Genomic DNA, 144179 nt, shown 5'->3' with positions numbered 1-144179 from the left:
TCTATAATATGATAGAATTATGTAAATTGGGGAAAAAATGTTAAGGTATTATTTTAATATTTTGTATGTAATTATATGCAGAATATATAATGACAATGCAACTCCTTGAAAGTTATGAATGCATACACACTTTTTTTTATTAGATGGTCTTGCCAAGAAGTTTGGTCTGACCCCAGAGCAGTTTGGAGAAAACTTGCGAGACAGTTATCAGAGGCACGAAACTGAGCAGTTCCCTGCAGAGCCGTTGGAGCTGGCCAAGGACTATGTGTGCAGGTAATGGATCAATGAAAACTTGAAATTGTATCTTATTAAAAAAAAATCCTGTGATACTCAAGTATTTTACCCACTGCTTTCTGAATAATAAGTTTGCAATTTGCATATTTATTCATAAATCATAAATTTATTCATGTTTTCATAGCCAATTTAGCACCCCGGAGGCTGTTCTGGAAGGCGCTCGCTACATGGTGGCCATGCAGATTGCCCGTGAACCGCTGGTCAGGCACGTGCTCAGACAGACCTTCCAGGAGAGGGCCAAGATTAACATCAAGCCAACTAAGAAGGGAAAGAAGGTTGGTTCTTAGGATTTACTGACCTACCTTATATTATGCAGAAAGTGTCAGTTTTCTACCATCATTTTTTTAACTGTTGTATTTTTGTTTATCTTCTACTCTTTTGCTTAACCATATTCATCAAGGAAAGGGTATTAGCAAAATAGCAACTTTCCCATCCCAGCAGAGTTCTGTTGTGGTAGAGCTTTAGCTAGAATGAATTCTGTTGATGCCTGTAGGTATTGTTATTGCTTTGCTACAGTGTTACCGTAGTGAACTCCTATTCAAACCCAGATTGAACTGATGTGCCAGTTACTGCATTGTTTGCTCTTTTTTGTTTGCATTGTCTGTAATTCCACATCAGCTAATGTCTGTCATGTTTCCCAGGATGTGGATGAAGCGCACTATGCTTATTCCTTCAAGTACCTGAAGAACAAGCCTGTGAAAGAGCTCAGTGGAGATCAGTTCTTGAAGATGTGCCTGGCTGAGGAGGAAGGCCTGCTCGCCATAGACATCTGCATTGACCTTGTGGGAGTCAAAGGGTATAGATGTGTCCTGAAAATTTTTGCTTGATTAAAAGCCTGCAAACAATTCATGCATTGTTAAGGATTATATACAAGAGGTACTAAGAATTTTTTTTTTTTTTTTGGTCATCTCTACAGGTATGGAGATCAGACATACTTTGATGAGATTAAGCAGTTCTACTACAGGGATGAGTTCAGTCACCAGGTGCAGGAATGGAACAAGCAGAGAACACTTGCTATTGAACGTTCCCTTCAGCAGTTCCTGTATCCACAGATGGCCAAGGAACTGAAAAATAAGCTTATTGCTGAAGCCAAGGACAATATTGTTAAGGTGCCACATTGACATTTCCTTTAAAAGCTACCCAACAGTTTCTGTGCCGAATTGTGGCCTAAAACATATTGATTTGTGTTTCTTGTGTCTGTGGTGCAGTCTTGCTGCAAGAAGCTGTATAACTGCCTGAAGGTGGCTCCTTATAGGCCTGATCAGCAGGTAGAGGAGGACGATGACCTAATGGATGAGTCACAAGGAAAGGGTATCCGTGTACTCGGGGTGGCCTTTGCTACTGGCAGGTACATATTTGTACATAATACTTCACTTGATTTTAAATAGGGATGCACCAGCACCATATCGGTTATTGGCAATTTGGTATTTAATTTGCGTGAAGGTTCACTAATTCTCGCTTAAAGTGAATCACACTTCAGTGAATAACACTAATCGTTTAATAATTTGTTGCTATGTTCTTGTGTTTCTATAGAGACACACCAGTTTTCTGCTCCCTCATCAATGGTGAAGGAGAGGTTGTGGACTTCCTCAGGCTACCTTATTTCCTTAAGAGGAGAAATGCATGGAGAGAGGATGAAAGAGAGAAAAAGGTGAAGAAACAGAAGCCCTGCAAGCATTTACTAATTACTAATTACCATTTACCATTTATTAACTCAAGTTGATTTCAGTATTGTGGCTTTTAAAGCATATGTTGTGTTTCCATAGCTTCAAGACATTGAAAACCTCAAGAAATTCCTCCTTAGTAAGAAGCCACATGTTGTTGCAGTTGCTGGGGAGAATCGGTATGTTTATTTTTGCTCCTTTTGTTTTAAAAATGCCATAAACTTTTATTGGGCCGCATGTTAATCCTGTTTCTGGACGTGTGTAGTGATGCTCATATGGTGTTGGAGGACATCAAGCGCACCATCAGTGAGCTGGAGCAGGACTCCTCTCTGCCTGCGGTGGGAGTGGAGCTGGTGGACAACGAGCTGGCTATGCTTTATATGAACAGCAAGAAGTCTGAGGTCAGTGTAGTGCGATTAAACTTGACAAATAAACCGTTGTTGAAGGCTCTAGGCTATAGCTTTCCTAATGTTTCTTTCACATTCTGCTCTTCTCATAGGCGGACTTCAGAGACTACCCACCTCTGCTTCGGCAGGCTGTGTCTGTGGCTCGCAAGATTCAGGACCCCCTAGTGGAGTTTGCCCAAGTCTGCAGCACCGATGAGGACATCCTGTGTTTGAAACTGCATCCCCTACAGGTACCAGCCCATTCTTTCATCTAATGACTTACTTTCTGCCATTTATGTTTAAAAACATTAATTAATTAATTAATTAAACCAATAAATTGTCAACGCGTCGTTCCACTTCCAGCCCTATTATTAATTACTTCTGAATTCCTCATTGTATTTGTGTAAAGCCTTGCAATGTCTGTCAGTGTTATTAAATTATTAGTCGTCTTATTTTTTTACATTTCTATGTAGTTTTTAATGTATTTTTATTTGTTTAATTTTAGTACTTAACTTCTTTTAGATTCTGGTTCTTATCAAACATTTATTTTTCTGTTCATTTTTAAGGTCCCATATATGGTTCATTCTCAGAGATATTGGGATCTTAATGTGACTCCATGTGCAAATTGTTGAGCTTTACCCATTTTCAATGGTTGAAAACCAAATATGGGTAACTTTTCAAACAGCTGATGCTTATTGTATTTAAGGAGGAATGTCTGAAGAACAATGTTAAAACTAGAAATGTCTTCTATCAAAACAACTGCATAGAACATACCAATTTCAACAATATTTCAGTGCCAAACTGAAATGGTCAAGTTGAGGCACATTAATTTGCTCTCAATTGTTTATTCATAAGATTCTACAATTGAATAATTATTAGGAAAAATTAGAAGGTTTTTTTTTTTTTACTGAATCTGATGCGCATGAAAAGTGTCCATTGGCATATAATGCAACAAAGATTGCTAAAGTCAACAGATTTTACGAATTTTGTGAAAATTGCTGTTTTGAACCCCCTCTACAAAATAGTGGATTACTCAGTCTTTATCCATGGCATTTAATATTTTGGCTTTCATCACTATTTATGGAAATCTTTCTTCAGATTTTTTTTTTTTTTTTTAACAAAATAAAAATTTAGATTTTGGGGCTTCTGGTTGAATTGACACAGAATTTTTCTTTCAGGTTTGAAATGAAGGCTATTTGTGAATCAATTCTCATGTATTATCATTTAAATGTTATTCAGGAGCATGTAGTGAAAGAGGAGCTGCTGGGCGCTCTCTACTGTGAGTTTATAAACCGGGTGAACGAGGTTGGTGTTGATGTGAACCGTGCCATTGCTCACCCTTACACCCAGAGCCTAGTCCAGTACATCTGTGGCCTTGGATCTAGGAAAGGCTCACACCTGCTCAAGGTGAGAACACTCACTTTTGGTGTTCGCTGTTCTCTATTTGTAAGATATTTTGCTAGAACTAAATGTTGCAATTATCTTCTGCACCTTCCCAATGTTCCTCAGATTCTTAAACAGAACAACACTAGGTTAGAGAACCGTACCCAGTTGGTCACCATGTGTCATATGGGACCCAAAGTCTTTATAAACTGTGCTGGCTTTATCAAGATCGACACTGCCTCTCTTGGTGACAGGTAAGATGCTAAACATAATGTGTGTGAATGACCACCAGCTCACTCTGAATTATGCTGCATACTGCCAGATGAGTTGAAAAAATGTCTTCTTTCACTCTGCAGCACTGACTCCTACATTGAGGTTCTGGATGGTTCCCGAGTGCACCCTGAAACGTATGAGTGGGCACGTAAAATGGCAGTGGATGCTCTAGAGTACGACGAGTCGGCAGAAGATGCCAACCCAGCCGGAGCGCTAGAGGAGATCCTTGAGAACCCAGAGAGACTGAAGGACCTGGATCTGGATGCCTTTGCTGAGGAGCTGGAGAGACAGGTGAGCTTTGTTTTTGTCTTAATTTTGGATAGAATGCTTATGTTTGTTCTGTTTGCAGGCGCATTTATCCAAAGTGACAATCGAGGAATACAGCATAAGCTGTTCAACCATATACTTGACTGAACTAAACCTTTTTCCTGTAACCATATCATTTTTTTCTTTCTTTCAGGGTTATGGCAATAAGGGAATTACGCTGTATGACATCCGAGCGGAGCTCAGTTGTAGATATAAAGATTTGAGAGCCCCTTACAGACCTCCCAACACTGAAGAGGTTTATAACATGCTTACCAAGGAGACGCCTGAGACCTTCTATATTGGTAAATACTACCTGAATGTTTTGATCATAGAGTAAAATACAATTATAAACCTACAGATTTACATATTTTATAGTGTTCTGTGATGTTCTCTGTCCTGATACTGTTGGCACAAAAAAATATGTTTGAATCTTATTGCACATATAGGTAAACTCATCACCTGTGTGGTGACTGGCATCGCTCACAGAAGGCCACAGGGTGAGAGTTACGACCAGGCCATTCGTAATGATGAGACGGGACTCTGGCAGTGTCCTTTTTGCCAGCAGGACAACTTTCCTGAGCTCAGTGAGGTGGGAATCTTTTGTTACCTTTCAATGGATTGAGATCATGGAAATTTTTGCTTTTGCACATTTTGCCAAATGCTCATATCATGATGTTGTTTTTCTCAGGTGTGGAATCACTTTGACAGCGGCTCCTGTCCTGGTCAAGCCATCGGCGTGAGAACCAGGTTAGATAACGCCGTCATGGGCTTTATCCCAACCAAGTTTCTTAGTGACAAGGTGGTCAAACACCCTGAGGAGAGGGTCAAGGTGAGCTAATCTCAAATTTCCTTTCTTTACTTTATCTGTCATTCATTTATATGCAATCTACATTAAATAAGTCTGAATCTCCTTTTGACATACTTATGCCTGGATCTCCACTTATAGGTTGGCATGACTGTGCACTGCCGCATCATGAAGATTGACATTGAAAAGTTCAATGTGGACCTCACTTGTAGAACATCTGATCTGAGCGACAAGAACAATGAATGGAAGCTTCCCAAAGACACCTATTATGACTTTGATGCTGAGACAGATGATGTCAAACAGGAAGAGGAGCTTAAGAAGAAACAGCAGAGAACCAGTCAGTATTGACACAACCTCTTTTTGAGAGCATTTACCATATTTTCAAGTGATGCAGGTATGACTTTCGTTTTCTTTTCACTAGCTTACATTAAGCGTGTGATCGCTCACCCGTCCTTCCACAACATCAACTTCAAACAAGCGGAGAAGATGATGGAATCCATGGATCAGGGTGACGTAGTTATTCGACCCAGCAGTAAAGGGGAGAACCACCTGACGGTCACGTGGAAGGTGGCTGATGGGATCTATCAGCATGTGGATGTGCGTGAGGAGGGCAAAGAGAATGCCTTCAGCCTTGGACATACTCTCTGGATCAACAACGAGGTGAGCTTTTGCTACATCTTGCACATACATCACCGTTGAAAAGTTTGGGGTCTAAACTAGATTTTCAGGTACAGAAATAGTAATCAAATGTAAAATATCTGTATAAATATAGATGAACCCCTTTTAAAGTTATTCAGTCAAGAGCAGTGAGGTTTTTTTTTTCTCCTTGTCTGTTGTTTGATTAAAATATAAAAACAGACAGCGGCAAGATTATTAGGCTGCTTTCACTCTTAAGAGTTGCACGGATCCAGTACACTGTTACACATGCATTTTATTTATCATGTATTTATGTTCACTTATGACATTACCGACTATGTTTACGATATTACTGGACGTGAATAATTTTGTGTGAATATGTCTGTTCAAGCTCAGGAAGATGTGAAAGAGTAACTTTTTTTGTGGAAACTGATACATTGGTTTCAGGATTATTTGATACATTGAAAGGTCAAAAGAACAGAAAACATTTGTAAAATTATAAACGTCATTACTGCCACTTTTGATAATTATACTGCATTCTTGCTAAATAAAGGTTTTATTTATTTTATTTTTTTCTTGACCCTGAACTTTTGAACTATAGTGGAGAAGCACAATTCGTTCATGCAGTATATCTGAAATCTAATGGTAGTCGTGGTTATCTGCAGGAATTTGAGGATCTGGATGAAATAACAGCCAGATACGTCCAGCCCATGGCTGCGTTTGCACGAGATCTGCTCGGCCACAAGTACTTCCACGACTGCAATGGAGGTGATAGGAAGGTATGTTATAATTCTGAGGAACTACCATTTTTCTGTTCTCTTCATCTTGATATATACTATGAAATGGCCTCTGCAAATTGTAGATGAGGAGTTGTTTATTTATCCTTTCTTGCGTTTGTACAGAAAATGGAGGAGCTTCTCATAAGGTCCAAGAAAGAGAAGCCGACATTCATCCCCTACTACGTTTCAGCTTGTAGAGACCTACCGGGCAAATTTCTCTTGGGTTACCAGCCTAGAGGGAAGCCGAGGTAACGCTCACTACCCAACCAGAACAGAGCACTAGACACGTCAATTTTTTTTAATAGCGCTTTGCTTTTGTTTTGCAGGATAGAATATGTAACCATCACTCCAGATGGCTTTAGGTATCGGTCTCAGGTATTCTCTACGGTCAATGGTCTCTTCCGCTGGTTCAAGGACCACTACCAGGATCCTGTGCCAGGTTAGTATTCTCTATCTAAACCCCAGCTCTGGCCTAGCATCATTATTATTCCTTTTAATGCAACGTTGTTGTCTTTCTAAAGGTGTTACACCAACCAGCAGCAGAACGCGAACACCAGCATCAGTGAACGCCACACCTGCCAACATTAACATTGCGGGTATGTCAGACATGCTGACTTCTCACCTGAAAACAACAGAGCTTTCTAAAGCTTCTCAAATGATTCTTCTCATGAATGTATTTTAAAACGCATTCCTGTCCCCTCGCTCTCAGACTTGACTCGAGCCGTCAACGCTCTTCCACGAAACATGACATCCCAGATGTTCAACGCCATAGCGGCGGTTACAGGGCAGGGCCAGAATCCCAACACAACGCCGGCCCAGTGGGCCTCCAGTCAGTATGGTTACAGCGGCGGCAGCAGTGCAGGAGGAGGTGGCAGCAGCAGCGCTTATGTACGAGACCTGCACCTATTTGCTTCTTTATCCTACTGAGTCAAAACAGAGCATGCTAATATTTAATATTCTTTCCTTGCCTTTCCATATTTTCAAGGTATTCGCAACGCCCCAGCAGCCAATGGCCACACCCTTGATGACGCCCAGCTACTCTTACACCACACCAGGCCAACAGCAGGCCATGACCACGCCCCAGTATCCCAGCAGTACACCACAGTCCTCACACGGACACCATCAGCATTCGTCCTCCACTCCATCGTCCTCGTCATCGAGAGTGCGGACGCCACAGCCCAAGTGAGTGCTACTGCTTTCTTCAATACGCAGAACCTTGTTAGCCACATCACTCAAGTTTCTCACACAAAGTTTCTTTTATGGAGAGGTGTTCCAATCTCTCTTCCATCGCACTTCAAAGAAAATTGGCCAACTAATAAGATTCAGGTTTTGTCGCATGACCAGAGCTGTTACTTGCAGCTACAAGGTTGTGGCGCTCATGAGTATTTGGCAAAGTGATAGCGAATGACAGAGAAAGAATCTGGAACCGGCTCTCTCGTCTCTGCACTCTTGTATTTGGTGTGGTTTGATAAACACCATATCAAATAAAAAAAAACGAATGGCATTTGAAAGCGTAAATACTGTTTGACTTCCGTTTTGAATCAAAGTTACACAATGCTTTGTGTACCAGATTAACTATATTTCTGCATTTCCATAAGCACCATCTACTTTCAGAGTATGAATTAGCATTTTCTTTAAGCCTGTGACATTTTTTTTATGCATTGGAAATTTCATTTCAATAGGAATCCGCATGTTCAAGGTTTTTGCGCAAAAACGTTTCCCACACAGATTTTGCTAATGTTTAAGTTTGTCACGTCAATTTGCTGTGCTGACCAATAGAAAGCTGCTTGGTTTGAAAGAGACTTCTGTGTGAGAAGCGCTTCATACATTGCTATGCAATTGACAATGGGTATTTCACAAGATTTTTTTCACTTGTAATTAAATTAATATGGGGTACGATGTAGTAAAACTCATCTGTGTTCCCTGCAGGACAAGTTCCCACACTGCCGTGGATTGGGGTAAGATGGCTGAACAGTGGCTGCAGGAGAAAGAAGCTGAGCGGCGAAAGCAAAAGACACCCCGCATGACACCCCGACCTTCGCCCAGTCCCATGATCGAAAGCACGCCCATGTCCATCGCAGGAGACGCCACTCCCCTCTTGGACGAGATGGACCGATAGGAGGAGAGAAGGAGGGTGCTCAGACATCTAAATATAAAACCCAATCCATCCACGTCCCATCTCTCATCCTACGTCTTGCTCTTTCGCTGCTAGAAGTATTTCTTTGAGTCATTCAGAGCTACTGATACAATGACAAACACTTGAAACATGATGACAAACAGATTTAGGAAATGGACCTACAATATAAGTTTGTCACAAGGGTTTTCTTTTCTTTTTTTAAGTGTGTGCAGAACGCACCCCCTTTTTCATTTTGTTTTTTAACTAAATTTAAAAGGAAAGGCTTAAAGCATGAGACGCTGCATGATTGTGCCCATGGGAGTTGGTATTCAATTCATCGTAAGATCATTAGTTCAGGCCCAGTCAGAGAGCTTTTCTTTTTGTATCTGGCTTAAACATCTAAATAAAACCCTGTTTCAGTATGAACCAGAGCACTGTAATGATTTAAAATCTGTGTTCTGTTGAGCTGTTACACAAAACTCTGAGAAAAAAAGCACTCAAGAGATTTGTAAAGCTGTTTAGCTACACGTTTATCTACTCTAAAATGAAGTGTGTGACTTCAAAAGACATCTTGTAAATGCCCTGTTTTTGTGGACCATTACAGTGATCAAAACGTATGCATTTTAAATTCAAAACTTTGAAAAATGATGTTTTTAAGGTTTGCTGAACCCATTAATTTTGCTGTTCATTTTTGAAGTTACAGAATCAGATGTCACTGCTAATAATGTGCTTATACAAGTAAACTGAACTATTGTGCTATAAGGTATTGAGCTTTTTCAGTTTGGATGCTGTTTGTGTGTATGTAAATGCATCTTTGCTGGCCAGACCTCCTGAAGGTGTTTGCACACATGCTGTTTGCTTTGTCTTCTTTCCTTTATGTACAATCCTATGTATCACTATAGACAAAAAGTGTGACATTTAAGCAAAGAGAAGTTTATGAACAGGTTCCTTATACTGTGACAATATTTTCACACACCAAACAGTTATTCGTATTATGACTTCCCAACCCCCACAACCCATTTAGTGAATAGTCCAAGCTCTGGGAAGAGTTTCTGACCTGATCATGTGTTCTTTTAGCACCGAGGCTGCACTATGCCTTTAGGTCAGGAAGTGAGTTCCAAGTGTCTGTTCTGTTCAGTGTAATTTCACTGCTGACATCCATTTCATTTCTTTCTTTGATAAAGTTGTCAAAATGAAACTTCTGATTCAAGTGTTTTTATTGAAGTAGTCGGGTTATTTCAGTTAGTAAAGAAGAGGTTTGAGTGTTTGTATTCAAGCTTCAGAACTTAATTCATTTCAGGCATCTGTGATTTAAAGAGGTGGCGTTATTCCCTTTTCCATGTGACATTTGTTGGAATTTTAATGCCTCTGATGCTTAAGAGACTACCAACAATTTCTAATTTATTTTGACACAATCCATACTTAAAATAATACTTTTTTTAAATGTTAGCCTTTATTGTCTCATGAATCAACACTTCAGAACAGAATACAGCGCTGTGTACATGTTTGTCGAGTTGCTCATTTTTGCTTCGCAATTTTTGCTTGAGCGATACTTTACGTCCAACAATCCTTCCATTTAGCTCACAGTGGGAGTCTTGTGTCCGAGCAGACGGCAGCAGAGCCTGTGGTCATGAGTCTTGGCATATGTATCATATTAGCCAAAGAAACGCATGATGCAATGAAAACAAGGGCTGCATTTACAAATAAAACCATTCAGAACCACCAGGAGGGCGTTTAGTGACCTCTTAACTACACTGCATTCTGTATTCAAGAATCACTTCAATTCCCATTTGATCAGATCCATTGAAACGTGTTGCATATGTTCAGTCAACGACAGCAGTTTGATTGCCTCTTCTTAAAATTTCCATCACAATTATTAGAAATTTCTGTGGAGTGAACAAAATATTTCCAACTGTAAGACAAAGATTTTCTTGGTAAAACTGAAATAAAACGTTTGAAATAAGCCCAAAGGGTGAATGTTAAACTTGTTCAAGGAATAGTCCACCCAAAAAATGAAAATTCTGCCGTTATTTACTCACCCTCAAGCTTTTCCAAACATGTATGACTTTCTCACTTCTGGGGAAAATAATAGATCATATTTTGAAGAATGTTGGCAAGCAAACAGTTTTGGTTCCAATATAAGTCAAAGTCCATAAGTAATGGAAGTCAATGGGAACCGAAATTGTTTGGTTACCAACATTATTCAAAATATCATCTCAGAAATACATATCAGAAAAAAGTCATAAATGTCTTACATGTTTGAAATGACCCGGGCCCGGGGTGAGTAATGCTGAGAGAATTTTCTTTTTTTGGGAGGGGCGGAAGCATTTTAAGACATTTGTGATACATTACTTGGACTTTATTGAAAAAGAACTTACTGACAATATCACCAACTTGTCTAGAATTGTTCCTCTCCAGCTCAGATAATACAGTCGCCTCAAACGTAAGTGATGCAACCCGGAAGAAGAAGTCTCTCACACTTTCCCCTATGGAGGACAGAAATGATACATCTGATGTCATCAAAAGTATGGAATCATTTGGAATTGTTGAAAGAAAAAGAAGTCTCTTATGCTCACCAAGACTGCATTTATTTGATCAAAATACATTAAAAACAGCAATATTACGAAATATTATTATAATTTAAAATGAGTGTTTTCTATTTTAATAAAAATGTTAAATGTATATTGCCATATTCCTGCTATGGCAAAGCTGAATTTTAAGCATCATTACTCAGAAATCATTCTAATATGCTGATTTGCTGCTCAATGATCAATTATTGGTGCTCAGTTATTAATAATGGTCATTATTCTCAATGACGATTACAGTTTTGCTGGAAACCATGATCATTTTTTTTTTCTTATATACTGTAAATTTATTTACATTTATTTGAAACAGAAATGTTACATTATATTACAACATCATATATGTCATTACTGTCACTTTTGAACAATTTAATGCATCCTTGCTGAATAAAAGTATTATTCATATATATTCATAAAAATATTATTATTATTTTTTCTGTTTTCTGCATTGATAATAATCAGAACTGTTTCTAGAGCAGCAATTCAGCATATTCAGAATGATTTCTGAAGACTCACGTGACACTGAAGACTGGAATAATGATGTAATGAGAAAAGACTGGAGTAAAAATGCAGCTTTGCCATCACATGAATAAAGTACATTTTAAAATATATTAAAACAGAAAACATAATATAAATGATATGATGATATATTCAGTAGGTTATGGTGCTACAAACCCTCTCTTGGATTGAGCACTGCAGTGGTGGTTTTATACAGACAAAGATGTTTAGTGAGATTATTGCATTTATTACAACACTTCATCTAGATCAGGGGTCTCCAACCTTTTTGTGAGTGAGGGCTCCCTGAAGGGATAAAATAGTAAATGTTGGAGACCACTGATCTAGATAGTATTGCAACCTCACATATTTCTGGCATCAGCTCAGACATACCAACTAGTTTGATGGCATTCAAAACCCCAAAAGTCTTTAACACTTTACTGTACCTGACAGGGCAGAGACGGCCCAATATTCTGCTCTGATCTCTTCAGAGAGTCTAACAGCCTCTTGCTCCATTTGGGCCAACTGATCTGGGTGCTATGGAGAGAAATACTCACCTAGACTCAAGGAAACACTATTTTGGGATTATCAGTACAATTGCATGCATCCACATCCAGTTTTTCTTTAAAAGGTTAATGAGACCCCTCTATGCCAACATAGTGTGAAAGTCGCAGTGTGGCCATGGCTTTTTAATATCTTACAGGTGATAATTTGATAACTCACACTAAGATCCTTCTTGGTTCCCACGAGGAAGAGGAGAACACTAGAAGGGTCATTGTCTCTCATGGCATCTTCAAGCCACTCTCTGAATACACAGACAGGTGAGAGAAAACAGACATGATTCATGACTAATTAGACGTGTTTCAAACCAAATAAATGATCATACTGTACCTCGCATTATCCAAAGAGTTATAATTGCTCAGGTCAAACACAACGATGATGGCTGGAAACAAAAGACAAATGGTTTTTGCACAATCCACAGCAAGTGTATACTTAAAGGGGTGGTTGATTATGATTTCACTTTTCTAACTTTAGTTAGTGTGTAATGTTGCTGTCTGAACATAAACAACATCTGCAAAGTTCAAAGCAAAGGGAGATATTTGCTTAAAAATAATTTTTTAAGGACTGCAACAAATGGCTGGTAGGGACTACATGACATTCCTCCCGGGTTAGTGACATCACCAACCCTAAAATTTACATAAACCCTGCCCCCGGGAACGCGACTTAAGATTATCATGACCGAATATGCTAATAAATGACTAGAAGATAACTACACATAAGCTACCTAAATTCATCAACTAACCATTCAGAAATGTTGTCTACATATTGTCACTTCTTCTAGAGTATCTCCATCTTTGTCTGACTCCGGTTTGAACATAAAAGGCTAAAAGTTTTTGAAATTTTCAGTGCATGTCTGTGTGAGGTAAAAGGACACAAGCTGTTGAAGCTCCGCCCCCTGTGCCGGGAGCAGCAGCTCATTTGCTTTTAAAGGGACAGACACAAAAACGGTGCGTTTTTGCTCACCCTCAAAAAGTGTCAATTTTAACATGCTATTTAAAAATATCTGTGGGGTATTTTGAGCTAAAACTTCACATAAACACTCTGGGGACATCAAAGACTTAAGGGCCTTATACTACCCCTTTAATATAGTCTGTTTTATTACCTTGAGCTCCTCTGTAGTATGTGGATGCAATACATCTAAATCTTTCTTGACCTGCTGTGTCCCACCTGCAAAGGGAAAGAGGTCCATGATCGAAGGATGCAACCATACGAATGACTGTTAAACCTATAAAAAACACAAAACTCACAACTGCAAACTGAAGGGCACCCCGAGGACCTCAAATCTCTCCATCTCAAAATCCACTCCAATAGTCGCCTTGTACGTCTTGTCAAATGTGTCTTTGCAGAATCTTCAGGTCAGAAATATTAACAATTATAGTTAATCAAGCTGTTTGTAATTTATTAGTACGCACTGTTGGGATTCATTTAGTAAAATTTGAATGTATCAGTAAAAGCTCTATGAGATCTGAATAGAGAATAGTAAATTAACATTTCAGACTCTTACCTATTTATTAAACAGGTCTTCCCAACTGCTACATCACCAACTACAATGACCTTGGCTACATTCAGTCTGAAAATATAGTGAACATTTACAATAAAATAATGTTCATTCATGCTGCACTGTACATTTGTATCACATATATAATCTAAACCAATCTAGAGGGTTTGTGTGTGAGGTTTTGCCTACATTGTGGGGAAAAGGGCTTAATAAATGTTAATGGAAAACAACTGGGTTAATGGAAAGCCTCCACCATAATAGCAAAAAATTATTGCATGTGTGTGTGAAAGAGAAAAAGAGTAACTTACCCTGATTTTTGTCCTTGACATGCCTCTCTAACAGTAATATTAAAGCCATCTTTGGTGTGCACTGCAGCGTCCCTTGTAAAGTACTGAATAAATAAACCGATATAAATTAGTTAGGTTAGGCTTTAAAAATGTAAACAAAACAAAACAGCAAAAAATATCGTTTTACATAATAATCTGCTCCAGTTGAGTCTGGTTTATAGAATTACACTCAGTGGGTAATTCAACACAATAATCCTCTACTTGTTAAGTGTTGTAATTCTGAGAGAGAGAAAACTAGGGAGAAGTATAAAGATGTGAAAGTATATAGATGTGCATTGAGACAACATTTAAAACTAACTAAAAATACAGAAAGTGTTACCAAAGGGAGTTCACAGATGATCCTGTCTCCTTTCACAGGGGGTAGAGAGCTCATCGTGTAGAGAGCTTTAACAACACCAATACAAACACTGAACCATTCTGTCCTGTGACTAGTGGGATAAACAAACATAAAACATAAACATATTAATAAATAAAAATAAAATAAAAAATGTACAACTTACCTAAAGGCAGAAGGCTTTTTTTACATTCTACAAGCAGCCTATTTTAGACTTTTCTAAATTCGCATTAGGCTATTATTTAGTCGACACATTTTTGTTGTTAAGGCAACTATTATTTTGTAGGCTATTAGGTTATTTTGCGGCAAATGCATGAAATATAATAAACAAGTAGGCTAGTCGTATTAAAGCTTTACTGCGTGACTGTGCTCAACAAGCACTCTCGCCTCTGTATACTGTGGCGGCGCTCGATATTTACAGTGCGCGATTGAACTTCAGAGCCCATAATGCCTAGCGGTGTTCTCGCGATGACTGCATCTGTTAACGCGAACCCCTGTGATATACTGAAGGAAACCCTTCTCGTTCTTCCTTTCCCAACATGGCCCCGAAGGCGAAGAAGGAAGGTGCGTTCGTTTTATAGGTTTTACATTATAAAAATAAAGTTTATTCTGATATATACATCTACATTTTCGCCTAGATGTAGTTGTTATAGTTATGTTTGTGTCTAGTGGTTTTATTGGGCGAATGGAGTGAAATAACACTGGTTTTAATTCAATAAGTGCCGGAGTGAGACGTCCTTAGTCGGGTTGGCGGTTAGCAAGCTAACATAATTGAGCTGCATGCGCTCTCAGTGCGTCATTCTGTCAGACTGGCCGCGTGTTAAAACTATTAACCAGTTGGCATAAATTGGTTATTTACCTTCCATTTGAATTGAACGGAGTAAAACACAAGTATGACACCTCATTAGCTTGTCATCGTTAGCTAGTAAACACACGTGGCTACCCATATCCATCCATTTCTTATTCATTATCAGTCAGTTTAGTGATTTAAAGAGTCATTCACTGAGCCTCAAAAACGAAATATTTGTTAAATATCAGCAATTTTATGGATTGATGCATTTTGTAGCTGCTAGCAGCTACCTTCATATTCATATAACGTTACACTGATGTGACTCTGAAAGTCCCATTACCTTTAATAATAAAGCAATATAATGCTTATAAGGGATTAGGTTGGAATATTGAATATTATCCAACGTAGGTTGGAATATTGTACTCATTCAAGGTGCGTCATATAGACTGCTTTGGTAATATTGTAAAGTCATAATTTGTAATTCTTTCTACAGCTGTCCCGGCCAAGACTGAGGCCAAGTCCAAGGCCCTTAAAGCCAAGAAAGCTGTGCTGAAGGGTGTCCACAGCCAGAGGAAGAAGAAGATCAGGACCACCCCAACCTTCCGCCGGCCCAAGACCCTGCGTCTGAGGAGGCAGCCTAAGTACCCTAGGAAGAGCGCTCCACGCAGAAACAAGTGAGACCCGCATGCTATTTTCTGCTTTGTGACTCGCTTAAGTCCAGAGTGCATATTATGTTACTTTACTGTGTTGAATTATAGTTGACGAATGTCAGATTGTCTTAAAATCAGATGTTTTAGGATGCAAATGATGGGAATTGCGATCAAAGCATGAAATTATGTGATTACAAATTTTTAAAACACTGATGCATCCTCATTTCAACACTGAAAAAGTTGAAACTAAAGCATAAATACAGTGCAGAGCTTACATGAGTTTGACACCTCTCTCATTCTGCCAGGCTCGACCATTATGCCATCATCAAGTTCCCCCTGACCACTGAGTCCGCCATGAAGAAGATTGAGGACAACAACACTCTGGTGTTTATTGTTGACGTCAAGGCTAACAAGCATCAGATTAAACATGCCGTCAAGAAACTGTACGACATCGATGTGGCTAAAGTCAACACACTGATCAGGTAGGTTTGTTTTTCAAGTCTTTTAAAGCAGTGGTTCTCAACCAGGGGTCCGGGGACCTCCGTGAACTTCCAAGGCTGTGAAACCAGGGGTTAAAATATCAATGCTCCCAATTTCTGGGCATAAAGTTTAAAAAAAAAAATGAAAAAGTTAGGTCAATTACAGTAGAAATGCAGGAAATAGCCAATATCTGGAAGCCTTTGAATATTGTTGCTAATAGAGGGGCTTTGAGTCAAAAAGTTTGAGAACCACTGTTTTAAATCAATGCTTTTCTGGTCAATGAAGTCTGCTAGGATGATGGTCATTGTGGGAGAAGCCCTGCTGTGCAATGATGTAAAGATAATCATTACTCTGAAACTTGATGTTATCAAAGGAACCTCTGATGCACAGGAAGAGCATTGTCAGATTTGTGAAGATGCGATGAAATGTTCTAAATGCTTTATTGCTCCCTGCAGGCCTGATGGCGAAAAGAAGGCATACGTTCGTCTTGCGCCAGATTACGATGCTTTGGATGTTGCAAACAAGGTGAATTTGTAAATGTGATGTTCACACGTGTATCAAACAATAGATGTATTGTCAGTTTCATGTAGCTAGACTGTCAATCTCTGCAAATGATGCAAACTTTGTTTTTGCCTGAATGATTCTGATGCATTCAAAGGAACCACTGATGCTTTGTCGTCTTTCTTTTGTGAAATGTTTGTGCTCTGAACTGTGCTGATTGTCATCTTCTTTTCTTACAGATCGGCATCATCTAAAGTGCTCTTGGGCAGATGTACAGAAGAATAAATGTTTGTAAAAACTATTTTTGTTGTTGTGGCTTCATTTGTTTGCATTTAAAACGAGTTTAGAATTAATCTGTGGTTTGAGAATAGGTGTTTTGTTTTTACCCCCAAATGTTCGTTTATGTAAGCTAGAGCGTCATAATTTAATTATTCACTATGTATTAAATTAGCCTAGAAATCTAGACACACCCTAGCGGCAGCAACATTTATTTTGCAGCCAGGGTAGTCTAGCAACTCTCCATTGACTTTCGAGCTGGAAAAACCTAAATTGGGTCAGGCCAATCACATCGTGTATAGAGTAGGTGGGGCGGGCTTAACATAATGACGACAGAGTTGCAACGGTTCCCTGCTACTTGAAAACATAGAATGGCTGCTGCTGGCGAACAGTCTTTCGAATCGGCTTTGGCTGCGACTTCTGGAGGACTTGGAGTTAAGTTTTTCTTTGAGAAAAGAGCAAAGAACGGCAATTAAGTCATCTTTAGAAAAGGAAGATGTGTTCGTAGTTTAGCCGGCCAGATATTGCAAAAGTTGAATCTATCAACTAACGTTAGCTCCGCTGTTGGGAAAACGCTCTGGTTGGTTGAAGCGCTGTCCTACTGCGTGCAGAGGGAAATTGAAAGACAGCCGTTTATCCCGCCCCTCGGATTGAGCGTGTCTATGGTGAGTTGCCAGACCCAACATCTTGATGTAGGTCTGGCTTGCCAGGCTTGTATTAAATGTCAGAATTACTGAATTACTGTTTGATTCATCCTACCCAGTTAAGTTCAGAATTATTGGTGTAGCCCATTGAGTACAGGGCAATGTTTTTAGGTTGATCTTTAGGGGAGAAATGAAAAATGGCACAGTGACTTACCTTACGTTTTCCTTGATGTGAGGAAAAATGGAGAGGTTGCAAAATATTTCAGTTATTTCAATGCAGCAAGCCTGAAAATGGTTGATTCCTGATTTAAATATGAAATGCAAACTCAAATGATTTTTGCAAATAGTAATTCGCTGTCCCATTCCAAACTGTTTTATTGTTGAACATTTATTTGCATTTTCTTAAATATATTCATAACAGCCTGGGAAAGGTTAACTTCTGTTTTAATATAAAGCATTTTCAACATTGTTTTTGCATGTTAAATTCTTGATAGAAAAAAAATGAATATATTATTTGACTGAATGAACATTCCTATCACCATGTGTTCAGAGAAAAATGAAATGGTGCTCCATTATTGCGATTTCTGCAGAACTGTGTTTGCTGAGAGAGCTTCGTGCCTAATACATAATTTAATAGGACAAATATTGTCATTTGATCGTTTTCTTTGAAGGTTGAATTCCCCTTCAGTGCTCTCTCAGAAGGAATTTAAAAAGATGGTTTAAATTTCTGCATTTCTGTGCAAAGCTTGATGTCAGTATTACTTCAGATTAGAATCTGGCAGCTACAGCTACCATTTTGGGAAAATGCTTAAACTGTTAAACGACAAATTATTTTAATTAGCCAGTTTAAATTAAGATGACCCTTGCCTTGGATACACTACTAAAATTTATTTTCTTAGTATTGTTTAGTTTCCCAGTATAAACATATAAACAATTGTAAATCAAGATACATTAATGTGAAATGCAAAATTACATTATATTTTCATATATAATATAGTCCTGTTTTCTGAAAGAAATCTGGCAGTGGGCAAAGAAGTTTATTTTTCTTAACCCATTGGCCATTGTTTTTTGCATAAACATTTTATTTTATAAGAAAATATCCGACTTGTCTTAACGTCATTTTGTTTCTCAAGGAAATGCTTCTTTTGCAATATTTGTACTGGAAAAAATGCAAAAATGCTAAGAAAACCACTTTTTGCAGTGTAAAACCCATTTGTAACAGATACTTAAACAATTGGCTGCCATTGTTGAGTTTAAAGTTGTTTATTGAGTGTTTTAAGCATTTTTTATTCTAAATATATGTTTTATTCTAACATGTTTTAAATGTCCCTGATTGGCCACAGACTGTGTCTGGTGAGGTCTGTCTGTTCAGTACAGATATCCTATGGATAAATGTTGAATGCAGCCTTTGGTTTATGGACCGATAGACATCAGCATCTGTTAGTTTAGTCCTCAGCAAATTTAGGAACGCTGTTGTGAGGACGCCTCTTGTTGAAGAAGTCTGTTCGGAGGAGGCGGTAGAAATAGATGAGAATCATAATGTTCATGAGCATCATGGTCATCAGGAAGTAGAGAGCATGATCCAACGACGAGAAGTGATATATGAGGTACCAGGTGAGGTAAAACTGTGCTCCAAGCCGGAAGGTCACGTAGGTCACCACATTCAACAGTTTGTTAACGGTGTAGATGAAAGAGTTTTGGGCCACCTTGGCCAGTTTGAGCAGTAAACGTGTGTGCAGGAACACGCTGTTCACCTCCACGAATAAAGCCACCACTGCACCCGCCACATACTGATGTGTGAACACGGCGTACAGGAAACACCAGATCACCTACAGGAAAAGATACAAGAGACCCCAGGTGAATAGGGGTAAAAATCGAACCAATAGATTTCCCCAGTTGCTTGATTACATTAAGAATTGTGAACATTTTATACGTTTATGGAAATTTTAAATATGCAATTATCGAATTAAATATATACTTATTTGAATATATTTCCACAACAGAAATCTGAACATTGGATAAAGCCATATATATATATATATATATACACATACATGAGGGGAATATATTTAATGTAGTATTTGGTGGTATTTTACATAAAAATATTGTGTATTTTAGGTGTTTTCTATTATCCCCCTAGTCTGAAACAACACGTTGTGGAAAGCCATTAGGCCAAAATATACAAGTATAACTGAGTAACACTTTCAAAGTGTTTTAAACTCTTATTTGTTGCTTATAGTGCTTATAGTGTCTTTCTGGCAGGATTGTTTGTCATTATTGAACATTGTTTCAACTTGTTAGAATTGCATGGATTTATTTTTTCAGGATGAGGCCTTGCCAAATAAGGAATCAAGTACAGAAAGTAAAAGAAACCCACACACAATACTGTATGTTCAAAGTACAAAAGGCCAATTTCCTTGGAGTATACTGGGAATGATGTGTAATCAATCATTGTGTCTGTACACACACACACACACACACACAACTTCAGGATTAAGTTTGAGCCCCTTCAAATCTGTGTTCAAAATCAATAACTTCATCTGGAACAAGTTGTAACATTATCCAGGTCTAAATAATATAGTTTTTATGACTTTGCCTAGCGCTTAAAACATTTGTCATGGCCTTGTATGATAACCCGTGTATTGACTTACCATAAAATGGTGAAGTAAAAACTCCCAAGATGCTTTTGCGTACCCACTAAAAATAATGTCACCAGCATCCTGAATGAAGTACCCTGTTGAAAGAGATGAATGCTGAATTAATTGACAAAACCCTTAAAATGTATATATATATTTGTTGTAAGAGGGTTCCATTTTACATTTCAATTTAAATTACAATTTCCAGCCCCTTTATGATTATCGCTGTGTGTGCATCAGGTTCACTGTAGTGTCCCTCAATCAGTGTTAACGTTTGGCACAGTTTCTATTCTCAGATGAATCTCTGGGGTTTCAGTCCGTTCAACATTATTTGTACAAAACTTTTCTTTGCCTATAATTATCTTTTAATTAATAAAAGTTTGGGGTCAGTTTGAAAGAAATTAAAGCAATAAGCCCATTGAAGCCGTGATTTACAGTGAATTTAGAACAGCTAAGGGCGTTGTTAGGCACGACGCGAAGCGGCTTTTATAAAAAATATATATGCTTTAATAAAACGGTTATTCCCAAAAAAATATTCATTTTAATATTTATTTTATTCATAAAATAAACACATGCAGCAACAAAAAAAATATAACGTTATAACACATGTATTCCTCCGCCAAGCAATGTAGTTCCAAAGAGGTTGCCAAGCAACACATGCAGCAACAAAGAATCTCAAACGGCAGTTGTACAGTGATACTAATGTAATGCGGTCACAGGTATGTTTGTTGTGTAATGTGTTTGTTGAGTAATTTACAACGGGTTCGAAGTTCGAACCATAGACTGTAAAGGTTCGAACGCGGCTCAACCAATCAGAATCAAGGACCGGAACGATCCGTTTTATAATAATACTTTTATATACTTTCATCAAACAGATCAACAGTGTTAGTAAAGACCTGTTCTTTTAAACTTTCTATTCACTAAAAAATATGGGGGAAAAAAATGTTTCACAGTTTCCACAAAAATATTAATCATTAACTGTTTTCAACACTTAAAAAAAATGTTTCTTGAGCACCAAATCAGCATTAGAATGATTTCTGAAGGATCATGTGACACTGAAGACTGGAGTAATGATCCTGAAAATTCAGCTTTGCCATCACAGGAATACATTATTTTTAATATTTTTCACAATATTACTGTTTGTAGGCCTACTGAAATAGCCTTGTTGAACATGAGATGTCTTAAAAAAAAAAAAAAAAAAAAAAACTCTGACCCCAAATGTTTGAATTATGTATAATATATGCATACATACACATCTATTCTCACATGCTCACATGTACAGTATAATATCCACTGTATATATAATGTATATGCACAGCTTTAAGGTGCTAATAATTTTCTACAACATTATTCCAAAGACATGAGTCGCAGAACAGCTTAAACTCTTATCATTAGATCAGAGGCAGGACATATGTTCTATATGCTTGAACACACAGGAGAACATGAGCATCTGATAAATAAGATGTGAGCTGCATTTTACTGTATGTTAGTGTCATGCGTTCCTGATATGATGACGTGATTACTGACCAGATGAGACGATGACTAGCATGTAGGCTGAAGGGGTGTAGGTTGAGTGGATTTCATGCACCATCACAGGATGCTGAATAATACTGTCGGCACAAACACACAGATTCATGCAGGATCAAGATACAACAGACGTGCTCAGTACCAGACACAGTTCACATGAGTTCACACAAATAATCAGATGGAGTAAAAGAGATTGTGGCGTGTTCTCCGAGGGGAGGGCCCCGAGCTCGGAATTTGGCTCGAACCCAGAGTACTCCCCCGTATCCCTGGCTGGGATATGAACCAGCCAATAGAGAGGAGTCGGAATGGCAGAGGGACGCAAAAAAATCTGTCGAGGAACATCGGTGAGTCGGCTATAAGATATGATTGGATAGATCATTTGACCTTGTGTCTCCTGAACATTGTTAATAAAACATCATAAAAAAAGAGTTGCTGATAGAAACTCTTGCTTGGGTTGTGGTATGAAGTGATTCATACTCTGTACAAAATTACAACACCATTATTGTCAATCACTCATTCTCTCAATCCATGCCGGTCCAGCAGGTTCTTCCTGTTTCTAAACCGAAAGATCTGTAACTAAAGGTTAAGTGCTGTTCATAAACATTCAAAAACTTGTGTTTATTCTTACACAGTGCTTTTAGTACAAACTAGACAAAAATGTCTAACAATAAACAAGTTATTACGATTTCAACACAACAACTATATGCTTTGATTCTGTACTGTGCTGAACCTGTGCCATGTCTTATTCAATATTTTGCCTTGTAAAAATATTTAAACATCCTTAAAATACACCAAACGTACTACGACAATTATATATTTTTAAAAAAGTTTCATTAAATTGTTCAAAATTCTAGATTCTAAATAATAAAAGTTGTTTTGAAGAATATATCAATATATATTGAAAGTGAAGATTTGTTGTCTTTTTTTGCTTTACAGAGTTATTTAGATGCTAAAACTGCATTTAAGTTGTGCGGTGCTTTGTTGCTCTTATTGTAAACCAATTCAATGAAAATAATGAATGAAAACTAAAAGTGCAGCTCACCAGGCGACGGCCCAGATGCCGGTAAGCAGTGAGTGGACGAGTGACACTGAGAGGTTCCTCCATTTCCACGTCTTCCAGGGGTCTGTGTCCACAATGCCGGGGCAGGGCACAGTCTGCAGGAACTTGTGAAGAATCCTGAAGGTTACAGAACAGCACAAGACATACAGGGCTGGATGCTTCTGGACTTCATTCAGCCATGTGTCCATCCTCCACACTTTGTCCTGCGCCTCTCCCTTTCTCGGACAACGAGTCCTTGTTATGCTGTTCCCTTGCTGATCTAAACTTTCTGTGCCCTTTCCAACAGTGTCCGCATTAATTGCATTCAGATTCTTGAAGCGACGCCCGTTTTCTTCCACTTTTTCCTCGAGTCTCAGGCTCTTTGTATCTATTCTCCACCTTCTCGCTCTTTTCTCCACGTGCCGGTGCCTGTCATAGGTGTGGTATCTGTCACTACCTGTTTGTTCAGCACTGATTGGCTGATGATGAATATATCTGTGGTACAGTTGCAACAGGAAATTATGGTTATATCTCTTTCCCTTGAACTTTCTGTGTCCATCTCCCTGTATTCCACAATCCAGGAAAAATGTTCCGTGCTTGCAGTGATGCAGTTGTGTCAAGTGTGTGTGTGTGTGTGTGGGAACACAATAGAACAATAGAAGCCATTTAAACTCACAGTCATACTGCTGTCCCTAATAAAAGAAATGGCCTCTGTCCTGCAGCTGGATCAAATGACTTCACTCACACTGTCACAACAGGGAGGAATGGCTTACATAAAACACTTTGTTGTGTCAGTTGTGATATGGGATTAAAACTCTGCCATAACTCAATTCATGTTTACTGGCCAAATGTTTGATGAATTTGACTTAACATTGTGCTCAATGTCATATAAAGTGGCCCCAAAAGTATTTTGGCCATCATTTGGGACACTTTAGTGAACCCATGAACATTAATACATAGAGGCAGGAAGAAGTACTTTAAACCAGCCTTTATTAATTATTATTGCAGAGATGGGGTTTGGGGCTGGGTCCGTGGAACTGTTTCTGGGGATTCACTTTTTATTTTACTTACCTTTTGTCTTCTGCATTCTCCTTTTCCATCGTCTCCTGTTCTTCCCTAAGACTCGTCCCCCAGAAACAGTCCCAAACCCCATCTCTGCAATAATAAAGGCTGGTTCCATGTATTAATGTTCATAGCCTAAATGGGTTCCATTCAGACCTTAACATCAAGTATTTTACTGTTATATGTCAACAATTCAACAAGACATTTTCACCTGGCTATACCCGATGTTTACATCTGTTGTGGTATTTATGCAAATTAGCACATACGTAATTAGATTATGCACCGTTTGTCCATGTTAACAAACAATTAAAAAAAAACTTGTAATACATTTTTTGTTTGTCTTGATGTAAGTAATCAACTCAGTAATTTTCATGGTGATATCTAAAGGTTAAAAATTTTACCCATTTCACATAAGAAAAATAGGCTATATTTGGGTCTTTTTTGAAACTTTCCCCTAATGGGATTCTTCGGGACTTTTTTTTCCCTTACTCAGGACATATTGAGGATACAAAATCAGTTGAGTTTGCTTCTGTTGCAATTTGTTCAAGGTTGACCCCCATTTCGGCTTAAAATGACTGGACTATAACTTACATAACGTTACATGGGGTCATAACTAACGTGACCTAAAAATAACAGATTTTTACAATTCTAACTTTAATTGATAACTGAAATGAAATCAACCATCTGTAATATTTAATTATCTTAATTATGTAAAGTTATAATGGAAGTAAAACATTTAGGCCATGAAATACTATTCATTCATTTAATATCATTAATGTAATAATTTCTTTTGAATGTATACATTTATCCATACATAGTTTGTCCATACAGATACTGTAAATATTTGACTGAACTATTATTTTTTGTTTCTTTTTCTCCCTTTTCTCAGTGTTTGCATTGTAGATTTGTCATAGACATTTACAAAAACTTTCTTTGCACCATATAAATAACATTTTGCTTATGTTGTTAATATTTTGGGAATCACATTTTTTCAATGAGATGTTCCTCACCCCCTGAACAAATACTGTATTTGAAATGTTGTTTGTCCTCTCTCTTTTCGGTATTTATTGCCATCTAATCCTGATTGCAGAATTGAGCTCCAACCCCAGTTAAGCAGACCTGAACCAGTTGATCGAGGTCTTCAGGATCAGCAGACACTACAGACAGGCTGGAGCTAAACTCCTCCTTGACCAGGACTGGACACCACTGCTGTAAGTGATCCATCTAGTCATGTTCAGAACATTTTGCAGGGGATCTCAGCTCTGGCCCTCCTGCAGACTTTAGCACCAACCCTGGTCCAGCACACCTGAACAAGCTAATCGAGCTCTTTTGGTTAAAAGAGCAAGTGAGATTGATCAGGTCTGGACATAAACTGCAAGACACTTCGAGGACCAGAGTTGAGAACTCCTGACATATTAATTAGTCAATAATCACTGATGAAAAAATAATCATTTTTATTTGCATAGATTTATGTAATATTTGACTAATATTCAGTTGTCTTCTCTCTTTTTTCCTTAATTGTGATGTGTCAAACAGCTAAATAAACCCAAAAGAGAGCCACTCAGGTCACAGGTCACTCTTTTTCTGTGTACGTACATTTTTGACTGTTTTAAATAAAAATGACATATTCAGGCTGCAAGTTAAAGCTATCAGTGATTTCTTAGACATTAAAAGGATTGTTCTTCACGTTGTTCCAAACATGTATTATTTACTTTTTTTCTGTGGCATGCAAAAGAAGATATTTTGAATTATGTTTAATCTGTTTTGTTCATACAATGAAAATCCCATTGACTTTTTATTGAGTCATTTTTTCAAAATATCATCTATCATGCAGGTTTGGAATGACATGAGTGTGAGTACAAGCTGACAAAATGATTCTTTACATTGTGTTGATAATTTTAGTAAATTGTTCTCATGCTCTCATTTCATCATGCCCTCAATTGGTTCACTCTCTGTATGTTTCTCTTTCAACAACACCGCCTAAATTTGTTTTTAATAATAATAAACAACACCTGTAACTATTTTTACGGAATTATTCTCAGGTTTCTCCAGTCAAAGTACATTTAGAAGGGGTTGATCCTGATCCTGTTAAATCATAATGCAAGAGACTGTGATGGTGGAAGGAGCAGAATAACCAGAAGACTGGAGATTTGGCAAAGATCTACTGGTATCCGAGGGGAATGATTTATTTTATTAGAGGATTCATAATCCACCTTAATGTGTTGTGATGTGGTTTTATAAGATTTCTTAAAAAAAATGTTTTACTCAAAATCTATTTCAAATAAATGCTGCTCTTTTGACAGTTCTGTTCAAACGTTCCTGAATTATTTTTCACGATTTGCATGCTGACGACTGAATGCTGGCTGCCGAAAATTAATTTTGAACATCCCAGGAATAATTACTTTGTAAAATAGATTAAAACAGAAAACAGTTATTTTAAGTAGCAACAATATTTCAGAATATTACTCTTTTTAATGTATTTATTAAATAAATGCAGCTTTGATGAGATGAAGGGATTTCTTTCAAAAGTATTTTAAAAATCTTACTGACCCTAAACTTTTGAACGGTAATGTATTGTATTGTGTATATATATTTTACATGACTGAATAAATGAAATGATTTGAAACATATGACTTCTAATGTACTACTTCGACTTTCAACAAGTGCAATTATTTTGCATGTATTGTGGCAAATGTAAAGTACAACCAAACTAATCTTGTTGTTTATTAAGGCCACAGGTATATTACAACACATCTTTGCATTGTCCGCAGTATGCCCACACTTTTCCCAGTGTACCCACAGTATGCCCACACTTTTCACAGTGCACCCACAGTATGCCCACACTTAACCCAATGTACCCACAGTATGCCCACACTTTTCACAGTGCACCCACAGTATGCCCACACTTAACCCAATGTACCCACAGTATGCCCACACTTTTCCCAGTGTACCCACAGTATGCCCAGACTTTTCACAGTGTACCCACAGTATGCCCACACTTTTCCCATATGTGCCCCGCATTTCACGGCACGGTATCACGGGCCGCTAAGGGGTTTGCGGTGGGCCCGTCGGACAGACGTTGGATTTTGGTTGGAAATGAAAGTCGGATTGACGTCAGAACCCACGTTGGAATCTGACATCAACCTGATTTTCATTTTCAACGTTGGGTTTGGTCTTCTAAATGCAAATTTTGTCATTGTTTTGGAGCACACTAGCTTATAGATAACAGTAAGGCTAACCCTAAAGTCATACTAAAAGCGAAAAAACTTTTCATAGAAACTTTACATTTTTTTTACAAACGCTATGACAATTTTTTCAATACTTTTAACAAATTTCCTAAACTCTTAACGCACCAACACACCTACAACACACAATTGGCAAAACAGTTAATTTCATGCTCAAAATCACACATTGTAAACTAAACTCCAACACTAATTTTCTAAATACAATAATACACTAGCAACAATACACTATGTCTACCAAAACACTGCAAACATGTCTCAAAATCAAATAATTTTTCAAAACACTAACATATGTAACATAGCCATCCAACAGGAAGATTTAGTCAATCATAGCACAATGTCATAAAAACACTAACATCAGATGGAATTACAGAAACTGCATTATTGTATACGTGTCAGGTATGCCCTTATACAACAGACAGTATATTGTATTGATCATAGATTGTGTTTTGCACTGCAGTTTCTTTTTGAAGCCTCTCTCTAGGGTTTAGGTCTTTTGCTGCAGAAATTCAATAAAAAAAAAAGACCCATCTCAGAGTGCTTTATAGAATGTACGGTTACAGTATACCATATGGTCATGCGGTTGAAAGAACCTCAACACCTGAGTGTGTTTCCTAGATGGGAATCAGCTGTGATTTATCTATTTGCATAATTCAGTCAGCTGTTTCTCAGTAACAATAGGATAAAATACAGGGGATATATTTGTGTTTCAATTCACAATATAAACAGCTGTTTACCTTGACTTTAATGTAAGGTTAGGTTTAGAACATGGTGTTATCTGTTCTGACATACAGTGTTAAAGCATTGGTAAATTTGGCAGTAAAAATCCATTGTTTTGGTCTTGTTTGAGCTTGTGTGTAAAAGAAGTTCAAGCATTTTAAATTTGTGTTAATTGTATGCATTTTGTGTTAAAGCAACAAGAAATGTGTTAATAGTATAGCTTACACAGACGGATGTAGTGCTAACTGTGTTAAGAGTTTTGGAAAATTGTTAAAAGTATTGAAAAATCTGTCATAGCAATCGTAAAAAACTGTAAATAGGGCACTATTTGAGGGACATTTGGGTGTCCGAAACCACTGTGGACGTTATTGAGTGCACTTATTCAATCTCACATTCAGTCCCACAACTGGAACTGTGTTCTAGACATAAATGTGATATTGATATGAGGGTATGGGGCGATTTCGGACACAACCAATATCTGATTAACGTGAATATTATTACTAGTCTTCTCGACTAGATGTCATTCTTTTTTTTCTTCCTTTTAGGATGTTACAAAAGAAGTACCTGTCAGAAGAAAGAAATGTATACAGGTTTGGAACAACTTGAGCTGAGTATATGATGACATCATTTGTCTTTTTGCGTGAACTATCACTTTAAGCATCTTTGCCCACCATTTCACTATCATAGCAGCACTAAGCACAGTGAGCAATCTGATTGGCTAAAAGAGGCAAACTTTCAGGCACACCTATGCAAAGCTCTGTGTAATAGGTTGTTTAGGCAGTTTGGAGACCTGAATTCCTGAGTGATGATGTGGGACTGTCTGGTGTGTAGAGTTTGCCATCTACTGGTGAAACTGAGAAAGACAATTTCGCACTATGAGCTGTTGTTCTTGCAATGACCTGTAGGAGATTAAGATTTTAGGTGAGAAATCTGCATAGTGCTCCAACTCCTTTGACTGTGAATGAATACTAGAGCACAGAGTGAAAATAATAAGAATTCTGTATACTTTACTTTCAAATATATTTCTTTAATATTCTTCAATATTTTTCTTAATGTTCTTCTTCCTGAGTATATGATAATAACCTGAACTTTAAATTCTAATATGCAAATAGATTTTAATGCATTTGACTAGGATTTCTCAGAGAAATGTCATTGTAATGATTAATTCAAACAGTGATCACTAAGTGTAAAGGTTTTTAAAAAATAAATAAAATAAAAACGTAAAAAATCGTTATCTAAAAGACTTTGATCTTTTCAGTTCAAACCAAATGGTACTTTAGAGACACAGACGCCAACTGTCACACAGGCTCCAGTTCTGTTGACAGAGTCATTTGACCCAGTGCTCTTCAGGTCAATGATTTAAAAGGTAAATACAGTCTTCTCAACTTGTCTCTCTTGATGTTTGGAGCTATCCGATGTCAAATAACTCACAAGTCTGTTTTCAAATCTGAATAAATATAATATGGAAAGTCAGGCGCTGAATGTGATACTGCTTTATAGTAGAAGCAAAAAAGCATTATCAAATTAGCCAAAACATTCAATAATCTTTTTTTTTACTTTACACCTTCTTTCAAGCCAAACTACAATAAAATCTGCTGCGTCATGTTCTGTATATGCTGTTTCAATCTTTAAATATTTCCAAATTCATTCAATCACAACAGCAAAATAATATATTTTTTTGAAGAAAATGTCTGCGTCATCACTGTACTCGGCAGCAGCCAATCCAAACTACTGTGTCATGGTATAACAGCCTTCAGCAGAGGAAATGAACGATTGAAACAGTGAGGATATTACTAAACTGCATATTCCAAAAATATTTGATACAATCTCAGCTGATGATGAAGACTCTGGGCCCTTCCTCTCTCATGGGCGGCAGGATGTCTATGTTCTCTATGAGGATGTGCTTGTCCTCCCTCTTCGACGGGCTCGGCTGACAGAGATTGCTCCTCAGATCTTCAAAACATATGTTCAAGTCTTTGAAGAGGTGCAGCATGCTCACCCCGACCACGATCACCAAGAAGCCCCCGATGGTGCCCACCACATCCACTCCTGACATGGCTCCCCACTCTTTAAACAGAATCACAGAGGTGCTCAGGACCACGGTGGTGAAGAAGACGTAGTAGATGGGGTACACCAAGAGCGTATTGAAGGTGTCTAGCGACTTATTCAGATAGTTGATCTGGATGACGATGGATCCGATTAAAGTCAGCAAAAGAATCCAGGTGAGAGGGTGACGGACCACCGAAAGGTCGGAGAACATGGTGCGGATCGCAATGCCGAGGCCCTTGACCGAGGACACGGTGAACGCTCCGAGCAGAGAGCAGATGCTGATGTAGACTAATATGTTGGATTGACCGAAGCGAGGAGAGACGTAGAAGATTAGGATCGTACAGGCGACCAGCAGGATGCTGGCAAACACCAGAAAACCTTCAGGAGAAGCAGAAAAAGCCGTTGTTATACACATGACAATGTGTTTTCGGTTCAGTAACTAAAGGTATCGTAACACTAACCAGGATCTAGCAGTTTCGCTGTCATTTCTGTAAGCGTCGTCACTTCTTCTTCTTCAGGTGCGTGTATGACCATTATAGTGCTTCCCAGTATGCTGAGCATGCAGCCAAGTTTTCCTAGCAGATTCATTGTTTCTCCGAACAAGTGGGAGGACAGCACTGCACTGAAGAGAGTAAATAAACATTAACATTAATACCTTTCCATTTAGTCCCAATGAAAACACCAGAAAGAAACACAAAAGGCCATTAGTAGAATTCACTCACACTGAGAGAGGGACATTCGAGGGATTCAACTATGATCTTGTGACTTCAGTAGGTAAAAGATCAGTGCATGAGATATTCTTAGTATATGTTTATAATAATCTCATGATGAACTGACTGTTTGTTATTGACATAGTCAATTGACATGTTCTTTAAACACATATAGATAGTATCTGTTAAAATGATATTTGCCATCAGTTGGACCTCTGAATCTGTTAACCCTTAAAGGAGACATATCATGCTTTTAAATTGTTCCTTTTTACATATAAATCATACATTTGTAGTCTATATAAAGCGGAACTGCAATGCTTGGGTCTGAATTCTTCATTATTATAGCTCCACAGGCCCCCTTTTCTGATGTGTGTCTGAGAGCAACTCGTTTTGGTGCGGTCTCTTTAAATACAATTGACACACTTCATACCCCGCCCCCTCTCCAGGTTGCAGAGGTTCAACTCCACCCCGTTCGGCCATTTTTGTAGTTTGATAGCAGAGATACGATTATCTAGCAGCACAGAAACTTTTTATTCACACATTATTAACAAAATGTCAACAACGGAAGACTTGTCCAGCCAGCCTTAAATGTTCGAGCCAGAGTCGGAGCGGGAGCGAGATGAAAATGAAGACGACGAACCTGTAGAACAACGTCTTCATATGGATGTATCGCACTGGTGTGTACTGTATTTACACATGAAACTTTGGTCTTCCGACCTTTACCACCGTGACGATTTATTTCGATTAATATGTGCGAGGGAGAGAGAGCAAGACAGCGTCTAGTTTGGAGACGGTGATGTCTTGTTTACACTTTCGCCTGGCTCCGAAGAGAGAGAGCGCGCGCGCGACCGGGTCTCTCTCTCTGCTCGTTCTTTCAGTTAAACATGCGCCCTTGTCACAAGCGCGGCAGTTCATCTACATTAGACGGTGTAATGAAGCGTGTGGGTTACTACATCCAACAACCGAACATTTTAACTTACCCTCTCGTAACTTCTGCATCCTTTAGCTTGGACTACAAAATTGCAGCGAGAAATAAAAATGGCGGATTGCTCGAAGTGTTGGGCCGGAAGTCAATGTCCTTATTTGGCAGTTCCGCTGCAAATACTGTGACGTAATAGTTCAAAAAACGTCATAGATAACAGAAAAATCGGAACAGGTTGAAAAATATGACCAAAACAGATTATAAAGATATCAACGAAGCACCTGAAGAGAATAATTTCATATTTTCTGTACTTCTAAACACTCCAAATATACAACAAAATGCATTTAAGGGCTAAAAAAGTGCATTTGGCATGATATGTCCCCTTTAAATGTTTTTTTCACAAGCGACAGTGAAGATTATTATTATTTTACCGAAGATTTTGATAAATGCTGCTGTTTTGAACTTTCTATTTATCAAAGAAAAAATCACGGTTTTCACAAAAATATTAAGCAGCACAACTGTTTTCAACATTGATAATAATAATAAGAAATGTTTCTTGAGCAGCAAATCTGAAGGAAAATGCTGAAAATTCAGCTTTGCCATCAGAATAAATTACATTTTTAAATATATTCAAATAGAAAACATTATAATATATTTCATATTGTAATAATAACTCACTATATTACTTTTTTACTGTATTTTTGATCAAATAAATGCAGCCTTTATGAGCATAAGATGCTTCTTTCAAAAAATATGACAAATTCTTACAGACCCCAAATTGAAAACAAAAGCGATGTTTCGAAGACAATATGAAAATATGAAACTATCTTATTTTAGCCCCAAAATGTTGAAAAATTACATTCAATATTCATAACTCCCAAATCCCACAAGCGCATGACTTGGGTCTCAGCTGGGCCCTAGCTCAGCTAAATTTGAATGAATTGCACAAAAAATATTGCACTTCAGGATGTTTACCATTATCTACACGGTCTGTTGGCGAGTGTAAATATGGGTGTGCCGTTACCTGATAAGAACACTGAGAGCTCCTAAAGGGGTCACCACTGTGGCTGGAGCAAACATGTACGCTGTGAAGTTTGCTGCTTCACCTCCACCCACTTCAAAAGAAAAGCAGGATGTTAACTGAGTCTGTCAGAAATCATGAAAGGATGATGATTCACAGTTGCTTTGCATTGGACTTACTTGTCAAAAGGCCTCCCCACCACATCCAGTCCTTCAGGTACCCATGACCTCCTTCAGCTGAACAGGCATCAAAAAACATTTATTAAGGATCATGAAACAGAGCCTGCTGGTAATTCTCTGAGTATTGGCTAAGCACAAACAAAGAAGGAACCGGTTTCAACCAATTTCGCAATTGCTATTCAGTCAAGTAAAATAATTGGCATTAAACCAAATAACCCTCATATACATAATTGGTCACTCTAACGGTCTGAACATTGAAGCATAAACATCAAACAAGCTTCATTTTGTCCGAATTTGATGGAGCTTTTAATGTCTTTGTATTATGTAAATACTGATGTAAATGACCTGACCTGCTCTCGTCTCCCCAGTTCCGGCCAAACGCAGCAATGCTTTCTTTTTCAGGATAATACTTCCACCTATGAGGAAAGCTGAGAGCACGGCCAGTGTCAAGCCCATCCAGAAATTGAAGTTGTTCCATTTGTCAATGGCAAGAACTGCTGCGTTGACTGTAGAGTTTTTATTGGAGTTGTCAACACTAAAAGACGTGTTGCCAACACCCGGGTCAAACACACAAACAGAAGCAGACGTGGGACAGAAGATCCTTATTACTGAACCTGATCAAAAGAAGAAAGAGGAACTGAATGTTACAACAATAGGCTAAATTGATTTTTCAATGACATGTGACATGAAACAGCTAAATCAACATTGCTCAAACAACAGCATTTTGTCCTTGACAGCATGGCAAAATAGGGTAATGAACGTACTACAGTTTGTCATTTTGTTCATTTTTATTTCACATTTTAAAGTGTATGTATGTATGTATATATGTAAAAATATATATATTTTTAATTTAGCCTATTTACATTTAGTAGGTTGAAAATTACAGAGTTTTCATTAGATTTTTATTCAGGTTAATAAAGGATCTAACAACAGCTACACAAAATAGTACAACATACACAACCGTCACGTTTAGGTCTTGTTTTGGTTTGTTTGGTTTGTTTGTTTCTCATTCTCATTAATGTTCTATGTGGTTGTATTGTAATTCCTGAGACCTTATTCCTTATTTTTTCGAGTATTTAAGAGTTTTTTATTATATCCTTATCGTTATGCACTTCATTGCAGCAACTCAACCCATGACAACAGCTACTTTAATGACAACAATAATCATCATCATCTGATTTCTAAAGCATCTACATTTCTAAAGCACTTTTTTAAAGACTGTGTTTACGTGGTGTTTTAATGATTAACAATGCAACCAAATTTCCGGGCGTAAACAATCATCTGTCATTAAGTGAAAGGCTGACATCATACATGCAATAAAGAATGTTTGTCCTTTAAACAAGTGATATCATAATAAAGAGGATGTCATTCAGCGGTAACACTTTAGAATATTGTTCCAACATTAATCAAAAACTACACAGGAACAAATGAGAAATGCAATATTAACACTCTAGTAACTGCTATCAACTAACAAGAAACTCTGATTAACGGATTAGTAAGTAATAGTGCTTAGTTGAACGAGTTAGTTCACTATTAGTTTTTCATACCTCCCAGAGGACTACTAATATACAGGTTCATAATTAACATGAATAATGCATAATGTATAATTAATTCTAAAGTGAAGGTCATGGTAACCTACTAGTAATGACTCATGTATTACCAAATCCTTTTATTTGGATCAGTACTGTAAAGTGAAAAGCGTGTTAACTCCCTAATATTGACTGAAGTCATTGCAAGTTTTTGGATAGTAATTACCAATGGATTTGGTAACACTTGAGTCATTACTAGCGGGTTACCATGGTCTTCACTTTAAAACCATGATAATTAATAGTTCCTTTAGAAGGATGTAGTAACACTTGTGTCATTACTATCCAAAATCTTACAAAAACCTCAACAGTTTACAATGACTTCAGTCAGATTTATCATGTTTTTCTACTTTAGAGTACTGATCCAAATAATAAGCAAATCCTTCTGAAGGACTTAGTAATTAGTAATTATTCACATTAATTATAAACCTGTAATAGTTCTTAGCTAGTTTTCAGGGATGTATCACAAAAAATAGTAGCCTATTATTGATTAGCTAACCACATTCAACTAAGCACTATTACTTACTAATTTGTTAATCAGAGTTTCTTGTTAGTTAATAATAGTAACTTAATAGTGCTTTACTCGTTTGTTCCTGCGCAGTTATTCATTAATGATAGAACAATATTGTAAAGTGTCACCAAAGCAGCTTTGAGCTCTAACAATATGCAATCACACATACCCTGCATGCAATTTTTGCAATTTAAGTTATATTACTTTACGGTAGTTACTAAACAAACAACAAACTCTCTTACCATTGATACATGAATCGGATGGCAGGTGTATGTCTTTCATTGTATTGCTCATTTAAACGACGGGTTAAAACTTATCGAAATTAAGCCATTTAAAAACAAAACAAAACCATCATTTCGTATCAGAATAAACTACGAAAGGAATATATTTCTTTCGTATTTCGCCTCGGTTCATTTTATTTCGCCAGAATAAACTTTTCGCATCGCTACCATCCGCGTGCGTTCAAATTCATGGAAGATATGACACCTGAGATGCGCGCGCACGGACACGAGCAAAACAGGTATCTACTGCCACGCCCGAGCAGCGCCTCGTCTCACGTAATAACGCACGAGGCTTGTCAACAGGAGTACTCAGTAATAACCCTCCTTGTAATACAATAAACGGAACTCAAACACGTACAACTTCCTATTTAAACATGACATTAATATTGATATAGGGGGAAGACATCATGTTTTGTCACGAGCTGCCTACATTTTACAATGTAAAAAATGATTGTAGGTAAATAATAGATATTAAATTGAGATTATTGGCCTGTGTTTTGAATTCATTCATTCATTCATTCATCATTAATTAATTTAACCTTTCATCTCAATGTTGTTGTAATCATACATTCCCTTATATATAATAGCCTATCCTATAATACACTTACCTGCAGACACCTGATACTGTGGTGGTGATGGTGTTGGCTGACATAAGAAGTTTCTCCCTTAAAGCTGGAGAACCAGTTTGGCTTATAACGGGTTTGAGCAGAGATGAAGAAAGACATTCTTATGTTCACAGTGAAGTGTTGTTTATATATTAAAGAGACAGTTTAGCGGGCTTACTATATTTTGATCACTGCATGGCCTAAACTCATAAAACTTTAATCTCTCTCTTTGCTATTTGATATGTTGTTTGTTGTTTTGCAATGTTCCTCATTCCGTTTAGAGAAGGATCGTAATATGCTTGATCACTGGTTGTTGTACTACAAGTAAATCAATTTAGACACTCGTTGTCCCTCCAACATTTCAGCAACACGATTGGTGTAACCTGTTAGAATGAGATTTGTAGGCAGTTTCTGTTGCCTCTGGTGTGTCAAAATCTTCTTCTTTTTAAATAGAGCACATGGGGCCATTGCAGACCGCCTGGAGACTGGTTACCTAGAGCAAGTGTGCTCATACAAAAGTCCCTAGACACTGGCTACATGATAACCTCATGTTCCACTGAATTTCACAAGGTGTTTTTTAACACAACACAAGACAACACAAGACAAGACAACAACATTCCCAGTTGCAAAATGCAAAAAAAGAAGGAAAAAAAAAAGGACAAAATATTATGGTCAATTCTGTAAATGCCCAGCTGATGTCACTGCAGACTAAATGACAGAAAACACAGCTTCAGCTTTGCTATTCAACTCCTGTCGAAGACAAAATCATCTAAAGTCAAACCAGGTGATAAAATGGTCTTGTTGTTGAGAGATCATCTTTAAACTATCTATTTTAAAGGTCACGTGGGGTGGAATAGGGTTTTGTTCTGCTCTGCGGCTCCATCTAAACAGAATGTTTAGTCTGATTACATGAATAAAAGAAGGTGCTGAAAAACATTTTAAATTCATTAGAATCCAGACCGGGGATAAACAAGCTATGTTTATGCTGTTTGAGTTAAAAGGGCCAACGTCAGTTCAGTTTCATTCTTCAGCTGTAGAGTCTGTCAAATCAATACTCCAAATGATAGATGCTTGAGCCTATAAACCTGTCATTTTATTTCTCCTCTTTGACAAACAACGCAATCCTGTGACATAGTTGTTGGCGTGGTCCCATCATACCTTTTCTCTCCTGTCCATCTATTAATGCTCATGCAGTAAAAGATCAAATGTCAGATTAGCCATGCAGAGATAGAGAATGAAAAACACACGTCACTCATAGTAATACACTGCTTTAATTTGTCGGTGCATGCTCTATTTTCAAGATGGCTTTTGTTCAGTGTGTGCGTTGCACTAATTACCATGATCATTCAAAACGCAGCACTACTCTTGCTTGCAGCCTCCCACACGAGCTCTGAAAAACAAATCATACTGCCACACAGACAGATGCACAGATGACATCTACTCTTTTATAGGACAGATAGGTATAGCAAACATAATTTCAATAACAGAACAGCACTGGATGAGGTTATTATTAGCAGGTCAGATGGCAATGTCAATCAACATGAATTAACATCATTAATGACAAGGGCACTTGACAAATTATGGTCGTTAGATATCAGACCTCAGTGTGCTTGTCATCCATTGGAGGTCTGATGTCTGTATAGGTGACTTTATTATGCATAAACCCTCCCTTATGAATCGCATGCAGCTCTTGGGTTAGATAATCAAGTCTTGTATCTTTAAACGCTATGCATCCATGAGTGATCATTGCTACTAAACACGCTGAAGTTGGACACTTTGATGTTAGCATTCATGTTTTTGTTTTCACTTAGCTCAAATGATCTGAAGGCAAATCTGCTTGTTTGAATATGCGAGAGGGAGAAATGACATGAAAAACAGCTTACGGACAGAAGTTGGTAACACTGAGGCTCTTTCCCAAGTTAAGGCATGGAATTGCATGGGTTGGCATGGTAACCGTTTTAGGAGAACTGAGGGGGTATGGTGGGGTGAGGTTTTGCTTACAGAATGATGAAGTTCTGAGTGAGGCATCAGACTGGCTTATAACAGCCCTGTGTTGCAACCTTTGTAATATAGACATTTAAAAATGGTTTTCAAGCCATGATATGTTGCTATCTATGGAAGCTTGTTTCCGCCAATGAATAATAAATAAATAATAACAATTGCGACTTTTTATCTCACAATTCTGACTTTTTTTTCTCACAATTGCGATAGGCTATATCAAGTCAGAATTCGGACTTTTTTTCTCACAATTGCGATAGGCTATATCAAGTCAGAATTGTGACTTTTTTTCTCACAATTTCGAGATATAAAGTCAGAATTGCGTGTTATAAAGTCGCAATTCTGGGAAATAAAGTCGCAATTGCGTGATATAAAGTCGCAATTCTGAGAAATAAAGTCGCAATTGGGAGATATAAAGTCAGAATTGCACTATATAAAGTCGCAATTGCGTGTTATAAAGTCAGAATTGTGAAATATAAACTATTCTGAGGTAAAAAAAAAAATAATTCTTTTTTCCTTAGAATTGGACTTTATATCTCACAATTCTGAGAAAAGATGTCAGAATTGCGAGATATAAACTCGCAATTGCGTGTTATAAAGTCAGAATTGCGTGATTTAAAGTCGCAATTGCGAGAAAAAAAGTCCGAATTCTGACTTTATTTCACGCAATTCTGACTTTATATCTCGCAATTCTGAGAAATAAAGTCAGAATTGCGAGATGTAAACTCGCAATTATCTTTTAAAATGTTTTATTTTGTGGTGGAAACAAGCTTCCATAGCTATCACTTGCATTAGAGCTAAAAATAAAATCTTATAAAAATGTCCAATCTAATAAAACTATACAATGATAATACTGAGTTTGGCTTTTAAATAGTTGAATATATATATATATATATATATATATATATATATATATATATATATATATATATATGCACGCACCCTGCCCCGTTTCATGCTATGGAGAGTTAGACAGACGTCAGTCAGCGCGCACTGCAACCGAAATTCATTATTATTGAAATGTTATGTGCTTTGAAACATGAGGTAGTTTAACCATTGAAAACTCTGCTGTGCATTCATGTGATTTGAAAAAGGCGTGGCTTTGGAGACGCTCTGAAGTGAGGGTGGGATCTCATGCTTTCAAAGCTAACTTGCTATTGCTAGCCACTCCGAAAATTACTTACCCTAACTTCTTTGACAATGATAAGTGTGTTTCAAACATATCCACCTAAATGATATTTACGATTTAAACATGATCTCACATTTGATTTTAAAAGGAAATGGATGGGAATTTTGGGGATGCTAAATTCACCCTGCAACAGAAGTGGTAAAGCAAGTTTTAGCTAACTAGGAAGGCTGTGGAAAAGCAAACAATGTGTGAAGCTCTGTCAAGTCCATAAGGGCTAAACTGTATTGAGCCCAATAAATGTGACACACCGTTTCAGAATATTCACTTTAAAATTATTCAAATGACAAACCTTGAGGCTTTTACCCCCCAGAATGATGTAGTTACAGCATCTACCAGCAAGGGCTAACTGTGTCATACTAACCAGCCAAACCTTGACCCTTAATTATGCACCTCCTTGGAAAATACATGCGTGAATAGCATAATTAAAGCTCACTCCTGCACAGACAATTGGTTTCTGAGGAGGCGAGTCTGCTTATGATTGTGAAACGCTGTGCTGTTATTATATGTGACTGTAGATTGTCGTGTTTAGAACTTTTGGGGAATTTGTGTAATTTTTTTCTATTCTGATGCATTTAAGAAACTTTGAGAGCAGGACATGATTGAGTGATTGAGAGCAGGATGTGAATTAATATGTGAAATTCAAGTTTTTCCAGAAGTCTAATAGACTTTATTCACAGCAGCACCATCTTTGATTTTTAACGGGAATGAAAGCGAGCCTGTGAGGGATGCATATCTTCAGTGGGTTGTACTGTTATTTAATGTGTTTTTGGATTGTTCTGCTGATGAAACACTGCAAAAATATCTTTCTAAGAAATTTCAGTAGACTAAAAAACCCCAGACAACATGAGCTGTGGAAAATTATACAGCTTTTTACTGCAAATGCCATTGAAAACACGGTATAAGTCTATCCCTCACTGCCTCGCTTTCATACCCGTCATGGCGCTGCTCACAATAAGGTCTATAATGACTTCATATCTGTTTTGTAGAGTTTGAACAAATGGTTAGATAATGTTTTCAAATCTAAATCCAAGCAGATATATGCAGACATGTCCAAGTCTTTTGTTTTGCAAGTGTTTCGTATGCCAATTGTGGTTTCAGCTGCACCAAACAGAGCTGCAGCTCAAGCTGGGTCTTAAATTTAGACACCTCCTCAGTAGCCATACAAAAATTCTCCGCTTCAGCTCTCAGAGATGAATGCATACCTGTAGGCACACAATTAGCTGAGTTCAGGTAGTGCTGAATTTCTGAACACTTGCAAATGCAAAAGCACAAAAGCCTCCGGCACTTTATATGTCTTGAACATGAGCTGGGAGTGAGTGAGTGAAAGGCCAGGCCTATGGGGGAAACAGAAGGAAGAGAACAAATGTGGCATTTATCGAGATCAATACAGCACTCCGAGAGCCAACAGAGCTCAAATAAGATGTTCTGAATCAGTGCAGCTCAGTCGTGAACATGAATTCATCTGATGACGTTGAGCAGGAAGACGGAGATAGATCAGATTAGATCACTTGGCTGTAGATTCAGGTATCATTCATTCTTTAAACATATGCAAACATTAACTAGCTAAGAAGAGAGAAACAAGAGAAAATACAGACATACTGTATATTAAAAAAGCCAAAAAATTGATACAATACAAAAAAGCGTTCAGTAAGAAAAGTTTATTTCCGAATACTCCTCATCAACATGTTGGTTCTTGTCATTACATCTTGCTGCTGTTTTTAAAAGGTATTTTGTGAGGTGAATGTGAAAAAGAGGAGATTTTTGAATAACTAGGGCTGTCAACGTGATATGTTGATTTAGTGTGATTAAAATAAGCAATAATAAAATAAACACAATGAAAAGACTTCTGTCTCCTGATTGACAAATCAATTGCAAAATGAATTATGGACTGAGCGCTTATGTTCAATGATATGGAAAGAAACAATATACTTGACTTATTGACAATATATAAATTACTTTTTGTAAATTCTTAACGCTGCCATGCCACAACAATGTTGTATTTGTAAACAATTAATGAATTTAAAATTTCTCAGCACACATGGAAATACACAGTATGCTATTAATTCGATTAATTAATCAGCATATCGTAATTCATTCGATTAAAATGTTTAACCGATTGACAGCCCTATTTAAAACTAGAAGTGCGAAACCAACAAAAAACATCTAAAATACAGAATTTCACTTTAAATACAAGACCAGAAATAATTCAAACTATAATCAACGAAACAAATAACCCATATAATGAAAAACAAAGGCCACAAAGTGCCGTTTTGTCAGCACAAATGTTCCACGTCATGTCATGGTTGATTCTCTCTACTTTGTACAAACGGAATCGACAATAAAAAGGACAGACGACTTAAGGACCGCGGAAAGTCCACTGGCAAAGTATCGAGGAAGGATACAAACAGAGAAAAGCTCTACCACTGAGCCTCTGAGAAAGTTCTCCTGTATGGCTGAATGAAGATCTTGTGCTTAGAGTATTGACATTCAGTTTTACCTGTGCTCGTTCATAGTATCTGATAATCAGGTCCGTTAGAGCTCATCTCATCCATCTTGAATCAGTGCGTCCAGTCTGGTAGAGAAACACAAGGCCTGATGTGGCACCTCAAAATTCTAAAAGTCAGTTTAAGATGCAATAGGTTTGAGTATCATCATTTGCTAATGACATCATTTCTATCATGTCTATGTATCCAAAAGTGTTCATTTCATAGGAGCATAAAGCAATGATTGTAGCAAACAAGCCGTCGCCAGCGTGCTTTGTTCCTCTCAAATGGACTGTTAGAGTCAGGCTATTAATCTCACAGCACGAGCAGTTTATGTTGTTGTCCCTGTGTCCGCTATTAGGCAGATTTCCATAAAATTCTTTTCATGGAATCGTTGTCTACGTGACAATATTTAAACTGTTATTACAATGACAATATTATTACAAACAGAAGTTTTAGGGTTTCTAGGTAGACGGTCTGCTGGGTGCTCATGCTGCCCTTGAATCTGTTAATACTGTCACAACTTATTAGCCGTTCAGTGTGGGGATGATGTACTATACATATCATCAGCTACTTCAAAAGAAAAATGTCATGTAAACCAGGAAAGGAAGACCGAACGGAAGTGGCACAATAACAATAACACAAAAAGCAATAAATACAAAAAGCGTATAGTCCACAGCCCCTTTTCTCTCTCTGACGTCTTTAACTCTCAGACTCTATCGAGCAGCATGGATAGGAGAAGCGGTGATTGATCCAAAGTGTTCATAAGTAAAGGGTGAGACTGTGAGCTACAGCAGTAACAATGACAGGACTGGTAATCAGCCTCTCCGCACCTATGGAAGAACTCACCTTCCCTAGAGAGGCTTGTCAATCAAACCCGTCGGAAAGGAAGACATTTGTAGACTGTGCAATGAAGCTGACACACTGATGTAGCACACTTCCTAGTTTTTCCTCAAACAAACATCATTTTTACTTAAATGTATAATATTTTTCAATCTTAAAGTGATATTTCACTCAAAAATTTGAATTGCGTCATCATTTACTCAACCTCACGTTGTTTCAAACCAGTATGGCTTTCTTTCTTCTGTGGAACATGAGAGAAGATATTTTGAAGAATGTTTCAAATTAAGTCCATACAATGACAGTCAATGGAGAGACAAAACTAGGGAAGCACAATATATCGGCTAATATATGTTCATTTTTAATGTTAGCGTTATCAGCCCGATCAGAAAATTTGGCCAATGTATTAAAGCTGATAAATAATGGATAATTTCCTTCAGCTGAGACACTTCAGATGCACACTGTTTGCCATTATGGTTTTGAATTGCTTGAAATATGATTGGAATCACTTCAAAAAAGAAAACATACAGTTAAGTCTGTCATATAGGCTACATAAAATTACAATGAGAACCTTATAATTGTGTGCTTGGGACATTGTTTTTGTAATCAGGCTCTTAAAAATATGATAGGTGAATCCCTATCTAAAACATTGGGAAAAAAGTTGCATGGGGGGAGAAAAAAAGAGATGTCCCACAGAAGAAATAGAAAGTCATACAGGTTTGGAACGACACAAGGGTGAGTAAATAATGGCAGAATTTTTTATTTTTGGATGAGCTATACCTTTATGATACTTTTTCCTTTCCCAGATTAATATGCAACTATTTAATAAACGCTATGCACTATGTGCATCCTAACCCACCTCAATGGGATCTGTTTGTCTGACCAATGACAGACAAGGGTTATTATTTTGCAATTCTGCTTGGTGATGCTATAGTGGCACAGAAATTACACACTTCACCTGAACTATTTGAGAAATAATGATGTGTAACTATGGTTGAAGAAAAATGTTGTGTAAAAATGTTCCTCTTACAGAGATGGAGTCAAAGATGTATCATAAGGCAGAGGAAAAGAATAAAATGAGCACAACTGGAAAAAAAATTGTGATTTGGGGGAAACGAGACAATAAAGAAACATTGCAGTTAAATTGTCAGTAATTTATGAGATTGAGGGACAACTCAGTTTTCTCAAAAAATGATGCTTCATACAAAAACACCTCACGCATGGTCTCCATCTCCTGCACCAGAGAAGTCCCTCCCAAAAAAAACAACAACAACCACATCTTATTATTAGAAAAGTAATTTCCCTCCATCCTTATCTAAATTCATTTGGAGCTCAAAGTGTGTCCATGAATCCATTTGGCAGTACTTTAGTGGCAGGTGAGCTGTACGCTGCAGTGTCTCTCACATCCTCTCCCACTCTTGGTCTCCTGATGTCCCCTGATCTCAGAGAGGCTGATGGCCGTTTACATCCCAGTGGTGCTGAGGCCCATGGCGGCCGCCTGGCCCATACATGGCAGAGTCTGTGCCGCTTTGGGGAAGTCATGGGCCATCACGCGTCCGTTCTCACCTCCGCTGCCCATTCTGGTCAGTGTGGAGCTGAGCATGGCTGCGTCAATGATTTGCTGGGACATAAAAACCACAAAGAAGCTGCTCAGCACATTGCACAGGCATTGCAGCACAAACGACAAGAGAGAGCTTTTTTAAAGCCGGCTAACTGTACTCACCAGCTCTGACCTCAATTACGCGTAAACATATTTCATTTGATCTAAGGATTTGCTCCAGTCGGTACAGGCAATGATTCGTGATAAGAAATGGTGAAAAATAACAGCCATCAAGTGCAGCAAGGATGAGACCAGTGCCACACTAACTTAAAGCCACTCTCTCATGTAGCAATTTTACATAATGAAACCCTGTAGGCTTGAAACTGGAGCTAATGATGTGGATGTTGGCTTGCACATCCTTGACGAATAAATGATTTAAATCCAGCACACTTCAGTGGATTGCTGGGGATTATGTTGCTCAGGCTCATGCAGACTAATTGGCCTGCAAGCAACAGCGATTTGTTGCTGTGATATTTTAAATGTGGCTGTTATGCGATTGTAATGTCTTAACACTTGAAGAATGAAGAAGAATGTCACATAGCGGAACAAGACAAAAAAAACAAGGTGAAATACATAACTGTGTTAAACTTAGAGGGATAGTTGACCCCAAAACTAAAATTCTGTCATCGTTTACTCTCCCTCATGCCGTTCTCATGTTTGTTAACTTTTTTTATTTTGCAAAACACATATTTTGAAGATTCTTTCAATTATTTTTGTCCATACAGTGAAAGTGACTTTCAATGACTTTCCTTGTATGGGCAAAAAATGTATGGATTCCACTGTCATATTAGGTCTATTTTGATATGTCCCACCAAAATGTACTGTTTCAGTAAGAAATACATAAACAGGAAAAGAAAATATACTCAAGTTATCATGGCAATATAATCATTTTAAAATTGCGGTCACACTTTATATTTGGTGGCCTTACTTAACCATTTGATAAAATGTACGTATGTACATACATGTTGTTGCATTGTAATTACATTTAAAGTACTTACATTTAAATAAGATTTGTAGTTACACTGTTAAACTAGATGTACCGCAGGGCGGTACAAAATATGACCGCCGCTCAGGCCTGCACTGGCTTTCCACAAAAATAAATGACGTGGAGCAATTTGGCTGTATTGCGTGTTTATGTATAGACCTAAAAAAAGTAGTAGTATGTGCATGTCTGTGTGTATGTGTGTGTGTTTGTGTATGTGTGTGTCTGTGTGTGTGTGTGTGTGTCTGTGCGTGTATGTGTGCCTGCGTACATGTGTGTGCGCGTGTGTGTTTGTGTGTGTGTGTCTGTGCATGTGGATTTGTATGTGTGTGTATGGGTGTGTGTCTGTGCGTGTGGATGTCAGTGTGTGTGCATGCTTGCGTTTGTTTGTATTCCTGCATGTGTGTGTGTGACAGTATCATCCTAAACCAGCAACCCTTCGCTCAACACCACCATCTACAGGCCGATGAGTGTACAGTCACTAAATGTGCACATAAATGAATTTATTTTACACCCCCCCATGGATGAAATTCTACGAAACTTAGCAGAGGATACCCCCAGAGGATGTCAAGTTAATCATACACATGAAATATGGTGCAGTTCTGAACATCTCAACTGAAGATAGGGGCGATTAAAGTAGAATAATATTGCATTTAAATTTTTTATGGGAGTGGCGTAAATCACAAATGAGTGATTATGGGCTAGGTTGATGTGGGCCCTTAAGACCAACATGGTTATGTAGGAAAAACTGCATTTTTGGGGTTTGGGGGGCCCCAGCTCGGGGGGGGAGTGGCCCCCGGGGACCAAACGAAGTTTTTCCGTAAAAGTCTAGTGGGGCTACATGCCCACCAAATTTCATGTTCCCCGGTGCTTCGGTGTCCCTGGTATCGTTGATGAAAAATTCAGTAGATGACGGAAAAAAAAAAAAAAAAAAATTTTGACAATCGATTATGGGCTAGATTGATGTGGGCCCTTAAGACCAACATACCATAAAAAATTCGTCATCCTCGGTGCCACGGTTCAGGTAGTTATGTAGGAAAAACTGCATTTTTGGGGTTTGGGGGGCCCCAGCTGGGGGGGGGAGTGGCCCCCGGGGACCAAACGAAATTTTTCCGTAAAAGTCTAGTGGGGCTACATGCCCACCAAATTTCATGTTCCCCGGTGCTTCGGTGTCCCTGGTATCGTTGACGGAAAATTCAGTAGGTGACGAAAAAAAAAAAAAAAAAAAACTTTGACAATCCCTATATGACCGCTTTCGCTAGCTACGCTAGCGGCGGTCATAATTACCCCTAACCGTAACACAACCATTACCCCAAAACCTAACCTTACCCCTTCCCTACTCCTAAACCTTACCATACCTCAAACTCATTCGCAGTAAATGTGGGAATTTTCAGAACAACATGTAGTTACACAGTAAATCCATAGTCTTGTAGGTATTTAATGCTATTACAGAGGTTAAGGCTACTTAATGTAAAGTGTGACCAAAACTGCAGTTCCTACATGCTGTCTGAAGAATATATTTAGGCAACGCTGTGTGTTTCGTAAACCATGTCTTAAAATTACCTCTCAGATTTCCCTTTGAAAGACCTTAAATGAAAATTATGAGTCACCACATGGGTTTGTGGGTAATTAAATCTATATAAGTCACTGTATTCTTCTTAATTTTGTAAGCATTTGAGAGCAATGTGCTCCAGGATTAGAGAGAGGCGCAGTGGGTGGTATGATGTTTACACCCACCCACAATTACCTCTTAAATGCCAACACGTTCCTCTGCCAGATCCCCAAGAGGAAGAGAGGTCAGTATACGATAGAAGTTATAAAACAATATAAGTGCCAAATGCAAAGCCCATAATTAAATGTGGATGGATCTAAATACGGCACTATACTGGGCTGTAGATGCTAAATGGGTTATAATGGTTTTTACACACCTTCATCCTTCGAGACTCGATTCTGGATTTGTAACAGAACTCAACAAGAGCCACCAGCATGGCAAGCCCAAGCCCGCCAATCAGAATGTAGAAAACTCCAGCCACATTACTGAGGCTCAGAGCGCTGGTCTTATCCTGCAGAGCAGAGATGACAATCAAACACTCGAACTGTGATCTGTCACACAAACACATTAACACACACAAATCTACAGGACAGCAACAAACATAAATGATCTCTTTCTATTACAGCTATTGAATAAACACACAACATGATATTTACAGCTATAAGATATAACGTACACTTAATGTACACAACCAAACCTAGATACTTATACATTCGCTATATATTTATATTATGATAACTATGGTATTCATTCTGTCACAGTATTTAAAATGAATCAGCAACAAAAAGAGCTGCCTAAATCATGCAAACGCATGCGTCAGCTTGGAACAAACAATCTTTCAGGAATTTCTGACTGTCTCGGCATAGTGGTTTCAATTTGAACAAATAATTATAAATAAATAAATAAATAAATAATATTAATATTTAATAATAAAATATGAATAAAATCAAAGATATCTCCCTGTTTACATTTGAACTATATCTATACCTCTGATATAAAATATATAGTCCTTATTATTTAAAAACATGCAGATATAAACCAAGTTTTTTTGTCTTGTTTATAGAATTTCTTGGCTTCTGTGTTAAGATTTCTTGCCCAAAGGTCATAACTGAGACCCTTTGGCGTCTCTCTCTGTCTCTGGTGGCAGAGACGTCACTTCAGGGGTGGTGGGAGTCAGTGACATGCATCTGTTTGGTGACCGTATTGAGGTCTCATCCATTGGCATGCACATTGTCTTTTGACAGAGACAAGACAGCACTGAAGGACTCTAAGGGGAAGAGCAATCCTGTTAGAGGGCATTCCATGGCAACGCTTTTCTCTCCAGACTGCCATTTACTCATGCTGAGATGAATGGGTGGCTTTAGGCTTTATATGTTGCTGTTGTTATGAGGAGGCGTTTAGGAAGAAGCAGATACCATGAAAAAAAAAACAGCAAATATACTGAGCGCCTCAGTGTTTCATATTGGTTTTTCTTAATTATTAAAATTCTGTGGATTTTATGTATTGTCCATTTAACATGTAGGCCTATTATTGATATAATTCCTCTAGAATAAAGGCAAGGTCGGAATATCTCTTTGCTTATTACTTGTATGGCTTCATGTATAAATTCACTGGAGTAATGGAGCTGAATATACTTAAAGGGATGGTTCGGAGTAAAATCAACCTAGGCACTATGCACTATGACCTCGAGCCCACACTACATCCTTATGCATCGCTTCCTGCCAGGACTTTTACGTGCTTTTCCCAAATCACTGAAGTGACCTCGACGTCCGGGTTAGCAGTAGCATGAGCCATCAGGCAAGTGTTATTTAAATAAACTCCTGATGTACTTACAAACTTTCCAATGCCTCGTTTTATGAGTACAGAACCTATTTGTACTACCGTACAAGTTTGGTACCATTCTGGGCATTATTAGTGGGGTAATTTACGAAATACATACTAGGATCCATTATTGCCTGCACTAAGACATTTGGCTGATTTCCATTTGAAGGGGGGGGGGGGGGGGGGGGGTTGGCTCGAGGTCATGGTGCAAAGGACCCTAGGTTGATTTTAAGATCCTAAGATCCCTTTAATACTTATGAAATTATCATAATTCAAGACTATAATAATAGTATTCTGATGTAATGTAAACTAATTAAGATTAGCTACTCTTTCATATATTATTAGCTAATATTTTTGCCACTATTGGTTAAAACGCATTATTCTGACCTCTCTTTTCTGAAGTATAATATTTATTAATGTTATATCTGAATAATAGTTTAAAACAGATGTGACTGCTAATATCTTTTTTTTTACAGTTACGTTTATATATATATATATATATATATATATATTTACTACATTCATTTATATAATACAATTTTATATTTGTAATAATATAATGTAATATAATATAATATAATACAATATAAATCTCGAACCCAGAGGCTGATTTTATCCTTAAGCAAGTGAATTTATTGATGAACACATGATTTATGAGTGAAGAGGTTTGAGTTTTACACATGAATATGTACGTACGCACGGTTAGAGAATGTGAAGAGGTTTGAGTTTTACACATGAATATGTACGTACGCACGGTTAGAGAATGTGAAGAGGTTTGAGTTTTACACATGAATATGTACGTACGCACGGTTAGAGAATGCGACCAAATGAGCAGGAAAAGCTCAATAATTTGTAAATGAGGCAAGCTCAGAACCAAGCACTGAAGTGAGTGAAGAAGAAAAAAAACGATGTTGCCTATTTCTATAAATACACCACAAGCATCACATCTATTTTGTAATGTGGGAAGTAATAGGGGCCAGACAGCAACATGATGACAGTGCGCACAAGTCTCTTGGTAAATGGCAGATTGGAGACAGAGCGTTGGCTGTGTTTGAGAGAGAGGAGGACAGGGCCTTTAGTAAAGCACTAAAGCTGTATCTCTAAGTGAGGGAAAGGACCAATGAGTGAACTGACCTTTCTGGCGGAGTCCTTGCTTCCACACTCCCCCTTATCGTACCACCATTTGTTTTTCAGTTTGTCTAAGACGGCTTGCTCATTGAGTTTCAACACCGCTAGGTTTACGGGGATTCTTCAACCAGGAAAATAACATAAATAACATTACCCATGTTATCTTATGTTATTCAGCATTTAAGCAAACATACACCCATAATTACTTTTTGATGTGTTCTACATGTCTACAGATAAATAGAAAAGAAAACAAACAAAACAAAAGCAGAAAAAAAGGAAAGAACAGCACAGTCACAGAGTTTGAAAACTGTCACTGCCAAAGTGATATGCATTAATACTCCATCTAGCTTTTGTGACCTTTCTCCCTACTGCAAGATGTGTATTACTATATCACTTTGGGTAACCGGCAAAAGAGATCGAAAACACTCGGATTTGCACAATTTTGAGTATGATACTCAATGTTATAATTGACTGTCAATCATTTAAACGCCTCAGTTGCATTAAACAAAAAACGAGTTGGAATATGTTCAATTGGTGTACAACTGCAGCCGAGGTGTTTGTTAACTGAGGTTGCCGGTTACCCCCCCAAGGTGGTGGTTACCCGCTGGATAGCTCATATTGGGGCTGACCTTGGAATCACCTCCTCCGCTGCCACACTCTCCCTTGTCGTACCACCATTTGTTTTTCAATTTGTCCAACAGGCCCTGCTCGTTCAGTTTTAACACTGCCAGGTTTACTGGGTTTCTTGAAATGATAATAAAATAAGCTGGGTCAGCATTGGTGATATGATACGGCGAGGCAGAGGTTGTGTCAAATAAAAGTGAGTCTATTAAGTCGTAGAGGAAGTGAACAGAACATAAAACTGATCTGACTGTGTGCCTGGCTCTGCTGGGCTTGTTGATGTAATATTAGTTGTCTTGTGTTGTGCTAAAGTGTAAAAAAAAAAGAAAAGAAAAAAAGTACTGTGACCAAATTATGAGAGATTTTACTGAGCAAGACCTCGTATTGTGGGAGAGGAAACGGGACGAATTAGCAATGCTCTGGATTTAAGCCCTTTGTCACAGCGTGGTCTGCGTAAGAGGATTCCCAGATAAAGTCAATATTACTGTAGATTAGCTCTGGAAAATCGAATACGCCGTGGTTGCGTTCCATATTTTGGGAAATCCCAACATCGCAATCAAACCCAGAGCGCTCTTAATGCGGCCCATTCTCATATGTGTGGCGGTGTCTTTCTCTGTAAAATCCCTGACTTCTTTCTGTACCCCTCGAGACAGGGGGAGAAAGAGGCCGATGTGCTTATGGATGACTAAAACAAAGCCAGACTTCATCCATGAACGTTAATCTGAAATCGGCAGAGTACACAAGACAACAAGGATGTCAGGGAGGATAATGATCGGTAAAACCATCACAACATCTAAAATGGAGCACATGATAGGAGAATTTGAGAGAAAGTTGATGGTCAACATTTACGTTCGTCAGCTTTGGACTAGTAGGAGAGAAACATTTGTGTTATTGTTTGAAAGGCCTTTATGAGTCATAAGAATGCAATTTAAGTGTCTATGTGACAATATTTTAGGTGTATGGGATACATTAAAACGGATAAATGTTCAAAATAAACTGCTTTTTTCTATTTATTAAAGAATCCTGAAAAAGTATTTCAACATTGATAATAATCAGAAATGTTTCTTGAGCAGCAAATCAGCAGATTAGAAGACTGGAGTAATGATGCTGAAAATCCAGCTTTGCCATCACAGAATAAATAACATAAAAAAGAAAATGATTGTTTTATATTGTAATAGTATTACTGTTTTACTGTGTTTTTGATTAAATAAGTCTTGGTGCAGTCAAAAACATTTTAAAAATCTTACCGACCCCAAACTTTTGAACGGTAGTGTATCTGTATTGTTAAATGGAGTCTAGGGGCCCTATCTTGCACCCAGCGCAATTGACTTTGTACACCGACGCATGTATCATTCCTATTTTGCACCCGCGCACAGCGGGCTTTTCCCTCCACAGACGCACGTCGGTAAACTAGGAAATGCATTTGCGCTCCCAGGGGCGGTTCAGCGCAAAGAGGAAGCGTGTTCCGGCGCAAACGTTCCCTGGTGCTATTTTGCAGGTTTAGAAAACAATTCCGCCACTGACCAGGAAAAACCTAGTCTAAAGTCAGCGTTGCGCATGTTATTCATATGCTATTTTAAGGGCGCATGCTTGGCCATAACCAACGCATACACTTTGCTTATCTCATCTACACACAAATGCAGCAGTTCTCAATTTTAGAAAACAATACATTATTACAAGGAAAAATATTAACACACGAGGGAAATCATTGTTGTGTCCATGAAGATGTGAAAAAATATGCATAAATCTAGCTTACACATTTACCCAAACTATTATACGCCTGTTTAACCGAAGCTAATTTGGGTGGGTTTCTCCCATCCCCATACAATGTCACCTCTCTGTGTTTTACGGCCCTGACGAGAACGTCGGTCTCCTCGGCTGTGAACGCTCCTGGCGTGCGCCTGGCAAATCCGCCGTTATAATAGCAATCCGCCATGGAACAAGCGCGCCTGCTCTTAAAGGGAATGTGAGATGTCGCTCTGATTGGTTTATTTCACGTTACGCCCAAACCACACCTATGAATAATGAAGCTACTTCAGACCAACCCCTTTTAGATTTGCGTCGGGCGCAAGAGTCATTTATCCCGCCGGTATAATAGCAACAGCGCCCAAGACCCGCCCACAAAGTTACTTGCGTTTCGCGCTTGATACTTGCATTTCAGATCGTTAAAATAGGGCCCTAGATGTTGAAATCAACTCTAACGAAATGTTTTCTATAGTTGAATGCTACTGAACAGGCACACAGCTCTTATTCAAATCAGAGTTTACCATTTAAAAAAGCACAATGGGCTTTGTGGGCCACTGTGGTCATTATTCTCAAGGATGTGTTCTTTGATGTATGTATAAAAGAACAGAAGTATTGAAATGCATTTAGTCAATGTGGTGAGATGCAAGTATGAGACGTGATAATAACACATAAACATTAAAAATAGCGATCTTGATGATGGAATTATGATAAGCAGGAGTACACATTTTGTGGTAATGAGAATTGATGGTACAGAACATAAACAGACAATTATAACTAATTTCAGTCAACACATAAAATCAGAGGATACAGAGGAGATGCTTCTTTGAAAAATGATAAGCTTGGTCCTACAGAACTCTTAAGCCAAGTCTTATTTAACATTAGTTGTGGCTACTTTATTACATACATTTAAAAATAGACATTAAAAAAATTCTATATTCATTTTAAAGCTGAAGTGTACAATTTTTTGGATACTAAATACTTTGGATACTTAGAATTGTCTATGCATATTAAACTGAGTAAGGAGAAACATTTTAAGTTAGCCATTTCTAGGAAAAGCCCTTACACACTTGTAATGCCTTCAGAAATCTCTCCAATGTAAACTCTCATACTTTTAACGATTCATAATCATTGTCAAAAAAGAAAACATTTTTGGTTGAAGTATTAGAGGGCTCAGGTGTACCTTAGGGCGGATCCTTTGGGTGTGGCTACTCCATAGCCCTTTGAGTCCAGGTTTCCTCCCACCTTCATGGTGTCACATGGTTTGCGCTGTTCAATGTATTCATTCATAGTGGATTCCAGCAGATAAGCATACTTCCCTTTGGACTTCCTCACCCGCACGACACCGTCGTCTGTCGTCTTCACAAATACAGAAGGCTCTGCAGACTTCATGTAGGACCACATCTTCTCAAATACTGCGATCTTTGATCTCTGAGGAAGGGGGTAATAATGAAGTCAGGTTAAGAAGTCAGATTTCTGTGTTTGCCTCAATATGTTTGGTGTACACGATGCATTGATCAAAGGTAACAGTTCAAAAGAACTGCTGTTTTGTACCATGTTTAAAAATACACTACAGTTTGGGGTAATTTAAAAACAAATTATTCTGAAAGGATGCATTAAATTGATCAAAAGCGACAGTAAAGACTTTCATAACTTTATAACTTTACCACTATAACTTTATAACTCTATTTTAAATAAAAGCTTCTGTTTTAAACTTTCCATATCTCAAAGAATTCTGAAAAAAGTATCATGATTTCCACAATAATGTTAAGCGACACTGTTTTTAACACTGATAATAATAAGAAATGTTTCTTGAGCAGCAAATGCTGAAAATTCAGTTTTGCCGTGAGAGGAATAAATTGCATTTTAAAATATATTAAAATAAAACAGTTACTTTAAATTGTAATAATATTTCACTATATCGCTGTTTTTACTGTATTCTTGATCAAATATGTGCAGCCTTGGTGAACATAAGAGACTAAAAAATCTTTAACCCCAAACTTTTAAATGTAGTGCACATGAATAAAGTTTGAAAGAAGTCGATTATAATTGACTAACATCTTAAAACATCAATTTCTGGCTTTTCCTCACATAAATCTGCCACAAACAGTCTGTCTATATACTCCCACACAGAACTGAAGATAGCAAATATACCAAGTGAAACACAGACATAGACGGAAGGCGTCCTTCTTCTTTTTTACATTTCTAAACTTGAATTTAAAATACACAAAGTACCTGATATCGTGGTCCTTCAGCGTGTCAATTCAGGACATTTAGATTAATTCTGTTTGTATTCTTGGTGTATGGATAAAATGTGCAAAAATTTGACCTTTAGGGCAACAAAAGCTTCTCACCATGGTAGTACTCTCATATTTGTACCTTATCTTCTCCAAAGGGTGCATATTAATACCTTAGAGGTGAATATTGGTACATTGAAGTATTAATATGCACCTTTTAGTGGTAGATAAGGTACAAAGCTAAGGCACAATCTTTGAGAGTACTGATAAAAGCAAAATTTTTGCACATTTTGAATAAGAGTATAGTAACATACTTTTTCTCTTACCCTGAAGAACTCTTTGGTGGATCCTCCATCCAGAGTTCCATAAGCAATCTCTGTTTGCTTGGCTAGATCCTCGGCACTCTCAATGGGTGACACCATCCTTTCCACAGTGAGGAAGGCAGCCAAATTGGCTGTGTACGAGGAGATGATAATCAGAGTGAAGAACCACCACACACCTCCAACTATACGACCAGAGAGAGATCTGGGGGGTACAGTTTAACAACAAACAGGTGGTTAATTGTCTGGAATATTGCAGTGATCCCTATCAAATTAGACTCATTATGAAGTGTCTGAATTTTAATATGATTTCCATTTCTAGCTGTGCACACAGTGGGAAGATAACAGATTAATTAATAAATGAATGACTTTATCAGCAGGCATATATGATGAAAAAGGGTCTTCTTATTGGCCAATCTAGTCATAAATCAGATCTGGATCAGAGTTTAAACAAAAGTAAAGTCATTTACAGTCTTTGTATGGCAGAATGTAATTATCATCACAGCTCGAAATGTCTGAAATATCACCTATATATGAGCTTAATGAACAGACCGGATGACTGCTGAAGTTACAATAAAACATCTTTGTAATATATAATTGTGTTTCTTTCCTGAAAAGAAACTGGATGTTGTAAACCTGATCCTGAAACTGAACAGTTTTATGAGAGTCGGTATGCAAGAAAAATTCCCAGTATTTTGAAAAATGTTCCCCCAAAGCCTAAATTAAAAAAAATTTGATGTTATTTTTCATTTTGAATATATTAAATTGTGCAATAACATCAACATCAAAAGTGATTGAAATAAATTAAAAGTATGAAACTTAAAAAAAACAACTAGTTAAACATTAAAAGTTTACTTTTGATTGTATAACTAATAACAATAATAATAATAATATTTTAAAAACATGATATAACCCCTCACGCTCTTTTTCTACAAGATATGACTTGGTTTGATCTCTGACTTCTCTATGCATAGGCTATGTTTATTAATCTGACTGTCCTCAAACGTTAAAAACATTGTTTATCTTTCACCGCTCCCTTTGAATGAAAGTCTTAAATTTAATCAAAGATCCTGTTCTGCCAAGCTTGCACTAAAGTTCTGCTTTCCAATACATGCTGCGCACAATTCCGCCCTTTTTCACTTTCAAGGGAAATATACATTCTCTTCACAGCCTCCAATGATATTATCAGTTATATTAAAGGGGCCCATAAACCACTTTGAATTTTTATAGGGAAGCAAAATGTCCTGCATTACAAAGTTGTTGGAACATTGTTGGAATGTTAATAGATCCAAAACAGAAATTATAGTTCACGCTTTCTAATAAAAGTCTACATTCAACTTAACTGCCATTAACAGAACCATACCTTCTATTATCTTGGAAAAAACAGCACACATTTAACTTTAGCATGTGAAGAGTAAAGTAAAATGACAAATGGATGACGGTTATTTGTATATGCAGGAAAATTACTTAGAAGGGTCCTTAACTTTTGTAAAAGATTATTTTATCAAAAATACACTATTAAACAGTAATATTTGTGAAATATTATTACACATTAAAATAATATGTTCCTTCAGGAATCATTTTATTTTGCTGATTTGACACTGCTCTTATTTCTTTATGATCACTGTTGAAAACAATTGTGCTGCTTACTATTTTTGTTGAACAAAGAACTGCATTTATTTGAAACATTGAAATATTCAGTAACATTATAAATGTCTTTACTGTAACTTTTGATCGACATAATGCATCCTTGCTGAAAAAATAATAATATTTCTTTAAACTTTTGAACTGCAGAGTATATTCAAACAGGAATGACTTCATTATGTCCTTCAATATCAAAGATCACAGTATTTGAGAAGATCTGTTCCTACAGAAAGTTTTAAACTTTCAAATATATATATATATATATATATATATATATATATATATATATATATTATTATAACCAAAAAGTGTAACAAATAAAGTCAAATGCCACCCCTCAAAAATTTTGGGTCTGTCTCGACTCTCTACCTACTTCAGCTTAAACTGTCTCTCTTTCTCTCTTTCAGGTGTACTCTGCTCATCTTTCTTGTATCTCTCACCAGACCTGTCTCACTTTTTTTGCATTTCCACTCAGCTGTGAGGAGTGTTATGAAGTTGACTTCCATTCAATCTGTCAAACAGACGAGTGCAGCTGTTTTGTGAGGTACGTCCACCTTTGTCAAAGTCAGTGTTGTGTTTGCAAAAAAATGTTATCGCCATAAAATCATCATTGTTGTATCTGATCTTAAAAAAGCAGAATAGCTGAAGGATATCTGGGTAGCACTTTATTTTACAGTGTCCCTGTTACATATGTTACATGTACTTACCATAGTAATAACAGCAAATGATGCATAATTACATGCAACTAACCCTCAACCAAATCCTAATCCTACCCTAACCCTATAGTAAGTACATGTAGTTGCTTAATATTACTCAGTACTTAAATATATAATTACACTGTAACAATGACACCTTAAAATAAAGTGTAACCCATATCTGTATCTGCATTTTCATATGTGAGAGGTCATGTAACACCTTTAAGAAACTATTACAGGGCTCAAAAATATTTCAACACACAACTTGCACATTAGAAGAATACCATGCAAATCCCCTAACGAATACTCAAAATGAATTATCAATCTAATCCGGAGAATTTGGGTCACTCCTACACTGAAAGCAAAGTAAAAGGTTCTCGTGGACAAACACTGTTTCAAACACACTCAATCACGTCTCCATGGAGACACGACGACTCACAATAGAGCTGTAACTAAAAATAATAGTCTCCTTGTCGTTCTACATTGTAATGCTGCAAAATGTCCGTTCCATTACAGAAACTTTGAAGCGCGCTGTTGAGAACGTTGTGACATGCTGATCATCTCTTCGTACTCTGGTGTCACAGTTCAGTTAAACACTGCAGAACATTTCCAAACACTCGGGATGGCAAGGTCACCCCGACAGTGGGAAAGGCCCGAGCAAGACCTCCCTCCAGGCTTCTGTGTATGTGTGTTTGTATTGTGAAATTACACTAATGTGCTTGTGACCTAAACGTAATGTGTATGTGACCTGCTAGTGTCATTGCGTATGGAAGTGTTTGTAAACCGGAGAGTATTTTTGTACGGGGGAAAGGGAATCTGGACAAAGCTGAAGTGACAGTTGGAGGCCCACGGGAGGAAGGGGGCACCACGGCGCCTGGGTTGAACTGTCATGCTCGCTGAAAGCCTGATGGTCTGACCCTGCACAAACACAGACACAAAGACACACTCCACATCTCAAATAATGCTCCTAAGGCACACAACATGTATCGCTTCCTCGGGGTAACCGCTCGCTCTATTTCTCTGTCTCACACACACACTTCTCCGTGCTCATATCCTGGAGTGCTCTTGGTTTATTCTTCAGCAGGTGTGAACAGACAGATCATCGCCTCCAGGCCAATTTAACTCGTTGGAAAATTCATTGGGCCTTTATGTGACAGCTTTCTTAGGAGTCACATCTACACCATCCCTCATGGTGAGTAGCCTACTCTTCATACCAAGATTCACAGTAGTAGTTCAGTAGAGGTCATTCTGTCTACAGTAATGAGGGCACTGGGTTTTACAGCTGAAAAAACTGACATCTGTGGCTAAAATAACTTAAAGGGGCAGTGTGTATTTTCCAAGGCGTCAATGTTTGGCTGGTTAGCACGGCTAAGTTAGCTTATATCATGTACTTCCTGGTGGTATTTCAACAACTGTAAACGTTACTTCACACTTAATTCAAATAATGTAAGTTTCAGTGATGCAGACCAAAGAAATTAATCACATTAATTAATCTATTACCGGTAGCACTTTTTCTGTCCTGTTGCCGATGTACATGCTATGTACTTATTATAGTAATTACAGTAAAAAGTAGGTACTAACCCTGAACCTACCCCTAAACCTAACCTTAACCCATGACGTTACCTTATATTATCTAGTACTTTCTTAGGTAAGTACACTAAGTACACACAAGTGCAGGTACTGTAAAATTAAGGTAAATGTGATTTCACCAAGTACAACATGTTCTTGGATCAGCATCTTTGTTGATCCTAGAACAACATTCCAATCAACCAATCAGAAGTTTACAGTTCATGTCAAGTAGGGCTTATGTCACGATATCAGATTTTTCACTACATGGTTATCGTGGCCAAAAGAATTCATGATAACGATATATTGCGATATCTATAGAAATCTTGCAAAAATAAAAAATAAAAATAATACTATCAGTCAAATTTAAATTAAAAAGATATTATCTCATTTTTTACTATTATATACAGTGATAAAGGCTGTCGATTGGCTTTGCATTATAAATACATTATCCTTATGAAAATATCAGACATGACTTGAAGAACACAGTTAAACCATAATACTGTAGCAATGGTGTGTTAATTCTCTTCATGTTAAATCAGTCAAACTGTCTCTATCTGCGTTTTATTCAGCCAATGTGATCGCAAATATTTTTCTCCATATTATGGATTACCTGGAACTTATTACTCATGAGTCTCACTCCGGCATCGAGTATGAATGAAACATAAATTATATGTGAGAGTTTAGCGCTCCATAATGCTCACATCGTCCTATTTTGGGCAAAAATGGAAAAAAATACTAAACATAGGATAATCCACAAGTTTTTGTCTGAATGAGCACACATTTGAACTAAAAGCACAGAGGGATTCAAAGGGATAGGGACAGTCATGGCCTAATGGTAAGAGAGTCAGACTGGTAAGGTTACGGGTTCGATTCTCAATTGGGTTCGGGTTCGATTCTGAGTTGCCCTTAAGCGAGGCACCTAACCCACAAATGCTCCCCACTGCTCTGGGTGTGTGTGTCCATGGTTTGCAGTGTGTGTGTGTGTGTGTGTGTGTTCACTACTTACTACTCCTATTGTGTGGGGCCAAAACTGTAAGATAACGGAGGCGGAGGTGGGTGAATAGGTTGGTGGTTTTGCCCCCTTTTGCGTTCACTGTTGATTGGCAGGTGCAGACTGAGGTAATTAACGAGTTTTAAATGGAAACTCACGGAATCCATAAAACTTCCACACTTGATACTTTTACAAATAATCTTAGAGTGCGGGTAGAGTGTCTCGTCTGTCATATCCCACGACATGCATTTATGCGGCAGTAGCAGCACGTGCTGTGACTGCTTGTGTTTTATGACAAGTGGCAACCAGCAATAAGGTGCAATACCGCCACCTACTGTTCGTTGGGATGTCAACCAGAGACTGGCGCTGGATTATTTACGTGTAATATTATCATACGTTTACTATTCGTTTGAAATATTACGGTTATCGCCAATACCAATTAACATAATAACGATATTTCATTTTTTAAATATCACAGATTAGTCTACCGTCAATACCGGTATTTCGTGACTCCTAATGTCAAGTTTAAGCTTAGGCAAGGGTTACGTGCTTCTACATCAGTGCTATTCACCTATCATTTCCCTCGGATTTTAGGGAGAAGTTATGGGTAGGGATATGAAAGTTGTTCCAGATCCAGGATCAACAAAATACGTTGATCAAGGAACATTTCTTATTTGTCAAAATCACGGTGACCCTAAACTAATGTTACAGCTCTCAAGATGTGCGCTTCAAATAAAGCACACATCTCTCTGCAGACGAACACAGGCGGTTTCAACTAACAGGTGGTTTTTAGCAGTCAGAATCTAAAAAGACAGTTCACATAAGCATTCTGTTTACATAGCCTAGCTGCTGCAACACTCAAATGTGCTATGAAATGCTACAGTGTTGATGCTAGTGGACGTGACAGTGATAGTGAATTATATGCATAGTAAACAGTCTGCAATTCCCACTTCTGGGTGAACCACTAAAAGAGGAGCAGCAATCATACCGTGTCGAGTTCATTTATAAACCATCAGAGCTGTGTCAGACTGCTGGGCTTCAGCAATTCTCTACTCACATTTTGCGCTTGCTAATCATCTGTGCCATCTTCTCATGAGTTCAGATTACGGCACAGCTCAAACCGAGTTAATTGCTTTGATTGCCCGTGTGCTTACTGTAGCTTCTCTATTTGCTACCGGGCTCTAGAGGCGTCAAAGACACTTTGTTTTTGGCACCTTCATAAGAAATAATGAATTAATGAAATTCCTTCATAAGCACCTCATCAGAAACTAATCAGAATCAGAAAGGCTAGATGAGGTAACTGGGATTTTTATGAAGCAATGGCACAGATGAGCTGGAGTGAATAACAATGTGAACAGTCAGAGCTCTGAGTGGCAGCTCTGACATTTGTTGAGGACAAACACATTTTCTGTCAGAGATAAATACTGTAAGCAGCCTGGTGCCTTCTGTCTGGCCAACACAATCCTCATTACCAAAACACTCATGCCAAATAACTTTTTTAAATAAAGGATACTGAGATGGTTGACAAATAGCCTCACATTACAAAAAAAAACACACACACAAGAACCTTTATGTAAAACCATAACCGCCGGTTTCACAGACAAGGCATAAGCCTAGTCCCAGACTAAAATGCATGTTTGAGCTGTTTTAACTGAAAGTAACTTATCTTAAAAGCTTAAAATATGTCATTGCCATGGTTTTGTCTCAAGATGCACATCAATAATGTGTTTTTTTTTTTCTAAAGCAGGTTTCTAAAAGCTACTTAAATGCCCTAATTAAACTAAGGCCAAATCCTGCCTTAATCTAAGCCTTGTCTGTGAAACCAGGCCCAAGAGTATTAAAAAGTTCAAACTATTACAGACACAACTGCCCACCAACACAAAAACTTGTTCAATACTGCATAAAATCATTTTCTTAATCAGTACTTTTGTCTTGTTTTCCAGTAAAAATATTTACACATCTGTCATAGAGAAAACATTGCCTTGAATTAGCACAACTTGCATGTGCAGCATGAATATTGCAACCTGTTATTATTAGGTGCCAAGCACTGAAAGTGCGTAGGCACCTATTGTATCCGTTGGCGTTCTTATTAGGGGCCAGGCACTGAAAGTGCGGAGGCACCTCTTGAAATCATTGGCGTTCTTATTAGGGGCCAAGCACCGAAGGTGCGGAGGCACCTATTGAAATCGTTGGCGTTCCTATTCTTCTTCTTCTTCCGTATGGAAGTCTATGGCAGCCCATACAACCACTTGCGGGAAAGTTATGAAATTTGGCACACTGATTTTGGACAATTTGGACATTTTGACAGTCTGAACAGTCACCATAGCAAATTTGGAGTCTCTAACTCAATCCCTCTAGCACCACCAACTGTCCAAAGTTTCACTCATGTTTATGTATATGTAATAACTTTTGAACCGTTAAAGGCTAGAAACAAACATCTTGTTTCCTCTGATTCCTTGGCTCAAGCCGATTTGATTGCATCTGTCATGGAAATCTTTCCACCATTTTGAATTCTCAGAAAAAACTACTTTTTCAAACTCCCCCTAGACGGTTGCTCCGATTTTCACGAAAATTGAACCAGATCATCTTCAGACCATGCCAACAAAAAGTTATGGAATTCAAGTTGATTCGTCAAACCGTTCTCGAATACCGCGCAAACTAATTTTACGTAGCGCTTTCGAAAACAGACTCAAGGCTGTATCTCTGCAACGCTTTATCGTATTCAGACAAAACTTGGTACATGTCATCACAAGCATGACCTAAGACGACATGCTGCGTTTCGGCGCAGCGCCACCTACTGGTCCAAAAAATGGCTATTTTTACCAAAAATCATAAAAGTGGTCTCGTTAGATTCAGGGCGTCATGCCGAGTCGACTAATATCTAATTTTCCCATATCGGCCATTTTGGATTTTGTACTAAAATGCTGTATTTTATGAACGCATGAACGTATCATTATGAAACTCGGTATGGGTCATCAATACGATGCCCTGAAGGAGCCTGAGAAGTTTCGAACCAGCGCTACCTAGTGGTAAAATTAATTTTTCAAAAGCTTATAACTGGTTGTGGTTGACTTATTTTCACGCGAATCATCTCCTTAGGTTCCTGAATCCTTGCTGAGTCCAACGATACCAAACATGCTAGGTTTCGCCTTACTTTTTGTGTAGCGTTGTGATTTAGCGCTTAAAAAACATTTGCCAATATCTTCGAGACCGTTAGACTGATCGAGACGAAACCACCGTAGGAAGTTTGGAAACATAGGTCGTTTGAAAAATGCTAACACCCAAATGTCACAGTTTTGAGTGGCAAAAAAATCCAATCAAAGTCACCCATGGGTCATTCATATAAATGTCTATAACTCTAAAACAAAATGAGATATTTTCACCAAATTTGACACACACATGTTTGAGAACACGTAAAAAAGCGGAACTGCACCACTTGGTGGCGCTATAATAGAACAAAACAAGGACATTGCCATTAATTACAATATAAAATCATGATATTAAATGCTACACTTTACGAATGCATTGTGGCTATTCAGCTATCAGGTTAACCATAAGCTACATTAGCATTAAGATCTGCATGCTTTTGTGTGCTAATTCTTACACTGAAGCCTCTCCTCAGTTTGGCAGTTTGATAAGTCAGTGTCAACTGAGTGACGCAAGCTGCTAAACGACATGTCACGAGCCCCAAACCATTCAGGTCGTTAGTTCGAATCCTGTGTGGCACATGCCCAGACTGCAATAGGTACTGTGGCCAGAAGTGGTGCAAAGATGCTTCAGTTCCAGACATGGTGTCTATCTGAGAATGAACTCAACAAATAAGACGTGGCGCATACAAAAATGATTCATTTTGAGTTGATTCTTGGTGGTTGCATATCTTCCCAGTGGCGCAACTAGATAAGTGACAGGCATCTGATCCAGAGATAGTGGGTTTGAGTCCTGCGTGGGATAACTTTAGAAAAATTGTGTGGAATATTGTGTCATTTCCATTCCTTTATTATTCAAGCATTCTACTAATCTTTCTTTCTCTTGGATTAGAAATAACTATGTTTTGTTCATTCTCATCTGAACTTCTGTTCATTTTGAGTTAATTTTCACCTGTACTTCTGAACCCGCTGTTTTTTCATGTATGTTAAATTTCTGCTGTGTTTGCTCTTCCTGCTCTGCACTGCTGTTGCTGCTGCTTCAGGGGCTTGGCCCTGTATTGCTGCTTGCAGCTATATTTATTATTATTATTAAATGCAATTATATTTATTAAACAATTGTTTATTTATCTAAATGGCTGATCTAATAACAATATTATTAATAATAATAACAATAATTACTATTTTTATTATTATATTGTCATATTTATAAAGTTGTTCTAACAAAAATAACAACAACAATAATTTTTTATAGCCTAATGATTTAGCTACTATTATGTAAAAAAAAAAAAAAAAGTTCTGTATATCAGTTATCAGAACTGTTATCAGATTAGTTATCATAAAAAAAATTAAGAATGCATAAAATATACTTTTGGAGGCCATGAAAGATTGGACATGTTTCCTTATCACTGTATAAAGCTCTTAGGTAAAAAGAACATGATGATTCAGTTCCATGTTAATTAAATCTAAGACTCTCTAGCCATAAAATCCAACTGAACTCCCTCACGCATTGAGAACAGATCACAGAATTTCTAATGATTTCATAACGGCCTCATTTCTACCCAGAACTTCAGCATTCCTCCTTTAGCTCAAAGGGGAGGTGAATAATTTTTCCATGGAAGTCCTCAGCTAGCATGGAGAAACACTGTCAAGCTGAGTGCTCTGACTCAGACAATCACATCTGTCATGAAACGCTCTCTGGCAGTGTAATCTAATTTGAGTGTGTTGCTTCCTTCCCTCAAGCCAAGGATATACATGTCCAACCAAAATGTCAAACACTAGCAGAGGAGCCAGCACACCCAGAGGCTCAAGGCCAATCTGCACATAATGAGGCTAGAAGACCCTATCAGGGGTGTCAGCACTAGCCTAACCATTGGTTACGGTTATACTTTCCTCATGACTAATGCTAAAAAAAAATTGTGAGAACAAGCGTCAGTTCAGTCAAAGAGACAGGGCAGAATCAAATAAGGTGCCAGGAGTAGAAAGGTCAGGGAATTTTGAGCCTCAGGATGATTCCTACATCGGATGATTCCACAGAAACATGTGACATAAACAGAGAAAGGTTTACTACTACTTCAAAACAAGGTCATTGAGCGAAATTTGAGAGGTAGAGACATAAATACACTATTATTTGTTTCATCTTTTTAGATGCATGAGCTATATGTTTTCAAGGCCTTAATTAATCAGGCTTTGGTTCTTTAATATTGAGTGGACCAATTAATGCCACCATTTAGTGGCTCTGTATTGTTCGGATAATTACTAACAACTTTTAAAATAATGTTTTAAATGTGTAAATTAACAATTAGACAGCCAAAAATATTTAAAAATATATTTGCAAATATTTAAATCACAAAACAATATTGGATAAATATAATGGCATATATAACCAACATAGTTATATAGTAATATTATATTATAAAATACATATTTATATTATAAACAAATGACCATTAGTAGTAAATGTTATTGTTGTAGTACATTGATCATGTAGTTAGTATATGTCATAATAATAGTTATGTGTCAAAAAGCTGAAATAAAAAAAAAATAGTTCTGCATATATGTTATCAGACAACATAAAATCTGTATCTGTATTGGTCATAAAAATCAGTCAATATCTAATCTTTACCTTTAAAATCTTTAAAATGATAAAATCTTCTATCTGAAAATAACCTGAGAATCTTTTCATCATGATGTGCATTTCAGATGTAGTTCAGGGACGGTGTAATGCAGCAGGCGATTAAAGAGATCATCTTTATTTTACAACCCATTTTCTCTCACACAGATGTTGTTTGTGGAGTATGAGCCAAATGAAAAAGTAGCAGTGGAAGATGAAAAAATTATGACAATGCTGATCAAAATGGCTCTTTTTTCATCTCCACCTACCTTGGAGAGATATCACATCCTTGCTGCATAAAGGCTCCAAGGGAAAACCACAGGCTGTTGAAGATCCCAAACTCATTGTTGTGTTCAGGTTGCTTCTCCTGCTTCTCCTCTCGCTGATTCTGATTTTGACCGTGCTGATTTGGTGACTGGTTGGCCTCTGGTGACGGTGCTTGGTTCTGGTTCTGGTTTTGCTGCTCCATTCCATCCTCTTCGTCATCTGCGTGCCACTCATACGGACTGAAGCGACTCACCAAGAATAGCACCACACTCACGCCAATGTAGGCAAACACAATACACATCCAGATCTCGTACGCTAGTGGGTCCAGGAAGGAGAAGACACCTGGCTTGGACTTGGTGGGCTTCTTGATCATGATGGATATACCTAAGCTCATGAAGGGCTTGGAGAAATCGATGACCTCCTCTCTGACCAAAGTGATGGTAAGGGGGGCGACAGCTACGTCTGCTTTCTACAAGACAATATGATTACATCTTTAAGCATGGATAGAGTTCCTATTGACATTCAAGCATAACATTCATGTTTTCAACAGCTTCTCAGAAAGTGATGAAATCAAACATTCAGAATGTGTTTCACGAAGCTTTGTGATCCAGTTTACATACAACAAGGCTATTCCTCTGTAGGTTTTCAGAAAACACTAGAATTACAAATCAAGCGCAAACCAACAAAAAGATTTTCTACCATTTTAGAAGCAGCTGAACATATAAATAACTTCAAGTGTTATGAATCACCACAGAGTCAGTTCTACTCAATGCTGCATCCTCAAGAGAATCCCTCATACATTACGCTTCATAATAATGCCATATTTTCTTCAAGCAGAAGAGAAATCTAACGAACACCGCTTGACAACACTGAGCTGGAGTGTTCGCATTTAGCCCAATAAAGACAGACTACATCTGACACTGCTTAGCATTCCAAAGCCAATAATGCTGCAGCCTTAGGGTAAAAATCCACTGAATAAGAAACGGAGTGCCTACAAAAGCGAACCTCACATGCTTCTAAGTTTTGCTATTATAAATTATATCTATTTGCCTTCGTTAGCAGTTATAAGACTCTTTGTTATGTTGCAAAATTGCCAGAAAGTCAGACATTGCACTAACATGCTCTGACAGTAGAGAAAAACTACTTCATAAATGATGAGACAAAAAACTTTTGTTCAACCTGAGGCATTGAGGTTCGGACACACCGTGTGCTGTTCTCTTTTCTGCGGCACTCTTTGCCAGCTTTGCTACTTATTTCGGAAAAGATTCCTGTCACTGTAACAAATCTTACCTCCAAGGAATGGATAAAAATGCAGCTTTAAGCCAAAGTGACTCTTAATGTATGCTAGAGACACTAATTTAATATGTCATGTCTGTAAAATAAAATAAAATAAAATAAAATACAGACAAATAATTAAATAAATAAAAATCCTTACAACACAGAAATGACAACAATCAGAGATAATAGCTACTTACGCCATACACTAATTCTCCAACCATCCCATTCCACATCAATGTCTCTGCGTCTCTGGCTCCATACTTTCCGTCTCCCACGAGTTCTAGCCTGTAGGAATAGCCAACGTGCTTGGCGATCTCTGCAGCCAGCTCCACGCAATATCCCTCATATCTGTCATTCCCCACCAGCTGTTCATGATTCTTCTTCAGCATCACATATGGAGATTCCTAAGGACGAAGAACATGTTTCAGGTGCAGGTTATTTCCCTTTTCGTGAGGTAGCATGGGCCAGATCAGTCTAGTTGTTTGGTTACTCCATGATTCAGAGTAGTATGAAGAGGCTTGAAAGGAAATCTTGCATCATCAAATGTTTTCTGCATTTTTCTGCATATTTCTTGGCTTATAAATTATTGAAGAGCTGCATTTCAGCTCAATCATATAGAATGCACAGAACAACATCAGCTGAAAAAACATCCAAAAACAGTTTAGGTTCATGTACAGTACAGTATATATACTAGGGGTGTGACGAGACACTCAGCTCATGATTGGACACGAGAACACGAGATTGGGTTCACAAGAACAAGACGAGACGAGATTTGTACACAGAATTTTTAAGAAATCCTCAATGACAAAACTCACGACTGGAAAAATAGTCTGCAGGTGCTATTTTAAATGTTTTAATTAATCATCTTGTAATGAATGTCATTTCAGTTCTACATTCTGAGTATGAATTATCATATGCATTGAAAGACAACCGTATCCAAGCACTGTAAAAGGTTTTGCCACAAACTCAACTGACTGGCTTCTCTCCTGTATGATTTCACAGGAGCCTTATGAGCTTCCAGAATTTCTGATTGAGGCTGTGTGTGACCTCCTTTCCACAAATTGAACAAAGAAATAAAAACAGTATAAATAAATGTAAAAAATAAAAAAAAGTGCAAACAATAAGTGCAACCATAATAAAAGCACTCTCTCAATATTCAAAGTGCTAAGAGCTAAGAGCACAACTACAACTACACAGCCCAGCCTAAGATAGGTCTGATATTGGAAGACAGGCTATTGTATGTAGCCTAATTTGCGTGCATCAGGGAGCTTGCATTTTACTTTTGCTTTCAAATTTGCAGTCAGTCATCTTGCCTTGCTCTCGTCACGTGATTAGTGAACTGTGATTCCCGCTGAACTGTGTGCGACTCTGCAGCTTGTACTGGATGAGCAAAGGAGAAGTTTACAATAGATTACAATTAAAGGAGAACTCCGGTCAATTTTAACATTTTTTTGTACATTTGGAGTGCTGTCAATACAGAGAACAACGACAAAAATCGGTGTTGCCTACACCGTGTTATCCTCTTTTTAAAATTTGCACCCTGTTGACTTCAATGGGGCAATGTTTAAACCTGCTTTTAGCCTCTTAATATCCTTGATGTGTCATTACAAGTGCACAGCCAATGTGAGTGATTCCTTCAGAGTGAACACGAGTGAATCTGACTGCAGTAGATGTGAAAGATAAGAATAAAAATGATGTTATTTAAGCCAGCGCAAATACCTGTATTTACATCCTGTTTTCGGTCGAAGTCCAAAGTAGTCGATTGCCGAGGCCCATAGGTTTAGTTACCTATGATCACGCGCGTGAACTCGACAATCGACTACTTTGGACTTCGACCGAAAACAGGATGTAAATACAGGTATTTGCGCTGCACTCCAAATGTACAAAAAAATGAGCTCAATGTTAAAATTGACCGGAGTTCTCCTTTAAGGCGACTGTTATCCAACTGAAATTAAATGGTTTTTACTTCTATTAAAAAAAAGCAAAACGACAGCGGAGGCAAAACTTTGCAGTGTCATATACTATGCTAATTTCAACCTCATGATCCGTCATGCCGATATCGCGAGACAGCTTTTCACCTCGACAAGAAATCTTGTCACATTTTAATATCGTGAGATCTTGTGGCATGAGATCTCGTCACACCCCTAATATATACATACAAGTACATATATGAAATGTGTGTATGAGGAAACACAGCTGTACATGCATGTGTTGACATGATTGTAAACTATGAACAACATAGGTATTTACAGTCTTGTAGGCTACTATAAAAAACAATACAAATCAATACTCCAGCTGCCTAACCACAGTCAAAGAAGACTCCTTAAGGGAAGAGGGTATTTCATTTTGGAGTTCCAATGAAATAAGATCAATAGCCACTCAAAACTCTCGAGTCAAACCTCAAACTGTGCCCGTAATGAGCAGAACAGTAAACCCAGCATGGTTCAAAAGATTCACACTACCTCTCACCTTCCTGAGAGGATGGTGATTCACCCCAGAGGCAAAGAACAAACTCTTCTGAGAGAGGGATCATGTGGTGACAATTTTTGTAGAATTTGCATCATAGTATGAAACAAATAATAACCTACTAGGAGCACAAAAATATCACAATGTACACTGACAGTAGTGTTGTTAAGGCTTTTTATGTCTTTGTAGTATGCTCTAGCAAGTTTGTGGCTACAGAGTAAAATGGGAGCGAATGGACCTGAAGGAGAGCAGCCCAGAACCTATTTTAAATACAACTGAAACCCATTTCAATCTTAGTTAAAAAAATAATAATTAATAACCATGGTCATTAGTTAACTGAAACTAAAACCATAAAATTAATTATTGTTGCTTGAAATCAAATATAAAAACTTATTTTATTACAGCTACAGATTCCAAGGCAGCATTTCTCATTTTTATTTAGTTTAACTTGATTTACTGAAATAACTAAAACTGAAATAAAAATGAATATAAACTATATACTTTAGATTAAAAAAAGAAAACAACAACACTGTAAGACTCTTTATCTCTAACTATATATTTCACAACTTTGACTTAAATATCCTTTACTTTTATTTTAAACTCACAATTACTCTTTATATTTTTACTTTGAGGAAACAAGCCATATAAAATGCACTGACAGGTATAAGCCATTTGTAGTTTAAATGAACTGGTAACAATTCATAGCCTTGCACATCCTTGCAACCAATGGAAAGAATTTGGGTTGAAACTATCCGTTTGGATAACCAAAACAATCATGTTCATAATCCTGTTTAGTGAGAACTGGTGAAAAAAAATTGCACACTTCAGCTTAATGATACTCACCTCAGGATTGTTATGTGCTTACAAACGCAAATTGAAAACATGCACACCATTTCATCTTGATGACACTGATGACTTGTAATCCACACTCATGTGACACATTTCCAGATCAGAACAGAAAAAGTAAGAAGTCTGAAGAGCCATATGGCCCTATCTTTTGAATTACGCTTTAAAAGAAAAATGGATAAAAAGCATAACTAACTGTAACTCTACTATTTTTTCATAACAATTGTAGTTGTATTGAAAAACTCACCAGGATGGTGGTGACTACGTAGGTCCGGTTTTGCAGTCCGAATGACTCATTGAGTACGTTGCTGTAAGTAGCTGTGTTCACATATTTCTCATGTTGGTTCCAGTAGCCCACCTGCAGGCAGAAGGGAGGAATATCACAGCAGTGCACAGGAATTTCAGAGACACTATTTTTAGAATGTTAAATATTCATATTGACGGCTTAAGAGGAGCTGTAATCACATGAAATGCATACACGGCTCTTTAAGCCTTCCTGTGACTAACACTTCATTCGCTTTCACCACAGTCAGTGCTAAAGTTTCAGGCACAACCTCAGGTTAATCATCACAAATCAAATTTCTGTCAGGAGAATATCAAGCACTGATGCCTTTACAAATTTTGAGTGAGATGTAAAAATGTTCGGTTATTGGGATGCATTGGTTAGTGTGAACCCCATTTGTGTGTAAGCCAAGAAAAAAAGATTTGATTTACTTTCATGGGTCCATTTGGGCCAAATTCCATCACACTGACAGTGAAATTGGTCCGATGTCCTTTGTCATTAAACTGAACATGTCCTGTAAGTCCTTCAAACTGCACCTACAGAGAGAATCACACATAATCGGTTTGTTCATAATTTCATTTTAGCACACACAGAACTTGTAGGGGATACACCGCTCTACAGTAATTTAAAAGTGATTGCAGTACCAGTTTTGGCCACAATCTTACATACGGCTCCTTTAAGAAATATATGCACTACGTGTTTCAGATTGAAGCATAGCACCATGTTCATTTATACACAGTAAATGCTGCTCCACACAAACTCATCTTTGCATGTGCTCTGAGTTTGGGATGCTTATAACATGCATTTGGGAATGCTGAATGGCCAGATCTTGGCGATCAAATAGGCTCTTCTCAAGCCCCTAAAAACTTTTGGTCTTGAACCAGAATCCCAATAAAAAAAGAAATGCAGACAAGGAGTTTGTCTAAAATGTTGGGCTGTAACTAACGATTATTTTGATAATCGATTAATCTGTCGCTTATTTTTTCAAAGAATTGATTCATCGGATGAAAAAAATATATATTATTATACATTAAAATAATTTTTTTTATTATTAAAAATTCATTTTAATCCATTATTTTTTAATTTTTTTATTCCATATCCTGCCCAATGCTGAGCTCCAAACAATGTGTAATATAAAGCCATTGAAAACAAATATAGTGAATGTCTCTATGCAGGCTATGCTGTACATTATAAGCAAGAAAAGGGTTCAAATACAAACATTACATTCTAAATCTAAATACACCATAAAAAAACTATTAAATAAATGATAATAAACAAAAAAGCACAAAATGTTAACTTGTACGAGGTATCAAGAACACACATTCACTCGTCTGAACATAGTAATTTTACTGTAATTGTAACTTTACTGTTAGTGCTCTCATAAATATGATTACTTGTGTTACATGTAGAATTTTAAAACTACACTTAATTTCTAACAAAACATATTTTAGCAAAATGTATATTTTAGTCAGATTTATTGCGCTCCTATTCTACTGCGCTCCGTCTGTTTGACGCGTATGCGCGCACCGGCGCTCGTTCATTGAAGTCTGTGAAGTTTAGCAAGACTCGCTTGTTGACAGAATATGCTAAATGGAAATACTCGTGGGACTTTCTAACATTTACAGATAAGGATATAACCATAAAATGTAAGTTATGAGCTGAGGAAAACAAGAGACTGGCTGATGTTTCCGAGCACAGCGCGCAGACGCCACTTTTCATTATCGATAATACTCAATTTTATCTATTAGCCTTACTAAAATGATTGTATTTACAAACAACATATCTTTGAATGATTGCCGAGAATTTCATCAGATAACCGATGAAACAAAAGCAGCTTGTTATTGCATAAACACGCTGAATCAAATTCATTTGGATGTTAAGATAACCCTGATGCTTTGTTTGTGGGCAGGTTATATAGAAGCGTAGTGTGTTATTTCATCATTCAGTCCTTAAGTTAGTAGAAATACAACACCAGTTCTGAGGTTTACAGGTCCCCCGAACAAGTACCAGCTCTAGCATGAGAACTAGCAATCTTTTGGTGTAAAAAAGGGGCTGGTTACCTGCTGTAAAGCTCTCTGAATGTCGATGCCCTGGCCCCAGGGTGCAGGAGGGTTAGCCAGACACTCTCCTGCATTGCCTCTGCGAGATATATCAATGCGCTGCTTTCTCAGGTTCTGGAAAGCAGTGGCCATGACAGTCACCCCATCATACGTGAGTGCTCCAGTGTACTGAGACGTTCCACAGACACGGTTTCAAATGAAAATTTAGGAAAAAAAGAAAGGAATTTATTCACAACATTTGGATTTCACAGTGAGTATCTTGCCCTGCTGAAAAGACCCGCATATGTTGGTATGTTTGTTTAGTATAAGTAGCAACATTCCCTTGATCAATCATCTTTAGCTCTAAAATGCATTACCTATGCTGGATCAAAGTGGGAAATCAAGGTCTTTTCAGCAGGATACATAGCTTTTTAAGTCCATCATGAGAACATTTACAATTATATTTTTATGACTCATATTTTTAAGACCTTGCTTTACCTTGAGCCTCCTTTTGGGACTTTTCAAGTCTTTACTGTCAAACACCAGCCAGTCCTGTATTGTCCTGCTGACAGTAGGATTTGTGTAGTTCATGAGTTGGAAGCCTGTCACATTGGCACCTCCCTTCCTGAATTCTGTGAGATTAAGATCCAGAAATCCCTGAAGACAAACACATCAAAATCTCCATTTATTCACATACCATTGTGTAACATAGAAAGTTTCAGGACTTTGTGTACTCTAATGAAAAAAGAATAAGCAAATGCAATAATTTTATTCTCAGAACTGTTAAGAAATGGTTTAAGGGTATTACGACTTTTGTAAAGTGAGTTAGAATCTATTGCAGCAATAACAGCAATTTAACAGAAAATAGTCAAATAGAGCTACAAAAAACAATATGAACCCATAATTAAAGTCAGAACACTTTTTAGACATAATTACATCCTCTTAGACTAAATCTTAGAAAAATACCCAAGGGCTGTATGGTTATCAGTATAATATGACATGGATACAAGAGAGTCAGTGTTAGAGCTAAAGCTTGGGACACACCAAACTGACGCCAAAGAACTAGTGCTGATGAAAGCCGACTGTGTTGTCGCCTCGCGTCGCCTGCGTCGGGGGGAAAAGGCGCACTTGACCACACCGAGATAACTACTGCCGACTGTCAGCTAGAATGCGCGTTCTGCGCCTGCGTGTAAATGAGACAACTGTCTATTTCTGCAGATATTCGTCTATATTCGTCATTCAAAAAGGGAAACCGACGCTGCAAGGAACCTATTTGCCAAGGAACACTCAGGTAAGATGACGTAACATTAGAACAGCCTTCTATCTGTACTGTTTTGACTTCTTTGCCCTCTGTTTTGCTATTATTCTCGTGCACTGACTCGTTCACTAAGCTGAACAGCCAATCAGAGTTCCCTCCTTCACCGATGGCTCAAAAAAAAGCAGACGAGGACCAATTTCTGCCGACGGTGCGGAACACACTGAGAAAACTTAGTCGGCCGACGCACAAAAACTGCCCGACGGCCGTCCTTCGGCTTGGTGTGTCCCGGGCTTAATGATACAGTGACTGACATGCATAGACATACATAGCATGCTGGGTAAATATCATATTATCTGTGTGATAACAGCTAATTGTATCTGTGTTTGTGTGTATCTTTGCTCATTTGGGTGTCCCATGCAGCGATGAACCCCAGGGGACTCTATCATGGAAAGTGTTGCATCCTTGCTGCTTTCATCATAATTGGTTATGGGATGATATCTATTTTTTTTTTATCATTGCTGAATTATGCACTTGGTAAAAGAGTTTTGCAGTTTGGAGTATTTTCTTTTCTTCCTCTCACAGAACCCAATTATAAATTTACAATGCTTCCTGTGAAGTCACAGTTCATGAGTGCTGTATAACAGTTTCTTCAGTCAGCCAATTAAACTATTATTTTGCTACTCCACTGAACTGCTTAATGCAGAGTATTAATTATATTAAAATAGAAACTGAAATAGAAATATAAAAACTGAAGCTAGGAATAATAAAATTAAATGAAATGTCTGAGCGTTCCCTTGCGATTCCAGTCAATGTGCAAGTGGTTAACCGACAACACATCTTAAGTAGCCTCAAGGCTCATAGTTCATTTATGCAGTAAGAGACAGGATGCTTCACTTACCAGGTTTGCTAGAATGTAGTGATAGTTCTTCATGTTCTTTTTTTGCGCTGCAATCTGAAAGACAAATGCAACATGCATGATAGCGTAAAAGAGCAACTCTCCCTCACCATCAGCTAATGGCAGGCCTCTTTCATTCAGCGCCAGTTAAAGTATCATTTTTAGCCTGGCTCTCTAAATAGAAATGAATAGGTTCGGGAATAGTCCCATCATTCGAGACTTAATTGTACACCCTCCCAAGCTCACTGAGTGTGGAATATCTGTGATCAGAAGGGGCAGTCGGAACTACACGAGAAGGAAGGGAGGAAAGAAAGATTTGGCATCTGTCACCATGGGAAGTCCAATTATAGGACTTAATGACTACATGGGCATGAAGACCACAGGAACACCTGTGAACAGCAGCGGGCCTCTGGAAGCACACCGCCAGGGTTAATTGTATCGCATACTGATTTCTGATCATTTGGTTTGGCAGTGGTTTCTTTGAGATCTTGACAGTCTGGATGGTGATTACTGCCTGAAGGAGGAATTCATTGATTCTCAAATAATTTTCTCGCCTCTCTTGGAAAGGCATGACATAACTTTAAAGTGTACAGAAATATCATCTGCTTTTTAAGACGACATGTAATGTTCTATAATTAACTCAACATACCATTTCAAACTGTCTAAAAATGAACTGAGATGTCCCCGAGTAACTTATTTAGCCAATAAAGTCCAGAGAATAAACTGCATTATGAAAGATAAAAACAGAAATGTCCTAAGAAATGAAATGGAGATAGAGCAAATAAAATAAATGCTTAACAGAGGAATAAATGTAAAGCAGTACAGTGTTGTAATAGGAAGCATCTTGATATGTGTGATAAGTCTATGTTTTTTTAATGTTAAAAAATAATTCAGTGTCCTGCTTTGCTAAGATGAAACTCCACAGAAGTTTCCACCCTTTTCGAACAATGAATTTCCATCACATTCACTTGTGACATTTGCCTGTCGATTGTGATTACTAGACAAATTTGTTTTTATTATAATTATTTTAATTAAAAAAAAATCTAATATGCTGATTTGCTGCTCAAGAAACATTTATTATTATTATTATTATTATCAATGTTGAAAACAGATGTGCTGCTTTTTTCTGAAAGATCATGTGACACTGAAGACTGTAGTAATGATGCAGAAAATGCAGCATTGCCGTCACAAGAAATAAATTACATTTAAAAAAAATAATTCAAAGCACTAGAAACTTCTTTTAAAAAAAATTGCAATGTTTCCAAACTTTTGACATGTACTGTAATTTTATAAACATATTATAATTATAATTAGATATGATTATATAAATAAATCAATAATAATATTATTTATTTAATTAAATTTATATACGTTTTTTTTTTTCAATGGGCCTCATTTACTAAGCATGTGTACGTACAAATTTGTGATTGAAATCTGTGGCCAGTTGCATAAACTGTTAAGACTAGTCTTACAAGTTAGTCATCCAATTTTATTCTTTAAGACGGTTAATAACTTTTTAAAGTCAGTAACATAAAAACGTAGATTGGTCTAATTTGACACCGAACAGTAAGACTGATTACCCCTAACTAACTTCTAGTTGATCATACTAGTTCTTAAGACACAGTCTTAACATAATGGCTATGTTTATGCAACTGGCCCCTGCATACAAACATTTTCAAAAACAATTGATTCATCAATAACTTTCGTTCTTAAATTTATTCTAAATTTACGAAAAAAATGTAAGAACAACTGAAACCACTCCTATGCAAAAATCACATACTCTTGGTGGCCTTATAAACATGTTAAGATGACATTTTAAACATAGATAAAGATTTTGAATATATTTCATCATATATATTTTATATATATATATATATATATATATATATATATAAAATATATATGATGAAATATATTCAAAATCTTTATCTATGTTTAAAATGTCATCTTAACATGTTTATAAGGCCACCAAGAGTATATATATATATATATATATATATATATATATATATATATATATATATATATATACATAGGCTATCAGTAAAAAGTAATAGCGTTATAGCTAATTGTTTTATTGAAATTATTTACCTTGTTCCCTCAATGCAGAAAATTAAAGACTGTCAGGGTCAACCACCTGGTTATTGGTTCATTGTATAATGCACTAGATACAAAAATGAAACGCTTTCCTAATCTCTGTTCAACCGCAATGTATGAAGCATTTACCAAGTTTAAAATGGAATTGAGTCTCTCCAGCTCACAGTCCAGAATGATCTTGTACTCCTTCTTATTTTCCAGATCTTGGATGGTTTTCAAGAATGCCGCCTCTGTCAGGGTGTCAAAGTTTATGGATGTCACCTGCCAGGTCTTCTCGGAAGCAGTGTCCAAAATCTTCTGCAGCACTGTCAGACCTTCAAAAACAAAAACAAAAATCCTAATAAAAAGACTCATGTCTATAATTGAATATTTCTAACAGGCATCTGCTTGCATTGATACCACATTCGCTGCAGCACAATATGTTGAAGCATCTGTACTTTTTCAAAATATCAGTATTTTAAGACAGTGATGCAGCTCTATGAATATCACTTTAGTGAGGTACCGTACTGTAACATTCTGTAACATTCAAAACCCACATGCTCCTTTGAGTCACATAATCCTGAGGAGAAGCTCTGTCTCTACATTCAGCAGGGGGTCTCCGCTGTTCTGCTCCAGCTCTGATGAACATCTGCTTTCATATAACTAAGAAACTCCTACTTAGAATTTGGACAGCTAAACACTGAACTTCAAATGTTCCTTCTTCAGCTTAGAGAAAATTCTGGGTGTTTTTGTGAGGAGGAGGACCAGTAAAGACGTGTTTGAAGTTGTTTAGTCTGGACACATTTAGAAAAACCTTGAGTGATCATAGTTAAATAAAGTATTTAGATATGCAACCTTCCTTTTTTTCACTAAACAGTGCTCTACTATTACTTCTAGCTTGCTTGCGCCTGATTCTCAGCATCACATCCTCTTATATCCTTAGATGTTTTTCCTCTGGTGCTTATCTTTTCAAGGAAAACAGAACCTCACGTTGAGGAACTGCCTTTTGTAATCCGGTAGATCAAAGCCACTACCACCAATTGTATAAATTGTATAGCTATGCTTTTCTTAGAGGAAATTAAACCATTTGATATTAATGGACATTACTCCGCTGAGAGTCAGCTTTTGGATGGCTTGCTGTGAATTTCTTTAGAACTGAACAACCAATTTTACTGTATGTCTCTCGCCATGCAGAGATGCAATGTATGAATAAACATGCACCATTTCAGATCATTTGACTTTTTCTTTCAGGCTATTTATCAAGTACCTGCTTGTCTGCATGTCACGTGATGGCATCTTGCATATTGAGAGAAACTAATAAAAGAAAATGACTGATTGCTCCTCAAAAAGGATCTTTTTTCCCTGTGTATCAGACACATTGAAAGGTAGTTTAATGAAAGATGATCGTTCCTCAGTAGCATTTGTATTCTTAAGGTGAGTGCTTTCCTAGCCTCCTCAGATCTTTTGATTTTAACAATTAATTGAACAGAATTAAGCAAATTCCTCCATTTATTAGACTGTTACCTAGGTCAATGTCATGACAAATTAATTTCTTCAGCATGAATACTTTCATATATTTTATTGACCAATGTCTTTAAATCTCCACCAATAACAACTAATAGAAAACAAAACGCTGCTAAGTGCCACTACAGTGTTAAATCGACTTTCGAGCTGCAAAAACCTAAATTGGGTCAGGCCAATCACGTCGTGTATAGAGTATGCGGGGCGGGCTTAACATATGACGACAGAGTTGCGACGGTTCCCTGGCTGCTACTTGAAAACAAATAATGACGGCTGCTCATCGGCTTTGGCCGCGACTCTGGAGGACTTGGAGTTAAGTTTTTCTTTGAGAAAAGAGCAAAGAACGGCACTTAAGTCATTCTTAAAAAAAGGAAGATGTGTTCGTAGTTTTGCCGGCCAGATATGGCAAAAGTTGAATCTATCAACTAGCTCCGCTGGTGGGAAAACGCTCTGGTTGGTTGAAGCGCTGTCCTATTGCGTTCAGAGGGAATTTGAAAGACAGCCGTTTATCCCGCCCCTCGGATTGAGCGTGTCTATGGTGAGTTGCCAGACCAAACATCTTGATGTAGGTCTGGCTTGCCAGGCTAGGGTGGTCATGCAGCACTTACCAACTTCAAAAGACAATCTCATTCAGTCATGCTGACTGAGTTAAGTAAGTTCCCTGTCCCTGTCCCTGTCCTTTACATAGAGGAACAGGATCAAAGCCTGTGCATTTAAAAAAAAAAAAAATAATAATAATTATGATCCTTTGAAACAACGATCAGCGTTATGATACGTTTACTGGTCAATATGAAGGACGAATTCTGCAGGCAGCAGAATTTCAACTTCAAAGACATCAAATCTCCAATTCAACCAAAGGCAACTGCTTTCAAAGCAAAAGCTAGATCAATGCGGACACCTATAACCACACATCAGTGTTCGAGCAGCACAAATGTAAAAAAAGAAAAACTCAAAAACAAACGACCAACCTCCTAATAAAGCCTGACTATGCATTCAGTGGAAAATTAGGCCATCTAAAAGTTCAGCAAGTGAGATGTTTTAATGCAGTCTAGCTGGCACATTTAAATGGGTCAGGAAAGCAACATAAACTCAAAGAAATTAATCCAAGACAACGTTAATAAGCCAATTTATGTATTTAAAGGAATTTGCATTTATTGTGAATGCTTGGTTGCACTTTCTGTCATGGGTTTGGCTAATAATTGGTGCTGTCATCACATTTGCTCGTACATTACGGCCCAGTCTCCAACAAGGATTCTTGGTGTTAAAAAAAAATTATGCATTTTGCTTCACTGTCAAAATATGTATCAAAATTTGTCCATTTGTGTTAACAGCATGTCTTTTGAACAGCTCTTGCATTATTTGTTTTCCCAAATGGAGCAAAAAAAAAAAAGGTTTTGGCGCAGAGTCAACAATATCTAGAGATGAGCAGATAGAAACATTATAAATATAGACACTGATCTTGGCCCACTGCATTCTATTAGCATAATATGTTAACAATGCATATCATTAACTAAAACAAGACTACAATCTGGACTGCAGCAAACGTAGAAAGATACGCTTAGGTCTCTGCATCATATTCATTGAAGCTTTTGGCATTAGGTTGAAATTTTGTATAATTTTGCATACTACCTACACTCTTCACTTCACTGCTGTCAATATTAGTCCAAAGAAATCTTTCATTCCACACCTCTCTGTAAAATAACAGATTTTCTAATTATAGAATCAGTACTTGGATTATTATGCAACAGAAGCCAGAATTAGGTTTGTCATTGAAGGAGCGGTGAGACAGCCGTTGCATTCACTGGCATTCATTAAAAGACTGTATCAGATTGCCTTTCGAAACGCCTCTACAGCCACACCAACGCTCTACCCTCTCCTGACGCCTGCATCTTGGCAGCTATGAAATTGTCTCGTGCCACAGAGCAAACCAGCTTTATCTCCCACCGAGCAGCACTAACCCCCAGATAAGAAGGAGGGAGAAACGGACAGTGCATTCTGTCCGTCTCCTGTTAGTGTCGTGTACCGCGACTGCGCCGTTGATGATAAGGCAGGAAAAGGGAAGGAGATGAGAGTATGGATTGTCTTGGAAGAGCAGAACTGGCTTGATATCACCTGTTCTCTCTGTGTTTCTTCATACCTCACGTACAGGAACAAATTGAATTTCCCTCCATGTCCTTTTGAGTCCAAAGCAATGTGTTTTCCTTGCCTTCTTCAACAAAGCCGGCTGTGTGTTTAAAGGCCCTAACTCTATTATCTGGGTCTTTGAGGAGATAGCGCACATGCGCCCGGCTCATCATGCTTCAGCTTGGTAAACATCTGTGTGAGTTGGCAAGGGCAGATTTAGGGGGTTGTGATCACTAAACTGCTGCTAGCTCCACAGATGATGCTCGTCTCATCTGCAACGGCTTTGAGATGTCATCTCTGAGCACCTTGACAAATGACGCAGTAAACATTTTAATGTGAGACCAGGTTATTGTAGCTGTGTTTACGCATGGTAATAGAGAAAACACAACACCTCACCTCATTACAGACTTGAAGCATTTCTAAAGGTTGGACTATTTTAACCATGACATGTTGCATTTATATAAAAATGCAGCATGCTAATTACAGCACTGCCATAAAAAATAAACATCTAGATGAATATGTCAACCTAAATAATCGAAAAAAGTTATGGCTGAAAACAGTGATGCACGACCATCTGGATTATGTACATTAAAAGAAATATGGCTGAATTAGGAATGTATGGTATTAAAATTCCAGCTGATTACTGATAAGGAGAGTTATTCATGTTATGGGTGATAATGGCCGATATTAAAATTCTATATTATTTTGTCTAATAGTATAGAAATAAATCACAAAAAACTAAAATCAGTCTTTTAAATAATACAAGTGAAATTACTCATCACAACATTATAAGTACACTATGAAATATGGATATTCATTTTGAGATTAAAGATTACATTTAACAGTGATTAAAATTATTAGTGTCGAGTGTTAGACGACAGTAAACATAATAAAAAACAGACTCTCTGACAGATTTTGTGTCAGCAAAGACAAAGTACAGTTGTTATTATTATATCCACCAGTTCAACATATGACATGACATAATCATTTCACACACACACACACACACACACACACACGAGTTACTTAAAAGGTTTAAAATAACCTAGAGACTGAGTACTGCTGTATCTAGGCAACAGGAGAGCAGTGGGGGCTTCTAGAGGTAGTAGTTGTATTTGTGTGTGGATAAAACACTCAATGACCTTGTGTTCCTAGTTCAGTACTGGCAAACATGTGAATGTGAATCAATAACGTGTTTCATGATTGAGATTTTAATTTCCCTCAGCTTTATATTAATCAAGAGTGGGGTGTGGGGTGTAGAAAAATGTAATATTGTGTAACATTATGGGGGGATTCATTTGCTATTTGCACATGCTCTCTGTGTTGTTTTAGTGCTGATTCACTAAAGGAATTATGCAAATCAGATTATGCACAAATGCTGCCACAAAATCTGAACATCACTGTGCAGCATCTCTCCACCACTGCAATCCAGACACCTAACTCTTTAAAATGCTCCACTACACCACGCATATAGATATATGGCCGGTTATGACGTTTTTCTCCATCCTTGGATGAGTAATTCCTGCCATAATGAATAGACAATGCACACAGATACCTGTTTTAAATGAAGTCCTGTGTACCAACTGCTTCCTGTGAATGGTAATGATGGGATGGGAAGTTAATTTCACCATGCAAACAGAGCTGTTCAGTTTGTAGTCTCAAAACTAGGAATAGAATTTGCATTTTCTAGTCATGGGATCCCATGGGAACTTCCTTTAGGTTTGTAGATTAGAATTTCACTTTAGTAAAACAAGGTCTGCACTTAAGATTATTTAACAAGTCCATTTCATCAGGCCTGATTTTTGCATGTTGATACAAGTTTATCAAAATTAATTTATAAAATGGAATTAGGGGTGTCACGATATACTGGTATTGACGATAACCGTGATATTTTGAAAAAATTTAATATTGATATGTTAATACTACAGTATTGCCACCCGCCATAAAACGGAAAAGAAAAAGATGACGACAATGGCGCAAAGAGATGGGTAACTTCAACTGGAACACAAAATCATGTCGTCGGAGACAAAAGATGTGTGAGTGTTTTGGATTACTTTTAAATTGTAGTCGGTTACTGATTCCAAATTTTTCACAAAAAATTTTGTTAGAAATGTAATCAATTACATTACACATTTAAGGTAATATAATCAGACTACTTTTTGATTACTTTTAGGTTACTTTTGACATAACTTGTTTATCATATTGAAAGTAAATATGTTAGGTCAAAGGTTCAGCTGACAAATAAAGTTCTGTGACATGAATTTGTACATTTGTGTTTGAAAGACAAAAGCTTTACAAAGACAGCAAAACAATTATTCAAATAAAAATGAATGTGTTCGTCAGGAGTTGATTAGATATGCAATGTTGGATTGTTGAGAAAACATGCTATTAATTCAATAAAGTGAAATTATTTCTGTAAATCCAGTGGTCAAATTCTGTGTGGGTCTCAGTTTTCAGTGATAGTCACATGACGAGTGGCTGGTCTGAGGCCTGGAAAACCTTCTGAACATATAAAAGGATACATATAAAACGTATAAAATTAGGAACAATTTACTGCCATTGTGAGAATAACGTAATAAAAAAGTAACTGTAGTCTGATTATGAGTATTTTAAAACATAATATAATCTAATTACAAGTACTTCATTTTTGGAATCTGATTATGTAATCCAGATTACATGTAATCAGTTACTACCCAGTACGGCTTGTCAGCTAAAATGTGTGTTAGTTTGTTTTTTACTAAAATGACATGCTATGTAGCACAGGATAATTTCATCAAAAGACAAAACCTATATCTTAAACAAAAAACTGCCACAAATCACTACAACTACCATAAAGATGTGAGTTTACATGCTTGAGGGAATGGACAACTGTTGTAGTCCTAATTTAGAGGCTTCAGAATTCACAACTGAGGTCAGACTGTGTATAATGTATGCTGTAGTTCAGAACATTAAAGTCTCTTCAAGTAGCCTGACATGAACCACAGACCTTATTTTACTCACAAATTGGAGACTGTTATTCTAAAACCCCTTTGGGAAATTCCCAAGGGAAGCCATGGTGAATTAGTCTTCCAGGTTAGACAAATTGATTTCATGACTGAATAGTTCTATAGCACTGAGTTTTGTGAATAGGGCGCAATCAATAATGAGCCTAATTTACATAGAAATGAGGCATGTTTGTGCAAAAAACAATGACTTCATTTAAATATGGCGCAATGCTATTCCAATGCGTTTAGCACCTGGTTAAACTGGACTGTGGGTGGTTAATGGATAAGACGCAGGTTTTTGTGCAGAAATACTGTGCACGACATTGGAACAAATGTTAAATGGATTCGCTCATGGTCTGATGCTCTCATTTGCATTGCACTGTTCTGGTCGTGAGGATCCGTAAATGATCGCAGTAATGATTTAGAGTTATTCTCTAATGACAACATGGCAATTTGATAATGATTGGATATGGCAAATATGATGGAGCACCACACACGTGTCTCCACTCACAGGAGATATTATGGTGCAGCCAGCCCTCGTTCATACTTAAATCACAATAGAAGATCTTTCAGTGAACTTCAAACTGATTATAAGAACAATCCTGCAGGAATCAGGGAGTCATAAGAAAAATTATTACACCCGAGGCACTGGAAATGTCAAAGTATAACCCTATTACAAGACAAGCATGAGCACCTCAACAGGATTATAACAAATCATCACGTTTTTCAAACTTTCCCAGCAATATCCTCTAAAAGCTCCTAAATCACAAATCACTAAATCATCTTCGTGACATCCCGAGCAACCTTACAGAGTATTACAACATTTAATCACAACTGCAACTGCAGTGGCAATGCAGATACAGAAAAAAGCGAATGAAATATTTACCTCACCCTGAAACCTTATAAATTCAGTTTCCGTTATTGTACTTTTGAAACGGCACGTTAGCAAGATAAAAAGCCAACCTGAGTCCGAGCTGTACATGTAGACGAACTTAGTCCACTTGTAGTGCTCGACAAGGGCGATCAGAGCATCCTGGAGCTCAGGTCTCAGCTGGATCACAAACTGGTTGTTGGTATCGATGGGGAAGCTGGGCGTGACGAAGCACACGTGCAGAGCGCCGCAGAACGACATGAGCATGTTCATGGTCTTCCTGTCATACAGACCAATTATGGCGTAGACTCCTTTGGAGAACTGTGAACAAACTGGGAAGAAAACAGAAGAAATGTAATGGACATTAGATTTGGATTATAAAATGCATTTTTGAAGAATGTGAAAGTAAGTTGTAAAAAACATTTTTTTTAAATGCTGCTTTGGAACGATATCTGTTGTGATAAGCAAAAAAGATCTCCGTATCTGATCTTTACTATCTCAGTAAAAAAGATACAAATGTAAATATTTTCCAAATCATATTTTAATAACTTGGCCTGGCTTTACAGTGACAACATACAAGCCAATTTTATATTTTTAAATATATGTAATATTTCAAGTCTTTATAGTTATATATAATATAATCCCTCACAAAAAGCCTGGTCATATTTGGAGTGCTTGGCATTAAAACATGAAAACCTCTGGGGAAAAAAAAGTTAACATTTTGTTTTAATGATGTTTGGGTATTTTTGCTACAAACAACAACAAAAAAAAATGTATGAAAATTGCTGCTGATGCAACTGCATATATACATCTGAATTAAAACATCAGCTCATCGACAATATAAAACTTGTGAAACATTCATTAGCACTAAACTGTACTTCCAACATCTTTCAATCAATAGCCAGGGTTTACGCAAGAAAGCAAGTCAATATGTTATCTAAAGTTCTGTCATGATCACCCCCAAAGCACTTCCTCCTGAAAAAACAAGACCTCAATATGTCTTGCCCTGCATTCTTCTTTGTAATTACAGTGACAGTGAAACCTCCACCCACCAATCATCTCTCCTCCAGCCCCCTCACAGCCGGCTAAACCCTGTGTGCTTCAGAAGCACATGGCAATTGATTTGTATTGCAGTACTCCAGAAGGGGGTCCGTTTCATTTACTTGTCTTTTGTTACAGACGGTGTCAAATCTGGGTCTTCTCAAACAGAAAAGCTCCAGAACACCCTGGAAACATTGAGCGTATTGAAATTCCAACATTTTCACCTCAACTCCAAACTGTATCCTACTTCGTTCCCTTTACTTATATTCTGTAATTATATAAATGTTCCTCTGGGACATTTCACAGCTCCACTGTCTTTTTTAAACCCTTGTACACTGCATTCATTAATAATAATGCAGGCGTTTTTAGATATAATTATTGCGCATTTATTATAAAACTATATGAGAGCCTTGCTTACCATAAATTTAAATCTCAGCAGCTAAAATTCAAAAGTGTTTTCAAGCTAACACCTTGCATTGGTTCCAGCTAACGTATAATTCCAGGAAAGATACGTGCCATTTGCATTCAGACATTGGTTCCCTGGGGCTTCGAGCATGTGAATGAGGGATGTGCCACCGTTGTGACATTCTTCAGCTCCAAATCTTCCCCTTAGGCGAGCAAACTTTCAAATCAGCCTCAGAACACAACCCAGAAGGCAGATAGCTTTCTCTGCTATGCATCTACAATAGCATGCACTATTTAAGCTTCATTCCCCTATAATAATGACCCTCATTCTCCCCTCCACAGCACTGATAGTGAGGATTGACAAATGTACTGTCACTGCGAGATATGTATCTTTTAAAACAGGCGATAAAGAGTCAATGCGAGGCTGCACAATGCATTTATCTCAACCATTTGGGAAAGATAACGCAAGATTTCTGTGTGCACATCTTCTTTATCAGCGTTCTTCATGCCTACCGCAGATAAAGTGTGTGTGTGTGTGTGTGTGTGTGGGGGGGGAGTCGAAAAGAACAACGCATTTTTATGTAGTGCTGCTTGGAAGGAGTATCAGGGTTTGAATCTCTGTGTTCGGGTACAGAGCATGTGTATGAATGTATAGTCGGGTTGGGGAGGAGAAAACAACTTTTCTGCCTGCGGTGATCTCCACGATGCTGAAAGATGTTTGTGACAGGTGGGTCCAGTATGAGTGATCTCGTCTGATCTTCAGTCACTGCAGTGAAGATGAGAGGAGCTCTGCTGCATCAATCTGTTCCAGCAGCCTCTGTTCTCCTTGCCTTAGGTTATTGAGAATCTGAGGTAAAAAAGGGTGTTTGAACTGATGTGCAGTCCTAAGGGAGCTGTGACATGGCTGATAAACCAAAATGGAGACAGGAGCCATTTGTGCCAGCCATGGTTAATCAGAGATGCGGTTTTATGCTGAGGATATTTGAACTAAAATGAGTCATTCCTGATGAAGGTATAGTTTACCCAAAAATTTACATTTTGGCATTAGTAACCCTCATGTCATTCTCACACTTTCTTTATATGCGGTGAAACCCAAAATGCAGATTTTAGGCAGAATGTCCAAGCTTCACCATCTGTTTTCCTATATGCGAATGGTGATTTTTACTGACAAGCACCAAAAATGACAAAAATAAAGCACCATATAAGTGATCCATATGACTCACGCACTATATTCCAAGTCTTCTCAAGACATACAGTACTATACACTCAAAAAAGTGTAACAGGCAATCGTTACCTTAAAGGGTTAGTTTACCCAAAAATGAAAATTTCTGTCATTAATTACTCACCCTCATGTCGTTCCAAACCCCTGAGACCTTCATTCATCTTCGGAACACAAATTAAGATATTTTTAATGAAATCTGAGAGCTTTCTGTCCCTCCATTGACAGCAACGTCACTGCAACTTTCAAGGCCCAGAAAGGTAGTAAAAACATTGTTAAAATAGTCCATGTAACTACAGTGGTTCAACCTTAATATTATGAAGCGACGAGAATTAGGGCTGGGCGATAAAACGATAACGATATGTCTCGCGATAGACACGTAATCAATATCAATAAAAAATGCGTTCGATAAAACGTTCGATACTTTTGCTGCTGCAAAATGCTAAATCATAAATCAGATGTATGTACAATAACATTACGATGTCCAGCAATCAATTTAAATAGTACATTGGGTTTAATTTGTGATTTAATAAGGTCTAATATATGTTGTTAGTGGCGAAAATTTTCACTGAAATGGTCAAGCGTGTCAGAGGTTCTGGGTTCTAATCCGCACTCGTATAATTATTATTTATTGTTTTTCCTCATCAAAACCGATCATGTTTATCAGTAGTTGTATATCAGGCAGGGACATGTGCATTTTGTTTTGTAATTTCACCGGAACGAATAGAGAGTCTCCACCACGGATTGAAGCGCGCGTCCGAGTGAAGACTGTGCGCGAGCCACAAGAGAACACAGTATCCGCGCCACTGATCGCAGCGGCAACGAGCACTTTGATCACTTGATTTCAAAAACAACACATTTCAGCGCTAGGTCGCCTCTTATTTAACAAACGAACTAAATGAATGCTCTGCTAGTTAACTGGAGATGTTTTATTTATTTGTATTGGTACATTCGTGCCGTGAGATGTTTCAAAAGTGGTGGGGACAATATCGACCTTAGCAAAAAGTGGTGGGGACATGTCCCACCCGTCCCACCCGCAAATTACGCTTATGAGTCTGACTGTAGTCAGACCAATGTCGTCTGCAAATTATGCAAGACCGTCGTCGGTTTCTCTATGTTTATATTTAACACTTTGCATTGTATTACACTTTATTAAGCATTTCTTACGTATTCTTTAATTTGCACCTTAATGTTAAGAGATAATTGTTAAGTGTTCATTGTGATTTTAGACTTATGTTTAAATTTTAATTATTTGAGTGTTATCCATGGTTGTGTTGACATTTCTGCCTTTATAACTGAGGGGATTATAATCAGAGGAAGGTTAAGTTTAAAATAAAAATGTTAAAATGTAATATATTTTTCTCCTGGTCCTTATTTTAAATAGGTCATAAAAAATATCAATAATTATCGATATCGACCGATATGAAACACTTATATCGTGATACAGTTTTCAGCCATATCTTCCAGCCCTAACGACAATACTTTTTGTGCGTAAACCCTACAAGACTACAAAAAATGTAGTCAAGTTAGTAAATGTAGTTAGATATTAATTATTATTTTTTTTGGGGGGGGGGGGGGGGGATAGCCTATGGTGGTTATGGCCCTGGTACACACATGGACCGATAATTTAGGGAATTAACTCCTGAACCTTGACTGTGTATGTGGGCAATACCCATTTTTTTGTATAGAAATCAGAAGCTTGTTCAAGATTTTCTTGCATGTTTCACAAAGAACATAATACAAGGTTGAAATATCATGAAAGTGAGTTAATTTTTAGCTAAACTGCTCCTTACAAAAGAATGAAAAGGTGGCAGCTCATCCTGAATTCTGTAACATTAGGGCCCAGCGTTTCACCGAAAATACCTAGATCATTTCAGAGATTACAGCCAAGCGGGCTCTTTTTGTCACCTAACAAAAACAGATTTTGTCCCTGGTGTCCTCTAAGCGGCTTGTAGCCTCAGTCTTTGCAAGATGATATATCTGATAAGGTAAATTTTTATCACTGTATCATTCCAGCCCAGTGAAGGTCGGGGAGCATGTAGCCCTACAGGCACATATCCTGAAATCACCACTGCTAACCTCAGTGCCATTCCCTCTGAACTGCATCCAGTTCCTAACGGCTAATGAAGCTAATGACATACCCGTCATCTATAATCAACGATCAAGCATCCAAAGCTTACTGGTATCAAAAAAGCCAGTCATATTTCACAGTGCATCATTTTAAATCCGTCTAATGGCTAGAAGTCCTTGCTGATGAATATGCAGCTGATGCTAACGTGGCTACGGATATTCAAGTAGGAGCTTATTGCCTTTAAAGTCTTCCATCACTTGTATATAAAGCTTCAAATTAAGGCAACCACACAGGTAAAAGCTCTTCAGAGGTCTATGTGAATTCCACAGGGAAGAGACACAAAACAGTGTTTGTTCCTGAACTCGCTGTGACATGAGCTTCAATGGGTCTCTTTGGAGCTCGCCTGATTGACATGCTGTGGACATTTTGCCCGACTGCATGTCAATGTGATGAAAGGACTGATACATGCTGAAAGGAGGACCACGGGGCCGAACGGGACTAATGCCAAAAACTGACTGTCATAAAGGCTTGTGATATGGCAAAAGCAGAAACGTTTTTAAAATAATTCATGTATGGAAGAAAAAGGAATCTGTCCTATTCACAACAGACAAAAGCCTGTTTGCCAGATTTAAAATGATGTGATGAGGGGTTTTATTCAACCAGAGAGGCGAGAGGAGAAACACTCATCACCATCATGACAGACGTTGACTGGTTATTTCAACTGTCTTGGAGAGGTCGACGTACTGCATGTAACTCACTATTCATCAGTGCAACTGACAACTCAAATCAAAGGTGCATGCAATTCTTGAACATGAATATTGTATGGCAATTTTCATGTGGTCAGATTATTCCGTTTGAAAACATCGAAGGGCCCAGCCAATTCTAATAAACTGTTTACTGTGAAATAATGTGATGCATTCCAAATGAAAGCTGAAATATAGCATTCAAACCGATTGAGCTAATATTAAAGGGATAGTTCATCTGAAAATGAAATTTCTGTCATCATTTACTCACAGTCACTCTTAAACCTGGATGACTTTCTTCTGCTAAATGTTTCAATGGCTCTATTGACTTTCATTGTATGGACACAAAACTTTTTTCTAGACAGGTTTGAAGCAACACGACAGTGAGTAATGATGACAGGAGGCTCACATTGCCCTATATAAACATACTACATCATGGGACCTCTATAACTGAGCTTTAATTTCTGTTCCCATCAGCACTTTCACTATTCAACTTCCCTGTCCTGAAGACATTTTCAGAACAGTATTCTACGATATGTCCACTGCAATCTAATCTTAACACTCCAGTAGTTTTACACTGTACAGTGTGTTGCCATTTATGTAGGATAAAGCCCACTATTATGTGGTAATTTGGGGAACAATTTTCCTTCCCCAGAAGAACACCTGTCCAACTCCAGCTAAATATTGTCAATTCCCTCCCACATAAGTGGATTTTTCATGATAACTCCCTTTGTGGCTCTGCTCCCACATGCATACATCAAAACCCCTGAAAATAATCACTTTGGCTATGATGCAATGAATAATAGATTAAATGAATCTATTTGAGCGGTGCTAAACGGTTACTGTAGCTCTTCAGAGTTAAGGCATCTTCGGCAACTGGTTCAGGCGCATATCTAAGAAAATAAGAGTCTGTACAGCTCTGTGTGCCATTTCTGCCATGCACGTCATCTATTTAAGTAGTATAAATATGATAACAGATAATGATTCACAGTTATGGGAACACGTCTAAATGTCTTATTAATAAAATATAAAACCCTTACATGTGTTATACAAAGAAATATACATTTCTTGGGTAAAAGATGACAGGCTGTATTTTTTCTTTGCTCTTTTCAGATTATTTGACAGCATTAAAAAATTTAGAAATGCAAAGTCGTACACTATAACAGATTTCAGCTGATCTGATTTGCAGCAGAAACGCATGTGACCACATTGCACTTGTAGTATAGACGCTAATCTGTCCTGATGTCAACCCAGACAACAGCAAAGGACCGCACACTCACCTGTCAATCAACCATTGCACTAAAACAGTGGTTCTCAGTCTCAGCTGACCACTTGTGATTGGATCACTCAAGACGAAGGCTAATTCAGGTGTAAACAAAACTTAAGACGGCACCATTGTTGAGATGAGCACATTAAGAGTAAACATATCTCAACTATCTTCAATGGCTGTTTATGTTAATATTTTAACGTAAACGGCAATTACTAATCCATCTATCAATTATTGGGCAAAAATGGACACTGAAGAAAACAGTGTTGAAATGGGCTAAATGTCTGCATTACTGTATTGCCATTACTGCAGGTTGGTATTTTTTAACAAAAATGTACTCAATTCTCCACAGTGTTCATGACCATATCAATCAAGTGACAAAACCACTGATTTTCTTTTGTTCTGTTTCTTAAAGACCCATTCATTGTTCTCTATAGTCCTGGCTTTTCTTCTTGCGGCAAAAGAGGAAAATGATCAAATTATAATCAAACTGAATTTGGTTGCACTTTCTGCCACACAAATTGCTCAAGTGCTCTTGGGTTTAGTTCTGGGATGGTGTATACAGCGATTAGAGGATAAGACAGCAGCCATGCACAATCGCCCCAGATGAGCCAACCCTCTGCATGCAGATGTAATTAGCTCCATATAATTACTTTCACACTTCCCTGTGACAAGAACATACGTACTCAGCCCTTACGTTAAACTTTCCTTTGATAGCCTCCCAAGACCCTTTCCGATGTCACCCTATAAAAATGCCTTAAGGAGTCCCCTAAAATGGAAAACATCGCTGCAGCCCCATCTTTGCTCAGCTTTCAAGTAAACAGCATACTCTGCTTTGAGGCGCTGAGACTCATTTAAAAAGGCACCAGTGATGTGTACATGAGAGAGGTTTATCACACGTACTCATCTGGGAGAGACTATATAGCCCATATGACTTCTCTGAACTTCCGATCAGTCTACTCTGCTAGTGTAGAAGTATCTCAAACATCTGAAATATTTTCTCTCTCTTCATCAGAAGCTGTCTGCATGCTAAGTTTTATGTTGTACGACGCTGGCAGGGTTGAACACAAACATGGAAAGGTTGCATGTGTCAATCTCAGACATCAAAGGGCAACATTTGTGACTGACAGCCAGCTGAGACAGGAATGAGGATGTTTTCTCTGTTCAGCTTGTCTAAAAATGTTCATATTAGCAATACGTTTCATATTCCAATTCATGACAGAAAATATGTTGTCTAATCTGTTAAAAAAAAAAAAAAAAAACATGTTAAATGTAACAACTGTGGTGCCAGAAATTTGCTGTAAAAAATGTGGTGATGATGCTTCAGGCAGTGTTTCAACAGAAATAAACTAAAGCCAAAAATAATGCATTAAACAACATCAAATGCATATCCTTACAAAACTGATAACAAAAATAAGCAGAAACATAACTATTTAAACATGGACTTTTGGGAGTGCCTTTTAATTATAAATAAAGATTTTATTTTACAATATTTTTACTGGAAAAGTAAATGTATTGCCTTGTTAAATATTTTGTACAATAACTAAAATGGTGATTTATACAAAAAAATTATAATAATACATGCACCGTTTTGTTCAATCTAATATAAGTCTTAAAGTATTTGGTAAGGTAACTGCATTTTTACATTTTCCATTAAAATTACAAAACAATATTAAATTAAGAAAACATGATAAATGCATAAATCTATTTTGTGAACACGTAAAGAGCACATGAATATGAAAGTAGTCAAATTAAACAAACTACTGTGGCAAATTGAAATGAAGCATCTGGAAATGTGAAAAAACACCACTGGCTCCTGTCAAAATCAACCTCAGGTGTTCTAGAACATTTGGCCAGCTTTGCAGTTCCACCTGACAGTAATCCAGCTGGGTTTAAGACTATTAGTGAAGACACGTTTACAGCACGTTTACTTAACTAAGCCTGCACTATTTCACTGGCACAAATCATCTGTGCAGAGCCGGAAATTTAGCAAAGCAACAAGGTTGATAGAAACAGGTCGCGTGCGCACTGCAGAGGTTTGGCTTTGGGAAGAATAACAGACCTATGACATATATATTAATACAGAACTTACAGGCGTATGTCATGGCAAAGCTGCTCCCCGTGTCCACCATGTCCACTTGTGGTACCAGTTTAGGAACATCATTGTGTTGAGAGAGCGCGAAACGGAACACGTCGTATTCATGGGAGTCGGTTGGAAACAAACCTCCTGTCGAGATGACAAAAAAAGTAATTCAGGGAAAATAGCAGCAGAATGGGAATATTTAAACCCAAATGGTTAACTGTACCTCACCCTGTGCGACTGAAACTTTAAATCTCTGTCAGGACACGGTTATGAACAATAGCCGCCGAGTACTCACCTATGTTGATGTTACTTGGGAAACTTGAACATGAACACAACCCAAGCAAACCGGTTAAGAGAAAGACGAAGCTTTGCCGCATATTTCCGTTTGCATTTGAGAAACTGACGAAAAGCCAAATGCCAAACATATATGTATATCCCAAAGTCTTTGCCTCTTCACTCACACTGAGCCCATAGCGGTAACACAGAGCCAGCAGAGCGCAGTGAATCCCAGTCAGTCCTGTTGGCAATAGCGGTGGTGAGTGAATAAGCGCGTCTCTGACAGCTCTACTTACAAATGAACACAACACTCTCTGTAGTGTCAGCAGAAGAAAGAAAAAGCGCTCTTGATCGCTTTCTTAACATCACCGCGCGCTCCCGCTAGCTCGTTACTCTACTCAAGAGTAGAAGAGCATATGACTGGGGGTAAACTTGAATCCGTGCGCAGACTGTACCATTTTATAACAGCACGATTTTCTCCAATTTGCAAATGTGTAGCTATGTAAGATTATTAGCCATACATCAATTTAAACTGCATAAAATATATATATTGGGAGTAGAGGAGCCTCGAGTCTGATCAGTTAAAAGCTTCTCAGAATGGTGCACAAAATGTTATCCAAAAAGAAATCAAACACACCACTTTTTCTTCTGTATATGGATGCCAAATATGAATATCTGAGGGGGAAAAATGTTTTAAAACATGTAACAAGTTCTTAAAAAATAAAATGTCATCATAGACTTTTTTTTTTACAAACATTTTGAGGTGACTATATCAATGTCAAGTATAGTCATCAAGTTAAAAAAAGTAACACTTTAATTGCACTATTCATTTTAATGAATATTATGAATCTTAAACTCAAATTACCCTAAATTCTACATTTACATTTACATCTAGAGTAAACAAACAGGCAATTTCTGTCTATGCAGGTTCATCACTCTGAGCCAGTGCATTGAATAATCACCCTGACCCAACATCTCTTTTCACAAAACAGTTTATTTTGGAATTAAATCACATGGCTAAGCCCACAAAACACTCCACTAAAATGAAATGATGCTATGAAACCCCTCTAATGAATCTGAGGTTCGTATAATTGCATTGCACACAAATACAGCAGAGAATGGAACAGATTGCCCCTTTACCATTCCATGAATTAATAAATAATATAATGCATTGTATTCACATCTATATTACATGTAATGCATTTCAGACTGAATCTGTCAGCACTTTCTGTACTTAGGCTTTTTTACACTGTTCCAATGAAATGTACGGGCAAAAACATGGCCCTTATATATACAGATTCCATGTTTTTACACCTAGTTTCTACACCTTTTTATCTAATTCATATTCAGTCATCCAAGTATGCTCTTAAAACTACAGTGGTTTAATATAATCATAACATTGGGTTGAAGATGAGGGCTGTCCACTGAGATTAGATATATTAACAGTGACATAGCCCAATATAATTAAGACGGCTTCATCAACTTCAGGATGTAATGACATTAACATCCATGACACAGACCAATTATAGTGTGGTGGAGCTCCAGTCCCCTTGGCACACCAACAGAAGGAGGAACTCCTACTATTCCCATGGTTTTTTGTGTTGCACTGGCGAGTGCTGAGAAAATGCCTAACGGGAATCAGGAACACGAGTTTCTTCAAGTTAGTTGAAACAAAAAAAACAACAAAAAAAATGAATTATTGAACACCCATAAATAAAACATTAATGTTGTAAATAAAATAAGTGAGGTTTGCTATGTTATGTTATGTTTGTAAACTGGGGTTTCAGAATTTAATTAGCTTTGTGACAATGTCAGTGTAATTTTTAAAACACATGCATTGAAATTTCTTCTTCTTTTTTTTTTGTTAAATGTAAATAAAACAGATAGGATAGGATTCTTATGATGTACACTACAGTGTGATGCTATATATGTATGTATGAGGGCCACACGAAGCTGGGCCTGGTGGATCGAAACACTAGGGAATCAGAGCAGCACATTTACATCCTGGTTACAAGAGGATCCATCTTCTAGATATTCTTGTAAGCGCTGGAACAAATATTAATGCTGCTCTTTGATGTAACTCCACATCTTAGAATATCAGCTAAGAATATGTACTGTGAGTGAGCTTAAATCCACCATGCTTTATGATTGTCCTAATCTTCATTCAAATACCTGTGAACCAGATTTAGAGAGGAGAAATGCACATTCAGCTTTTTTTCCAACAGCATCCCTATCTCCATAGCTGTCTGAAGAGCATTTTTTGGTTTATCCATCTTTAGGCACTCAGGCGTTTTCTGAGAAGTCAAATTAACCTGACAAAGCATTGTTAGTAATCAACTCAATTGATCCTGAAGATCTTAATGCTAATGAATAAACGGTGCCAAAGCAATATTGGATTTTAAGTGAGAATAAATAGCCAAAGGTATCCCACATTAAAAGTGCTATGTATGCAATTTGTCCTGAAGTTCACAGCAATTCTTTGACATAAAGGTACAAGTGAATTAAATATTTAGTGAGTGAATAAGGCAGCACAACCTGAGGTTAGTTGACACTTACTATTACAGAAGCCTTGATTGTGCACTTGTGTTCTTAAAGGGGGAGTGCTCTCAAAGAAAGACCCATTTGTGCCCAGGTACAGCCCTCAGTCCAGAACGTTTCTCTCCCCATTAGTTGTTAAAGGTGATGAGGCATAGCTAATTCAGCAGCACTGGAAGTAACATTTGCGGTCTCCATTATACCTTAAAAGCTTTTCACCTTTGGAAGTCAGATAGTGAAGCGAGAGGTCTTTCAACAGGAAGCACTGAAGCCATTACCATCATTATAGAACAAAGCTCTGTGGAAAGGGGGGGGGGGGAAAGACGTCATTCATTTCATTTTGATTTGGCCAGTGTCTTAACTGTCATGCACAGTTTTCATGAAAGTTAAGGGAAGAGGCAAGTGTTTGACCCAAAAAGATGGAATAAGGACTATGAAAGATTTTGATTTTGTGTTCTGTACACTCAAACATAATTCTGTGGCTGAAGTTAATTTAGTTGGCTGCACCCTGGAAATGAGTTTTCTTAACATTAAATTAAACTGTGAACTCTATTCAGATGCCTGGTGTAGCAGCAACTAAATGAATTAAAACAATAAAATTAGACGTCAAAGTAACCCAACTGGATTTCTTGCAGTTAGCTATTAGGGGTGTAACAATATATTGTGTCACAAAATATCGCAATACAAAAATGCAACAATATGTATCATGGATAGTGACAATCTGTATTGTGTATAGTTCGCCCCAAAATAAAAACAAATTTAGTGTCACTACATTAAATATATATAATGTTGAATTTAATGTATAAAATGCAATGGGGGAATATTTGTGGGTCCTGATAATGCCAAATGTCTTTTTTTATTTTGGCCTACATTATTTTAAAGGTCCCATATTGTAAAAACTGAAATTTCCTGGCTTTTTTCATGATAACAGAGGTCTAGGGGCTTTGAAACTACCATATAAGTTTTAAAACAGTCAATCCACAGACAAATGCACACAGCCTGCATAAAGTAGCAGTGCCTTTTAACAAGCCGTTGTGACTTCCGTATAAATGTGATGTCAGAAGAACTACTCAGTCACCGCCTTCAGTGAGCACTGACCACCGTCAAGAAACTACATCACTGCATGGGCTTCCAAACAACATTAATAATAGAGAACAGTGGCTAATGTTTATTTATTCAGAAACACCACAGAAATAGTTCGACCACCATCTGTTCTGCATATTTCACAAGTGACTGCTTCGTCAATCAGGCACAGTTCAATGCCGGCTTTTCAAAGAAGCTCCTCCTCAAAGATGCTGCAGTCCCTATAGTTCTACCAGAAAGATTCGGGAGAATAAATGCTGTGACAATTATACATTTATTAACAGCCCAGCAAGTTCTTTGGCGTAGGCCCCGTCCGTAGCTCGCAATCTGAGGGTCCGGACTCTGCATATCCTGCCTGAAGACAAAGGCAGGGGCGCAGCCGAGCCACTGTGAGGTATAGGAAGGGACCGTCCTGGTGGTGGTGGTGGGGAGGATGGAGGGAAGGATCCATCTTGGAGGTGGGGAGGATGGAGGTGAATGGAAGCGTCAGCATCTGCGAACTCAAACGTGTGTAAGTACCAATCTTTTATACCACGAGTATTAGAATATGATTGGATAGTTGAGAAGGTAAAGTGACGTAACAATTGAGTCTTCCCGGCAGAACTTATGCTAAAGCTTTCATTTCATAGTTTTACAAGTTTACCATGGGCGTCAATTGCAGCATATGTTCTCACGTTCTGTGGGCATCTTTGCACATTTACCACAAGTAGGAGAGCGGGGCACAAAGTAACGCTTTTTGACTTTCTCAGTTTGTGTAAATCTACTTATGGTTCAGAGTATTTATTTTTTCCCACATTAATTTCCCACATGTCTAGTACAATTATGTGGTTTTGTTTTATTAATACAGTATATACTTTTTTCTTGATATACCCCGAAAGAATGGAAGTGAAATGTGACAACATGCCCCATAGGTGGGGTACATTGTAACATGTGAGGGGCACATTGTAACATGACCATATGACAGCTTAAAATGTTATCTGATCTAATAAAAAAAATATACAAGACTAACTAAAATATTTTCTAAATAAAATACAATTATTAACTTTTTCATATAAAATAATGGCATTTTTTAATAATTAAATATAAACTCATTTTTGAGTTTTGACTACGAACACAGGAAAACACAGCTATACAACATAGTTCAAAACAAATAAATAATTAGTCATTTCTGAACATTGACTCTCAGTCTTTATTCACCTTTTTCTCATGTTTTCTCAATAGAATTAATAAAAGTATAGAATATAATAGCATATTTCTAATAGGGGCACATTGCAACGCAGTGTGACAACATGCCCCGCCTGCACAACTGGGATTTAAACCCGGCTAGTGTCTTCTGCTAGTTAGCGAAGCATTAAAGAACTATCTCAACTGTTAAATAACATATTGGAGATTAAAATGATATCAGATTTGTCTAATTTTAAATAAACACAAAAAATAGAGATGAAAAATGAACTTAAGTAAGAAATTTACCTTTGCTATGGTTTAATAAATGTCTATGGATATCTTCCAAAAATTTTTAATTTGGGCGCAATTTTTCTCTATATAATGTTGATATGGCTACTAGTAAATACAGCGAGTTTCGTCATGCTAGCATGTGTGGAAGTATTTAACATGTGTTTAGCATCTTCCTGACCAAACTAGGAGTTGAATGCTCTCGTTTCATGTTTGATTTTCCTGTCATACTGCACATCCTCCGAAATGTTCTGTTAATCTTTACAAGCGAGCAGGGATGACAGTGTACTTAACAGGGCACTAGGAACATCAAATTATGTGGCTGATGGAATGAGACGGGTGCAGCTTTGTCAGCATTACTCCAGCAGGTGTCATTCTATGGAACATGAGGCATGAATCTGTGCGACTGCACAGGCTTAAAGGTGCCAGAAGCCATTTCTGTCATTTTTCTAACTTCCAACAGACTTAGCCACTGTATTTGACCACCCTCCATCTCTTCAATTATCCCCAAATGTTACCCAATCCGATAACAGCAAACCTGAATATATAAAAAGCAGAGAAGCACAGATTTTCTTCTGATTAATGTATTAAAGAGGCCACATTATGCCTTTTTACGAAGTTTTGATTTTGTTTTTAGAATAGTTTTATATGCTTGGATGTTAAAAAATAAATGTTTACATATTTTTCATTGTTGCACCACTATGAGTAACTCTCTGTTTAGTTCCAGTCTCTATGAAGCCCCTCCTTCGCAAAGCACAGTGTGCTCTGATTGGTCGGTTGGACCAGTGTGTTGTGATTGGTCACCCGTTCGAGTGTGTTTTGGAAATGTCACGCTTCTTACCATAACGGTGCGTTTCAGCCTTAGACTGTTAAAAAAGATGGACGACGCACCTTCACTCTCTTCCATTGTAGAAAAGTGAAGCCGCCAATGTCCCAATATAGCGCTGACATCTTGCACTGATTACGTATGCGCAGAGGTGAGCATGAAGTGGAGCCGCAGTATCAAGGCCCTGCGCACACTCTTGCAGAATCAATTGCAAGCTCATTATGTCGGTGTGAAATAAACAGTTATGGAAATGTAGAAATTAAAGTTAAATCTCCAATCTCCTTCTGAAGATCCCGAAAAAAAGTCAGTTGGTGCCTCAGTAACTACTTCGCTCAAGGAAGCTGTCAATCATGACGCCACAGTCCCGTTTTTATAGCATCAAATACCTAACTAAAAACGAATAAAAAAAACTAACACTTGAATTTACGTCAGCGTGATAAAAATGTCCTAAAATGACACAAACTTTCTTTGGAAAAAAATTATCTGAAGTGTAATTTGATTGTTTAGTTTGTCTCATGTCCCATTAGATTACATGGAGAGGGTGAGGTTTATGACCTATACTGCATCCAGCCACCTGGGGGCGATCTAAACGTTTTGGCTTCACTTTTCAGGACTAGTGCGGCACACTTGGTTTCAGCACACTATACGGGGCGAGGGGAGTTTATGTGGATAGGCCCTCGTCCCCTCGATTTTGACAGAGTCTACTCCGATGTACTCTTCAAGCAGCTCTATATCCCACAATTTAACCCAATTGTGACATCACAGATCACGCTTAACTGTAGTGTATGATAATGAGAATTATGAGAATTAATCGCATAATAGTGTATAATATATTAATTATGTTGAGATTTAATCGCATAATACTTGTAGCTACCTTATGTTCACAGTCAAAGTTTATACTATATTTACATCTTATTTGGTGTAATTTTATTTTTCTTCAACAACTTATATGCATATAGAATGGTGCATAAAACATGAAAAATCCATAAGTAAAAAAGGGGTTTAAATAATAAATCATTTCCATCAGCTTAGTGCTTCCATTTAAACCTTATGCACATGTTCCGCCAGTAGTGGGCACTCGTGCAACATAAGCAATGACGCACATCCGAGTCCATGAGACAAAGGGAGGCTAGCGAGTGAAGGGCATAAAAATTTGGAGTGGAATGCAGCCTACAAAAGCAACTCAGCCAGGCCTCACCCCTTTTTTAGCATTTGCTTTGGGCGGGAATTATTTAAATGAGGAATACTGTGATGTTTACTCAAGACTACATTCAAGGCGTTTCAGAGAGTTCAGCTTTGCAGCTTTGCAGACCTTTTTCATGCTCAAACAGCAACATTGCACACTAAAGAAAGTTGAACATGTAAAAAAAATATAAAAAAATAACGGGTCCTCTTTAGATCAAGCATTTTAAAAATATTTTAGCAGATATTTGTCCATAGTTTGGCAAAAGTACAACAGAGATGCTGAAATCACGATAAAGATTACCAATTGAGGATTAGCAGAAAAGAAAAATAAGGCAGTCAGCATTATTTTCATATGTATCATTTAATTCTTCATTAAGTCTATTCGCTCTCCTTTTGTACTAGCTCAAGGCACCCTAAAACAGTACCCTTGTTCATTTGTCAGCACTTTAGTCTTGTTACACAGGATGACGCACAAAGAGATAAGCGTGTAAAGGATCACTTCAATGCATTGCAGAATTCAGAGGGCTATGTGCAAACTTGGATCTGCCTTTCCTACTTAAATCATCCTTAATTGCTTTTATTTCAGTTGTCATAGCAACTGAGCAGCTCTTTTGTGGGTTCGGTGGGGTTGTAATGACTCTCAGCTTTATGGGTCGACAAACATACTGTGAATTGCAGGAACACAAGCACAACACATCAAGGGCTGAGAGACTAATGTGCCGAAGAACTGCTGCGTGTGGAGGAATGTGAAGACAGGCATGGTCTTGGTTTTGAGAGACTCCCTTTACAAACCTCTGTTATTTTATTTGGAGGCTGGACCATCATTTGTTAATGTGGTAGGGAAAGAAACGTACAGTGCATCCGGAAAGTATTCACGGCGCGTTACTTTTTCCACATTTTGCTATGTTACAGCTTTATTCCAAAATGGATTAAATGCATTATTTTCCTCAAAATTCTACAAACAATACCCCATAATGACAACGTGAAAGAAGGTTGTTTGAAATCTTTGCAAATGTATTAAAAATGAAATAAAATAAAAAATCCCATGTACATAAGTATTCACAGCCTTTGCCACTGATCATCCTTGAGATGTTTCTACAACTTGATTGGAGTCCACCTGTGGTAAATTCAGTTGATTGGACATGATTTGGAAAGGCACACGCCTGTCTATAAAAGGTCCCACAGTTAACAGTGCATGTCAGAGCACAAACCAAGCCATGAGGTCCAAAGAATTGTCTGTAGACCTCCAAGACAGCATTTTATGGAGGCAGAGGTCTGGGGAAGGGTACAGAAAAATGTCTGCAGCATTGAAGGTCCCAATAAGCACAGTGACCTCTATCATCTGTAAATGGAAGAAGTTTGGAACCACCAGGACTCTTCCTAGAGCTGGCCGCCCGGCCAAACTGATCGATCGGGGGAGAAGGACCTTAGTCAGGGAGGTGACCAAGAACCCGATGGTCACTCTGACAGAGCTCCTGCGTTTCTCTGTGGAGAGAGTAGAACTTTCCAGAAGAACAACCATCTCTGCAGCACTCCACCAATCAGCCCTGTATGGTGACCAGAGTGACTTAGCCCTGAGTGACCAGACGGAAGCCACTCCTCAGCAAAGGCACATGACAGCCTGCCTGGAGTTTGCCAAAAGGCACCTGAAGGACTCTCAGACCATGAGAAACAAAATTCTCTAGTCTGATGAAACAAAGATTCAACTCTTTGGCCTGAATGGCAAGCGTCATGTCTGGAGAAAACCAGGCACCGCTCATCACCTAGCCAATACCATCCCTACAGTGAAGCAGTGGTGGCAGCGGCAGGAACTGGGGAACTAGTCAGGATTGAGGGAAAGATGAATGCAGCAATGTACAGAGACATCCTTGATGAAAACCTGCTTCAGAGCGCTCTGGACCGGACATCTTCCAACAGGACAACGACCCTAAGCACACAACCAAGATATCAAAGGAGTGGCTACGGGACAACTCTGTGAATGTCCTTGAGTGGCCCAGCCAGAGCCCAGACTTGAACCTGATTGAACATCTCTGGAGAGATCTGAAAATGCCTGTGCACCGATACTCCCCATCCAACCTGATGGAGCTTGATAGGTTCTGCAAAGAAGAATGGGAGAAACTGCCCAAAAATAGGTGTGCCAAGCTTGTAGCATATAGCCTACTCAAAAAGCCTTGAGGCTGTAATTGGTGCCAAAGGTACTTCAACAAAGTATTGAGCAAAGACTGTGAATACGTATGTACTGTACATGTGTTTTTTGTTGTTGTTGTTGTTTTTATAAATTTGCAAAGATTTCAAACAAACTTCTTCATTATGGGGTATTGTTTGTAGAATTGAGGAAAATAATATTTTGGAATAAGGCTGTAACATAACAACACGTGAAAAAAGTGAAGCACTGTAAATACTTTCCGGATGCACTGTATCAGCAACATAAGAAAAAAAGAAAAGCTGTAATGACTTTCACCCCCACTGTGTCTCTGAAGAACATGCAGCTTGAAACCAATATTACAAAGTGATGATACAAAACTGCTGGTTGGAGCCGAAAAGCCCAAATGATCGTATTTCACTGGAGTCCAATTAATACTGCACGGAACAGTCAGCGTTTTCTTGGCGTTAAGACACCAGCTTGGTTTATTCAATGAATTATGATTCATATAAAAAAAAAAAAAAGAATGATTATCCAAAACTGCTGCAGCTTTGGACTTTCACTAATTGCAATAACTACCTCACCCATTGCTTATTTGAAGAACATATTGGCATGACATAAAACAGGTGCGGTTTACTGGCAGGAACAAGTGCTGAAAAGGGTGAATATCAGAAGAAGATTATATATATATAATTAAATGTATTAATATTTTATTATTTATTATTTTATATTACTAAAGATTTATGATATTTTCCAAAATTGGTTTTTAATAATTCGTTACATTTATATAGCGCTTTTTCTGAGACCTCAAAGCGCTTTACATAGATGGGGGAATCTCCTCAACCACCACCAATGTGCAGCATCCACTTGGATGATGCGACGGCAGCCATATTGCGCCAGAACGCCCACCACACACCAGCTTACTGGTGGAGAGGAGACAGTGATGAAGAAGCCAATCAGTATATGGGGATGATTAGGAGGCCATGATGGACAGAGGCCAAGGGGCAAATTTGGCCAGGATGCCGGGGTTACACCCCTACTCTTTTTCGAAGGACATCCTGGGATTTTTAATGACCACAGAGAGTCAGGACCTCGGTTTAACGTCTCATCCGAAGGACGGTGCTCTTTTTGGCAGTATAGTGTCCCCGTCACTATACTGGGGCATTAGGACCCACACAGACCACAGAGTGAGCACCCCCTGCTGGCCTCACTAACACCTCTTCCAGCAGCAACCTGGTTTTCTCAGGAGGTCTCCCATCCAGGTATACCAGGCTCAGCCCTGCTTAGCTTCAGTGGGCAACCAGTCTTGGGCTACAGAGTGATATGGCTGCTAACCATATTTAATGCAATTTAAGCTCTATTACAGTTTTTTCCTATTGCTAAAGCACTAAAATGACACGCACAGCACAATTATTTAAACTGACACACAGAGAGCAAAACCTCTTCTCAAGTCTCCAAAAGTCTAAACAAATTTTCTGCTTTACACATATTTTGCAATTCAAAATGGCACTTTTTAAATGCACTGAGCACAGTTCTCTGCATAAGACACAACAATCCGACATAAAGTCACATGTTTGCCATTTCAAAACACTGCCATTCAGAATGACACTACATGAGGTAATTGGCCAATACATGTGCCAAACACCTCAATGGTTAATTGTTAACACTTCAATCTTTTTCAGTGTACTGTTTTTTTGTGAGCATATTTGTGTTCAGTCCAATGTAAATATATCTATATGTTGCACTGACTTTTTTGGTGAAAAAAGAAAAAAGAAAAAAGTTTTTCATGTGTATCTGATATGGTTTCATATCAATCTGAAGAATTTTCTACAATTTGAACTATTTTAGTATTATGGCAAAGCATACTAAAGATGAGAATGCTTTTCATTATGCCAAACAGTGTGTACTTGGTTAGACAAAAATCTGGTAATATGAATGAAGTGTGTGCCATTTCGTAACAATATGAAATATTGCAATATGTGCAATAAAGTAACTTCAACTTGAACTTGATTTCATGCAAAAGTTTGGTTTTGATAATGCCATATGTAGTTTTGGTTGTAGTGCTTCATTTTGCAGGATATATATTGGGTATTTTGCAGTTTGTGTGTGTGGTTTTGTGAATTGTGTTAAGTATTTTGATAAAAACCAGCCTAGTTTGCAAAATTGTGTGTTAGCAATTGGGAAAAACTGTAACCTATACTGTAAAATGGGCTTTGTACATACTTAGACATGCAGTTTTGCATGGTTTTATACAGTAGGTCAGCATAACATTTCTGGACCATTACCACAAAGCATCACACTTTAAAAAACATTATAAAATACAGAATGTTATAGGCTTTACCAGTGTCAACAGTTAATAGATCAAAAGTTCACGTGACAGCCAATTATGAAGACATTCTGCTCCATGCTTTTTAACACATGTAATTGGAGAGTTTTTGTGCATAGTGTCATGTATATTTTAGATTAAATGAATGAATTGTTACAGTTTAGATGGAAGGACATTTAGAAAAGGTGATGGCTAGTTCTGGTTTTATTCAATTGGAGGCCATTGATAAGCAGGCCGATATGCTCATGGGATGGCTACAACTTTAAGGATCTGTCAGTAAGGCCAATTAGAAAGCTAGCAATGGCACTAGTGAGAGTGTGTTTATGCTTAGTTCTCCAGCCGCCTCCAGCGGAGCTGTCAGCCCTGTCTGTGCGAGAGATGGGCTCTAGCACACCTACAGTCAAAGCTCCAGATCCTCCCCTCGGTTCCTCTCCGCAACTTCTGCTACGCTTGCATATCTAATGCATAATGCATTAAATAATGTGATGAATAATTTGTAATCTGACAATTAGTAATGTGTTTCTCGGCTGAAACCAGAGGATGAAGCCCATGTTGAGGTGATGTTATTTTTAATGTTATTTTATTCATGAAGCAACAAAATGCAGAGTTGTGCAACCAAAAAGGGGAGAGACCAATGTGAAACTTCCATAAAAATGAAAAATGCAGAGCAAAGTTGCCATCTAGTCTGTTGGGAAGGTAGTACACACACACACACAATGGGTGAAGTGTGTCTTTAAGAGCTTTCTTCACGCATCGGCGGTGTCACAAAAACTTCTGTGGCGGTGGAACAGATAATGTGTCTGAATGCATTATGCATTAGAGTACACATACAATGAATGGTAGTTGTACAGTATACGCACAGCAGATTCAGACATAGACCACATTTCAGCTATCATATTACATCCTTCATAAAAGCTTATTAATAGAAAAAAATACTTTTGATCTTAGCCATTTTTATCATTTAACTAGGCCTATATACTGTTGAAACAGACCTTTATTCCGTTAAAGAGAGTGTGTCCTAATGATTTGTGTTTAATCTAATCCAATTTGCATGCTCAACAGTGCAGAATGCAAACAGAGTAGAAACAAGAGCAACGCAACATAAGCTCTGGTTCAGTCACTTATTTAAACCTTGTTTTTTTTCTCAGCCGTTGACAAAAACACAGTTCAGACATCTCTCACAACTCCAGCCACGGTTCAAGACATTTGTGCATTGCAATATGTTTTTGTTGCTCAATAAAATAAGAATGTCATTTTTTGCACCCTTTTGTTTCTTTATTTTTTTCTTTATCTTATTTTGCAAAGCTACAAAATTGGTGTTTTTTCACATAAATATACTATAATAAACAATCTGTTTGTGTGTTAATTTGTTTAAGTTTAAAACAGGACAGTCTCATGGTTTTTGCTAATCTTTGAATGGGTACTAATTTTTTTTTTTTTTTTTATCTATTTTTTATTGAACAGCAAAACTGCAACTTGACAACCAGTGATCAACTTGCATTTTCATTGTATGAAACGGGGCAGATCTGACATTTTGTTCCCAGTGAAAAAGGCATATGACTTTGGAGCGACATGAAGGTGGGTGGATGATAACAGTTTTAAAGGGATAGTTCACCCAAAAATGAAAATTCTGTCATCATTTACTCACCCTCAAGTTGTTCCAAACCTGTATGAGTTTCTTTGTTCTGCTGAACACAAAGGAAGATATTTGGAAGAACGTTTGTAATCAACAGATCTCGGTCCCCATTGACTTCCATAGTAGGAAAAAAATATACTATGGTAGTCAATGGGGACCGAGATCTGTTTGGTTACAAACATTCTTCCAAATATCTTCCTTTGTGTTCAGCAGAACAAAGAAACTCATACAGGTTTGGAACAACTTGAGGGTGAGTAAACAATGATAGAATTTTCATTTTTGGGTGAACTAACCCTTTAAGTTTAAAAACGATCTGTGGAAAGTGCGACAAGATGTTTGAAAGTGTTATGTCAGCAACAGCATTTTAATTAAACTCTGTTTTCACATACTGTACAATAAAATCAAAAGATACAAAAATCAATTTGCCGCAAAAAATAAATAAATCTTAGAGTGATGTTTGAGTGGGCATGACACTTCTGAAGCTTGGTGTTAGAGAAGGACCACACACTTTCCTCCTGCAAATTCATCAATATTTTAGAAAAATTAAGTGATTAAACAAGCCTTCTGCAGCCTAATCAGTTTAATTGGAGCCTGTGTTGTATAATCAGGTCATTAAAACTATAGATCATCTGTCACGTGCTTCTCCTTCTCCAATTGTGATCTTCTTTCTAATCTCTTCATCCACAGCAGTTTTATTCCTGATAGTTCTGCATTCCAGAGAGCTTCTAATTAACCAGCATTAGCAAGCATGCTTTGAAGTTAATTACACTTCCAGAGACCCATTACTGTACACAACCTCCAATATAGCGTCATGCCTGTTCCCATTCACAGAGATATTCCCAGCACAAGTTAAGTTTATCGACAGCATTTGCGGCATAATAGCGATCACCACAATATATATCAGTATAAATAATTAAATAATTATGTTTCTTCATTTTATGGTGGTTGTCAGTAGATAGTACTTCAGTAGACTGGTATATTAACATTATATCAGCCACTTTTTTCAATCAGAAAAACCTAAAATGTTGCTACCGTATTTTGTTTTACTGTAAAGTTCTGCAACACACCTGATTTTTTTACTGACTTTTTTTTTTTTACAGTGTAAGTGTCCCACTGTAACCCAGATTGTTTTGGGAATCAGATATCTCCAGAGCATATACGAGCGGTGACTCTCTCGATTAATGTTAATGCTAATGCTCGATAAACATCTAAAAAAGATGGCCGCCAACGGGTTTCGAAACTTTCGCCTCCGGATTTCGCCTCTGACGCGTGATGCGCGTAAATTTCGCTTCAAACTTTTGTTTTTACGCGCGTCAATTTCACTCTTGACGCGCGAATGAACACAAAGTGGTCACGCGTATAACTAGACGCGGCAGGCGCGAATTTGACACGCTATTCGCGTTTGGTGTGAACGCAGCATAAGTGTCCCACTGTAACCCAGATTTTTTTTGTTTTATTATAATCTTTTTTTTTTTTTTTTTTTTATAGAAATAGGAGGGACAAAGTGGAAAAATGTTTTGTTATAATCAACATTATGCCACAAATGCTGTCAGTTGAGCTTCACTCATAGTGACTTAGAATGTTCCTGTAGGAACAATAGACTGAAACAAAAACACGTTCTGTTTTCACCCCGTTTTTGATTACTGTAAGAAACCGAAATGAAATTTCCCCACGGTTTAAGGTGGAGCTACTCATTAACCTTTTGAACGGTCAGCTGTGAACTGAGATTTTAAAAGTGGTGACCACAGGGAAACTTGAACTTGAGGCTTTAGTGAATTCTGTTCAAACTCGGAGGTCTAATTAGCTCTTGCTGAACAGTGCTACTGGCACTGTGCATTAAAGCTCAAAACGCTTTTCTGCTAAACTCTTCCTGTCTTTTAGTGCAGTAAGTGTGTGTGTGTCTCTATGTGAAAGCACAACTGACGAAAGGCCCAGGGCAGAACAGAAGCGCCTCCCAGCTGTGAGCCCGTAGGCTGGGCTGCATTGAGCATTGAGCTCCTCTTAACCGTCCTCCCTCTTCTCTTTCACTCTCTTCTTCACTTTACTTCTTTATAATCTATAGTATATCTTGGGGGGGGGTGGGGGTCCCAAAAGTCTGAAACCACTAGGGAAAATTCTTATATTCTGCAGCTTTCTAATTTAATGAAATAACTTTTTTAATTCCAAATTGTATTATTATTAGCATAACTTGAGTGAAAGTTTAATTAAGAATTGAACATCAATTTCAGAATATTTTGCTTTATAACAGCCACACTTAATCTAACATGAATTGGATTAATCATTATGTTCTCCAGAATGATTTGAGAATGATTCAAAGAGCACCTTCTGCTTTAATCGAAGCAGGATCATCTTACCATCTGTACAAAGGATCAATGGCATCTCAGATTTTTGGACCCTATTGTATATCTCTGATCCTTGTGTAACAGGTCCTGTTCAAACCGGGTCTCCGGCGTGGGAGGCGGACGCGATAACAAGGACGCTAAAGACCGCAGCCGATATAGCATGATTCGCTAGCGTGCCTCTTGAGACCAGGGGAGTGAGGTTTACACACACAATTCTTACTGGCCTACGACAGTTACACTTGCTAAAAAAAAAAAGTTTTTTTTACAAACTGTTTACAAACTAGGTCTTTGTGTATGTAATTTAATTGGTTTTATTTACAAGATCAACTTCATCTGTCCTGTGCCCTTTGATTATATTTAGTGTTGTCAGATTTTGTAGAGAGTGCAAAACTGCACATCGCAGACAGGTACCGAGCTGTTCGTCATCTTTCGCTTCATAGAAAACAGATGGATGATTTGAGAGAAAGTCTGTCAGACCAAATGATGAAAATGAAGTTAAGAGGGAAATGCCTTCCGCTGTTTTTGCATTTGCTCTACCCAGCTGTACAGGGACAGATTGGTTAAATTGGGTTAAGGGTGTATTTTCACTCAAAGTCTGTTCTTGGAAGTCTGAAACTGCTATTTCTTGATGCCATTTAGTCAAAGGTCAGTACGCTACTTATTTTTGTGTTGTGTTTCGAGCTGAGTGGAATTCGAATGAAACTTTTTGATAATTTTTGTATAAAATATAATAATCTCATTCTAAGGTGATTATGTAATGCGTGGCACATCGCAGAGCTAGTACAAGATGAGCATTTGTGGTTAAAAAGTATATACATTTTTATTTATTTTTTAAATGACAGATCGTTTCACTAGATCCTTATTCCTCGGCTGGGATCGTGTAGAGCCCTTTGAAGCTGCATTGAAACTGCAATTTGGACCTTCAACCTGTTGAAGTCCACTATATGGAGGAAAATCCTGGAATGTTTTCCTCAAAAACCTTAATTTCTTTTCAACTGAAGAAATCTGGGATGACATGGGAGTAAATTATCAGGAAATTTTAATTCTGAAGTGAACTAATCCTTTAATATTTTTGTGGAAACCGTGAAAAATAAAATAAAAAAAAAACGGGATTTTTTGAAAATAATTTATAAATGTGTTTATAGTCACTTTTGATGTGCTGCAAAAAAAAAAAAAAAAGGCACATGCCTGCATACTCTAGGTTGAACAGATAATTGTTTGGACCATGCAAGAATGCCTGCCATGCTTCATTTAAAGAGGAACCAAGACTGGAAAATCATATGAATCATGTGGCATATGAAGATGATTCCAATTAAGGAACATATCCTTTGCACTTTATTTGGCTCATCAGCCTCTGTCAGATGTAATTTCCTTTCAAGCCATCTGCATACAAGTGAGTTAATCATTTTTACCTCTGACAAAGCAGATTTGCTAAATAGAGACACCTCTCGTCATACAATGCGTGAACGCATTCATGAATCTGAATTTAGTATTCATAGTCCTCACTCTGCCTCTCATAACCAGCACATCAAACTAAGGTTTAAAGTCAACCTCAAGGGAGCTAAAAAGGACATTACAAGAACAACTGCTTATGCATTTAAAAGGATCTATACACACAATTTATTATAGTGCTGAAAAGAAGATATTTACTCTATTTATACCTCATCTATCAACTCACTCTTCCTATATCCCACAAAAGAGAGCCTACCACAAGAACAAGCAGCTGTCCGCCTTGTGAAAGCTTGGATTGTGTCTGATTTGAGTCAGTTCTCTGGGCAGAGACCCAGGGAGAGACAGTCTTGTCTGCACAAGCATGTGGGACGGAGCTGAGTGGGCTTTCAGTCACGGTGAATTGTCACAGTGATTCACCCTTGCAGCTCCGCCAAGCACGGTGCTATCTCTTCTCCACAGTGCTGTATTCAGGACCACGGACAGGGACAGTCGCAGTAAGACAGTAAGACGTTACAATGGGCTGCCAAATCAGGAGCAAGTGTGACATTCTTATGAAAAGAAATTCCAAAATGGAGTATCTTCCATAGGGGGTCCTATTCTCATCACGCAACCCACTGCCGGAACACAGGGTGGAAAAAAGACTTTGTGACAACAGCTGGCCCTGTCTGTGGGTTGGCAGATATACAGATGTCAAATTTGAGCTTTTATATTCTAGTGGCAGACCAGCTTATAAGGTTTTTAAAGGGTCTCTTTGGTAATATTTCGACTGAAGAAAACTTTCATAAAGTCTTTGTTTAAAGCTGAAATGTGTAATTTACGTGCCACTGGTGTCAAGAAATGGAACTGCTAGAGATCATCGTAAGTAAAAGATTTTCTGAATGCGGTATTTTCTACAGCAGTAGCCAGTTGTCTATTAAGATATATTTTATTGTCTTTTTTCTACAGGGGTCAAACTGACCCTAAACAGAAGTGAAATTAGTATGGATTAACAGTCACATTTATGAAACGTGCATGTTTACTTTATATGACAAAATAATTAAGTAATTGAGTATCAATAACTGTCAAATGAGGTCAGAGGAAGCTTAAAAGGAACATAAGAGGTTAATTTTGAAATTACTATTATTATTTTCATACTGTAATTATTGGGACTTCTGGGACCCCAAACACACACACACACATACTACCTTTCAAAGTTTGGGGTCGGTAAAAATTGTCTCTTATGTTCACCATGGCTGCATTTATTTCATCAAACATGCAGTAAAAACAGAAATATTGTGAAATAATATTACAATTTGAAATATTTTTTTTTAAATAACTATTTTTCTATCTGAATATACTGTATTTTAAAATATATTTTATTTCTATGATGGCAAGGCTGAATTTTCAGCATCATTACTTCAGTCTTCAGTGTCACATGATCCTTCAGAAATCATTTTATGTTAATTTGGTGCTCAAGAAACATTTCTTAATATTATCAATGATGAAAACACTTGTGCTGCAGCCTGCTTATATAGACAGATAAAAAAAGAGTGAAATAAACAAACCATTATCTCATGCTTGAGATGAGCAGAGGTGTCCTCAACTTCCTTACTTGAGTGAAAGTACAGATACTACTGGTCAAATATTACTCCGTTACAAGTTGTAAAGACTGATTTTTACTTAAGTAAAATTACAGAAGTACTTGTTTTTAAAAGTACTTAAGTATCAAAAGTAAAAAGTAAATGTCAATGCATTGTTTTATTGCATGTTATTGTATGTAATACTTGCAGTACCTTATGCCTCTGAATCTATACCTGCCTACCCTCATATCAATATCAAATGTATTTCTAGAACACAGTTCAAGTGGTGGGATTGAATGTGAGATTGAATAAGTGCACTCAATAACGTCCACAATGGTTTCGGACACCCAAATGGCTGTTCCTTCAAATAGTGCCCTATTTAAAGTTTTTTTTGCTTTTAGTATGAATACAGTCCTTACTGTTATCTATAAGTGTGCTCCAAAACAATGACAAAATTCACATTTAGAAGACCAAACCCAACGTTGAAAACGACGTCAACCCGACTTTCATTTCCAACCAAAACGGATATTGACGTCAACTTGACGTCGGCTTCTAAAAGTGTACTTAAGTACAGTACTCAATTAAATATACTTTGTTACTGTCCACCTCTGAATATAAGACGTGTAAAGAAACTAAGAAAAATTAAGGTAAATATACCTTGAAGGGGTGTAACAATAGGCTATATCGCAAAACAAAAAATGTAATGTAGATAGCGACAATATGCATCACATTACCCAAAATTAATGTTTAGACAGGTTTAATTTAGCATCAAATATTGTAATGGCACAGAAAATATGGTAAACACGGAAGGTCACACATTTGAGCTTTCATGTAAATTAAAAATAAAATGCTTTATTCAATAAAACACAATATTTAAAATGAATGTGTGCAGTCAGTGACTGAGTGACATAATTCTGTATTTTCAGCTAAGCAGAATCATGAATATTTCTATTCTGGTGTCATCATTTCCCTGCGCATGGAGTAGAAGGAAAAAAGTCCAAGCCTATTCAAGTCCATTCCTGATGTAATACCAAATTTAGCATTTTTAATAAACAGTTAACTGTTTCTCATGTCTTAGAAGTAATAATTTAAAAATGTACCTATATTTTGGCTTTAAAGTAATGTGTGATCAGTCTTTTGTATCGAACTGAATCATGACACAAGTGTATTGTTACACCCTTAGTAAATATCACATGTGAGCAGAATAATTTTTTGTGGTATTTCCAGCCATGCTGTAAATTTAAAGTGTGCAAATATAATTTTTTAATTATATGCTTCTTTAAGATACAGAAAATGCTAGTTATGAAATTAGCCTTAGCAAGACAAAAGTGTTCAAAAATGTTATTTCAAACTGATTTTTGAGATGTGGTGGAAATGACACTGTGGTGGGAAATTCAATTCATTTCAGTAATAAATAAAGACAAAATATATATATTTTTTAAATTCTCCTATTATGTATTTACTCCTATTATGTATATTCAGTACTGAAAGTTGAGAGTGTGAAAAGTATGATTTAAGAGTCCAGAGAGCCAAAATTGCAAGTATACTAATAAAAGATGTCAAAAAATCTAAATGTCATTAAAAAGAACTTAATTATGAGTTAAGGCTTGGCTGTAAGTATATTTGCTCAGTTTCAAAAGCTCCTCCAAAGTTAAGCATATGCTCCTCATGGACCTATTTAAGTGTCTGTTCACATCAAGTCAATTGTATCACGACTCCATTCTCACCAGAACACATTTCTCATTTTACACTCAAACACTCAGTCATGTTAGCATTACACGTCTGTTGTTAAGATCAAAAGTGTGTGCATTTCCCACTGGAATATTTTTTTAGGACGGAATCCTGCTTTGATCCCCCATTTCCTTCTGTCAGCAGATTCTCCCCATCTCTGTCTCTCTCGTTCTCTCTCTCTCAGGCAAGTCACACAGAGAAACAGACAGCATAGCATGATCGCAATAAGATTATAGATTTGCTGGAGTAGAATCAAGCCTGTGTGAAATTGTCTACAGAACAAACAATTCCAGAGAGGATGTTCTCCAAATGACTTCCTCTGCACATGAGTTCACAAGCAACCTGGCAAATACATTACGTGCATGCAAAGAACAAATGTAGATGCTTCTGATAGCTTTGGGTCATACTCCGTTTCCCAAGCTTAAACTGGTAAAGTAGGATTTCAAATGTAAAACTATAGATTCCCTTTTCAGGGAACTCGATGCTGCGTCGTAACGTTGACGCTATGGGAACGGCCCTTGCGTGACCAGTGTCTGAAGCATGTGTGAAAAGCATGTGTGAAAAAGCATGCAGTGGTTCCGATCGCGGGGACCACGGATATAAAACTAGTGGATGAATTTGACAGAGAAGTTTCCCTTTTTCATGCTTTCATGGCGAGTAAGCCCTCTTCGGCGTGATGAGAATGAGATCATTGTGTGACGTCTAGTTCAGAGGGATTTGGCACGGAGAGAGTTGAGGCGGATGTTATCAAATAAACATTGCTTTTGTTGTCAGGATTAGTAACTTGCCATTTTGTGACATTTCGAGTACATTTTCTGCTCAAAATGACACATTAAAACACAAAAACGATCCATCAGATGTTACCGTCATTGTGTATTGTCTACCAAGTATTGAGGTCTTTGCATTCACATGATGCTTAACATCTGACATGCTATAGTATAAATTACTTAGATAATCTAAGTAAAGCACATACTATAAATGACTGGTATAATTCAATATTATTGTTTGAAGGAAATGTAATGCAAAGGAAATTTCAACTAAATCGATATTAATCAACCTTTTACTAGCTAAGTTAAAGTTACTTATTTTCTTTGTTACTTTCACTTAACTAGGTTAAGTAAAGTTTACTTAATTCCATATTCCAAGTAAATTTTACTTAAAGATTTCTAATTAAAGCTACTGATAAATATGTTTAGGTTTTTTACTTGGCAAAGCTTTGTAAATTTACTAGCATTTTCTGAGTGGAAAAAGTTGCCTAGCTTTTTTTAAGTAAATGTCACTCCAAATTTTTTTCAGTGCATTCACTATGACGGAACACGGTGACAGAGCTCAGCTCTTGCTCGATTCTTTTCTTGAGAGATTAGAATTGACTCGTCTGCATCTCACAACTCGTGCTCCGTGTTTGCTTGTGCAACGTGGCAGTTTTGAACAGCTGAGAGCAGCGTAGGTCAATGTTTTTGGCTTCTGGGGTCCGTGATGGTTGAAGGATTAATATATAGCAGAGGTGGAGGAAACATTTCTCTCACGCTTTCTAGGCCTCCAGCCTATGCCAATGTTGGGGTCGGCTTTCATGGACCCGCAGGGTTTTTCCTATGGAGAAGTTTAAGAACAGCTCTATTGCAGATATATTGGACATAGTGGATCTAGGTAACACATTTCCTAAGGTCTGTGAGGAGTATGAAGACAGAGTATAAACGTTGCATTGCGCTGTGGCGGCCTACTCTACTCTTCGCTGGAGCTATGGGAATAGGCAACCATTGGTCCTCAGCTTGGTCCTCTCCAAGCATTTTTGGCTGATAGTGGGATTTATAGGCTCCCCTGTGTATGGGTTGCTGTTAATAATGCCCTTCCTCGCGAGATCACGGTGATATGCCTGAATTTTGGTGCTAGCTCACTATGATTGTGCATATTTTCACAGCTTAGTGAGGCAGGCACTTGTGTAGCATAAGGAAGTGGGTATTAATGTTCCCATAGCATCAACATTATGACACAGCGTTGAGTTCCCTCAAAAGGGAAAGTCTAGATTATGAATATAACCTGGGAACTAATGATACATTATGAGGTTCTATGATGGATAAACCCTCTTGAGTTCTGTGCTGATGTAATATGGGCCTGATAAATGGGCACTTGCTCATCCTACTACAATACAATGACTCTTAAAAATAAGCATATTATACATATATTATTGGAAATAGCCATCGTAATAGAACATTATTAAGAACAATCAGTTTCTTACAACAGTTTATAATTACTCATTAGTTCCCAATAAATAAAAACATAAATAAATGATGTAGAAAATACACAAATATCCTTATATTTCTCATCAATTGTAATCTTTCTCTAGTACAAAAAGAAAGTAACGATTTTGGACACCAATCATTCATGATATAAACTTGGCACAGGGGACTAATATCATGTTTAGGGCAATTTAGGAACTTGGTTTGAGCGAAAATGTTTTATTGTGAGCGCTGACAGTCAGAGGCTGTTGTCATGTAATGGTCCATCAGTTCCTTATGTGGGCCTTCGTAGAATTAGCTATCCAGGACAGGCTGCTGAGAAATGATCTCAGATGGCCATATGCAGGGACGCACACACCTAACAGAGCAGATAAAAAAAGAAAAGAAAAGCTTCTGGCATGCAAGAACTGCCAGTCAGTCTTTTTTTTTTTTTTAATGGTGTGATTAATTGCCATATGAGTTCTGTTTCATCACACATGCAATTAGGAGTCAGACAGTAAATCAACTAGAGTTGATTTACATTTGTTTTGAATGTGGGAGAATGTATTTAACTAAATATGTTTAATGCATATAGACAAATGTGAAAAGTATTGAGACATCCAATGTGGAAACACACATGCAAGTATTTTCTTTCAGTATCAGTTCTTTCGTCACATACTCTAAAATGTGTTAAAAGAAACTGAATTTATCAAGTCGTTGGCCCTGCAGCCTGAGACTCTTATACATTTTTAAAGATGTGTAGGAAGGGTGATAATTTGTTCGCAGTGTGTGTTCACAAAGGTATCTGTTTTACCAACTAGAGCCAATAATTATGTCATTATCACTAATAGCACCATTCATAACTTGGATAGCGGTTCAATTTGGGCTGAGACATGTTTCGTTTCTGCTTCTGTCTTTTCCCATCTGCAGGTAGAAGCATGCCAATGAAACATAGCTATTTCTAAAGTTGGCAAAATGAAAGAAGGAAGTGTTCTGATGCTCAGAACATTTTTGTCCAGATTATTGGCTCAAAGCTGATCATGTAACTGTCACAAAATAGGAAATCCTTCATATTTGTACAATACTTCCGGAGTAGTCTGAGCCCACACTGTTTACAAGTAGATTTCATATAAAACATATTAAATATATGCCAATATCAGCATCAAATGATATGTTAATGATGTATATCAAATGCTATATTAACAGAAAAAATTTAAAATATACTACCTTATATATATACCTAGGTATATATACCTATATATATATATATATATATATATATATATATATATATATATACACTGTAAAAAAATTTATAACACTCCCAAATAAAAAATTTCAATTGACCGATAACATCTAAATTTTTCAATTGGCCCAAGTGAAAATCTGTACATTTAATTTTAGAATTTACAGAATTTCACTTGGGCCAATTGAAAAATTTAGATGTTATCGGTCAATTTAAATTTTTGATTTGGGAGTGTTACAAATTTTTTACAGTGTATATATATATATATATATATATTTATATATGACGGCATAGAGTTGGGTGGTGGTCAGCAGGTGTAGATCCAGGACACTGGATCTGTCGAGCCCTCCCGAAGTGTTGTGGGCTTAAATCGACGAAACACCAAGGAAGGGGGGTGCCCATCTGATGACCGGCTGTAGCCACAAAACTCTTGTATTGTTGAGAGATGTAGCCATGCCTTGAGCTGGCCCAGGGAGAAGGACGGTGCTTGAAAGGAGGAGAGAAGGAGAGGAGAGAGCGATACCACTGGCTCACAGATGGGGCAGGGCAGAGTACCTGTAAAGGTGGGCCAATTGCGATGATCATATCGTATTTTGCATATATATACACAGTATATATTACCACAAACTTTTGAACAGTAGTGTGTACATATATACGCAAAAATAAAGATGACAAACCGCACTCTCAAAGTATAGTTTCAAAGATTTATTGTTACCATGTCCACACAGACGCGTTTCGGCCTAAGCCATCATCAGCATGTACATATATACGCACACACACATATGTTGGGTTTTCATGTTTCATGGGGACATTCCATAGACGCAGGTCATAGGGTATACCTGAACCACACATACACGCACACACTACTGTTCAAAAGTTTGTGGTAAACTTTTATTCAGAAAGGATGGACAAAGTCACCATAGTGATGCATCAGCTCTTCTTGTCCAGAAAATCATAATGAGTTGCTTATATAGCTCTCCAGTCACTAATATACTGCAAATGTTTTCCTGTGACCACGTGTAATGAGAGTTTCTGTAATAATAATCACCCAGCTGAGCTGTTTACCATCCTTCATTATGAATATCACACCAAGAGTCTTTTCATCTTCATCAATGCTGACCCACGAGAGAGCCAGGAGTCCCTTTTTGGAGAAACGAGGAGTATCTCTGATCCGTAATTAAAAACTTTCACAAAAAATGTTGCACATGAAAAACAACAAAAAAAAAAAATCATTTTTACATCAAACAAAGATTATACTCAGTTTTAAGGGTAATTTCATATTAAAGCAAAGATCAATATCTTTTACCATTTTTGTATGATGGAATGAGAATGTTTTCCAGATGTAAGTACCATAGTTGTGGCACTGTGTACTTTATGCAATCACAAGCAAATGCATTATTCACCCAATGTATTATTCACATTAAGTGAGGAAACGTTCAGCAGAGTACAAAGGTACACAACTTCAAAGCTCAGCCTTTCCCAGCATGCATTTCCTATGATGTTATGGAGTCTTCCAAACTGAGGGACTGCTCTGGACAAAAGACTCAAAATAATAAAAATTTAACAAAATATTTGAACCGCAATGGATTTAGAACTGCAAAAAACAGAACGTGCAAAGTGTCTTTGACTTGACTATACTGCAGAAAAGCCTATGTTGAAGCAGTCAAGCAATAAGAAATAGATCCTCATGCTACCAGATGGAAGGAATGATTCTTGCCATCCTCTCTTGATGTTGTACAGTATTTATTCGTCAGAGCCCATTACAACCTCTGTGGAACGATATGTGGGACATTTTAACTCAGCACAGCTTTTAAGAATAGATAAAACTTACAATCATTGAGCTACTTGAAGGGTAACAAACAGAAGACAAAAAAAATAAAAATCAATTAAAGCACTCTAATGCACTTCTTTGGCAAAACAGTTCCCAGTCAAGGACTTTTGAAGCATAATTCTCCTGCCAACCTATTCTCTGTCATTACCTTTTTGTTTATGATGGCTGTTTCTCCTCCAAAAATGACTGTTGAGAACTCTTAAACACCTTGTCTCTTCATTAACATGCAAAATTCAAATGTACAGATCTGACTTGCAAATGCTGCCATTTATATTCCCTAATGTGACCAACATCACAGTCGTGTTTAAACAGCAAGTACAACTACAAAGGAAGCTCCCATTACAAAATATTCAAAGGTAAAAAATGAAGCAAGAATGATGTGAAGGTCATTATCATGTTCTGCTTGATTTTAACCAATATATCCCTTTAGTGCAGGGCCAAACAGCAGGACACTTTCATCTCAAACAGAAGCCATAAAGCAGATTACATTTTAAAATGAGAACTTGTGGCATCATCCACATCTAGAAAATACAAATCTACTGTGAATCTGAACTGCTTAATGTGGCATGTGTCGCCAAACCCGCCTCATTGGCTCATGCAAGATTATGGATGTTATGGATGTTTACTTCATTTACAACACGAAAGACAACATTACACGACATTAAAATCAGTCTTGTCTTTACTTGGAATGCATTAATATTAAAATGCTGGTCTATACTGATCAGCCCATAATTCTTTTTATGCAATTGCCAACAACTAATAAACTTACCGAAAAAAATAAGTTGAAAACTGAAATTAAAATTAGCCTATTTATGCTAACTAGAAATACTATTTTGACAGAATGGTTTGATGAACATGATAGTGAAGTTAAACATCTCCCATGGCCTGCTCAATCACCAGATCTAAATAGTATTGAGACATGTTTGGGTGTTTTAGAGGAGCCAGTCAGAAAACGTTGAAAACGTCACTGTGAAGGATTTGTGTCTGTCATTTCCAAGACAAAGTGATGCTGTATTGGCTGCAAAAGGAGGCCCTACACCATACTAATAAATGATTGTGGTCTAAAACATATATACCCTCTCTAATACCAGAAAGAAAATCTCTGATAACCAATTTGGTAGCGCTATATTGTGCATCCCAAGTATTTACAGCAGTAAGAACCTTTATTTATACATTTTATTTACAGTACTAGCAACTCATGGTAAAGAGCATTTTAAATGCCTCATGTTAAAACTAAAAATTATTCTTGGTGTTCCTTTTCAGCATTTCTGTTTACATGACAGAGAGACGGAAATAGGGACGGATGGAGCTTCTTGAGTCACCAGTAGTTTTTAACCTATTGGCCCCTCCACTTTTACTGTTTTACACCTACTATGTGCTCTATATTCTCTACAGAGCATAAATGCTCAGTTGACTAACAGGATTTCAGAGCCTGTCCAAAGCTGATGTGTGTGCATTTCTCCTTCTGGTGAAATGTAAGGAATCGTAATCGAGAAAGTGTCTGGGAAAGCATTTCTACAGCAAGAAAGTGCCACACATGCAGAACACCACTCACTCATAAACCCACTGAGACCCCAGTGGAGCTCTAAACGCTCAAACAAGAAAAAAAAAAGTCGACATGAAGGAGTCCTGCTAGCCTTGCATTGTGTTTCGTCCAGCCTTGACTAAAGTTTTTTTTTTTAAATAGCCTTAGGTAAGAGCAGTAGAACGCCAAGGTGCCACAAAAAAATAGAGGCACTTCTCTTTACTTAAAGTCCCCCTGTGGTGAAAACCAAATGTTGTTTATATGTCTGTGGTGTTTTTAATGTGCTTTAAGACAAACCATGTGCAAATTCATAAGTTAACACCATTCCTGAGTATTTTCTCTTTAAAACTACTGTGATCTAAAGACAAACGCGTTTTGAAATCGCTGGTGTTTCTGACATCACAAACTACCTTGTTACCAATCACGTCATGAGGGGGCGGGCTTTAGCATATCATTAACTATTCTCTCAAGAGAAGCCAGGTTATCCCGGTATATTTTTCTGTTGATCTGAAAAATCGGATCGATTTAGCTATATAGCGGGTGAATTATGTATATGATGTTACGATGTTATGATGAACTATATGCCTTTCTCCACTAGTCAAAGCGTTTTTAAGAATACTGATTGTTAAAAGGCAGTTGTCTAACGCTGAGATGGTGAACGGGAACATGGTTAACATTAGCAGCACATTATAAGTTGTTAGATAACGTAGTCATGCAAAAGGCTAATCGTATTAATTACCATTATGTGTCCGACATTGTAAAGAGCATTGTGCAGCGTTTACCTCAGTATTTTGACAGAGTAAATCTCTGAAGCTGGTATGAGTGAATGGAGGCGGGGCTAATTCGCATTACTAATTTGCGTACACTAAATGAAGCAAGGGTGCAGAGTTACATTCAAGCTATTTTAAGGCATTACGTTTTTTTTTTTCACAGGAAGATCAAAGATGAGTTTTAAGAGATAGAATTATTGACTACAGGGAGACTTTAAGATAGAGAATTTTTCAAAATGCACCAGACAGTGAATAAATAATTGTTTACTAGGCCTTTTCCTCAGGCAATTCAGTTCTCTTCTCAACTTTTGCATTTTATTTTCATCTTTTTTTTTTGCTCTCTTAATATTTTACTATTTTCTTGCATCTCATTTTATATGTATGTGAGTGTTTATGTACAGAGCCCTCAAAAATGTTGGAAAACACCATAGGTTATAACAATATCAGCTACAGAATATGATACCACATTGCATTCAGTATAAAAAAAATTCATGAATCCAGAACACAGGAAAATGATTGTGCTATTTGGAAGTGATTGAGATGATCTCTGACTGTCATCACTAGCTACATCCAAATTCCTGTATCAACTAGTAGCTATAGCCACTACCAACCAAAAGCATCTGAAAAATGTAAATAAGGGAAATGATCAAATTTGTCAACTATTTTAAAGAAAGTAAAAGTCCATTAGCTCCCGCAGTAGGCCAAGTATTAGAAATACATGAAACAGTTTGGCCTTCAGTACATGCTAATCTTATGCGATTAGCATTCTCAAAGCACAAGCCACCTGAAACCGGACTGAAATTTCAGCTTAAGAAGTTCAGCGGGTCCTCTGGCAGACAGTTCCTGGAGCCGAGTCAGCTCTCTGTCCCTCACGTCAAGCCAATGATAGAAAGTCAGAAATAGTGGAATCATAACAGGAAATGGAACATCTGCTGACAGCATGACACATCTTCATCACCAACCCTCAGAAAATCTGTCCGTGGAGAAGTGAGAACTAAAAAGAGTGCAGCGATGCTCTCGACAGCCAAAAAGATCACGGAAAAGAGATGGAAAGATGAAGTCCAAGAGCTGCCAAAAACCATCCAAACGCTATATTTGACAGAAGAAGAAAAAAAGATAAATAACCCCAGAGATGTTGTTCTAATGGCTTTCCCACATTTTATTTTAGAAGTGTTACAGCACTGCTCGCAGATGGAGAGGGGCTCCCTGTGTTTTTTTTTTTTTTTGTGTCAGGAGACGTGGTTCCGCTCAGCAACATTTCCTGACATGACTGAATGAGTAATAGGTTCCTGAGCTGTCCATTCCCTTAATCCATATTTAGCCTTACATTTGCAGACTATATGCCATAGTGCTGTTAACTATCAGTTAATGCTAATTTAAACCCACAGGGACATCGCCACCTGCAAATAGACTGCTAAATGCATGTGACTAAAGAAAAAGGCTGTTTTATACACCAGCTATATGTTTAGAGATGCACTGATTTTAAAATTCAAGTCAATAATAATTTTCTTGTTGGTGGTGATAACGGTTAAAAGTGCTCTAAGCGATGTCTCGCGTTTTTTAGGCCAAAACATTTGTCACATACAGCAAACATCTCCTCACTATCCGCTAGCTGCCTGTTCCCTGAACACACTGTAAAAAAATGCGATCTCTGTAGACAGCCCAGGTTCCACAAACGGCAAGAAAAACAAACTGGCCCAGCCTGGACCACGAAACATAACAAACAGTGTTCCAGCCAATGAATGATTTGGGGGTGGGGGTTGGGGGGTTAGTGTGCATGCACATGAAGGGGGGTGTGGGGAGTGGAGGAGAGAGAAGCATGAAGAGGGAAGTTAGCTAGAGGAGAGGTGTCCTAGACAAAGACAATGACTAACGTTAAAAATGTATATTCTTGAGAATTTTGATATGGCCGACGCATAACCAAAGAGACGACGTTCCGATGAACAAAGAATAGGGAAAAGGAGAAGGAATACGCAAAGGAGGAGGGAGGGTCGAGCTAGCCTCCGATTTGTTTGACAATACTTTGAACGCCAACAAGAAGTGACTTCAACATCGCTTAGAGCACCTTTAAGTAGCCAATATTAAAATTCTATACTATTTTGTCAAAATGAATTAAAAATAAAAGGCTAAAAACTCAAATCATTCATTTAAAAAGTACATTTAGGCATCACAACTTAATGTACAGTATGAGAAATAAATATTCATTCATGTTCATTACATTTTATGACACTAAACACATGCATTGTGCATTGATGCCATGGGTGAGATCAATCAGCCCATAATTATTTTCATGTTCAGGTAGAAAACTAATAAATATAAAAAATCTATATAAATTAAAACTAAAACGCTAAAAACTAAAATCAGTCATTTTGAATGATACAAGAGAATTTAGGCATTGTAACATTATAATGTAAAGTATAAAAAAAAGATATTCACAAGTATTCACAATGTAACTAAGCATTTCATGACAAATTTAAATATCCAATAAAAATCTAAAAGATTGGCCGATAACCTATATGGTGCCTACATGTTGTGCATGGTCTATAAAAATCACCCCAAAAATCATTGAAAAATAGCTAAGGAAAGAGCGTAAAAAATTGAATCATTTGGAATTTTAGCTTACGCCACACGCCACAAGGAGTCAAACGTGTGGATGAAGTTTGCAGCACGAATTAGTTTCCGGCTAAACCAATCAACAAACATCCTGAAGCCATGAAGCAAAACTAACTTTGAAGACTGAATTGTCGAATGCTGCGGTGTCACAAACCAGGTTTAAGAGATTATTCAAATAGTGAACAAGTGTCTGAATATTCTTCATAAATATCCTTCTAGACACTCATTTGTCAAGCTTTGACTCTTAAATGATTTTCTGAAAACAGAAAACATAAACAGGGAAGGTAAAGATGAAGCAGAATTACATAACTTCATCTATGTTCTACTTATTGTGGGCTTTATGCCAAGAAAACCGGTCTCATTTTATCTGCTTGTAGGTGAAAGTGCACAGCAGTATAAACTGACGGAGATATCCATGGACTTTAAGGTAATCATCTAACCTAGCTAGTTCTTTTAATTTTTACCGATTTATTCATTTTATATGTCTAAATGTTAGTGAGAAGAAGAAAAATAAAATAAAATAAAATAAAATAAAATAAAATAGTTTATGGTCATCTTTGCTTGCTCCTTTGAAGGCATCTTGAAAACGTCTGTTTAACGAAGCACATTCAAAAGACCTGAACCAGAAATGATGCAACCTGTTTTACAGAATATAGAAGTTTGTGGCACATAATCCCTATTCTGCTATCCACAAGGATGCAGTACTCCCTTTATGGACTATGAAATAAGGATTTTTATGAAATCATGAATTGGTTTGCTCCTTTATTTCTAAATGTCTATATATATATATATATATATATATATATAATTTTATTTTTTTTACATAATTATCTAGAATGTGGGGTAGGCAACTGATTACCTTTGCATACAACACCTATGTGAACTTTTTTTACTTTGAAATATAATAACATATGATCCATAGATGAACTAAAGTAAAAAAATAAATAAATAAAAAGATCATATACCCCACTCATTAAACAACTTTAGTCACATGAGTGGGAGGACGATGTAAGGGAGGGAAATTTATGCACTATTGACAGAGGGAACGCAATTTCATCCCTGTTCTCTAATGACTGTAATCAAGAACCGAGAAATATGGAGAGTAGGCCATTTCAGACATGCTTAATTATTGCTCAAGGTTAGTTATCCAGTTAATGGGACATTTGGGATATAAAGATGGTGTAATATGCAGTGATTCTAAATCTAATGTTATAACTTGTGTAGGAACAAACAGATGCATTTCTTGTTTTCAACTCATCAAAAAATATTAATAAACCATTCTGTTTGTCCTAATTGCTTGGCTTTATTACATTGATAAATTGCATTGAATTTGATATTCGGGTGGTAGTGATTAGAGAAAACGCCGCTTTTCCCCAAGGAAATATTGCTTACCTGGCTTATTTACCATTCGGGAAAGACAGACAACCAATCGTGAGTGCCTCAGTAGCCTACTTACCTCATTAAATATTCATGGACTTTGTATAGGAGAGCAGAAACTCTACCGCAGTGTTTTGAGGGGATCCGTTTGAAGAACAGCGACTTCAAACGCAACAAACTGGGGTGATGATGCGACACTATTCCAATATTATCTATATTATCTGTCTGCAGAGCCGGAGGCTGCATTTTCAGGACCCCACTTCTAGGACCGCATTTCTAGGACCCTAGTTTTTTGTGACAGCGCCACCTACCGACTCGGAGAACCGCAGTCTCAGGAACGCGTTTCCAGGACCCTAGTTGTGCCAGGAAGTATTTCCACCCACACACCCAGTTTTAACTACATTAGAGTTTTACAGTTTTATTACACCCAAATACTATACTTTATTTATTGCAATTAAACCTGGTTCCTAGGAATGTTGAGCAATTATTGGGTCTAAGTAGCATAATATAATAACTCAAGTAAAATAATAGAGGAATCATGTTATAGTCTTTTCAGTCACTAGATCGACCACATTTTCAAGTATAGAGGGAAGACAAGGATGACTCTGGGGGTAGATTGTGTATATTTTACAAAATAATATATCACACCTCAACTTGAACACACAAAATATTTTACAAAATAATATATAATAACTGAATTTGCACACACAAAATATTTTACAAAATAATATATAATAACTGAACTTGAACACACACAAAAACAAATTTGTTCATGATGTGGACCACAAACAGCACTGGACAACATCATCACTGACTCCTAAGAGAGAGAGAGAGAAAGAGAAGTGAATTAAATAAGGAACATTTAGTTGAACATGTTCTACTCTCTAATTTTCTTTTCTTTTTTTATTAGTTACCAAACAGTGCACACATATCAATTAATGTTCATAATACTATTATTGCATACTGTTCAAAGATTTGAAAAAAAAAGTTTTGATGTTGTGGGAACAAAGGTTCTAGAAACACTCATGTCAATAAAGCCCATCTCAACTGAGAAATCTGAATAGAAATAACATTGACACGACTTTTTTTCTGACCATATATATATATATATATATATATATATATACACACACACACACATATTTACATATGTATATAATATTTAAAGCACACATTATAAAACCATGTCAAAATAAAGAGACGTATAGGCTACACATAACATGTATTGTGGGTAACGTTAAACAGGCTGACTGGGAGCACGTGACAGTGAAAACATTACGATTATTTTAACTGAATTAAAATGGAAGAACAATGAGTAATTAACAAGCTTTCAGAACGAACATGCTACAGTTTTATTGTGCTGTCAATAAGTCAACACAGGCTTATCACGGAACAGTTCCGTTAAATTAACGTGCTAACAATTCATTTTCAAGCATTAGAGGCTAAATACTATATATACATTCAAGACTATTTATTTAGCAAATCACCATCACGTTTGCTACGTTAACTTTCCAATTAAATGCATCGCAATTGTAAAAATAGTATTGATACTCACACTCTGGTTGTCGTCCATCTTCGCTGCTTCACTGGTCCTCTAATTCGGTAGGTGGCGCCGTCACTAAAAACCTAGGGTCCTAGAAATGCGGTCCCAAAAGTGGGGTCCTGAAAATGCAGCCTCCGGCTCTGCAGGCAGACCCTACTCCACTATTTTGTAGTATGTTTCCGAACACTTAACACATCCAGAGAGGATTTGCATGGCAATATTTCCAACAACCCGAGCGCACATCGTGAATTGATTTTATTCAATCAACGTTACTGATCTTATTAATATGTAAACAAGAGCTTTAACTCAAAAGGTATGAAATCTTGAAACCAAAAATAAACAAAAAAAACTAACCCACATTAAAGTAGGCAGGCCCATGAAAAGTGTGAACTAATATTATATTATGTAAATTAATAATGCATTTTCTGTATGGAACAAGTTCTCTCATTTGAGCAGTTCCTGGATCACCTCTACTTTGAATTAAACCTGCAAACTTTTGCGATGTTGACTGCTAGTCTTCTTTGCCCATCTTTTGTAGCCAGCAGGAGGGAGACACACAGTAGTTCTGTCAGTGCACTTTGACCAGCCTTTGACAGGAGCTTGCCCTGTCTCTCTCTGGAAGCAGAGAGTTCTTCCGTATCGTCCTATCCTGAACATCAGTTCTGCTGAGGTCTTTTGTGATGCCTCAGGCATTTCTGCTGTCAGTCTCATCAGGAGAGTCTGCAGACACTCACACATTATCCTGTGTTTGTTTGGGACTTCCTGGATGCTACTGTACAACTTTGTTCTTTTAAAAATATTTAGTTCAGTTGTTGTTAAGGAAACTTTCTGACCACTCTCACACTTTTTGAGAACTGACTCTGCAATTCATTTCTGAATACTCTGAAATCTTCTCAAAGGCCTGTAAATCCCAAACTTTCTTGTTGTCTGCACCATTGCAATGCATTATAGCAGAATTTGTAAATGGTCTTAAAATGCTGGATGTAGATGTTACTCTATTATACTGCATGTGTGGGTATCAGTATAGTGAGCAAGTGAGCAAAAGGGTGATGTTGTTCAATGTGTGTTTATAGTGTTATAGTTGTTATATTTACTTGCTTGTTCTCTTTTCTGGTTCTTGTTCCACTTTCCATTTTCCTCTTGCAGATTCTGTTAAATAACACTTATTAACATCAGTGATGATGACACCCCTGGTGTGATTGGTCAGGGAAAATGACACCCAGCAAACACTAAACCGGCATCACAACTAAACCTCCTTTCTCCTGATTCAGTCTGCTGTTGTAGCTATTGTTGTGTTGATGCTTTGTTTGAATGGCAAAGAGCCTTAAGTTTGGTAGACTCCATTATAATTCTCAATTGATTTTCCTTCGTAGAGATTGTTGTAAACAGAAGTAAAAGGTGGCCGTAAAGAGTGCAATTTGGGGGCTGGGTGCAATTTTCTTTTTTAGCAACATTGTTTTCACCTGTTGTTTGCCAGAAAGGTATAGCTGCAACCATAGTTTCCATTTATTTGTGTTTTTCTCTTAATTTTTTTCTTAATTTTCCTTCATTAAATGGTTAGTTCGGCTTTGCAAAACCTCACCGTGAACTTGAAGTGCTGGAATGGGAGAAGGAGCTCAGACTAGAAAGAGAAAGGATGGATTTGTTATTGATTGGTGAAAACTTGCCAAGGACAGGCATGACTGTTCAGAGACAGTAAGCTGACAGGAAATGAAGACCAGGAGGACACACTGTAAAAAAAATTACATGATCAATACGTTATGACAACATAGGTTTTTACATTGCTTTAACTCAATTGTCAACTTTTTTTTACAAGTTATACAAGATTCCACTCATTATTGTAAGCCAGATTAATTTAAGTTTAAATTACTTTAACTCCAAGGTGAGTGTACTTTAAAATTTAAGGCAGCAACTTTCTTTTTTTTCTTTTTTTTACAGTGTATGGTAACAAATGCAAACAAGGGAACAGAAAAGTAAAAAATAAAAATAAAACCGTATCAAAATTCTACAGAAACACAGACTTATCATGATATTCCTTTCTTTCTCCTTTGTTAGTCTTTCTTTTTCTCTTGAAATCAAGAGTTAAAACACGTTTCATGAAAATAGGCCACGTTAATTATTACCAGCAAAGTCAATAACAAATGTAGGCTATATTTAGTTCCAAAGATGAATCTATTGGCCATAGCTATAGCTTTTACAAAATTAGTTAATTGTTAGTTTAAAATGAAAATAAGTGTTTTGCATAAGTTTGTCATAGGCCTGACAACAGTACTAAAGTATTTTCCCTCCATCTACCAAACAATGTCCCGCCATACCTTTAGTTCTTTGATAATATACTATGAATTTATCTAATTAATATTCATGCATTAAGCTGGTGTTAATGTATGAGGCAAGCAGTTTAAAAAAGTAGTGTTCTCAAATGACCCCTTGAGTTTGAGCTGCTCTCTGGACCCAAGAAATACAAATGATTGTGGTGTTTAACTCTAAACATATTCAGTATTCCCCAAACAAATGTGCTGTTTTCTACATCTGTCTATTTTATGAAAAATTTCAAATAGAATCCATGATAGCTGGAGATGTACATAATTTTTATTTTATTTTTTGATATATATAATGATGTACTGATGACGGTTATTATTTTGTTTTGTGTGCCGGGAAATTGATTTGCTTTATTTGACTTAAGGTTAAACATTGACCACTGAATGTAAATAAAATCCTCTTGCTGACCCCACTATAAAAAGATGTCCCCTGGTCCATTTGCTTCAATGTTTTTTTAATCTAAGCTGAAGAACTGGAAAAAACAGCATGGAGCGTGAGCAGCGGTTGAACTGGTTAATGCTTGCAATGATATGTCCTCTTATTGCAGGTAAGTCTTTTTGCTTAATCAGGAGAAATACATTCTGAAATTTAGAGACAAAACGTCTTTTAGCATGAAAGAGATATATTAAAAATGAAGGTACTTTTAAAGACTTTGTGATAGACAGCTCACAAATAATTCTCATCTAAATCTGTATTTTGGCTTATATATAGATATGCATTTTCTCTGGAAATGAAACCGTAACAAAAGTTTTTTTTTTTCTTGTGACCTCCTCCAATGATCTGATTGTTTCTAGGTGCTCCATCCTCCATGTCCAAAAGACACGGATCATGTCCAGAGGAGAATCTAAACATTGTTGGAGGGAGCTATGTTCTTTCAGGGAGTTTTCTAAGATACATCTGTCCGGATGGATATTACCCATCTGTTCAGTCACGTCTTTGTCAATATGGACTTTGGACCCCAAAGCCTAGTGCCAGAAAACCCCCAGAGTGCAAAAGTAAGAAACAAGACATTATCATGTGGGTGAACGTGATTTCACCAAGTAAAACATGTGCCTTGATCAACAGCTTTGGTGATCCTTGAACAACATTCCAATCAACCAATCAAATTGGAGGGATACGTTTAGAGTTTATGTCAAGTTTAGGCTTACAAACCAGTTTAGGTGCTTCTACATCTGTGTTATTTCCCTCTGATTAGGGCTAAGTTATGGATAGGGTAGTTTTTAGGGGTAGGGATAGGGTTAAAAGTAAGACTACAGTTTTGGACAGGAATGTTGTTCCAGGATCACCAAAACATGTCAATCCAGGAACATGTTGTACATGGTGAAATCACGTTCACCCATATGGTCACCGTGATTTTGAGTCATTATATTATGAATAAATGCTGGACTATTTTGAAGCAGAGTTATTGTGCCGTCCTCGATATGTCCTACTTAATATCCTGACAGCCAGCTAAACTTTTTCCCCACACCAAGACTCTGCAGATTAATTCTTAGTTCCACAGGTTTATTGGAGTTACAGAGAAAAGGTGAAACTGCAACACACAAAGAGCAAGGATAAATTACACATGAATAAAGGCTAATTTGCACTATTACTGTTGCATTTTCGTTTGTACTCATTTTAACACTAATATATGAGAAGAAATAAATGTGAACAGCATTCTGGTCATTATAGCACCTTTACCGTGCAGCTCGTTTAACAAACGACACAGAGCTAGCATTGGCATTGCCGAAGTACATTCAGACCATCCCCAGATTACACTCTACAAACTTAAAATTATTGTCAAAAATAATGAAGAATAACTCTAGACAATCTTACAAAACAAAGTATATATACCGACGATGCTACGTCAGACACGAGAAGTCGACAGATACGATTGAAATGCCATGAATATATATATATATATATATTTTTTTTTTTTATCTGAAGCTATTTCAAAAGATCTCTTCTACTGTATGTGTTTATTCATGCTTTTATTCTAGAGATCACATGCCCCAATCCTCGTGTTTTGGAGAATGGAGAGGTGACCCCATTTAAAGACAGGTACTATGTAAATGACACAACCACCTACTCATGTCATTTCAATTATAAGTTCCGTGGCTCGGCGGTCCGTGTTTGCAAGCCTAATGGGAAGTGGAATGGAACCACACCAATCTGTGGACGTGACTGTGAGTAATTGCCATTATTTTCAGCAGTTTCCATTAACTAATCGGATATAAAAATGCTAATTTAGTTCCTGGTCTAATATCTCTCCATATTAAGTTTAGCTTAAAAAAATGTTGTACTGGTGTGTGATGTGTATTCTGTTGCGTTTTTATCTGATGTCATGTGAGTTCAACACAATTTCAGCAGAAATTTCATCACAATCATTTCAAATTTCAGCAGAAATTCCTCTCCATGCATCTGCCTAGATCAAATGGAGATCCACAGATCTTCACTTCAATTTGTCTTTTTGTTACTTCCTCACAGCTGATCACTGTCCTGATCCTGGCGTTCCCCCTGGTAGCAGTCGAACAGGCCACGTGTTTAACATTGACAAAAAAGTCACGTACCGCTGTGACAGTAAATTGACCTTGATTGGTTCCAAAGAACGAGTCTGTCTGGATGGTGGCCAGTGGTCAGGGACAGAGCCACAATGCTACGGTGAGTCTTCTGATTGGTACATTGAAGCTCCAAAATAATGTGCCTTGTATGGACTTGTGTTCTCAAAAATAAGAGATTTTGCTTTTGAAATGTGGCTTTTCTGGATAATGCACCTATAATGTTGTTGTGTAAATATTGTGCAGCACATTTCACATACGACACCCCAGAGGAAGCGTCAGAAGCATTCAGCAGTTCTCTAAAGTCAAATCTAGCAGTTTCTCAACAGCATGAAGGAGAAGGTACATTTGTGTGGTTTAAAGCCTTAATCATATTTATACACAAACGCACATGTTTTTTTGTGCTCAGAAAAAGAAAATAATGTGAATCCATAATGTGAATGCCTTGTTCCTTCTGTCTTTAGATCAGCAGGGGAAGAAAATAACTTTGGATCAGAGAGGAAAACTTGATATCTACATTGCTGTGGATGCATCTGGCAGCATCGACAAGGAAGATTTTGACAAGGCAAAAGAAATCATTAAACTGCTTATAGAGAAGGTATGTCCCCCAGAGGTTGATGTAATAAAGTTGTAAGACCACTTATTTTTTAGGCTACTGATGTCGATAATGAAGTTTTCTTAAATCGTTCTAAAAGCAGTCCTTTAATTGCTGTTAATTTTGATGTTAAAGGTTCTGTAAAAATACCAATATTTGAAAAGGAAGCATTACGATTGTGATGCTGTCAATAGTGAACTTTTAACCTCACATTCTTATCGTAAGCCTCCATTATGAGCCTTAAAGGGTTAGTTCACCCAAAAATGAAAATTCTGGTCCAAACCCGTAAGACTTTGGTTTATCTTCGGAACACAAATCTATCTATAGTAGATTTTCTATTTTGTTTTCTAAATCTATAGAGGAGACCTATATATACTTAGCCCACACACACACCTATGTTCCTTGACAGTTTTCGAGTATGGGGTCTCTGCGGAACAAAAGTGGGCGTTTCTAAATTTGTGGGTGTTTTCAAACTGGTGGGTGTATATAAATCAATGAAAATTATGCCCTTCACCCGACCCCACTCCTAAACCCTACCCACACTGTGACGTGGACAAATCAGGTAACGCGGTCGAAAACGTCCCTCTGTTTATGGCCTTGCCCACTGATCTGGTAACTCCTTTTACTGTCCTGGAGAGACCTATACTTGTAGTTTTCTGCATTTGGCTCCGAAATGGATAATAAGGCCTGTCGAGCACCAAGCTCGCGTCTCAGGCAATGCCTCTTCCCGTGTAGGAACAGGCCTTCCTCCAGCGTCAGGCCGCCACAGCAGGCCCTCAGCAAGCCAGGGCCGCACCGCAGATTCAGTCCCAGCCAGTTCGCACTTTCCACCCCCGTCTGCTCAACCTCGTAAGATCATAGCTCAAATCCTTCTAGTTTTCAATCGCCCAATATATAAACCCATAGATGGTGCAAATTAAACGATAATTATCTCGAGAAGCCAACATATTATTATACTATTTATACTTTTATTTATTCATTTTTGACTGCTACTTCTAGAGCTTTAACGCTACAAGCATCAAACTCGGCTGTTCTGACTACTGTATTTTTTCTGAAGAACATAATGCTGTCCACAAGGGGGTTTCAGGATAAGACATCTTTCAAGTTCACTCTTTACAACTTGGACAAATAAATGCATACTCTGATAATAAACTGTTATGTTTAGGGTTCCTACCTACGCAGTTTGGAAAGTGGAATTTAATTTTCAGGTCTGGATAAGTATGGGAAAAGATCACTTAAAATTAAGAATTTCTAAAAATAAAATTAAGAATTTCTAAAAGTAAATGTATCATACAAACTGTGTTTAGAACATGTATAGTTAACCTCGATGAAGTGCTATTGGAAGACATGTTGTCATAGCTTCTTGGTACATAACGGCTACTGTAGTTGCAACACGCATTTGAAAATGCAAGGCACTAGAGAGCACTATTCGTTTGAATGCAAAATACAATTTTACCTCTAGATGGGCAAAATTCCTACACAGTGTACCTTTAACCCAGGATAAATCAAGGGTTGAGTCACATCAATTGAATTTCTGGGCATTAGATACAGTTAATTTCCAGGCCTCACTGCCCAAGGAAAATAGATAGGATAATTCTGGTCACGTCCTCCACTCAGCACTCACCACTCACCCGCAGCTCCTCCAGTCATTGCGCTGTTCTTCGGTATGCCCGTTGGCTTCACCCCCAGCCTCCCAATCTTTACTTTTCCCTCCTGCCACCACCAACTCTCTCCTTTCCATTGCCTCCAGCTCCTGTTGCAGACGCTAGCGTGAGGCTGCCTCCGCTTGCGACACAGGCTCACTCGTCTCATTTTCATCCACCATTTCCCACTTGTGCCTCTTTCCATGTCCCTCCCCAAGCCCCAGAGGCCGACCCAAGCATGAGGCTGCCTCCACTGGCAATCACAGCCTCGGCTCCTCTCCTCTACATCTCTCTTTCAGTCTACATCCCAATATTCACTTTTCACCACAACACCACTCATCGTCACCAATTCAGCCGTACCAATCCCTTTTAGCCTACTTACATTTTATAACTTCACAGGCTAAATTCCCATCTGACTCCAATTGCTCCGTCACACGTTTCTGGTTCCAAAAACACCTCAAATCCATTTGATTCAATCCGGCATCCCAGCCGAACACTTTTCCAGTCGTTCGTTTGGCATAGGTGCAGCAACCACAGTTGCTCAAAAAGGCTTCTACCAGCAGCTTCAGATTCAAACACTCAGTCGCTGGACATCAGAGGCTTTTAAGAGCTATATTCAATCCAATCGCTTCCACGTCAAAGAAGCTCAATGAACCCTTATCAGCTAAATTCTTCAGCTCCTGCTTATTCTCACACACTCAAACCTATAGGGTCACCATATACGCCTCAATTAACACCACCAATCCACTAAAATAGTGAAAATATTTCTACTTCACTGCCGGAGCAGTGTCTTCCCACCCGCTCCAACAGGAGCTCTATTTCTCTGGCCAACTTGCTTTCACTGCCGCAGCAATGTTATCTCCTCCGCTCCTGCAGGAGCTCAGTTTCTATAGTAAATGTTCTCCACTGCCACATCAGTGATGTCCTCTTCGCTCCTATCGGAGCTTAGTTTCTCTGGCTAGTTTTCTCCACTGCCTCAGCAGTGATGTTTTTGTCCAATGATGCGAGAACCCTCCTGGTCCACCGACTAACCCCTCCGAACGACACACTATCAGCCCTGTGCTCCGCAATTTTTGGGTGTTGACAGTAATGTTCCTAGCTGCTGTCCCTCGTTGGTTTGCAAATTTTTGGGGGAGTACTCTGAGTTTGGGCCAAAATACACCAGCACACTTTATATGACACTTCATTGCTTTATATGATGAACAGATTGAATTTAGGCTTTTATTCTCATATAAACATTCATCAATTCACACATCAGTTGTGGTAAACGGAAACTCAAGCATGTTCACTTAACACACGAGAACCAATGAGGTTCCTTCTCATGTGTCAATAAAGTACGGTTGAGCTTCTGTTTATGTTCACTGATCAATGTTTATATGTACAGTAAATAAAAGCCTACATTCAATCTGTTTATCATATAAAGTGATCTTGTCTCTTTAGAAATTTTGGACTAAACCGCTCAATTCATATGGATTAGTTTTACGATCTCTTTTGAAGCGTCAAAGTGGTAGTTGCGTTGCCTGAGGGACAGAAAGCTCTCAGATTTCATCAAAAAGATCTTAATTTGTTTTCCGAAGATGAACGAAAGTCTTACGGGTTTGGAATGACATGAGTGTGAGTAAATAAAGACAGACTTTTTTTGGGGGGGGTGAACTATCACTTTAAGCCTTAAGTTTACTTCGGTTTTTAAGTATACGCGAGGGTCCACGTACCATGCACGTGATGCAAATTTTGTCACCACCTGATTTTTGTTGACTTTGTATGCGTAGGTTGCACATGCGCATTATATTTGTTTTGCACTAATCAGTTGTTCCACAACATGGCAACACTGGTTGCCTATACTTAAGTAAGTAGGCCTATACGTTGGCCTTTGATGCGTTTCAAGAGGGGAGTAGTCCCCTACAATCCACAGTATACTTGCATTCTACTCTGGAATGGTCACGGTTCACAATCCAAGCAATTACCGGAGGATGAAATCAAGTCGAACACTGAATTCGATCTTAATGAAAATCCTGTTTCACATAATGGAAGCAAAATGCATATGTCGTTTCATGTGGACTTGAACTCTTTGGGCCCTATTTTAACGATCTGAAACGCAAGTGTCAAAGCGCAAAGCGCAAGTAACTTTGTGGGCGGGTCTTGGCGCTGTTGCTATTTTCCCGGTGGGATAAATGACTCTTGCGCCTGGTGCAAATCTAAAAGGGGTTGGTCTGAAGTAGCTTCATTATTCATAGGTGTGGTTTGGGCGTAACGTGAAATAAACCAATCAGAGCGACATCTCACATTCCCTTTAAAAGCAGGCGCGCTTGTTCTAAAGCGGATTCCTATTATAACGGCGGATTTGCCAGGCGCACGACAGGAGCGGTTCAAGGCCGAGGAGACCGACGTTCTCGTCAGGAACGTTGGGGATGGAGAAACACACCCAAATTAACTCCGGTTAAACAGGCGTATGATAATTTGGGTAAATGTGTAAGCTAGATGTATGCTTTTATAATAAAATGTCTATCTATCTATCTATCTATCTATCTATCTATCTATCTATCTATCTATCTATCTATCTATCTATCTATCTATCGTAATAATGTATGATTTGCAAAAATGATAACTGCTGCGTCTGTGTGTAGATGAGAGAATCAAAGTGTATGCGCGTTGTGCACATGCTACATTGATTAAAGGGACTGTGTGTAGCTTTTTAGGTATTTTATTATCTAAAATCAATATTTTTATTAATAAATATGCCCTCAATGGTGTACAAATACCTATGCCAATGATCAGACTAATCCTCGTAAACGAAGAATTTATTATCTTTATATACATGGGACGGGTAGGTCCACGGAGGCTTCCATGTAGTTCCGCCATCTTGAAAAACTATAATAGCAGAGAGGGACAAAAAGTACTAGGCCACAACGCGTTTTCATTCAGAACCAGCGTCACGTGACTGAAGCCAGCAGAAGTGGAGGCGTAGAGCAGTGAGAGGCGCTTGTCACTGCCGCGGCAAGTTTAAAAGTATGCACTGCACGGTTATTTATACACCGTTCATTCATACATATGCTGAGTCACAGGATGAGTCCTCGTCGTCGAAAAAGTCCAAAATAGACCGTAAAAGGAAACATGACCGGAGATTACAAAAACAAGGGTTAATGTCGGGATAGCTAATGCAGGAGAAAGCTTTCAAAAGAGACCCTGAAGTTGCCTGCTTTCTTCTCGACAGGTAAGTCAATGTTACGGTCTTAATTACAAGCTTTTTTTTTCATTGCTTGGTTGTGAACTTTATTATATAGACAGTAGAACATTTATAGTTAAAAGTTAAACAGGCTCTTTGATGAATAGCAGCTATTGAGTAAAGTAACGTTAGAGAAGGCTCTGATGATGATGATATCTAACAATGCACGTACTTCAAAAAATATAACGAATAAAGAAGGCATTACTACTATTTATTTATTTATTTATTTATTTATTTATTTATTTATTTATTTATTTATTTATTTATTTATTTATTGCACAAGTCATACATAAATTCATTCATTCATTCATTCATTCATTCATTCATAACGTGCATGAATGAATAAAAAAACTGTCAGTAATTAATTCAGTCAGTAATTTATACTGTAACATTCTTTTTTTCGTTGTTTCAAGTTTCAGTTTGTTTTAAATAACAAACCTGTTCACCCAAAGAAAAACTTGAAGTGCTATTATAAGACATCCTGTCATAGCTTTTTAGTACATAACGGCTACCGTAGATGCAACGCGCATTTGAAAAAGTGAGGCGCTGGAGAGCATTATTCGTTTGAATGCAAAATACAATTTCACCACTAGATGGGAGAAATTCCTACACACAGTCCCTTTAAGGCCAAGCATGCGCCCTTAAAATAGCATATGAATAACATGCGCAACGTGCCACTGACTTTAAACTGTTTTTTTTTTTTTTTCGGTCAGTGGCGCAATTGTTTTCTAAACCTGTAAAATAGCATGAGGGAACGTTTGCGCCGGAACACGCCTCCTCTTTGCGCTGAACCGCCCCGGGGAGCGCAAGTGTATTTCTTAGTTAACCGACGTGCATCTGTGGAGGGAAAAGTCCGCTTTGCGCGGGTGCAAAATAGAAATGATAAATGCGTCGGTGTACAAAGTCAATTGCGCTGGGTGCAAGATAGGGCCCTTAATGTGTTCATGCAATCGTTAAAGTGCCCCTATTATGCTATTTTAAAGTTTCCTGATGTTGTTTTGGAGTCTCCTACAAAGGTAAAATAACGGTTTAATTTCCTCATAATATACACTTGCACATCAACACATTTTCAATGAATCTCAAACGACTCGTCAAATGAATCAATCTCTCTAAATCCCGCCTTTCCACAAGCTACTCTGCTCTGATTGGCCAGACAGCTCAGTCTGTTGTGATTGGTTTATCGTGTACAGCGTGAATGACTGATGTGAATGACTGGTGTAACATAAACGTTGGTAAAACAAATCTTGATCCATGCTTAATCTTTCCTCAAAGTAGTGAGAACGACAGATAATCTGCATTAATAGACACAGTTATAGGTAATAGTGGCCCACAAACTGATTAGCATAAGTATTTAAGTAAGACAGAGATAATGTGAGTTAGCCAGTTAGCAGGAGACCTACACAATATAAAACTCAAAACTAAGTATGAACTCCGATATCTCCGAGATTTGAGAAGCAGTCATCAATTAAATAAAGGGAACACAGCAAAAGTTTAGGATTATACTGCAATGATATCATGGTAAAGATTCATTTTAACCACTGATTCTTCACATGCTCGTCCTTGGGCAGTGAAAAAAAAAACTGGCTTTACCTTCACATTGTAGAACATGTCTTCTCCACATGATGCTGTCCAGTATCCACAGGAATCAGCTGTTGGTTTGAGGTTCAAGTTTTCCCTGGTGTCTGCGCACGCAATAAGTGGGCGGGCAATATGCTAATGTTTCGTCTTGATGTCACAACGAAACGGCTTATGACTGGTTTGAAAAACGATTCATTTCATTGACTCAGAGTCGACTCTTACTTTTGAAAGACAATAACTTTATATACAGTGCACTTTCAGATTTAAAACTTTGCAGGATGTTTTTCATTCACTTAGAGCTATGTTACACACTACATGAAATGTCATTTTCAAAAATCCATAATAGGGGTCCTTTAACATCTTGATATTTTGTTGTTCATGCTATCATTAATGCTAACATAACCACATTTCAATCCAGCATTTTGATTGGATAACCGACAGATGTTGCTTCCAACTCTGAATACTTATTGCTCTTTCCAAAAAGATTAGTTATTACCAGGTCTCCCCAAACTATGAGATCCTGATATTTGCTACGGACGTTCACCGGATAATCTCTATGAGGAACTTTAAAAGTAATAAAGATGAAAATAAGCTAATGAAGGTTGAGGAAGACCTGGACAATTTTAATTATGAAGGTAAGTACGCCTCTTATTGTATACACTGAAACAGTCATATTTAGAGATGATAATTACAGAAAAATGCGCCATACCAAAATAGTACATTTAGGGGTACAGCAACTTGTTACAGTTCATTTATGTAAGTGAGGAACGCAAGGTGTCTGAATAAATTTTGGAAGACTTGTGTAACCACTGTGTATATGTAGAGTAACAATTAAACAAATCATATATTCTTTTTAAACAAATCCCAATTCATGTTCTAATTTACATTAATTAGAATTTTTAAATCTTTGAATTTTTTTGTTTTAATGTAGTCACTTGCTTTTAGAATTATTTAGTTAATGAGAAACTTTTTAGAAAAAAAGTTTCTCATTAACTTGCTGATTGTAATATTTGTTTTTGGTGTTTTTGTGACAGATAAAGGTGATCTCACAGGTACCAATATCGCCAAACTCTATTCAGAGATTTATGAGAGCTTGAAAATAGAGGAGCTCAATGATACAGCGACCTTCCTTGAGACCCAACATGTCATCATTATGTTCACTGATGGTATTTACATCTATTCCATTCATAATTTGCGTAGCCTACATAATGTCATTTTTTTTGGTCCCCATGAGGGAAAAAAACAACCTATAAATCACACTAAATTGTGTTGTTGTTTTTTTTATGTAAAAATGCATAAAGTTTCCTGTTAGGGTTGTTTAGGGGTATGGGTTAGGGTTAAGGGATGGAATTTACAGTTTGTACAGTATAAAAATGATTATGTCTATGGAAAGTCCCCATAAAACTTGAAGACCCAACAGGCATTTTGCCATAAATTAGAGATCAACTTTGAAGCAAATATTCACTGTAATTTATCTCAACTGATCTCCTACTTCATAGGTCAAGCAAACATGGGGGGGAATCCTGTACCTAAAGTGGACAAGATCAAACGTCTCATCATCAGAAATGATCCAGAACGAGAGAAGAAAATTGGTAAGCAATGAATTTTATCAATCATTATTATGAAATAAAATATTTAGGACTTCAAATTTGTCTTTCATTTACAAGCATTATCATCAGGGACAGCAAAAACTGCACATATTGATTTAGAATACTTTATTATTGATTTCTTATTGATACGAATGTGTCCTCTCTTTCCAGATCTTTATGTATTTGGAGTTGGAACTGATGTGTATAAAAAACACGTGAATGGCTTGGTGTCACAGAAAGACCAAGAAAAACATTTCTTTATTCTTCCAGACTTGGACAAGGTGCAGGAGACGTTTGACAACATGATTGGTACTGTAGCTATAATTTATGTTTAATATAGATATACATTGTTAGATATTATATTTTGAAATTTATAGATATAAATTTTCTTCCTGCTTCTGTTCAATTCAAACATGGTGCGTTTAGATGTGTCATAGCAGGTTTGACACCATTGACGGAAATTGTCATTAATTCTCGTGTATTTGAATGTGAGAGAATGCATTAGTTTGAATATGTGGAATGGATAATGGGATATTCTTCAAAATTTCTACTTAGTCATACAGGTTTAGAACTACATGGAGGTTAATGAATGTTGACAGAATAGAGAACTAATGCTTTAAGCATTGACTTAAGGAATCTTTAGTTCTTATCATGTAGTGAATGATTGTTCCTATGTACCTGCTTCCTTACACAGATGAGGGCACCAGTGTTGAATTGTGTGGGATTCATCAAAACTATGACAAGACGAAACGGAGTGCATTTCCCTGGTTGGCACAGATTCATGTTTCTGTAAGCTTAACCTTTTTATCATATGTATGTCTATATATAATTATAGATAGATTCATGTGTATAATACTTCACTCATTTAAATAAAAATAAAAAAACACAAGAAGATGCAAAATAGACATGCAAGTTATATGGCAATAGAGATGAAGCATGACAACATCTATCTTCTCTGCTCTTCATGTAGCGTTCTCCACAAGGTTCAAACTGCATGGGGTCATTAGTTACCTCAAGTTACATCTTGACAGCAGCTCATTGCTTCAAAAGCGGAGACACAGTTGATAAGATAACAGTTAATCTGGAAAAAGGCCCGAGAGCAGGTAATGTTATGTCCTGAACTGATACACCCATAATGTCAGATGATTAATGAAGAAAAATGTGTTACAGCATAAATCTTATCAATGATGTTTACTTGTCCTTTTGCATTTGTAGAAGTGAAAAAATTCATATGTCATCCTGAATATAACATCACAGCAAAACAGCATTTGAAAATAAAGGAATATTATGAATTTGATGTAGCTCTTATACAGCTGAAAAAAAGTGTTCAGATGAGTGCTAATCTACGGTGAGGAGTATGTAACTTGATGTAACTTTATTAAGAATAATAAAAAAAGGCTGAATTAATTAACAAACATCATGTGTATCTCTGTACAGACCTATCTGCATCCCCTGCACCAAAGAAACCAATGGAGCTCTGAGACTTTCAGACAGTGAAGGGACGTGCAGAAGACATGGTAAGGTACCAGATAAGACATCTGTCAGACATGCTGCATGTTAGAATCCTATCAAAAAGTGTGGAAGATTAATTAAATGTAGATATATTAAACATGTGCCACTGCTTATACAATGAAACATACCAAACATAAAATGTCATACATTTTGCATTTGTTACAGAGGAATTACTAATGAGCAACGAACTTGTGCAAGCTTCTTTTACGTCCAAAATGGAGACCAAAACTGATGTACCACGAAAAATAAGATACATCACGATCAAGCGTGGGAAATATGTAATGATTTTATTTTTATTTCTAATCTGATGTGTATTAATTTAAAACGTTTAAAAAAAAACATCCAGTTACATTATGAGTATAAGAAAGCAACAAAACTTTAACTTTGATTTTATGGGGCCTAAATGTCACCAAGTTCATATACAGCACAATCATTTGCTAGGACTTATTCACTTTTCATTTAGCCATTTAACATTAGTTGTGTGCAATATGCGACAGAAAATGTATTATTTAAATATATATATATATATATATATATATATATACTGCATGTGTGTATATATATATATATATATATATATATATATATATAAAAACATTTGATCCACAACAATCTAAGAACACTTCTTGGTGTACTTATTCTTTAGCGGGATGCTTGTGTTGAAGATGCAAAAAAAGCAGTCGGACTCGGCGTGACAAACGCAAGAGATGTAGTTACAGACAATTTTCTGTGCAGTGGTGGTACTGAACCACAAACAGATGATGTTGCCTGCAAAGGTATGTCTGATTTTTGCCATTGTGACAGCAGCTTATATTTAGCGTTAATCTACCACTTAGGTCATAACGTTGGTTGAAAACATTCTAATCAGAGATCTGAAATGAATTGATATAATTCTTATACAGTTCCTTGTGTCTGCATGTCATTTTGTAATAGGTGAAACCGGTGGGGCCACTTACATAAATAAAAAAGGTCGAATGATTCAGGTGAGATTTCCATTCCCTGTTGAAAATAGTATTGGTGATGTGGCTGTGAAGTCTCGTATAAAATGGCTCTTCAGGGAGGGGACGCCATTTAATAGAGGCGTACCAAACGAAAGTGAAAACCTTCATGAAGGGCCCTTCCACAAGTCCGTCAGTGAAGGGTACATGCCATGCTCACTTCAAAGGCAGTAATTTTACCATTTATGGTCATATGACTCAGGGTGGTGAATCCTCGTGATTGGATGGTATGGTATTTGTTTTGTTGTGACATATTGCACACATTTTCATCACGCATTATTTCATATGAAGTTTAAATAAGTTATGTATAGGTAAGAAATACGTTTAAATGGTAGAACTGTTATGTTATTTGATTAGCTGCAGGGTCCAAAGAAAAGACAGCAAGTTTTGAAGAGCAGAGAGGAAACTCTCACACATACACACATATATAAAGCCATAGGGATGTTCACTTCCAATTGGAATTTGTGTGTTACAGGGTGAATTTAAAATTAATTTGAGAGAAGCTGAGAAATAGGAACCTTTTTTAATATCTGTAAAATTTTGATAGGTTGGTGTCACAAGCTGGGGAGTGAAGGACCTCTGCACAACAAGAAAACCGGACCCCCCTTCCCAAGCAGACACCAGAGATTACCATACAAATCTTTTCAGTGCTGATATACAATCATTCCTTAAAGAACACCTTGGAAATGATGTAATAGGCAACCCTCTACAGTTCTTCTGAATGTTTTAGCAGACTGAAACTGTGTGAGTGCAATTTGAGAAAACACTTTGATTCATTTTCATTGATATATTAAAACAATTTTAAGTCAAATAGCTGGTCTTTGTTAAAAAATTAATCCAGTTTATTATCAACAGTCTTTCATGTGTTATTCTTTTAATTTGATGTCTATGTTATGTCTATGTTTGTGCAAGACATGTGGCATTCTGGATGCATTCTGGCATTGGATGTCCAACCAGTAGCAAGCAGGGGAGTGTCAGTCTTTTTTTTTTTTTGCAATTTTGTTTGGTGATGCCAGTGGTGCACCTGCAAATGTAAGTACAAAATAATGACCACTGACACAAGAGTATATTTTGAAACACAATGCTTTCGGGCATCTTGGTTAAATAAACCTACAAATTGTTTAGTCTCTGTGCACACGCACACAACCTTTAATCACATAATTTTTAAAAAACTAACTTTTTTTAAGGCTTTTTAAGAGAACATGCCTTGATATAATATTGTTTGTTCTACGCTCTGATGATTTGCACATATATTTCAAAATGAAATATTTTTTTTTATTATTTATACTGACTTCATCAGTGCTACATTCTGACTTGCAGTATTACAAATTACAATTTGTTTCAATCTGTTTTGAGAATGATTACAAACTGTAATAAAAGCCTTACAGTTCATCACTGCAGTTCCCAGTCAGCTCATTTATGGCTGAAGTATATGAAGGTAGATTACGTCCTACATGAAAAATGACAACTATGGGTCAGACACAGACCCCTGGACAAAGGAAAACATGTGACTAATGAAAACAAACTGTGACACATACATTGTCTGATGAAGCTTTCATTAAAATTGTTCTTTCTTTGCACGCAGTTCCCATAAAGTAAGTTTCTAACATATTTCTAAGCAAGGCTATTATTACAGTAAAATATTATGGGAAGTATAATTATGGAAGATGAGGAGCAAACTTTGTGAGAAAACACGACTCGGCATCCCATTCTCCACATTA

The 144179-nt window shown here is 37.5% G+C and overlaps 7 protein-coding genes across 18 annotated transcripts in view; 3 read left to right on the top strand and 4 right to left on the bottom strand.

The window, feature by feature from the left end:
* Positions 1–9831, top strand: part of supt6h (SPT6 homolog, histone chaperone and transcription elongation factor) — a 15459-nt gene extending 5628 nt beyond the window's left edge. The window contains exons 14-37 of the mRNA XM_084388238.1: positions 144–273; positions 419–569; positions 936–1090; positions 1211–1403; positions 1503–1642; positions 1828–1945; positions 2061–2137; positions 2224–2359; positions 2458–2595; positions 3584–3751; positions 3854–3981; positions 4084–4291; positions 4461–4608; positions 4753–4895; positions 4995–5135; positions 5253–5448; positions 5533–5771; positions 6413–6526; positions 6650–6774; positions 6853–6965; positions 7048–7122; positions 7236–7414; positions 7512–7708; positions 8456–9831. Coding sequence (XP_084244364.1) covers positions 144–273; positions 419–569; positions 936–1090; positions 1211–1403; positions 1503–1642; positions 1828–1945; positions 2061–2137; positions 2224–2359; positions 2458–2595; positions 3584–3751; positions 3854–3981; positions 4084–4291; positions 4461–4608; positions 4753–4895; positions 4995–5135; positions 5253–5448; positions 5533–5771; positions 6413–6526; positions 6650–6774; positions 6853–6965; positions 7048–7122; positions 7236–7414; positions 7512–7708; positions 8456–8645 — 3602 coding nt within the window. The 3' untranslated portion in view covers positions 8646–9831. The remainder of the gene's footprint in view (positions 1–143; positions 274–418; positions 570–935; positions 1091–1210; positions 1404–1502; positions 1643–1827; positions 1946–2060; positions 2138–2223; positions 2360–2457; positions 2596–3583; positions 3752–3853; positions 3982–4083; positions 4292–4460; positions 4609–4752; positions 4896–4994; positions 5136–5252; positions 5449–5532; positions 5772–6412; positions 6527–6649; positions 6775–6852; positions 6966–7047; positions 7123–7235; positions 7415–7511; positions 7709–8455) is intronic.
* Positions 9832–9843: 12 nt separating this feature from the next.
* rab34b (RAB34, member RAS oncogene family b) lies at positions 9844–14881 on the bottom strand. Of its 4 annotated transcripts, none has more exons than XM_084388232.1 (11): positions 14626–14881; positions 14445–14553; positions 14087–14169; positions 13785–13850; positions 13528–13629; positions 13383–13447; positions 12611–12662; positions 12443–12524; positions 12166–12256; positions 11021–11128; positions 9844–10528 (listed from the first exon to the last, which is right to left on the bottom strand). In XM_084388232.1, the coding sequence occupies exons 2-11, from the start codon at positions 14496–14498 to the stop codon at positions 10470–10472; spliced, it is 762 nt and encodes a 253-aa protein (XP_084244358.1). In that variant the 5' UTR covers positions 14499–14553; positions 14626–14881; the 3' UTR covers positions 9844–10469. The 4 variants fall into 4 exon arrangements, 3 of the variants coding, with proteins under 3 accessions (XP_084244358.1, XP_084244360.1, XP_084244359.1); XR_014625332.1 differs by having other exon boundaries at positions 9956–10528; positions 12166–12276; positions 14626–14869; XM_084388234.1 differs by having other exon boundaries at positions 9956–10528; positions 14445–14509; positions 14626–14878.
* Positions 14882–14914: 33 nt separating this feature from the next.
* On the top strand, positions 14915–17181 carry rpl23a (ribosomal protein L23a). The gene is made up of 5 exons (XM_084388237.1): positions 14915–15023; positions 15743–15923; positions 16205–16381; positions 16835–16904; positions 17120–17181. Exons 1-5 carry the CDS (start codon positions 14999–15001, stop codon positions 17132–17134), a joined length of 468 nt encoding a protein of 155 aa, XP_084244363.1. The 5' UTR covers positions 14915–14998; the 3' UTR covers positions 17135–17181.
* Positions 17182–19049: 1868 nt separating this feature from the next.
* On the bottom strand, positions 19050–23607 carry tlcd1 (TLC domain containing 1). Its single transcript, XM_084388236.1, has 4 exons — positions 23006–23607; positions 21964–22046; positions 20452–20534; positions 19050–19629 (listed from the first exon to the last, which is right to left on the bottom strand). The coding sequence occupies exons 1-4, from the start codon at positions 23209–23211 to the stop codon at positions 19246–19248; spliced, it is 756 nt and encodes a 251-aa protein (XP_084244362.1). The 5' UTR covers positions 23212–23607; the 3' UTR covers positions 19050–19245.
* A 5861-nt stretch (positions 23608–29468) lies between these two features.
* nipal4 (NIPA like domain containing 4) lies at positions 29469–35485 on the bottom strand. The gene is made up of 6 exons (XM_084387285.1): positions 35247–35485; positions 33258–33521; positions 32908–32964; positions 32732–32822; positions 30537–30697; positions 29469–30453 (listed from the first exon to the last, which is right to left on the bottom strand). The coding sequence occupies exons 1-6, from the start codon at positions 35296–35298 to the stop codon at positions 29855–29857; spliced, it is 1224 nt and encodes a 407-aa protein (XP_084243411.1). The 5' UTR covers positions 35299–35485; the 3' UTR covers positions 29469–29854.
* Positions 35486–43173: 7688 nt separating this feature from the next.
* On the bottom strand, positions 43174–93480 carry gria1b (glutamate receptor, ionotropic, AMPA 1b). 6 transcript variants are annotated; one of them, XM_084386991.1, is made up of 16 exons: positions 93093–93480; positions 92807–92941; positions 84061–84300; positions 76619–76803; positions 74396–74449; positions 72738–72896; positions 72261–72428; positions 70632–70736; positions 70165–70275; positions 66803–67009; positions 65330–65796; positions 54411–54609; positions 53031–53278; positions 50113–50227; positions 46911–47045; positions 43174–44021 (listed from the first exon to the last, which is right to left on the bottom strand). In XM_084386991.1, the coding sequence occupies exons 1-16, from the start codon at positions 93220–93222 to the stop codon at positions 43863–43865; spliced, it is 2817 nt and encodes a 938-aa protein (XP_084243117.1). In that variant the 5' UTR covers positions 93223–93480; the 3' UTR covers positions 43174–43862. The 6 variants fall into 6 exon arrangements, 4 of the variants coding, with proteins under 4 accessions (XP_084243117.1, XP_084243114.1, XP_084243115.1 ...); XM_084386988.1 differs by having other exon boundaries at positions 54399–54609; positions 93093–93479; XM_084386989.1 differs by lacking the exon at positions 50113–50227 and adding an exon at positions 49490–49604 and having other exon boundaries at positions 54399–54609; positions 93093–93479.
* Positions 93481–129213: 35733 nt separating this feature from the next.
* Positions 129214–144179, top strand: part of LOC311277717 (complement factor B-like) — a 48482-nt gene continuing 33516 nt past the window's right edge. The window contains exons 1-18 of one of the 4 annotated variants that reach the window (XM_084388114.1): positions 129214–129330; positions 129578–129778; positions 130763–130948; positions 131250–131423; positions 131567–131662; positions 131785–131918; positions 138844–138994; positions 139394–139525; positions 139859–139951; positions 140120–140257; positions 140643–140737; positions 140919–141051; positions 141164–141296; positions 141386–141465; positions 141626–141738; positions 142107–142236; positions 142394–142443; positions 143006–143850. In XM_084388114.1, the coding sequence (XP_084244240.1) occupies positions 129270–129330; positions 129578–129778; positions 130763–130948; positions 131250–131423; positions 131567–131662; positions 131785–131918; positions 138844–138994; positions 139394–139525; positions 139859–139951; positions 140120–140257; positions 140643–140737; positions 140919–141051; positions 141164–141296; positions 141386–141465; positions 141626–141738; positions 142107–142236; positions 142394–142443; positions 143006–143179 (2274 nt within the window). In that variant the 5' untranslated portion in view covers positions 129214–129269 and the 3' untranslated portion in view covers positions 143180–143850. Of the gene's footprint in view, positions 129331–129577; positions 129779–130762; positions 130949–131249; positions 131424–131566; positions 131663–131784; positions 131919–138843; positions 138995–139393; positions 139526–139858; positions 139952–140119; positions 140258–140642; positions 140738–140918; positions 141052–141163; positions 141297–141385; positions 141466–141625; positions 141739–142106; positions 142237–142393; positions 142444–143005; positions 143851–144179 lie in introns of those variants that run through there. The other 3 variants (XM_084388115.1, XM_084388111.1, XM_084388112.1) reach the window with 3 other exon arrangements.

Source organism: Rutilus rutilus (genome assembly GCF_951802725.1).
Source record: "Rutilus rutilus genome assembly, chromosome: 18".
NCBI classification, from domain to species: domain Eukaryota; kingdom Metazoa; phylum Chordata; class Actinopteri; order Cypriniformes; family Leuciscidae; genus Rutilus; species Rutilus rutilus.
The sequence above is the reverse complement of the archived record's forward strand: the minus strand, read 5'-3'. Positions and strand labels throughout refer to the sequence as shown.

Bases quoted from the DNA above. Each gene is read 5' to 3' on its own strand.
- nipal4 (XM_084387285.1), bottom strand. From the start codon at position 35,298: ATGAGCAATACAATGAAAGACATACACCTGCCATCCGATTCATGTATC. The intron at 32,823-32,907 runs GTAAGTCCAATG...TTTCTTTTGAAG, and splicing joins GTGGGGAGGCCTTTTGACAA to TGGGTGGAGGTGAAGCAGCA. The intron at 30,698-32,731 runs GTAACGGCACAC...TACTCTCTTCAG, and splicing joins GCTCTCAGTGTTCTTATCAG to TGCAGTGCTGTCCTCCCACT.
- tlcd1 (XM_084388236.1), bottom strand. From the start codon at position 23,211: ATGGACACATGGCTGAATGAAGTCCAGAAGCATCCAGCCCTGTATGTC. The intron at 20,535-21,963 runs GTCAGTAATCAC...CTCTTTCAACAG, and splicing joins GCTAGTCATCGTCTCATCTG to GGTACTTCATTCAGGATGCT. The intron at 19,630-20,451 runs GTAAGTCAATAC...CTTTTCCTGTAG, and splicing joins TTTTACTTCACCATTTTATG to GTGATCTGGTGTTTCCTGTA.
- gria1b (XM_084386988.1), bottom strand. From the start codon at position 93,222: ATGTTTGGCATTTGGCTTTTCGTCAGTTTCTCAAATGCAAACGGAAAT. The intron at 92,942-93,092 runs GTGAGTACTCGG...TCATCTCGACAG, and splicing joins CCCAAGTAACATCAACATAG to GAGGTTTGTTTCCAACCGAC. The intron at 53,279-54,398 runs GTATGTTACTAT...CCCCTTCCTCAG, and splicing joins TCTTCAGGGTAAGAGAAAAA to AGATCAAAGATCGCAGTATT.
- rab34b (XM_084388232.1), bottom strand. From the start codon at position 14,498: ATGAGCTCTCTACCCCCTGTGAAAGGAGACAGGATCATCTGTGAACTC. The intron at 13,630-13,784 runs GTAAGAGTCTGA...TCTGACCTGAAG, and splicing joins AAGACCTGTTTAATAAATAG to ATTCTGCAAAGACACATTTG. The intron at 12,525-12,610 runs GTACAGTATGAT...CTGTGTATTCAG, and splicing joins AACTCTTTGGATAATGCGAG to AGAGTGGCTTGAAGATGCCA.
- rpl23a (XM_084388237.1), top strand. From the start codon at position 14,999: ATGGCCCCGAAGGCGAAGAAGGAAG. The intron at 15,924-16,204 runs GTGAGACCCGCA...TCATTCTGCCAG, and splicing joins AGCGCTCCACGCAGAAACAA to GCTCGACCATTATGCCATCA. The intron at 16,382-16,834 runs GTAGGTTTGTTT...TGCTCCCTGCAG, and splicing joins AAAGTCAACACACTGATCAG to GCCTGATGGCGAAAAGAAGG.